The sequence below is a fragment of the Zonotrichia leucophrys genome, chromosome 2 (assembly GCF_028769735.1).
Source record: "Zonotrichia leucophrys gambelii isolate GWCS_2022_RI chromosome 2, RI_Zleu_2.0, whole genome shotgun sequence".
Lineage (NCBI taxonomy): Eukaryota > Metazoa > Chordata > Aves > Passeriformes > Passerellidae > Zonotrichia > Zonotrichia leucophrys.
In genome coordinates, this window is record NC_088171.1 from 121,703,086 (window position 1) to 121,847,264 (window position 144,179).

At 38.5% G+C, this 144,179-nt stretch overlaps 2 protein-coding genes across 6 annotated transcripts; one reads left to right on the plus strand and one right to left on the minus strand.

Annotated features, from left to right (window-relative positions):
* Positions 1 to 2,682: 2,682 nt before the first annotated feature.
* On the minus strand, positions 2,683 to 85,251 carry JPH1 (junctophilin 1). Of its 5 annotated transcripts, none has more exons than XM_064706245.1 (6): positions 84,695 to 85,251; positions 77,638 to 78,394; positions 30,444 to 30,562; positions 13,011 to 13,672; positions 5,437 to 5,532; positions 2,683 to 3,581 (listed from the first exon to the last, which is right to left on the minus strand). In XM_064706245.1, the coding sequence occupies exons 1-5, from the start codon at positions 85,071 to 85,073 to the stop codon at positions 5,452 to 5,454; spliced, it is 1,998 nt and encodes a 665-aa protein (XP_064562315.1). In that variant the 5' UTR covers positions 85,074 to 85,251; the 3' UTR covers positions 2,683 to 3,581; positions 5,437 to 5,451. The 5 variants fall into 5 exon arrangements, with proteins under 5 accessions (XP_064562315.1, XP_064562314.1, XP_064562312.1 ...); XM_064706244.1 differs by having other exon boundaries at positions 2,683 to 4,882; XM_064706242.1 differs by having other exon boundaries at positions 2,683 to 5,271.
* Positions 85,252 to 103,435: 18,184 nt separating this feature from the next.
* GDAP1 (ganglioside induced differentiation associated protein 1) lies at positions 103,436 to 115,237 on the plus strand. Its single transcript, XM_064706246.1, has 6 exons — positions 103,436 to 103,777; positions 104,137 to 104,329; positions 105,573 to 105,746; positions 108,127 to 108,221; positions 108,683 to 108,797; positions 112,879 to 115,237. The coding sequence occupies exons 1-6, from the start codon at positions 103,727 to 103,729 to the stop codon at positions 113,259 to 113,261; spliced, it is 1,011 nt and encodes a 336-aa protein (XP_064562316.1). The 5' UTR covers positions 103,436 to 103,726; the 3' UTR covers positions 113,262 to 115,237.
* Positions 115,238 to 144,179: the final 28,942 nt, after the last annotated feature.

Genomic DNA, 144,179 nt, shown 5'->3' on the forward strand with positions numbered 1-144,179 from the left:
CTAAAACCACTGAACAAGTGTCCCACAGAAAACACAAATTTCTGGAGTGAGCAGCTGAAGTCTTGGGGCAATGTCCACATGCAGGGCAAAACTGATTCAGTTGAATTTGTCAGAACTGGGAAGTGCATGGGCAGTGAAGGACAGAATATAATTGGAAAAACAGTGATTGCACAGTGAAAGTACCACCAAACCTATTTTTGCTTGTGGTAAGGGAAATCATGTTTTTTTTCATTACTGAGAAAAACTCAAAACCCTCTTGAAGAAATGACATTCAATATACTGCCAGTTTGTACCTACAATCTCCTAGATAACCAGTCCCAGCAGATTGTGAAAAGCATTAGTGAAGCAAGCACATACTGGCATGATGAAATTTAGATTATTGGGTTAAAAAAAGCTGTCTGTTCTCTGTTCTCCCCCCATCCTCTCTTTGTAGCAAATAAAAGGAAGAAGCATGGAAGATTGTTATCAAATTCTGCTACCAGCTTTATTTTTGCTATTGGTTTTAGGGGGATGAAGAATTTGTTCTGCTGTTACAGTCAAGGTTGCAACATAAACTGTTCAGATAAAGGAAGTGGCTTTATTCCTTCTAGTTTATAGTCACAGACATTATAGACTGTTTTTCTTAAAAATGTTGAGTATGGCAATTGTATTTACCTGCTAAAATGGTGGGAGGTGTAATGTTTCTTAGTTTGCAGTTTCTGTGTGGAGTAGGAAAAATGGAGACAGATACTGTAGATGGCTCAGCTATAGCACGCTGGCTTACACAGCTTCTTGCTCAGACTTAACATAATTTCTATTTTTGGCTGTTTCTGTGAATATTAAATGAGAGAATGAGAAGACTACTTAATTTGAAAGGCTTATTTAATCTCCTTTCTCTTAATTTGCTTTGTTTACTGAATTACATTTCCATAGGAAAATGGCCTGTAGAATCATCTTCCCTGACTAAACAGTTCAAATGAGCTATAAGTAAAACCATTCAGATACAATTCACAACCATGTTTTATTAATAACAACTAAGACTGTTAGTGAGGCTCAGCATGTCCTGAATTCTCCAGGTTCTTATCCTTGCATTTATGTTATTGTCAGAATTTTCTGGGATTGTGTATCTTAACCGAGAATTTAATAAATACGTAATCACAGAACATCATTAAAAGTTATGTAAATAAATATTTGAAGGTTTCTAATTTAACTCTCATAAAGAGGTGTTTGCTTCTTTTAAAGTTAGTACCAGGCTGTATTTATGACTTTTTAAACATCCATCTGTAGCTGAAAGGCAAGTTGTAGCCATGTCTCAAAATTTTTACTTTCAAAATTAACCCCTCCTTTTGGAAAGCAAATGCCAGCAATTCCTCTGGAACTCTTCATGTTCCTTATTGCTTTTCTGATAGAAAGGCAAACTATTACATATATATATATATATATATGTACGTATGTATGCATATATATATTACATATATACATACATACATATATACTACTAATACATATATATACACTAAGTAAAGAAAGTTCTTAAAAGATATGACAGATTCTCTTTTTTTCTTCAGTCTACAGCACCTCACCCTTGCTCACTTGCTGTCTGCATGCACTGTGCATATGGTTTAACTGGATAAATGGAGCTGTGCAAGAAGCCAGGCTCAGATCTGAGGGTGACAGAGCTCACTGCTCACTGGCACCTGTGGGCAAACACAACTGTGCCAGGGGAGACTACTTTGCCTGAGAAAAGCTTTCCTTGCTGGAAGTGGGGTGAAATTTTTCATGCTGGAGCAAATGTTGAAGCATTAAGTTGTACTGTGTGTCCATGGGTTTGCTTTCTTTAAGCACAGCAGATGCGTGACCACGTAACAGCATTTGTAACGTAAACCACTGGTAAAAACATCTGAGATGGGAAATGACTTAAAAATTATGAGAGCTTTCTTCTTCTATTTCTGTGCACATCTTTTGCTTGTTAGTGTTCAGATTTTTATATGCATTAGTATATTATCACGTTCGTACACCTTAAGAAATATTTCATGGACACTTTAATTTCTGAACACATACGCTGTAGATCACAAATGCCAGAGAAGAATAATCTCACTGAGGTTGACTTGAATTTTTTTTGGCATTAAAATTACTTCTGTTCATTTTTCTTGAGAATGCATTTTTCTCCCCTTACAGAGCCAAAGATGTTTTTAGGGAGCAGGTATTGTGCAGAAAATAAAAATTCTTAAAGGTAAGCTTCATGCTTGTATCAATACTTTAAAGAACAAGACAGTAATGATTACTTCCTAAAAATATATTTCCATTAAATAGAAACTACTAATAAAAATTGCTCTCCTCTTCAACTAAACGTTAGGATTTCAGTACAGTTGGCTACTAGTATGAACTGGAATAATGGAAAATAAAATTTGCAGATGATTGAGTAGTTCAGCAAATATTGTGGTTTTAAGACAAAAGGCAAATTTTCTCTGTGTAAATATTGGCCACAAACTTCATGCTAATTTTGAACCTATGAAGATCCTGAGGAGCAGTGAGGCCCAAAGAAATGAATTACCCTACAAGAGCAGGTGTTAACGGACCAGTCACTCACAAATTAAAACAAAATTGATCAAAACATCTTGTAGTGGGAGTGTGTTTAAGATACTACATTTATCAAGACACAAAATCCTGTATTGAAAGATAAAAGAAGACACAAAGGGAAGCTTGACTTTTTTGTTTTAATTTATTTTTAATTGTTTCCCAGAATCACTTTTGTTGAAAACAGTAACTCACAATTATATCAAAGGGACTAGAATTTCACCCATTTTCCTGCTTCACTCCTGTTTATTAATAGATTAGTTAGAAAAATTGCTTCCAAAGAGTGAACAAAGTAATTCATAAACAGGAAAAAGTAGTCTGAAACTCTAATAATAACCAACTTATTTTTATTAGAGCAAATACAGTTGTGAAAACTGTACATTGTACATTTTGGGTCAAGAATTATAAATAGAGAAACTCATAGATAAAGAGTTCATTCTTTGACAGCAAGAAACTTTAAATAGACAAAATGACATTTTTAAGTACATTGGCAGGCTTCATTGTGCTGTCCAAAATGTAGTGTACAGTATAACAACCAATTATAAATAGCCTTTCATGTAAAATACAACTGTGCACGTTTTAGAAAAATACCAACAATTTGTTTGAGCTTTGTTTTAAAAAAGCTTATAAATCATACATATTTATAAATGGTACTAACATGCTTACTTAAATTTATAAACATTTTTCATAAGCTTTGTTACCCATTATTTCCAGAGCATAAAGTATTTTAAATAAACATTTAATAGGAATTAAATATGTCAGTTACAAAATTACCTCTCCTCGTAAGGAGACAGGGGGTGATTTAACAGTGGGATGGAACATTTCATCCATTAATTCAAGGCTTACACAGTAACTTTTAAAATTTTGTTCTTATTTAAAAATTATTTTCCTAAATTTAAAACACAATTTAAACTTTGCTGTTTGATTTTCTTTAAAAATAAATATACACGTTTTATTTTCATTTGCTCTCTTTCTGCTTTCTTCTTTATCCACACTGGCCAAAACACAGGATTCTCAACATACTTCTGTAAAAAACACCACGGTGTTACTGCCCTGCTCGGAGCTGCTTCGCTGCACAACATTCAGTCCATACCTACGGTACTTTACTAGGCTGCATCAAAAAATAGCTAATGTATTTGGTAAGAATGTTGCCCATTAAACCATGCAAAAACTTAGAAAGTTTACAAACAGGTTCAAAAACTATACTGTATGAAAGATTCTCTAATAGAGATAAAATAAACTGTAATACAAGCCCTTTGCTTTTTGCAGCTTTAAATTAAAATGTTTGCTTGCCAAATGATCACACCACATATCTTCAATAAATAAGCATGCATTTCATTAATATAGGGTACAATAATTACAGTATAATGGCACATAAAAAGAAACGTGATCACCTCGTTTGAACAAAGGGCTATGAAACTACTTAAGACAAACGTTCCAAATGAAAAATTTTGAGGCTTTTTTAATGCTGAGGTAAAATTATAAATGGACTTTAAAGACACTGAAGGCATCAAATTGATAAACAATCACTTAACATTTTTAAATGCTCTACCTGAATGTATTCAACACAAATCTAGCACTTTTAAAGTTATTATTTATTATGAGCATTAGCTAACTGTCATTGGCATTAATGTGCACCCAGACAAGACTTTATTTTAACTGCTGTCAAAATACCTCAGTGTTGCAACATAATAATTTAAATCACCAATTACCACAGCACCAAAATTAAGAAAAAAAGAAAGAAAAAGTCAACATGCAAACCCCATATCTCACCTTTCTTGGGTTATTTTGATATCCTATACCCTGTTTAGAATGTACTTCTACCAATGTAAGATTTTTTTTTTTTGATTATGAAAACTTTTGCTTGGTATTTGCATAAGTATTTGAGCATTTTAAGGAAGATAATAGTATCTTTAAATTTTGCAGTAATGGTGTATTATTTACTGAACCTTCATGCAAAATGACTCTTCAGGTTTAAGAGAATTAATTTAAGAATTTTTTTCCCTGGACTAGGAAAATATATTTGATTTTCGGCTTCGGCTGCTAGGCAGAACTGGTAGCTTTCTCCAGGCTGGACTAAACACTACTTATGGCTATACATCAAATTTCATAAACAACAAATGAACAGAATCATGCACAGGCAAATGAAATTCGATCTCCCAGAGCACTGCAGGAGATGTTAAAAGCAGCAGGTAATGGAATAAGACTGGTGACTGATGTTGCTAACTATTTCTTCTAATGAGATAGGAGTGAACGCTGGAATCACTTCCACAGCAACAGAATCCTCTGACCACATTCCTCTGGCAGTCGTTTTCCCATCTCCCCACTAAAAACATCAGACGGTAAAATAGTAAGGCAGCTGTTAACTTCCATCAACAAAAAGTGCAGCTCCGTACATTTCCACTTTAGTCACACTCTGCTGGAACAGATGGACAAGCCAACGCGCTTCACTGGCGGGGCTGCTTCAGCAGATTATTTTGTTTGTTTTCCAACATGGCTGCTTGCTTCAGCTTTCAGAGGACCCCAAAGCCACGAGCCACCAGCAGAGAAACTGATCTGGGCCCCTGGCTGAATTTTCCAAGTTTCATCTCTCTTGCGTCCCATCCTAATTCCAAGCCTCCTTCCCTGTGTCTGAGTATGACAGGTGCCATTTAAAAGGCTGATGACACAACTGCAGAGAACTGTGGGCTAACACCACTAGTTGTCATGACTTCACTGAAGGGTCAAAACAGTTACAATATTAAATAACTATGTTGAATCACATTCAGGCATAGCTAAAATTAAAGTGGGGAACGTTAAAAGTATGTGAAGAAATTAAATCTTTATTATTTAAGGTGGGGTGGATATGGTGATTTTATGTGAAAGTGAGACCTTCCTTACCTTTTCTAATTCCAATCAAGTAAGAAAATGGACAAAAAGAATGGCTAAACCAATATTCAACAGCATTACCAGGGCGATCATGACTGAGTTAGGGCCCTGAAAATAAAATGAAGATATTAGAATTAATGCAACCTCCCACACAGAGACAGCAATGAACAAGACCCAACTTCACAATTTCTATAGGTTTTGATCTTGGTCTGAAGGAAACAGCCCCTACTGCTGAAACACAGCCACCACCCTTGATATTTGGTAAGATAAATATCACCTGTGTGAAAAGGAGCTGGATAAATACAGGTGAGAGCACATTACTGCTCTGTTCCTAATCACACTGAGATTAAGCCACCTGACAAATACAACTGCATCAACAAATGAAAACAAACCCATCAACACAAAAAAATATTAGCTTAAAATAGAGCAAAACAAAGAATGTGAACTACTTTAGGAAAGCCAGAATGCTGCTCTTCATCCTTACAGAGGGTTCCTTTTTCAGTTCCAACCCATTTCAAAACAGACATAACAAAGATGCTTTATAAAAAGAATACATTTATTTGATAACCCAAGTAGAAAAGAAAATTTACTTACCATTGCACTAACAAACCTGTTTCCATTACAGATTAAAATGCATTTTGCACCTGCAAATTTAAGCTTGTTTTGATTTACTCAGACACTTATCTTTTTAGACTTATGGACTGAACTGAAAAGTCAAAAACTCCTTCCATTCCTAGCTAGAGCTAAAATTAGTTACGAAGTTTAAATCATTACACCATTTTAGTATTTCTGTGAAGCCAGAGAATGGTTTTAAATGATTTTTAGCAATTTTGAATATTTTTTATTTTTTAAATGGATGCTTTCTAATCATCAACTTGAAAATATGTCCCAACAGATGAAAATACTCAATTCTCTTCTGCCCTTAACATATTTGGTTTATTACATCATGATTTTACAAAGATTTTAATATTCTTTTATTTTACAGTTGCACTGTAAGCAGAAACTCTTCATTTAGACAATACTTTCCTAAATCACAAATCATGAAGCCCACTAGAAAATCTGTGCAGAAAACTATCTTGTGAGCTACACAAGAATCACTGGCTTGCAGAAGAAGGTATGTATTGAATGAGAAATGATACAGTGTTTTCACTTTTCATATGAGGCATGCCTTGGAGAAGTTCATTATGCTTCATGACTACATAATGCTAACATCAACTATGTAATTTCTGGAATGCTAAGGTGTAAGAAATTACTATTAGTAATTTGCTGCAGCAGTATAAGTGGGAAGCTATAGAATAGTACTTGTGTCATTATTATATCACATGGTCTCCTGAAACAGTCTCATTGAACACCTTTAGTCAAAATACAGCTTTACACAGTGGTTTTACAGCTTTACACAGCTTTACACAGATGGCAGGCCAGATGTTGAATAAGTCACAAAACACGTTATGTCAGATACTGCTTAAATCCCCGGTGAGCCTAAACCTCATCAGCACCTCTATCCATAACAGCCATCAAGTTCCCTTTGCATCAACTCAGAGGTGTCTGTTCACATGCTGAGAAGCACATGTTCAAGTGCAAACAGTGACTGAGATTATCAGAATGCCAATTAAATTATGCCATAGGGGTAATAGGATTGGCAGTAGCACCCACATTTTGCTTAATGGTGGAATGTTTAAAATATTCACTAGGAAATTGAAGACCAGGTTTAATGACACCTTAGTCCAAGTGGTTTTGAATAACAAGCTCCCACTTACCAGTGGTGTGTTTCAACCATCAGGTCACAGAACAGAAGTGGAACCATGTTCCTTCCTCCTTAGTGGAAGTGACTCACCATGTGCCAAAGCATACGAGACGCTCAGGGGCACAGAACAGGCATAAAATAAAGCACAGCTCCAGACACGGTTACCACAGCACCGTGAGCAGCCTTGCTCTCTGCAGAATTGTGATTTCATTACACTATTCATTTCCACTAAGATGTGGGTTCAACATCTTTCTGGTGTTAGGCACTGGAACAGGTTGCCCAGAGAAGCTGTGGTTGCCCCATGACTGGAAGTGCTGGACAGGGTTTTGAGCAGCCTGGTCTAGTGGAAGGTGTCCCTTCCCATGGCACAGGGGTTGGAACCAGACAGTCTTTACGTGTCTCTTCTAAGCCAAACACTCTATGGTTCCATAATCCTATGATTCTAATAGGAATTGCCCATGTGATTCAAATCAGGTCAGTGGCTCCTTTGTAGTCTGAATCCCACCTGAAGATTTTACAGTTATACTGCTCCAGGAACTGCAAGGAAGCGTGAAGATCTTTGCCAAGTACCATTACAATTTTTCAGGATTTGACCATCTAGTACTTTGCATATTTGAAAATAATATCTATGAAAATCATATTGATTTTTTGCAACTGAAAAAGAAAAATTGGAACCTATGGTGTCTTCAGAGGAGCCAAGCACTTGCTAATTACCTGAAATACATCACAGAACAGCATCCTGGTAGGTGCAAGACACACTTTTGCTGATTGCCAAATTGGCACTGCAGCTCTAATGGCAGCTCAGTATCATTAGTGCACAGCCTCAGGTAATTAAGCTTGTTGGAGGGGAAAGTGACTTTTCCTTTGATACATCTGTCAGTTAGGTTAGGTGTAACAATCTCACCACAATAAAATTAGAAAATTAGGCTGAAAACCTCAGGGGCTATGCTCTGAATCAAGAATAATCTACAAAACAGAAGCAAGTGACACCTTAAGAACTGGGCTGTTGAGTTCACATGAAGATCATAGAAAAATATGTTATATCTTTATGATAATGAAATATCATAAAGATTATCTCTTTATACAAAGAAGTAAAGCTCATATTCTTTGGCCTGCTATGTGCATTATGTTTCACCTACTGATAACCATACCTTTCAGCCGAAAGCAGGATTCCCTGATACATTAAAACATGATCAAACAACATTTATGAAGCACACAGTTATTATGCAATGAACTACCACCTGTTTTGAAGACACCTTTGAAATAAGCATTTAATGCTTTAAGACAAATACTACAAGTAAGACTTTAGTGTCCCACAAGGGCTAAAAATAGCAAAAGCCAAAATTAGTTTGAACAGTCCTAGAGTGACTAGAACAGGTGCACTAAAGAAGCTGTAGTAGAAACCTTCAGTCCTGCTTGAATTTACCCTTTCAGCTTCTTGTAAGTTAGACATTTATGTAGTTCAAAATACAACCACATGATTAGTTTTCATCTGGGGAAGAAAAAAAGTTATTTTCCTAAAATGTAGTGCCAGGAAATTAAAGACTAGGCTTGTAATTCCATTGCATTAGAAATGTTCATTAAATTTAGCATAAAGTTCTTGCTCAGAGGGTTTTTTTTTTAGGATCAGGCAAATACTGATCTTTTTTCCAAACATCATGGTATTTATAGCCCTTACTAAATGAAGGTTAGGTGAACAAAAAGATGAGAATCGAACAAAAAGATGGGAGTAGAATCACTGGGTGACATTCAGGTAAAAACCAGGCTAAACACTGTGTGTTTAAAAATCTTTACTACCTGCCAAATGAAAAAAAAATTACAGTTTAGTAAAACACTCGAGCCCAGGCTTGTTATTTGTCCTAGGGCAGTACATGGACACGTATCAGACACGATAAAAAGTGTATTCATGAATGTACACTGCAATAGTGTTTTGTGAAATTCAATCCTATTTTTCACTTAAATCCAAGAGAATCTCCAATCAGCTCATATTCAAGGTAGGACAGCAGTGTATAAGCTGAAACTGGGGCCAGAGGCTGCTAATGACCAGTCAGAAACAACAGCACTGGTTTGTGGTCAAGGGTCTCTGTGAACACTGTGCCAAATTTAAGGTAATGTGAAGGAGCCTCATTCTCAGTGAAAGAGGGGTGATTTATCTCTCAGAAATAATATATATCTCTCAGGTGACTTTGTCATAGTGCTTTATGCAGGATTTCACCTCGATAAAACTGTGACTCTTATGAGTTCTGTAATAATTTAAAACTTTGATTTTTGAGTATCAGGGAATAAGTAAACAGAGAAACACACTTAAATGTGTGGCATAAGACGTATGTGCTGATATTTTTCAAGTATAATGCCAGAAATGGGGATATCTAGGGAATCAAGACTGTTCCTATAACTAACCTATTGCACAGATGATACTCAACGGCATTCTTGAGGATGTAACATTCACAAAAAATATGAAACACGAATTTGAAAACTAAAATAAGCTGCTACAAGCTTTGCTGCAAATAAAGTAGTTTAAAGTTCTTAATCCAAATGAAAGCTGATGTTGCATTCAGGTATGAAAAATGGCTTTGATTTAGACTCAGAGAAGGAAGAACTGAAAATCTTCCCTTCTGGATCTGTGCACTTAATGCATTATCATTGGAAACCTGGAAAAAGCACAGCACAATTTTATACAGCACTTTCAGATAATCTAACAAAAGTGCTCGATAAATGTTAATAGATTCATTTTTTTGCATTCCAAAACCATGTTTTATCATTCTCTTTTCATGAGCGTGAGACATCTTTTCTCTTTATATTCCTTAACAAATATATTTTAGAACTTTTATGGAGGATCTAAGGCAGACTTACTTTCAAAGCATAACAAAATCATGTGTCAGAATGACTAAAAAGCAATTGCAGTTTCTTACTGAAATAAAATAATTTCCCAATGCAACTCTAGAATTCTGAAGTCTCTCAACATTCAGAAACATCTGGGATAAGGAGAAGTACATCAATTAGGAAGAGGGAAAAGGGATTTAAACTAGAAAAGATTAAGTTTAGATTAAATATTATGAAGAAATTCTTTACTGTGATGGTGGTGAAGGACTGGCACAGGCTGCCCAGAGGAGCTCTGGATGTCTCATCCCTGAAAATATTCAAGACCAGGCTGGATGGGGCTCTGAACAGCCTGGTCTAGTAGATGTGTCCCTGCCCATGGCAGAAGAGTTGTGAAGCTAGATGATCTTTCCAGGTCCCTTCCAACCCAAGCTATTCTATGATTGCATGAGTCTGGCTTCTCCTCAGTAACTGTGCTCTCTTAACTTAGTCACTGCTTTATTCCAACACACTGCTGAGCTCAGTCCAGGAGCCCTGCAGAACAGGCCACTGTTTTTCTGAAGCTGAAAGGTGATGCTGAAAATGAAAAGTCTCCAGCAAAGTTAGCAGTCATTCTGTACTGTTTCTCCCTCAGACTGCTGGGCCAGTAGGCCACTCTTTTTTGCTTTAATCAGTTTAGCATTTTTACGCCCAGCATTTTGAAGAAATAAGCATGTAGGAAATTTAGTCTATGAGGGCAAATTAACAAACACATATAGAAGACTAGAATATTTGAAAAACACTCACATACATCTACATACATCTTAAGATACTGTTACAGTAAAAATGAATTCCTAAAATCTACCTTACTTCCATACTGGAATGCCAGCAATGAGAATAATGCAATTAGGATGCTACAAATGAAGTAGAGTGACCTAGAGTCACAACTGCAGTATCAGTGAACAAACAGTAGCTAATGCACAATATCTCATCATTTTTACACCTTTTGTGATAACAGGCTGTAGGGTCATGGTCCTTATCCTGATTATTCTAGAAGGTAAATAAACTGCTGTTCAGATAGCTTACTTGTTAAGATGAAGCCACCCTCAGCTCCAAAATATTATTTGGAATGAAGGAAAAATAAGGACTATTTCTAGTGACTTATTTTCACCAGAGCTAAAAAACAATTCCAATTCAGCTTAAAAATTGTACATACTCACTCAACATTTACAAGCCTGTCAGCTTTGTGTTACCCTACATAGGAGTAATATCTGCGAGATTTGAAAGGTTAAAGGGCTGATATCAGCTGTAATACAGATTTGCAGATTACAAAACCTCTGTGAACATTTACTTTGATCCGCACAAAACAGAATAAAAGCTTCCAGCAGAACTACAGAATATCATCTTGGCAAAAGGCTCATTATCAAACTACTCAGTGATGGCTCCAAAACCCTGGCATCTGAAAACTGATGGCACATTTAATCAAGATCCTTAAAATCAACTTAAAACAAGACTTTTATCTGAATCTTCAGCTGTTGGATCTTCTGACACATTTGCTTGTTAGCCTGGGAAACTGTTTTATAAAACACACTTACAGAAAGTGACTTAGTATATCGGGGGTTTTTGTGCCTTGAATTTTTCATTTTAAGATATGTTGTAATCATTCTTGCAGCTCTTTGTGTGACTTCCCCTCAAGGTTTTTTTTTTTCATTTTAAATCCCTGATTTACAGACACTATTTTATCCCAGAAGTGGTTGCACCTGTGCCAAAAGCAGATAGAACAGACTCCCATGTACTCTTGCTTAATCTTTTCTGTTGATAAATCTAGGGATTATATTAGCATCTCTGAACAACAGCAGCAGACTGGGAGCTCATGTTCAGTTGCCTCTCTTGCTCCTGATCCACCAACCTTTTCCAGTTCTGATCCCGCAGTGCCAGGCTCTAGAAATTGTCTTTCATGTACAATATTATATTTTGCTATGCTGCCATGGATAATTATACTTTCAGCCTTCTCAGCAGTTGATTTGCATGAGCTTGTATTTGCCTTCATTACAGACCACTCTCCTGGTCTCAGTGTCTTCTATAAACTTCATGGACAATATTCTCATGCCCTCTTGTATGTCATTTACAAGAATGTGATCAGAGTAACAGAATTGATGTAAGAATGACCTCACCAGAATAATATCAAATAACTGATGGTTTTCTAATTACTTTTTGAGACCCATCAGTCAGTTTAAAAAATTCTTTTAATGTGACATTTAGCCTTTGCATTAGTCTGTTTTTCTTGTCAGAATACATGACCATGTAAAAGCAAATCAAGTGACCTTCTTGATTGAGATGACGATTCTTCTGCCACACCTGAAGATGCCAAACTTGTTTGACAAGATCACTTCCAATTCATGTTGGTGGGAAATTACTCCCCCTCTTTATTATCTAGATTTATTATTAATGAAGTCTGATGTCAATTATTCAAGTGTTTTGCATGCAATTGGTACTAGGCTATCTGCATCTCTTTAAATGGGTAATTCTGTTTATCCCATCAATAACGACACACTGTTTGTTCTGTAGAGTATCACCAAAAATGACTCAAAGAAACAATGCTTATAAAAGAGAAACATTATGACTATTATCTAGAACTCTTCATTCACTAAAGGCTAACTTTAGTATGCAAAACTAATGATTTCCTGAGTTTCTCTTGGCCCAAAAATCACAGAAACATAATCAGAGATTCTGAATTTCATAACCTGGCTTTTTCTTCTAACATGAAATAGAAATGCTATTAGTCATCACTCCTTTTCTGCATAACTGTTGATAATTTTATTATTTTAATAATAATGAAATTAAGAGTCACACTGGTCTGAAAGGGTATTTTAAAAACTCTGCTTATTCTAGACTGGAATATTTCTTCCTCACTCCAGGTGAAGCGGTGTTAGCTAGCAGACTGTATCCAGATGAAGATTTGACAGTGCTTACTTAGATTGCAAAGCTCAGCACTTAGAGGCACAAGGGCAGTGAAAGTGAAAATGTTTCTTGTAGTACTTACCGAGCTGTTTCCTACTTCTTTCTCCATTGCTGAATGGGACTCATTATTAGCTGGGTTCTTTGGTGCAGCAAATTCTGGTTTCTTAATTTTTATGTCAGGCTTGTTTTCTTTGGCATCTGGCTTACCCCCAGATCTAGCAGGACTTGGCTTCTGAGAGGGTGGTATCCGTGCAAGGGTTGATGGTGAAGGGTTGGCATATTCATCTTCTTCCCTGAGCTCCTGTGGAAGCGCTGTTGGATTTGTTTTTACATAATAGCCATGGTAGTGACCATGCAGCTCCCCATTCTCTGTGCTGCTGGCATTGTGCTGGGCTGAGAACTTTGGCTGGTGTTTCCCAGCTGCTTCCTCCTTCACTGGTGCTTTTGAATATAAAGGCTTGTTAGTCGTGGGTGTTATATTCTCAGTTGCTAAAAGCTTTTTTTCTTGACTGAGTCTTGCCCCAGAAGTGGAGCTTTGCCTTTTCAGTTGTTTTGAAGGAGAAGTCTCAGAAGAAAGAGGAGGACTATTTCTTGGGCTTGCTTCTGGGGTTCGAGGGGGTGTAGTACCTTTTCGATAAAAGTGAGGTGACTCTTTTGGGGAGGGTGGTTTCTCCTGACCTTTTTCTTCAGATTTTTCTTTTCCATCCATTCCTTCTTGAAATTTTTGTTTGATATAATCAGGGCCTGAAAAACAGTGTAACAGAAATACTAAGATCAAAACAAAGTTCACAGTGAAACTATTGCACTGGGATGTCAGACTGTACTGCCTTGCTAAAATGCAGGCAGGGGTATATGTTGCCAACAGTTCATTGACATCCACAGTGATTTACTCCAAATTGCTCAGGCACAGGAGCTATTGTAGCTTTTTGGTAATTGTTGGAACAACTTACTAACTTGGCTCAGTCACTCTACATCTTCAGCTTTTCAAGGGGCCATGGTACGTAAACTGCCCCTAAGTAAAGTCTGAGTGACTGTAGATTGTCTAACCTTACATCACCTACCATGCCTTTTCTGAGAGGCAAGTTCTGAGGTATGTTTTGCTTGATTACCCTCACTGATTTAACTTCTCATGATCAGAGTACCTGCTTGATATGTAGCTAACCATGAGAATGAAATGTCTCTTTTTATCTTGTAAGCTACAGGAAAAAGGGCTTCAATCACTTTTTTCCCCCTTTGGGTGAATGTCAGCTTGTCTTACGTACACATATAAGTGCCTTAAACTCTCACATGCTGGCTTTGTCTTCCAGAACCAATCACTCCCACATGAAGACCCAGGTTAACCACTCTAGTCACTAATACAATTCCTTCTTAGAAGGCAGGAATACAAATTCTTTCACATTCACCAGGAAAATACAGAGCAGGAAGTGTGAAGAACATCCTCTCCCCAAATTCTAGCTAAACACCCACATGCACACTCACTACTAGGACTCACTTATCAAAGTGCACGCCTGTACAGCTGTTAACATAAACACAAACTGGCTGACATGCTCTGCTCCAAGTTTTGGTTCTCAGATTTAATTGTTTAATGGTAAGACCTCAGCAAACACTGCTGAAAAAACCAAAATTGCTGTAAATCTGTATGCACTGTAGGCAATGTTTTCTGCTTTACTTCCTAGAGGTCATATTTCAGATTTCAGGATCAGTTTCCGTAAAAATTCAGAAGTTGGGGAGCTCTGTGATCCAAGAACTGCTGACAATCTTCATTTATTTTCAAAAATGGCTTCTGAAAAATACATTGCAACTTGTTTCTTCACCTCTATCTTTGCTAGCACCACAACTTTCCTTCGATTTCTTTACCCTTCTCTAAGTGAGCCTTATCTGTGCTTTAAGTCATGGAGAAATTCTGTGCCCAGAGAAGAATGTCTGCACACATTTTTCTGCTTTTGAGTTTAGAGGAGGCTCTAACTGTGCTCGGCAGATACAGTGTTTTTACAGATGCCAGAAGCATATGCATATCTACGCAGTGCGAGGATGAGAGGAAGGAAGAGCAGCATGAAGCTTTTGGAAGTTACTGAGTCATCTGGTAAGTAAGCATTGCTGAGATGAAGAATTACTCGGCATGCAAGGTCTTTTGAGCAGGAAACATTTTTGGCATATCTGAAAACCAGGGGTGGAAACAGGGAGCTGTTAAGAAGGAAGGCTAGACACAGACAAGCCGGGATTTGTTCTCAAATGACATTTGAGGAGGAAGTTTTGAGGAGTTAAGCCTGCACAGAGGGAGAGAACTAGAGGCTTGATTCACAGCTTTTTATAATCTTCCTGGTAAAAGGGAAAGCCAGCACAACACAAATTAAGAGTTTCTATATATAAAGTTACAGGTATGATCGCCATTCAAAAACTTCTCCATCGTATCGGGGATTTCCTTCCACCTTTGCTGAGATACATAAGGTAATGCTGAGGGGTTTAACATGCATAAACTTTATTTTTCATATCTTTTCACATTAGATGTAATTAGGGGTGTAAAGAGAAAAGGATACCTAAAAGAGCTCTGACTAATCTTTAAGCCCAAGCCACAGAGCTGTCAAATTGCAATGATTATTCATTATGGACAGACCCATATTCACATTAGCTTGCTCTTTATGACTGCCGTGGCTAAAGCATCCAATTGGAACACTATCTCTTAAGTCCTACAATGCTGCCTAAATTCTGAAAATTCACATACTGTGACAGCTCTGCACTGCCTCCTTTATGTAAAGATTTGACTTTTACTAATATCTCACAGCACTTGACAAACTGAAGACACTTTCATAAGGAAAACATCAGAAAATGACATCAGAAATTACTTCAGAAATGTCATTCCTCTCCACCCTTTCCTGCAAGCAACTAAAAGCCTCCCAAAGTTGGCCAGAGAAAATCCCTCTCATCAAGAGACCTCCAAGCTATTGGAATTTTTGAAAACCGAAGGGAACCCATGGTCTCAGCTGCCCATGTCTCACCAAGAGACCGGTGGAGTGAAGAGTAAAAAACTTAAAAGCAAAACAAAAATACAATCTGGAGCTTCCCGAAGAAGTTAAGTTTCAACAGGCTAACAATGCCACACTCTCACTGGGTATTTGGAAATATTTGATGCTACGTCACACTGAGCTCCACCAGAGAATGCTGTATCCAAGTAACATCTGAGGGTGTCTGACCAGATATATTCAGCCATTGCCTTAGCACAGCACAGCAGCCCTCCCTTCCATCCCCAGAACATCACACATGGATATTAGAGATACACCCCTTGCCTCCAGTCCTGTCAGGCAAGTCTTTCCAACACTGAAATTCTTGGCCCTTTGCTGAAGTTCCCTTTGGAGATTGTCCAAATCCTTTTTAAACATCTGTTCACTGTATCCAATACAATTGGATTGTGCACCTGTCCCAATCACTGACTCCAAGCAGCAAGAACTCAGCTCCCACTCCTTCCAAGAACTAAAAATTGCCAGGATTTAACTTGTCCCCTTTGTTAAAGACATGACTCTACAGACACGGGTAAGGGAGTCCTTCATCATAAGAGCAATCTACAGCACAAGTTTAAAGAACCAAGGGCCAAGAGTCACTTACATCCTTTCGGGTAACATTTCTTAGCTGGCTGATCTTAATGAGAAAGAGAATAGAATTTGAGGGAAAAGTGGCATTATCTGACCAGGAAATAAACACGGCACTCTGGTTCTTCAGTTTGCAGTTCAAGCAAGCAGTAGATCTAGATATGATATGCCTAAGGAGGTCCTGAGATGCCTAAGGAGAACCTGGTCTGGAATGTAGAACCAAGAAGTGCTATCTAACCAAGGTAAGATGAATTTGTGTGTTTTCTCATGGTAACAGGCTGGCTGTGCTACCATTGGATCAAAATTGATGCACCTTTACTCCATCAAGGTCAGCCACAGGGTGGTTTTGGCTCACATACCTGTTGTGATGCCAGCAAGTGGATGGCACCACTGAAGTGTGAGTTAGCCAGTATTTGGGGAGAATAGCCTCCGAAGGCCAAAGGACTGTGTGGATGTGTGCACAGAATCTCACACAGCCTGATGGTCAGCTTGAACAGCATTTCAGTGATGGCTGTGGGGTGAGGGAAGCTTTGCTTTGGTTGAAGATGCTCTCATGGTTGCTCTAAATCTAGGATTTCTTGTGAATTTCTTATGTAATATGTCCTTCCTCCTGGAAGGGCTCCAGTAAGTGATGTGACAGCATGGCCAGCCCTGTAAATGAGAAGAGAAGGATGCCCTGGTTCTGCCACAGCATTTTTAAGGAGGTGACAGCCACATGCTTTCCCCCATGGCCTAGCGAGGCACATGTATTGGCAGCATAGGGCTGTGGCAGGATTGTGGCTCAAGGAGCATCTGAAAATGTCATCTTGCAGGACACTGTGAATGCAGCCACTGCTTCTCAAGAAGGCCGAGAAGAGCCTTGTGCCTCATCAGATCAGAATGAAATCTGAAGCTTGAGAGGGACGGTAGAACACATCTAGGATAGTGAGGGAAAAGGCATACATGAAATTGCATCAGTGATTTTTTAAATATCTTACCATTCTGAGCAATTTAGGCAAAATAAGCATTTCATATTGCAATTTTTTTTTATCTACTAAAAGCAAAAGACTGTAATGCCACTAATGCAGGCTCCAGTACATAATCTTTTAAGAATATAATATTTAAAGTACTACTGATGCTGAGTGATGTGATTCAATTTCAAGGTATGTTAGAAGTACTTATTAGATAAACATATGCTTATTTCTGGTACATGTTATGAGATGTAACCTATCTTTAGTGCCACATAGAGAGTTAACAAATAGACAGGGTTTTAAAGAGTAATCCAAATAAGAAACAAAGCTGTAATTTCATCATTATGAGAAAATTCATGTTGTGCTTATAGACAAATTCCAAATGTGAAGCACATAGCTCACCTCCTAATTTTGTTCACATGTATGAACTGTTAATGGAAAGATGCTCAATTTTCACTATAATGTTTAACAACAGTCTGTGGGGTAATGGTGACACAATCAAAGTTACCTGCTCAACCAGAACACTGCAGTCTATATGCAGACCTTCCAAGATTAGAGGCCTCTTTTTACTGAACTACTCAACATTTATACAAAAAAAAAGAGAGAATTCCTGATCTGAAAAGTTCACAGCCTAGAAGTAAAAACTAAAGCTTACAACAATAGCCCATGTTAGTGAAGGGGAAGCTAACCCAAAAGGAAATAATGACCCAGAGCATATGTTTCATCTGAATAACCTTTCTGAATTTAGTGCTCAGCTGTGAATAAAGTACCAACATGCTTAAAGTTTTTCTAAATCTTTGACAAAGTTAAAGGTGCTGAGAAAGCCTTTGTCAAAACTAGGAAAGGAGTGTAAGCCTCCTGAGTAATGAAAACTCCACACAGCACTTTGGCCATAAGTTTGTGGCCTACCACAAATGTCTTCTTGCTGAAAAAGCTGAGAGCTGATCTGCCAAATCAACATTCAAAGAGAGAAGGAAATAATAAATGACAAATAAGTTTCTTACTGCAGATTATACCCTAATACAAATCCAGAGCATGAGACGGTTGAAGCAAAAGCTTAAGACTTTTGTATTTAAAGGAACTGTACTAAAAAAGGAAAGTGTTTACTTTATGTTGGCACTGCAGGTTGATATATACTGTTCAGGAAATAAGGCAGTGAAAACAATTTGGCTTATCTTCTGATGTTTTTGATGGTTTTCTCATATGTCACTGTCAGCAACAATAGGTACGCTCTCAGTAAGACTGCTTTGCTATTCTGATGAACTTAATAAAATTGTGAAAAGCCAAGTGAAAAATCAGAGGATCAATTAATACAGAATCTTTCTTCCTTATGTTAGGCTTTCTAAGGATAGGACATCCAGTATAAAAGAATTCCTCAGGATGGTAAATGTAGGTGAAGAAATATAAATAATCAATTATCAATCTCTTAAAATAAATGATTCAGTGAGTCATTATGGAAGTGCAAATAACTATATTCAGTAAATTTTAGAAAGATAGGGTTTATTATTATTTCTTCATTGGAGAGATATGAAAGGAGGGAGAAGAACTATAATTAATATCATTAGTACCTCCTCTGTTTTGTTCTTAATTTTCTGGTGGTTATACTGGTAACAGAGAACAAAAAAAAACCCTCTTAAGTGCTAGGCTGCTGGCTTGAATCCAGCCCAACTGAATGGAGAGTTGGGCAATGCCATATGCAAAATATGTTGATGAACTCACTGGAGCAGAGATATGGTTATGTTTTTAGTAATGTTTGATAGACTGAACTGGGACTGAATAGGTCTGGAAATTAAAAATTATTGCCAGAGAAATAAAAGGATATAAGGCAAGGTGCTTAAAGAGCAATAGGGCTCTGAGACAACAGTTCTGCTTGACTTAGGTATGAGAAGAACAGAACAGGACATTTCAGTCAAAAGGGACTTAGAACAATCATCTTGTCCAAGTCACTAACTAATTCAGAGCTGAGCAAAAGTTAAAGCCTGTTACTAAGGGCATTGTCCAAATACCTCTAGAACGCTGACAATCCTGAGCCATCAAACATCTCTCTAGAAAAGCCAGTTCCAGTGTTTGACCACCCTCCTGGCAGAGAAAGTCTTCCTAAAGGTATTTTAAGAGGTTCTCACTGCAGGTGTGTGCTGTACCCTTCTGATGGATGCAGTGACCCAGCAGTAGGGCATGGAATAGTGCAGCTCCACCATGGTTGGGTCAATGTGCAGCAACATAAGAACTGTCTTACTCCTAGTGATGCATGGATAAGTTATTTAAGAATTCCCTAGTTAAAAAACACATAGGCAGGCCTGGCTGCCCTGTTTCAGCTGCATCTGAAGTTGGTTATGCCACCTGGAATAATGGCTTTCTTTAACTGTACTTGAGAATGCTTTAGAGAATAGAAAACACATTAGCCAAGGCTTAAAAATAAAGCATGTCACAAAAGAGAAAAAAAATTGGAATGGAAGGGATTATTGACACTGTCTTGTGAAATGCAGAAGAAACCCAAGTCTGGATGGCTGATTTAACTTTTAGCCTCTGATGGCAGCTGCATTTTGGTGAGGTATGACCAGCATTTTAAATGCTATTAAGCAGCTTCCCTAGCTAAGGGCAAATAAAAAATCTTTCCTGGATCAATTTTAAAATTCCATTTGGCTGCCTTAGAAAATATACCAGCATGGAAGTATCATGGTGGCCACAATGCAAACACAAGAGGGAGAGGAGTCCATTTTCTTTTTGCACAATCCAAAAAATACTCCAAAATATAATGTTCATTACTTAGAATCTTTCTTAATTCACTCTTAATTGCAAATCTTCATTTCCTACCCCTCCCTCTTTGAAGATATCTTCCCTTTGCTGAAGTTTTCTCCAGCTTACACTTTCAGGGTTTCTCATTCTGTTGCTAGCATTGCTGCTTCCTTAAGCAGTATTCCTGGTGGTCTTCCTCCTCATGCTGGACTGGAGGCAAGACTGCAGCTAGCATGTGCCAACAGCTACTCACTAAATCCATGAGTACCATGGAGATTGATGCCTACATGTGTTTAGTTTATGGAACTGTTCTGTTTGATCTGGCAGCCTGCTGTCTTTGAAACCATGTTCTACCAACATGACCGAAACATACGACAAAGAGATAGAATATAAGATAGAATATAAGCTGATATTTTACTATTGCCACAACCTGACAAAGCCACATCATCATCCAGCAATGTAAAAGTCAGAGTATCTTCCCAAGGAGTCCTAGTCCACCTAGGACTAACTTTAAATGGTGGCATCACTGAATGCAAGCAGACTTCAAAGCAAATGGAAATGCAACCTTCCCTTCTTGCTAAGTAAAGATAAGGACCTACAGAAAGTATTCACTGGTAGAAATTGCTTATTAAGTATCTTGTTCAGAAGAACCCAAACCACAAAATTCTTGCACATCAAGGTTGCTACTTTATACCTGCTCAGGGAACAGTTTTGTGCAGCACCCCAAACAACTTCTGCATAGTTTTGCCAGAATATGTATCTACCATATTTTAAATATCTGCCAATGCTTTATTTTCCTGACTGTGACATCAAGAAAATGACACAGCCTTTTCAAAACCCCCACCAAATGCTTCCCGACATGGACTAGACGGAGATCAAAAGCCTTGAGTTACTTATTTACTAACCCCATGTACAGAGACACACACACACACAGACTTTGGTCAAACCCAAGTTTTTATGCCTCTGTGTTTACTCTGCTGTGATATTTACACAGCACAATACAGTTCTTGGTGTGACCTGACTACTTTACTGTCAATGTCTCTGCATTTTGCACAGGTATTTGTTGAAAAGCATATGACACCATGTTATCTCACAATGCTTTTGGAAAGTATCACAGCGTCTACTCAAGCACACTCGAGCTGCCAGCAACAGCAATGGCAACAGGAAAGGAAATGGACTTCAGCCAAACAATTCACATCATAGGTAACATCACAAACTTGTGAGTCTAGCAGTAGGATGATGAAACAGATATTAATGTAATTTCTACCGGCAGAAAAACCAGACTGCCTCTTCTCTCCATGTCAGTTCCTCCAAATCTGAAATGATTTTGAGTTACCCTACCATTAATACACCTGCATACAGAACCTAAATAGTGTTTTTGCAATTTGGACTTTTGTATTATCCATTAAATAAAGAATCATTAAGGATAAAAGAATCCCTAAAAACAAGATTTTCTTCCTCTCAAGGTTTATAAATGCATCATTGAAGTGCAGACACATACACACTAATGAATTTCAAAAGCTGTCTGGAGTCAGCACCAAGAACAATTAATTTATGCTTATGTACCCAATCTCTGCTCCATTCCTGTAACTGCTTTAGCAGGTGACTGAAGTAGCTGTGGTATTTCCAAAACAGGGCAACATTTCCTAACTGTATCTGCATAGCAGTCTGTAAGCCTTTATACTTCTGGATTCAATACCATCAGGAAAATGTAACAAATTTATCTTACCTGGTAGAGGGCACTATGAGTGCTGCACAACTATCTCTAACACCTCACTGGCACTTCAGCTTATGGACACAGAAACTGCCCGTGACCAGCAATCTTAATTATGGCTTGCTTTACTTACCCTGCATTTCTGTTGATGAATACTGACAGAACTTCAAAATATATCTGTCAAGATTACATGGTGATGCATATGACTCCTGTATCTAGGACAGGCTTCATTTTTCCAGGGTAGATAATATGCAGACATTGTATTTAATGTGAATGATCCCAGCCAAATATCACATGCACTATAATCTACTTGAATTCTTCTAAGCCTGCAGGCTGCCTAACAGGCGATAACTGAGAAGGTAAATTTTTAGCTTTTTCACAGAAAACCTAGAGACTACTTTACTTCATCTGAACTTCACTGGGGCAGCTGTTAACTGTAAAAATAGTTTTTTTTAAGCTCTTCAAGGATGGGCAAAAGTGAAAGGCTGTAATCCTATTCTCACCGCAAGCGCATATTCTCTGAGAAGATGAATTTTAAATATAGAGAGAGACTGTTAATGTGGCATAATAACTGTCTTTACTCAGTAGAATTCACACTTCTTTACATTTCTCCCAGCATGTCCAGATCTTTCTGACATGATGATCCCCAAAGTTCTACACAGTATTTCAGACTCAGTGTCACTGGGATCATGCAGAGAAGGGACCATTCTCCATGACGTGCTTCTGTATATACAGCCTGGAAGGGTATTAGCTACTTCTCTTATCACATTTCAAGTGCATGGCTATCATCCTGCTCCATGGGACTCTGGCAGCTTTAGCAGGAGTAGGTTCATGTCTGCTCTCCAACTGGCCAAGTCTGTCAGCCTGCCTTAAGAACTGTTTTTCAGTAAATTCAATAAACAAGTGAATTTTTTGCCAAAGCCCTTCTAATCTTTACCTCTTTTAAAATCCTTATTTCATAAAGACACGGTGCCTGTTTTTATGAGAACACCCTTCTGTTCTTCCACTACAGAAAAAAGCAGAGCCTAGGATACGCACTCAGGGCTTGGGTTGTAGATGTCAGCACTTCTCATGCCTGTGGAATATCTTCCAAAAATGCTCAAAACCGGGAAGACAGTAAATACAGGTATGTCAGCTAACAACCAGCATTAATTTTGAACATACAGGCATAGATATAGATAGGAGAAATAACATGGAAAAACTAGACAGCTTCAGACTCCACTGATTCTACAGATCTAGAGATGCATTACTACCTTAAAATAAAACTCCAGATATTTCTAAGGGATTCATGATTATATTACATGATGTCAGACTTAATTTTTTTAGAACCCTCCTTTATCACCTTGTATTTATAGAAAATACACTGGAAATTATGAACAGGAGTAAAATAAAGAGACTTGAAATTTACTGCTTTTGAAATACATGGCTTTATTAATTTTCTTGGAGGGTTGAGGGCTAATTCAGTATTTTTCAAAACCCGTACTCGTTAAGCTGTACCACACTTCCAGCAAAATTAATTTCTTGTATCTAGCATTGAAATTAATTATAAAGTATAAGAGCCTGGAGTGACTGCTGCACTGCAAATGCCAGAACTGGAGAAATACAACAATCAATTTAATTCTGCTAAAACTAGGGTATGTGAGCTGCTTAGTCTTGCATCCAAATCTGGCTTCTTTCCAAAATGTTCTTATTCTTTTGTATTTTAGGAGAAACCCCACTCACCATGCCACTTACCATTCTGACCTCACAAAGTGTCATTTCTTTCCTTTCCCATTAGTGCTCTAAGTTTTCAATTCTAAACTCTAAGTTTGCAGTATCCATGTACTGCTCCTCTCCTCCAAATCTATCCCATACTCTTCAGTTTGGCAACTGCCTTTGGCAAAATACTTTCTGCTCTTCATCTGATACTTTTTGAGGAACCTCTGCGATTTTCTTAGCCACATTTCAGTATCAGTACCCCACTCTTACCATCCTTTTACACAGGCAACCATTCTCCTCTTCTGGAACAAGTCTCGTCTGTTAACATCTGTGATTTATCCTTTTAATTCAGCCGCATTTTTCTTTCATTTTCAAACCATACTTTCAAGGAAAATAACCTCCAATTATTCTGTTCTTGGACTCTCTACCTTTCCTTTACAATTTTCATTCTGTTTAATTTCACCATACAAAAAATACCAATTCCATGCTGGCTGTGTTTCAGTTCCAGGTTTTACTCCTGCTCAGACAATAATCTAAATGAATCACTATTACTGAACTAATAGGCAGAAATCTTCATCTCCTCCAAATTCTCAACATGGTCTTCCACATCATACTGAACATTACTCTACATTATTCAGGTCTGTATTATGAATTAGATTTTTTATTTTTGGGTATCTCCCTACAGTCCTCCAGGAACTCCTTACAGTAATTTTAAGGGAAAATTACTTGGCATAAAAGGGCGTATACATTACCCATCTATTTCTGTGGCCTTGACAAACACAGAATAAAGCTGCAAAGATCATTTTTCTCTAATGGTCCAAATCACATGTTAAAAGTGTAACAGGAGAAACCTAACCTTTTAAACATAATTTAAATCTCCACTAGTATAATAAAATCCTTTCAAAATAGATCACCATACTCGACTGAAAATTAGCACTGTAAGTAAAGTTCTCAGTTCTTTGTTAGCTGAATTTCAACATGGAACAAATATTTATGACATGGTTATAAATAGGATTTATAATGGAAATTTTGACACTGTGATAATACTCCCATGTGATAGACCCTACTTCATCTTGTCCTTGGCTGGACACCATGGCAGACCAATATAGAAATTCACTAGAGCAGGCCAACAGTGTCCTGGAAGGAATGGTTTTTTTTCAGAGCAAATGAACAATTTTTAACAGGAGAAAGGAAGCACTGACCTCTTTCTCTCAGACTACACCTGTAATTAACACACCCATAGTGCCAGATTAGATACTTACACCTAGGCTAGAATTCAAAAAGTTACTTTGAGATAGCAACACAGCACTGAAGTTAGTCCAGGCATCCACTAGTTTCATAGTCAGATCCTGCAGCCTTTACTAAGCAACCATGAATTTCATCTGGATGCAAATTAACTAGCTCACTACTTATGCAAGTCTGTGAAAATTATAGTGATTGTAACAGCTTTATCTTTCTACAGGAAACTGGTTCTCTGTTATTAGTTTTAAAAGTTAATTTGCTCAAAACTAATAAGGCATATTTTTTCCTAAGCAAATAATTTGATTATGTGACTCAAAAGTGTCTTGGAGAGACTGAAAAAACATCCTGAAGAATTAAGGCTATGTCTTTGCAGACTGTCTTTGCTTTGCCTTCTCCCAAGCAGGCTCTCCTGTCCAGATGCATTGCAGGAACACTGAGGAGTGGGTTGAGCCAGCAGGTGTGTCAGGCAGTGCAGCAGGATGGATGCAGACTCCCAGCAAGCTGGATGGCCCACACCCTGGGCAAGAGGAAAAATGTGGAAGGAAGGGTGGGGGCATCTGTACCCAGGGCTTGCTGAGACAGGTGATAAATCTGGAAGTCATGCTGTGAAGACTGGTATGACATGACTTATAAAAAGAAAGGGGAGAAGAAGAACAAAGCTTGAAATTGGCACTTTGTCCTTTAATGCACCTTCTTTCTTTGATTTCTGGATGCAACAGAAGTGCATTAGGATACATCTATAGGCTCTGCCTTCTCCAGAGTTCTGTAGAAAGAGGATAGAAGCAATAGATTGTAGAGAAAAAATGGCACAGCAAGAAACCCAGTAACAGATCTGTGAGGATGATGAAGTCATATGTAGAATAAATTCAGAAAATGAACAGACTCTTGCATGACTAAGAATAATGAGAGAGCTTCCGTATGCTTTAAGGCACAAACTGATGGCATGGCTGGTAACTTTAATCAGGCAAAATGCTCATTGTAATTGGCTTTTAAAATAAAACTCTCTGGTCTGGCACACATGCATTTAGCCAGGACATTCCAGTTAATTAGCATCAGCCAGAAATCTCTCTTTCCTGTCCATATGGAGTTTGCGTTTTGAGAACTCGAGGAGGTGGTGATGGCAGAGAAGAGGAAGATGGGAAGGATGGTTTTTTTCCTTACACTACAGATATCTACCACTGGTCAAAAGAGAATGTAAACCACAGCTCCTCTTTAAGGCATTGGTAGCCATTACAAATTGCCTTGCAATAAACTTAAAATGCTTATTTCTGAAACTAGTAATGTTCAGCATGTTAATACTGAAGCTTTAATAGTAGCCAAATCTTATAGTAAAATATACTAGTAAACCTTGCCAAATTCTTACTCTTAAGAATAAGAAGTCTTTGCTCATATATTTCACCTAAAGAAATTCTGTCCATCTCTAAACTTGGACAGCTTTAATTTATAAACTGTTCCTTGATTTCTCTCATGCCTTGTTTAGGAGGTCAAAGGCTGGATGAATTGTTTTGGTGATCCATGCACGTTCATCTGGCAGCTGGCTGGCCTGACAAATAATCTGCCAGAAAACAACTCAGATCTGAATTTCCAGACCTTAACTGCTCTGTGGTAAAGTGCCCAGACTGCTCTTACCCTGCAGCAAAGTAGTTGTACCCTTCTTTCATTTAATCAAATGTTATTCATTCAAACTGAATGAAAGAGCAGTATCCATTTGCTGCAGGGTATACATGCACACAGACAATTATGGCTTAGCTGTCTGATCTGTGCAAGTCCATACTTCAGTTTACCTCCTGATAGTGTGTTTACAAGACCACATCCTAAAGACAGCCCGGGAATTTAGAATGAATGCGTCAGCCAAAGCATCCACTAACCTTGTGCAAGACTAGAACAATACTCCCCCTTTTCACTGAGTATCAAAAACCTTTGTTTTCTGTTACACCTTTGATACAGTATTCCCATCAGTCATTTGTTCTTCTCTAGGTTCTACAAGAGACACAAAAAAGCATTTATTTTTTCTCTAAGTGAAGACAAATCTCAAACTGTCCCTGGATGACTCCCCTGAATGAGGCTATGACTCAGGTTTCATTTGTTTCCTGTCCTGGTGTGCTCTCTTTTGACACATCCACAAGTTTAGTGATGCCTGGAGGAAATAAACAGGGCAGAGCTGGGATTTCTCAGAATTTATTTCTTGATAAAAAGGCCAGTAAAGTATGGTCTCTAAAAAGAGTACAACATTTGTTAAATCTACAAAATGTAGAGCCTTGTGGGCAGGGCTCTGCAAAGACACATATCCCCCTAATTATTAATCACTAACCAAATATCTGCTACAGCAAAAGCAGAAGCAGGGTCTTGCCTGAGAACAGCATGAACAAACTCAGGGAAAACAGCTCTCTGCAACCTTGTGAGTCCTTACACTATGGCTCTGGCCTTTTCAATCATACTTGGCTTTCCTTATATGCAAATACTGAGGCAATCAATCACTGGGAGAGCTGCATCTCGAGATTTCTATGGTACCTCATTATTATTCTTACCTGCTGGGTGCTACTTTACTTCCTACTGCTTTGTTCTCCTCTTAGTCTCCTTTTAAACTACACTACAAAGGTAGAGCCTCTTGGCAGCTTCTGATGAACGCCTTAATGAACATAAAGGTGAAACATGAGAGAAAGGATTTGGGAAGTATGAACTGCCTTGGTACAATGGATGATGAATTCACTGTAATTATAATTTGTGCTTAATACTAGGCTATATGCCCCAGAAAGATGCTTTTTAAGAACTTGAAATTTAAGAGCTTTATCAAAGGTTTTCAAATATTGAAATGGTTTTAGGCTACAAGTAATTAAGAGATCACTCATTAAGACAAAAAAGAATGCTTCTGTTATTTAGAGAAGTATTTGTATTTCACTTCTTTTTGTCTCTGTTTCAAGAGGCTTGTTGATATGCTACATACATTTACTGCTGACAGCATGCTTGCCTGCCATACTAAGCAGTTAAAGAAATAAGAGAAAAATTACACTTTCTCATCATAACCTATTTTCAAGACTATTTGGTACAATAGAAAGGTTCACTTAACTATAGTTTCAGAGAATGAGACAGAACACTTACTGATACCTTTTAGCAGCACTTACAGATACTGTAAAAATAAAAAACTCAAGCAGCAAAAGAAAACCAAGAAGTTGCTACTAGGAAGCAATAAGTTACCTTCCTCTCATTCAAATACATGAAAAATGCTATTTGAAAAGCAGGTATTTACTTCTGTTTGTGTGAGTGAATGTAAATACTTGTAAATATTTATCTATTTTATTACCATAAATGACAAAAGCTAACAGTAACACTGTCCAGTTACTCTTGGCATGACTCTTGGGAAATGCTTAAACAAACAAGCATGTGTACAAGTGAGTGGGTTAACACAGAAAAAGTGCATCTGAGAAAGGTATCCCATACACTGAGCCTGGAAAACATCTCAGGCATGGCAGTACTTGAAATCATCACAATGATTTGTGGACCTGCAGGAGTTTATTTGGGATAACTGAGATTTAGTTAACACCTTGGTATTTAAAAGTTGTTTGCATAATGGGAGGAGATTTTTTTTTCAAATGTATAGAAATATGCTGTATTTAACTATCTTGGGAACAATTAGGGAACTCAAAATTTGGAGTCCAGAAAACATATTTATCTTTTGCTAGGAGCTAGCTAACCAAGAGATATTTCCACACAGAGAACAGAGTAAGTAAACTTTGAGAAATGCTTGGCTGTATCATTGCACACATATCCAGCTTCACTTGAGGAAGAGATACAAACTCTCCTCGTGTGTAAATAGAATAAAAGTTTCAAATGAGAGGAAAATAAGATCCCACACCTTCTCTCCCATATCTCAGCTGATCTGTCAGCAACGCTACTTCAATTCCTGTGGCAGGGAGTAAAAAGACACATTCTTGATCTGGGTGATTTCTTGGTGTCAAATTTCACGCTGTCAGATGTTGGCATTTTCACTCAAGTACTCTAGCAATTGCTTTATTTGAAGGGTTTGGCAGCTTTTTAGTAGTTTCTTTCCAAATGCTTCAATTATTTGTGTGGCTAAGGTTATAACTTCTTAATTTACGAATGGCAAGATGGTCTGCTGCTGTAAACTGGGATTTCTTCAGCTGGTGGAGAATGAAATAATGAAATAATGAAAAATGAAAAAGTCTTGACTATGATAGCAGTAAATATGGGCCAATAATATAAATGCACAGGAGAGGTAGCACTGAGATAATTCCCAACAGTGAAAAGTACATATTTATACTGTTTTAAAGCCAGTAAAGTCTTAATACCGGAAATAGTTCTGTTGAGTTTTGCCAACAGCTCTGGACTGCCATGTTCAGAAAAGATGAATTTATATCAGGATGTGTACAAAGAAAGTCTGCAAGACTGGTAAAGGAAATGACAATTCCAATCAGGTGAATAATCCTTGACTTAGGCACTAAATTAATACAAAAAGAGGTCCTCAATCCCCCCAACCCCAAAACACATTCTCTCTCTACAACCAAATACTTTGGAATAAAGAAGAATTCTCTAAGGTAACTGACAGTAAGGATTTATTAACAAGCTATACATAGTGACCACTTGAACTAAAAATTGAAGTAAATAGGTGTGTTATCAGAAAATGTTGCAGAATGTTGTTCTTTGCATTTTTGGGTCATTATAGCCTGCATTCACTCTATGGGTGCATTTAAGTAAGTTTGTGTCTGAAACAAGGATGAGCAGAAAATGACAGTAAGTGAAAATGAATCTCAGAGCTATAATCTCTATTAGCATGCGAGTACAGGCAGATCCTTGAGAAGTAATAACAAGATATGACTCAACTCAATTTGACAGGTGAAAGAAAGGGCAGACATGAAAAGACATTAAAATGGCAAATGGAGTTCCATTTTATCTATCCAATTTTAAGCTAAAGAGCAGTACACAGAAATATGAACCTCATGGAAAGACAGCAGAAAAACAATGCAAAATCAACTTTGCTTCTTCCTGCAGCAACTTTTCAAACCCCGTGAGAGATGAAAACAGGCTGCAATGCTGATGTAGGTGGGACAGACCTAATTCTATGCCATTGTGAATACAGAATTAATGTTCTACAGAGCACCCCAGGCATAACAGAGGAAGATTCTCTTGGTTATGTATGTCTAATGGTAAAACGTTCTCCAAAATTTAGCCCTTAGCTAACCAAGACTATCAGGAATTCTACTGGACAGTAAAAAACCTATAGATTTTCCCACTAATAAACACATTATAGAATTAATCCAAATTTTTGTTGATTTATGATTGCTGAAGTCTTTGATACTGTCCTGAATAAACTATTAATCTGAGGCAAAGTTATGTGTTTGATACTGACTTTTCAACACTCAACTGTTTTCATACAAAGAAAAAGTCACCAAATTATTACAAACTGAGAACAAAATCTCCTTGAACAATGTGCATTCCTCATGACATACACATTACTTAGTTCTGTATAAAAGACAACATTCAAGATGGAATCGACACTTTAACTTAACAATCTTTTAAGAATCTTTTCACTGCAATAAAACAAATAGCCCCATAAAACCCCAATCTACAATTACCTGGTTGGTAGAAATTTGGTGAAAGTTCTCTGGCAACCGCTCTTGCAATATCACATTCCTGGCGAGCAGCCTGAGCAGCCTGATCCGCAGCATCAGCTTTAGCTCTTGCGTGTGCGGTTCTGTACAAAGCAGAAAAGAGTTTATGTGCAGAGGATCTTGCATCAGGTGCATCAAGCATGAGAGAGCAAAGGACCCCAGCCATCATACACTATCCTGTACAGGGCACTCTTAGACAAACTGTTGTGAGGAACTGCAAATAGGTGAAGTATTTCAGGATCAAATCACTATTCCTCTCAGCTCTTCAGTCCTGTTCAACATTGGATCACATTTATTTGCAGGAACACAATTTACAGCCCAAGCTTGTAATTAAAATTCCTAAAGTGAGGGAAAGAATAGTGTCTGGCAAAAACACAGGATTAGGGTTTATTTACATGTTAGCAGAATGTGTACAGAAGTGCACAGAAGGTCAGACTGGCCACCAGACTGACTCCTCAATAGGACTCTGGGAGTTCAGGACACATGGTGCTCTAAGGAACTGAGGAAGGCTACTACTTTTACCACATTTCAAAGTTAATGCTGGGTCAATGCTGGGTGCCAGGTGGAAATTTCTGAAGGGAAAAATTCAAGATTATTAGCCCAAAATATAGGAAATGTCTTCCAGAATCAGATCATGTTGGTAAGGAACAGCCTGGAAAATGTGTTTAACACTTCAATAGGCTTTTGTAGAAATGGGAACTTAACTGTCCTAATTTCTTGTAACTCTCTGAATTTCAAATTTAAAAACAATCTGAAAACGCAACTTTTCTGAAGTCAAGACAAAAGTATGGAATACTTCGGTAAAGTAATCTGCACTCTGCTGCCACTTTTTTCTTCTTGCTATTTCTCAAAAACCCTCATGAACAGCTTCTGCAAAGGCCTCTGGTTCCAGATTGCAAACTGATAGTTCTGTTGCTGCAGGTTTGCATCACTGCATGTCCCATCTTCCCTCTCCACTTTATTTTCCAAACAGTCATCTGTTTAAAAATTCCTGATGGTAGTGATCTCTCTGTGCCTCTACAGCATTAGCACGTAGCCTAGAGCTATGAAATGGCTGGTTAGAACAGAGGGGAAGCTAAACATGGCAAACCAGCAGAATATTTTGAGACTCTAAAGATATTAATAACATTTTTAAACCAAATACATTAAATTTTGTGATCTCATGACTTTTCTCATAACATTCGAATAGAAAACTGACACAGAAGTAAGAAAAGAATTAGTTAACAGGACAACAATAGCATCACATTTTATCCCATGTGCCTGGTCATAGCAATGAGTAGTAATTAAATAAATGAAAATTTCTAACAACTTCACTGTAAAAATTCATTTTTATTTTCAAGACATAATGAAGGGTTCTAGTGTTTTAGATAAAAGAAGAATTAAATGTTAGCATTAACCAGAATGAGCATCGAGAGATTAACAGTGTGGCAGACTTTGCATTTCCAAAAGGATGTTTAATCCCATAGGGTACTAGTAAAAACACAGACATAAAAAAACCACATAGACAGTTTCATCTGTGGTGCCCAGAGAAGATTTATTTAAGTTACATCCTCCCTAAAATGTGTGTGGGGATAAATGTTGAATGTTCTTTCAAAGCTTAGCTTGTAATAATTTACTGGATAAATATTAGCTTAAGCTGCCTTCTTGAAGGTCCCCCTAGGTCTGTGAGAAAAAAAGATAATGAGCAAATGAATTGTAACACCTTTGCTTTGTACTCAGGCAGGGGGAAAGAAACTGTTAATAAAAACAAATACACTGTGTAATCCCATATGTGCTCTGTGCAGTTCATGAATGGGGGCATGGTATGTGCCTGCTTAGTAACAGTAATCAAACACGTTCTTTCTCTAGAATCATTATTTTCAATTAGATGAGCTATTCTTAGCTCCTGCATAATTATGTCTATGTAGCATAAACCTAATGAAGCAGTCCTAGCACTGGGACATTGTTTTGTGAGACAATAATGTAGTCTGCTCATAGATAAACTAGACACTGGTCATCTTTTTGTGATGAAAGAACAACCAGACTACTCCCATAAAAAAATAGTCTAATACTATTGGTACTGCTAAGACAGACATTTTAAAAGCTAATATACCAAACAATCAGCACCAATAAAACATACTGAATGGATAATACATTTATTTATTGATGCCTATGAATTTTCTATATTATTATATACAAGAAGCAAAACAGATATTCTATTGAAAAGTGCAGTATCAATTAGTTAAGGAATTAAGTGGTGACATGAGCAAGAAGCCAGCGTAACTTTGTCACATGAAGCTGGGCAGAGCAGGTCACAAGAGGAAGCCAAAAGAACAGAAGGTAAATGAGCACAGCTTTCCTTGGCTGCCTTATCTCACACCTCTTTTTTCAGCTCACACTTCCTGCTACTCTGCCCCTTTTGTACTCGCAGCGAGGAGCTCCAGCAGAGCCGAACAGGAGCGAGCAGTGCCAAGGCGTGTCCCAGCAGGGACACCCGGAGCAGGGCTCAGGGCTGGGAGCAGCACTGCGGGGCAAGGCACAAGGACGCGGCTGTGCTCCTGAGCAGGCCTTCCCCAGCCAGACCGGAGAGCGCGCACATGTCTGCGCTGAGACACTTCCCTGACAGCCTCCTCGCCGCTGACGAGCGGGGACAAAAGTGACAAGCAACGGGAAGGTGGCAGAGCCGATCCTCCTGCACAGAGGAGCAGCTCTGTGCCTGCCCTGAACACAGGCTCTTCACCCCTGCAATTGTTTGCTATTTATCACCTTGGCATTTGGCTGCTTCTCTGGCTAACTTCAGCAACGACGTGTGTTTTATCATCTCCATTTGCAACTGCATACTTAGATAAAATTTAACTTCTTGCACGCTTAACTCTAAGTGTCAGACTCAAATAATTTTTCTGCTACTTATTTCCCAGGTTTTTTTTTAAATTTTTTTAATTCTGTCTTCCACATTTGATCTGCCTGTATGTTTTCCAGATGACTTGCTTACAGTTACTGCTGCTTGATACCACATTTTGTCTGTACTTGTTTTATCCTGCCTTGAACTGACCCACACACTGTCAGACTAGTATTATCAGAAACTATGGAGAAATATTTTAGTTTTGAAAGACAACATTTGTAAAGGAGAACTATCCAAGCAGAAATAGAATCCATTTGCTCAATTTAGGCTTCCTACAGTTTTGGAAAAGTTCCTTTACCTTTCATTTTGGGGGTAAATAAGTTTTGTTTGCTATCAGCAATTTTTCATAGAAATTTAAGTCTATGATATATCACATCAAAATGACCCATAACTGAATGACCACCATCTACTTGAGTGCTGTTTTTTTTTCCTCCAGGGAACTCTATGTCCTTTGCTATGACAAGAGATCTTTATAAGAACTCTTGAAAGCAAAACTCAGAAAAAAACAGGTCTCCTTTCCTATCCCCAGCCAAGAAAAAGACTGCGGTAGGTTTTTTTTCCAGGAAGGATTGATCTCATGTTTCAGCAGCAAAATAGAAATTATGCAGGAAAGAAGGCAGCAATTCACAAACTGCAAAACAGTACAGAAAGACAAGTATCCTGCTTTGCAATGCTGCATTCTAATTCATAGCAAAGGACCTTTAACAATTTTTTTCTTTAGAGTGAATAGGCAGCTCTTTGTAAAAAATTATTTCTCAGCAACTCTAATACCTAATACACACTAGTAACACCTAATACACACTAGTAACTTTTGAATTACTGTGTGGGTATATTTGTATTTCTCCTGGAAAGAATCAGGACTATCATTAATATTCAACACGATGTGACAAACGCATGCTTGAAAGCTTTCAAATGAATACAAAACTAAAGTATTTACCAAAATAAATTCATATTTAGAGGGACAATCTACCACTTCACTAATGAATGCACAGAGATGGTAAATTTAACAGAGACAGGGGCTTCAAATTAAGTTGTATCTATGGCAGGAATCAAACTGTACTTACATTAAAAAGGAATTTGTAGCTATAGCTCATGGGGAGTCCTGGTATCTCATGGCAGCATGTGGAGTCCCTGTAGATACCCAGTAGATACCAATATATCTGATACCTGGTCGGTACCAGATAGCACCAGTCTCTGTGATCAGTGAGTGAGGGCTGGGGCACCAATGCCTGACTGAAAACCTGAGACACTGCATACCAGGGTCTGATTTTTAGAGCAGTCTAAGTTTTCTAGACTGTGGGACAACTGGTATCACCACTGATGTCTTTTTTTTCGGTGTTTCACTGTGTAGGTAAATAGGAATACATCATATTAACTACACTCAAAAATCATAAACACAGAGTCAGAGGCTTCTTACAAGCAGCTCCTTCTTTCAGCAATACTATGGTCAGATTTCTGTCTATTCATGTATGAAAAATAACTTGAACGAGGAGTGCTGAGGTTTGAAGAGCTTAAACAATATTATCTCCCTTTCTGCAGCAACAATGCTCATATATAATGCCATGTGCCTGGAATGCATTATGTAATGTTTATCTAAATTTAAGACCCATTTAGAACTGTCCATTACCCTCCAGATTATTTTGTATTTCTATGGTATCCTTCAACGCACTTGTAATGCTGCCTCATTCACAGTCAACTAAAAATGTAAGCAGCATATGTTTACTTTGTTTCATTCTTCAGATTTTATTAAACACAGTGAATCCAGCATAAAGCTTTCCAGGAGCTTGCTTTCTATTTCTTAAAATTGTAAAAATAATTCTGCTTTCCATTTGCCAAGTATTTGACACACAATTATGCTCCTATCACATTATCCTAAACTAATAATATTTACAGTGTTAAATTAACAGATTTCTGTATTGTAAGAATAAAAAAATCAGTAATGGCCAAACTTACATAAAGTTCTCAAGAGATATTTTTTATTAATGACAGGTATCAGGTTTATCTGTGTAACATTACATATTGTGTATGTAATGCTACCAATCATCATCCTTCTTGAAACTGGAATTCTCTAAAAACAATCTTACCTTCCTAAATTCTAACACGCAGTAATTGTTCTAGGAAACAGAGAGTATTGTCTTGGGGCTTTTTCCCAAGTATGAAATTTTCCAACATTTTCACATTTGTTTTTATCTGTCAGAGAAAAACTTTGCAATTTGCAAAATCAAGTGTTGGTAAAATTGGTACAGAGATCCATAGCATTTCCAGGTAAAATGAACCGGAGAGAAAAACTTCAAGGGAAGTTCTTTGCTAGATGAATTTTTTCCTTGCCCCCATTTTATTTCTATATTCTCCTCATATTATGTATCAGGAATGAATGCTTAATATATATAGAACATCTGTGCATTTTTTAACATCGCAAGTGAGAGACTGGCATTTATCAAGTGCTGTAGTCATTCTTAGCTTCTTTCAGTGATAATACTGGGTGAAAACCAATATTCTGCTATGGTAGAATTAAAAATACATACTTGCATGACTGTGTAGAGCTACCTAAGAGCTCGTGGCTTCCTAACACTCAGCAGCTCACTGTTGTGATAGTTTAGAAGTGAGGGTAGGTCCCTTGCTGAATACCAGCAAGAAATGGGGGTGTCTGGGAGAAACTGAAAGAGGAAAAAGATTGACTAATAGATAATGCAATACAAGAGCTTCACATCAGTAAGTAATTTAAAGCGATCCTAAACTCCAGATTGAATTAACAAAATGAGATATATGCCCTCAGTGAACTTTACTTTATCAATCTCCTTTGAGCTTTACTGGTTTTTAATCTCAACCAGCCACTGCTTCTTTATGAAGTGACTTCAGTCACTAACTGGACTAGCCTGGTACTACAGGGAAGCCCGATGTAGTAAAGCACGAGCAGGTCTATTATGCAAACATTGCTGGCGCATCAATCTGTATCACCTTACCTAATGGATTTTGCTTCTGAAAACTCCTCCTTCCCAGCCTAAATTAATTTCTCATATTTTTCAGTCCTTACTCAGAGGAACTTCAAAAATACTAACCTTTAGTTAGTAATGACTGAAAAACGGAGGAAATTCCTTACACTTGGCAAACAGCCGACTTGTTTTCAGTACTTGAAAACATAACCGGGGGCTAATGACTGGTAAACCAGATGTCAGTTTTAGGCATAAATAACAGCATAAATAAATTGGGTCTATGTCCACAGAGATTTACAGGCTAACAGTGTATTGTGCCAGACATCATACTTTCACAATGTATTTTGCCAAACACTTCATATACATGTAAAGATTATGGGTCCTATACCTTATCTTGTTTGCCTTGATTTAACATACTTGGACTATTTTTTTAAGGTTTCTGATTTTGTACGCTATGGCAATGTATTCAAACAATAGCATAAATTACATGCAATTAGTGAAGTACATCAGAATAGATTAAAAGCTAACTGTGACACATTACAAAGCTTAATGCAGAAAACATCAAAGAAAATGGCTGACCATGTGCTTTCTACCTTAGGAGTTAGTTTCCTGTTTCAGAATTATTTAATATTTCACTTTTAGAATGTCTCAATACAAGCTGAAAGATACTGTGGTAGAGCTGGCAAGTTACACAACTTCTGAATTCTGAAAAACCCTCAAGACAATTTACTGTAACCTAAAGTTACTGTAATCTACAGCTTACTGCAACATAAGGTTCAATCTTAGCAGCTCCAAACCTCACTGTGTTTAAGTGTACCAAAACAAAACACTGGGAAACAAAAATCTAGCCAGTATTAGAGAAGGTCATGGAAAGCAGCACAAAAGCAGATGACACCCTGCTGGCTGGTCCCACACACTGCTGCAAAAGAAAGTGTTAATGTGCACTTGATACATTTAGAGTCAAAAATCAAGTATAAACCAAGGAATTTGTTTTTGCTGTACAGCATAATCCAGCATCTATAAAACCACTAAGGGAACAATGCCTAGCTCATCCACATCCCAAGAAGGAAAAAGTAATGTCAGGACCACAGAATAACTGTGGATCTAAAAAGACAAGCTTTTTGACTTCCACTTCTTGAGCCTTCTATCTATTCATCACTGGAAAAAAACCACTGAGAAGCCACTTGCCAAGGTGTACACCCAGGTATCTGACAGTGGAATATGGGGAAGACAGAATGGGGAAGAAAAGTGCTTCAGATAAGGACATAACTGCTCCCAGGGTTAGAAGATAAATTTTGGCACAGTCAACCTTGAAACCTTATGGGTGTATTTTACAGAGAAAACGATGGATATTTCCAAGACTTTGCAATGATATTAGACACTGTAATCAAAGTGCTCTTTAATCCATTTTCTGAGAAAAGAATTACATAGCCTTTTGTTTACAGGAAGTGAGATTAGTTGATTTGGGACTGTTTACATTAGGTATTTCATACAGCTGACATAAGGGCTCTAATCAGCTCATTGGAGACACCCATCTTATTCCATTAAACTAAGAAACTTTTTCAGTTTGGACCTCTGAACTGTACAAATGTGAGACTCCTGCAGTGGTCAGGATGTTTTTATGCATATTTATACATGCCCTGCTGTGCCTACAAATATGGCAAACATCAATCTATGTGCCTGTTGAGGAACCAGCTGCCTTCTTATGCTAATATTTAGAACATGTTTGTATTCTCCTTCAGACCTTTAGGGTCCATGTCAATAAACCCAGAACAGCTCAGAACTCAGGAGTGCCAAGGTACTCATTTCTGTAACATCACTCACATATAAACAGTAGTTCAGAAAGATTTTTTAGGTGAATGAAGGACAGCATCCTCAAAAGAATGTATTTCTGAAAACCCACTTTCAATAATTGACATAAATTAGTTCAATCACCCTAGTCTGTCGTTCAGGCCCTCACTCTTGGTCACCTGTTTGGAAAAAGACTCACATGCAGAGGAGAGTCTTTGAATTAACAGTTTTTTAGAATTGCTGTAAGCATCACTAGAGAGGCTGCTTTACGTGGCACTCTAGCTTCAGGTGTCCCAGCAGCCTAGCATTATTTATATGCACACCAGATACTCTGCTGCTGTAAAAAGGAGCTGGCTCTTCATGTGATGGGACTCAAACTACTCTGTCAGTAGTTTGAATGAATGAGTTTTGCTTTCATATTGATTTACTTGACTACAGCACTGGCATAAGAATCATAGAATCATTTAGGATGGAAAAGACATTTAAGACCAACTCCAACCATTAACCAAGGACTTCAAAATCTGGCACTAAACCACATCTCCGAGTGCCCCACATCCAGAAGTCTTTTAAATACCAGGGATGGTGACAACCACATCCCTGAGCAGCCTGTTCTAATGGTTGGCAACCTTTAGGTGAAGGAATTTTTCCTAATATCCAATCTATAGCTCCCTGTCATAGCCTGAGGTTGTTTCCTCTTGTCTTACTGCTTGTTACCTGTGAGAAAAGATGGACGCCCACCTCGCTATATGTTAAAGATGGCACAGTCTTCAATTTCATCAAGATCAGCACCATCCATTCAAGCAGAATGCAAGATTTCCTGTAGGAAAATTTACACTTTGGACAAAATACACTTTCGTGTACTATGCTCATTGGAGTTTTTCCCCCATTTTTGGCAATGGTGAGTCAATGACAGTATTTTTTTTTTTGTCACATAGATCTTGATGTGTATTTCTATATCTTACTTTATAGGACAGATTGTATTTTATTCTATTTTACTACCAAGCCTCCTTTTGTGAGCAGTATTTTCTTCCAGTTTCCTGACCCCATAATATTAATTCCTGCAGACAGGTAAGGACTATTTTTTGAAAGGGATAGGGGAATAGCTGCAGACAATTTGCTGTTTCCAATCACTAAAGCAAATTATATTGTTTGGCTGAAGAGAGCTTCTGAATCTAGGTGAAAGCATGAAAAAAGATAACCGCTTGAGCTTCAGCTGCTCCTGATGACATGGTTTAGTGAAGAAAACCATAAAGGAGATAAATATGTTTCTTCTCCCTTCATCACAGCATACAAGCTTCATGAAAAGAAGAACTTAATGTAATAATGATTCTGCACAGTAAAGGCAATTCTACTCAAGGAAATAGGAATGCATGGACCACTGTGATCATTTGCTTAGATAATTTTTAAGGTATGTTTAGTGCATTGCACTTCCCCCAACCACAGACTGATTTTTTTTTAACTGTTCTCCATCTGGGACAAATAAAATAAAATGTTAAGTATGATGACTGCTATCATCAGTACCAATATCTGGAAGCTGTTCTACAGTCTAAAGTATAAGAAAGCAGTAACATTGTTCCAGGGATACAAGTAGATGAAAAATAAGAAAAGCTTGCAAGAAGAGATGGGGATTTTTTTCTGTATACAAACGGACTGTTTTTTCCTTTAAAAACATTATGGTTTTCAGTGTTCCACTGATTGTTGCCACTATAAATTACTTTAATAATTTATAGTGGCAACAATCAGAAAATATGATATCAAATGTCATTATTTAGAATTTTTTTTTGTTAGATTAGCTCTAGTTAGAAAACTTTTGGAAGCTCTATTAATCAGTAAACTTAGAAAAACTATGTCAGATGTCATCCATTACAATGTCTATATTCCTTAATCTCTCCTTTACACAGAGTTGATGTGTTTTTTAAACATTTTTTTAAAATTTCAAGGAAAAAGAAGTCCACAGTGTTAGAGATATTTTAGCAGAGAATACCAAAGCTTTTGGAGAGTAGCACGTACAATATAAGACAATATAAGACATCTAATCTATCTGAACATCAAAATATATGTAACTTGCAACACACTTGTTGCATGAAAACTAAATTCTCAGAAAAGAGAGGGAAAATGTGAAAAATCAGTTAAAATTCTGTGGGGTTTACTGGCTTCAAAAAGTGCAAGATAAAAACTCCCCAATCAGGAGTACTTCTAAGAGCATGCTTTATTTGGCAGTCTGTACTTATTATATTGCAGTTTTAGTACATGCTAAGTGTCTTGGTGCTTATTTGGTTTTCTCCATTACCAAAGCTTCAGTACACACATTTGCTTACATTTTCTCAAAATAAAGTAATATTATGAAATTAAAATCTTCATAACAAATGAGAACAGAAAGGACAGACTGACCACAGAACTAACATGGAAGAGCTTCATGCATTGTGCAAAATTGTCTAGAAAATAATAAAAAATTAAAATACTGCCTAGAACACAGTTATGAACAAATTAAATTTTTATGAGATATAACAGTGGCATTTATGCACTTGTAACTAAAAAAAAAATGTGGTGTAATGAAACTATTTAAATGACAAACATATTGCCATGAATTCAAATAATCTGTGGCAATGTTACAGTTTTTTTTTTTTTAACAGCTTTTAAAAATCTTTGGGCATTAAAATCTAGTGCAAAACTCTCAGCCTTTTAAAGGCATTAACTGTGTTTAAATTTACTTTCTTGTGTCCTTAGCAATCTAAGAGCCAAAACTAAATTGGGCTTATCTTTCTTCGCATGGTTCATTTCTGTTCCCTGATTAGGTGCCAGATGTCCAGAAGAAAAGCATTGATAGAAAAATGTCTAGCAAACCACTCTGGAATAAGTTCTTCCTTTTTCAGTTATTTAAAGATAACTGTTACAAAATTCACAGGAATATGTGAATAACAGAAAACACATATATATTACAATTGAGCAGCTTAATTAAAAAGGGCCTAAGTTCTCCATGAAAGACAAGTACTCAAGTGTAGGGATGGTTGTAAGTAATTTGCCTTTTCTCCAGGCTGACAGATATGAATCAGGCTGTTCATATTATATATTAAACATCAAGGAACCAAACAGGTTAAACAAGCAGAGGAAAGACTTTGATGATCCTTCCATCTGTAAACATGTAATTCCTCTTAACTAAAGAGCACTGCAGATTGAAAATAACATCAGATCATTTCAGACATAGGGCAGCTGACAGCTATTTCACAGGTTTTGCTATCTCCAGCATGAAGGAAATGCAAAACCTGAGTTTATGACAAATGCAGTTAACAGCTTTAAAATAATCTTCTCTCATATACATATCCCCCTCCAACAAACATCTATGCATATGTTTACTCTCTGTAGTTATCCATAATGCTGCCAATATAGCTTTGAATAAACAGCCACCATGTCCTATCAGCTACCAGAAAAATTAAAAACCCAGGAATGTTGCTCTGTTCTGGTTCACACAGGGCTGATGATCTTGCCCACAGGCCCAGAAGGCTTTGTGGCATCCAGAGACTGCTGAGAGTTCACAGCCGCTTATTTGTTCCTGCTTAGAGCAGTCCTTGACTTCTTTGTTCAGCTGAAGTCATGCAGATCTCCACAGTAAAGTTGAGGATTTGTTGTTGTATTACATATTTAGCAGTAACCATTCATGAGAGCAACAACTTACTGCAGACTTATGAAAGTCTACTGTTTTAGACCCTCTGAACAGAGCTGGTCATGGTCTATTTGCTCCTTTGCTCCCTTTTTTTTTTTCCTTCTTACCACAGGCCTTGTCTGGAGCCCTGACATTTTATTCCAGTCTCCTCTGTAAAGCAAGCTCTTTCTTCTCTGAGTCACTAATAGCAGAATTTCAGTGTAAACACTACTGCATGCCATGAAAAAGTAAGCAAATCCCAAAATAATCAGTCCTAATGTCTCTTTGACCTCTCTTCACACAAACACAGATTTATCAGACTTTCCAAGACTATCTAAAGGTTGATGGGTCCCACTGACACAAGTGTGACAGTGGAGCAGCTGGTAAGACAAGAATCTTTTATCAGTCAATACCATGTGCTCACTGTCCCACCAAAAAGCTGTTCCTACTGAGGCCCAGTCTTGAGATTTGGTGCTTGAGATCAGGATTGGCAAGCAATTCCTGAGCCTCAAAAACAAGCCTCCTAGTAAAGTTACATTTCTAAACTGCAGGTATTTGAGCTTTTAAGAGCATCAGAGAAGGGCCACACATTGCGCCCTTTTGCACAGCAGGGCCACCAAGGCTCGCCAGAAGCACCAGACCTGCTCTAGCTGCACACACATGGCAGTGTTTCCCAAAATTTCTGGCCATGGCTAAGCACACACCAATCTAAGTCCTGCACTTGCTGTGTCTTCAATAAATAACACTATAGCAGTAAGTGCTGCTACTACAGCAATTCATGCTGCTGACAGCCAGTGGTAACTGCAAGGGTCTGAACACCAGGGAGTGACAGGAAAATATTTGCACCTGCTACTTTTCTTGAGGACATTAAAGGAGCCTCACCATGTCAAGGGCATGTATCCTGGCAGGGAAAGGGCTGATAAATCCTAGGAAAGCAGTGTCCTGGAATAACCCTGTGGGCTGGATGAATTATCCTAGGATCACAGAATCATAGAGTGGTTTGGGTTGGAAGAGACCTTAAAAATCATCCAGCTTCAACCCCCTGCCATGGCCAGAGTCACCTTCCACTGACCAGGTTGCTTGAAGCCCCATCCAGCCTTGCCTTGGACACTTCCAGGGATGGGGCATCCATAACTTCCCTTAGCCACCTGCTCCATCATATGACCACCCTCACAGTAAAAAATTTCTTTTTAATATCTAATCTAAATCTACCCCAAAAATACCCTACATAAACCTTCCATTTGAAACCCTATGTCTTATCACTATACTCACTGATAAAAGAGTTCCTCCCCACCTTTCCTGTAGGCTTCTTTTGGGTACTGGAAAGCTGCTTTAAGATTTTCCTGGATCCTTGTTTTCCCTGGGTTAAATCATCGAAACAACAATGTATTTTGTCAGCTTGTATACCAAGATGGTCCTTCCTAGAGCCTGTACTGACCCATCTTCACCTGAATACATATCTCATTTTATGAATCCCATGGGGAAATATAAAGGTCATCAGCTGGGAAGGCTTCAGTCATGCCTCAGCTCTTCTGCTGAAGCCTGCATTGCTGGGGGCTTAAAGGAGGAATGGAGGACATACTTTAAGAGCCACTGGAAGGGCAGGGAAAATGAACACATGCTTTCTTGGAGAATTTGATAATTCAGTATGATCAGTGCAAGGTAATTCAAAGATTAACTCATTTTATGTAATTAGCAAAATAATAACAGTAATAAAAATCTCTCCCGCCACAAATGTCACAATTCCAGCTAGATCTACTGGTGCAGAGCATGTCTGCTGAACATGGAATATGACCTCATGTTATGCTTAGCTGACACTGTTGAACAAAATGTGAGGGTGTGTTCCACGTAGCAGTCTCGCTGCTCTGGCACGAGCGTGCTCCAGCAGCAAGTGGATGCACGTGGAATATGATTTCTCATTGGAAAGGTGAAACCATTTTTTAACAAGGAGAGACTTACTCTGCAATCTTATTAAATAAATAAATAACATTTTCTCTCTCTGTGAGATAGGTGTGCAGTGGAAGTCCACCTGAAATGAACCACACTTTAGCTACAAACTCCAGCGCTTAGAACACTTGCTGAACTACTGCACTGGGGTCCTTTGGCAGCAGTTATGGAGAGATCCTTCAGCAGAGGCTGAAATTTGTTCTTGGCAGTTTCTTTTTCTACCTCTTATGCAAGTATGCAGCTATAAAATCTTGCAAACTACTTTTTCTTTAATGATAGACATTTCTAGTAGCAGAGCTCTGGTTTCAGTATTCCAAAACTGAGAAAATAGGATAAAAATGGCCTCTTTTTGAAGGGTCAGTATGGGAGCTAGATTTCTACCTGAAAATCAAACCTGGCTTTCCACAGAATGGGCAGACATATAAACAAAACTTTTAGGAGTTCTTAGGCATAGGATCTTCATGTACTTTGATCAGAGTTTATATGTGCAGAAACTCAACCTTTCTCTAAGTTTGTTAGGAAAGCCCTCACTGCTGAGAAAGACAGTACCACTTTTAAAAGATTTGAATAACAATTCAAATGGCAGTGCCGTTCAACTCTGTAATATCTGGACAGAAAACATACAGGTTACACTGTATCATGTGTCACTGCACTGTATTTCTCTCTTATCATCTAGCTGACTGGACAAAACCAGAAGTGAGTTTCTTATTTGAAACACATCATATGTTTTATAGAGAGTTTGAGCATCATGGGAAAGATCTAGATGCAGGATCCTTTATTAATAATTTCAGATATATCCTGCACTACCTCTGTAAAAATGCCAGAAAAAAAGCATTAATCTTACACTTTCAACATGGTATGATAAAATTAAGCATTATCAGCCTACAAGTGAGACAGCATAGGGAGAACTTCGGATTTTTTTTTTGGAGAGGAAAGAAATGATCTTTCTTATCTACCTTGAAAAAATACAGATTCCAGTGCCAAGAAAGCAGGACCCTCATCTAAAGATCTTATATGAAACAAAAGGGTCAATTTTGTTTGAGACAGACTTCACAGAGAAAAAAAAAGTCTTTGGAGAAGGAAAAGAAAACTGGTTTTAGCATGGAAAATTGAAACTGAATGGACTAGTCAGGAAAAATGGCATTTAAAGACCCAGCCATCTGAGATGCTAATAATTAGTCTTGAGGGAACAGGGCAAGATGGGGTCTGAGAGCTTGTATTTTCTAGTGTTGGTTAAAAAGGGTTACATCCTTTTTTTTGTTCAACCTATCAGGCTACCCCAGAAACAAGAATAGTGCCAAGGAACAAGGAAGGCTGACTCCCACAGCAGCAATGCAGAAACATTTGTAATAGTGCTTGCAGTGCTGGGACAATTGCTTTGCTAACTCTACAGTCCAGGATAGGGAACACATGTTGCTGCCCCACTGCCCAGGGTGAGAGATCCCAGTTCTTTCAGCGAGTCTATGGTGCCAAATCTCCATGCTCTAAAAAGATCCCATTTCCTCCAGAGCACCTGGAGCTACACAGTTATATGAAAAATGGTCAGGATATCCAATGTGTCCATTTCTTCCTGCAAAGGTACTTGGCTAATGCTGGAACTTCTGTTTCACCAAAACTGAGCTCTTTTCTGTCATGTGAACAAGGTGTCTTCCCACCCTACATGAAATGGTGATTTCTTGCCTGCCAGACTAAGCAGTCAGCCAAAGAGCTGTAGCAAAGCTGAAGTACAGTTTCCACACAGAAAGGTCAAGTTATTTGGGGTCCTTGTTCTTAGAGGCCTCTGCTTGTCAGAATGCCTCTAACACCACTTAGGAGGCTCAACTAGAGTCACTCTAAAAATATTCAAGCTCTTGTTTATTGCCTTGCTCTACAAATTTCATCTCTTGGGCTCATGCCTACTACACTTTTTTCACTGAATCTAGCAGTCACCCATTAGTATGGAAGATAACCCTGCATGAATAAGGGTTATGACTTGACTTCCCTGATGCTAACTGTCCATGTATGCCTCAGTCTTCTCAATCTCCACACTCATTAATGATGTGTCATGAGACGCAATTCTTCTACACACACATTCCTCAAAGGTAGAGCCCTCAGAGGATGACAGGGTAAGATTGTTGTCTCTCACTGGTGCAGACCATTTCTTAAAAGACAGTGGAGAAAATGAAACAGCAGTTGACAGCTAAATTGCCCACTTTCAATCAATCCTGAGAAACATTCACAAGACACTCTTACAAGGTGCCAAATAAGCTGGAGTTGGGTAGAAAACTCAGCACAGGGGAAGAGTTCCCTGTTCACTGGGGAGGGCAAAGCCCAGAGAACCAAACCTCTTGTATATATATAAAGTGCACTTGGTACTACAATTTTTATTTGGGCTAGCTGCTGTCTCCAATTCAGTGATGGACCAGATTAAGTGGATCTGTCTCCTGTAACTGGGATCAATGATGAGTTACCCATGCTGCAGTAACTATGGCTACTGATGTCCGTGTTGGAAGCATCAGTGGTACTGTCATTCTGAAATTTTTGTACCTCAGCAGGGTGTAAGGGCATCAGTATGTTGCTAACTCTTTATTATTCTGTGACATTTTGCTCTGGCAGTTGGGTATTAGTCCTCTCAGTGGTGTACTTAATGGACAGTAATTGCTTGCAATCGAAATGCTGGAGCTTGCTTAGGGTTTGATGAGGCCATGAGCTGCTGCAGAAGACAGTTTCAGCCATCAACCTCACATTCTGTGAATTACAGCAGATAAGGGCAGACATACAGAACATCTGAACATGCAGTTTCCCTAGCAGAATTGTTGACTTTTTATTGCGCAGGAAGTGTGTGTTAATTGAAAGGCAGACTAAATTTAAAGTTTATGATTAGCTAACTGGGGGAATTTGAATCAGGGAATAATAGATTAGGGCAGAGTCATGATTCTGTATGTTCTGGAAGCTTTTGGGAACTTTTGGGTTGATAACAAGCATTTTCAATATCCATCACATTCTCTCACAGTGAGAGGGAAATAAGGCCCCTTCTATGTTACCCTTCTACTTGGAAGCTTTACACATCTTGTACTTAGCTATTCTACATGGATCTGTAACAGGGCTAGGATGGATGTAGTTTCAGAAATTCAGCTGCTATTCAAAGCCAGCCGACCAGCTCCCACTGCCTGACCTGGCTGAGGTGTGTATGTGCCTACAGTGACACACACCTGAAGAAGAAATGCCATCTGGTGAGACTGGAGCAGAATGTGCCGCAGTGTTTCTGCTGTGTGAATGAGATTTTGCCAGAGTATGTCAGAGCTGAATTTAGCCCTGTTGGAGATGGGATAATTAAGCAAAGAAGAGTCCACCTCCAGCTAATTACTTTTCCTCCTACAGTATATCTGAATTAAAGAGTATGAATTACATCTAACGCAAGCTTTAGAAACTTTGAAAAAGCAAACTCTGAAATCCAGAAACTTAAATACCCTTACTTTTTAATTTTTTTAGAGATATTTGGTATTCATCTATCCTTGAACTAAACTGAATTAAAAAAAGTATGTCATTTGGATCAATTAATACGGCATAATGCCTAATAATCAGTACTAATGCTACCCTTTTATTCCCTTCAGTGGTCTTCTTTCCTACATCTGGAAATTATTTCAGAATAAGGTTTGTTTTCATTGTAAAATGCAACAATTAGTTTGAGTAAATAATGAAGCCAACTGCCTTCTCTGAATCAAGCATTTTCAAAACACACTAGGAAAAGGCACTCGTATTCTGTAAGTGCATGAATGAACTATACATATTTATTCCAGAGTATTTTACATGTAGGAAATTTTACACAGTTAAAAAATAATTTAGTAAGGAAAACAATCTCTGCATTGGTGTTATCTGTTGATTTACTGACTCCAAATCACATTTCTTTTTTTTTTAATAAAACACTTTTTTCTTTCCCTTATTATAATGCTTTTTGTATGGAAAAAATAATGCTTCTCTCTTGTAATTTGCTGTGATGAAAGGCTGTGGAACACAGAAGCAGTACCACTCATTTCAGATAAAAATATTTATGAAAGATCTGACAATTTTTCTCTCTGTTATTCTTCAGACGACGTTTTTTCAGAGCGCTTAAAAGGAACAAAGCATATGTTGTTTAAGCAAGTTCCCTGAACAATGGTATTTGCCTCTTAACAGTGTCAGGCTTGTGTCAGAGATCAGAAATGCTAAAAGGCAAGAAAACAAACAGGTTAGTAAGGAAACAAAACATGCTCAGCAACAATTAGACTGTGAAAGCAGCTAACTGCTATACATGGGGACAAACAGCAGAAATGAAAGTATCTGAGAGAGAAACTAGGTGAATATGAAGCACATAAAAAGTGCAAATCAGAAAAATGTAGCCTTTTGATTAATTTTACCAATAAATCTAAAAAATAAATGATAGACCTTAGAAAATTCCTTAGTACCATATGATCTTTGATATGGACCATTTGTGTTCTTATCCTTGTGAATTATGGAGGCAAGAAAAGCATTAAGGACAGTCTCTGAATTCTGGAGTTGTGCTACATCCACTCAAACAGAGCGCTGCATCCTGGACACTCATCCTGGACACACTGGTAGAGGAAAAAATTCAATTCTTGACAAGGGTCCAGAGGGAAAGAGGTTTTTGTGTATGTTTGGGGATTTTTTAGGTGGCTATGGTGGTGGCTTTTTGTGTTGAATTTTTTTTTTAAATACCAAAATTTTATAGCTTAAGCTGTTTGAAGCTATAATTTCAACCTACAGAAACAGACTTCTCTGCCAAGCACCAACAGCTTCTCTATCTTTACTTACATGGATGGCAATGAAAGAACAATCTCCTTGTGAGCACATTTATCCTTAAAATTATCAAATTAGTAATTTAAAAATTTATTAATTTTTCTACACAGAAATTAAATTAACATATGGATGATATATAATTATATGGATAATAAATTAATATATGGAACTTGTTTACTATTGTAGCTGTATTTTCTAATCTACTTCAATGCCGCCAAGGAATAGGTTAGAAATAATCTTTACATATCATAGCCCCAAAGTCTATTTATCACTATATCCATGAGAATTTGAATTTGAATTAATGAATGGCAAAATAAAGAGCATATTACCTTCAGAAAACAAACAGAATTTACCAAGAATAAAGAGGGCAACTTGTGCTCACTTTCACAATTTGAGTGGAATGAGGTTCAGTTATCTTATGGCCTTTAATGTGGCAAATATGAGTTTGTTTTGATTTTAAATTATACTTGTGTTTTAGTGAACTAATGTTATACCATAAAAACATGTGTGTGGTTTTTGAAACAATAGCAACTGAAGCATTAAAACACTCCCTGCTATTGCTTTAAAGGGAAATAATATAGAAAAAAATACTAGGTCCCATGTGCACAGTCCTACTGTTCAGAGGATTCTCTTCTCTGGCTGGCATTTTGCCTGAATACATTTTTTCCAGGTCATCAAATTCCAGATTACACTCATACAACAAAGGAAAACACTAGATCCCTTTAAGGGACAGTGTAGGGAAAAAAAATCAGGTAAAACAAGGCTATAGTTCCATGTATGCTTAAATCTAAGGAAAAGCACAGCTGAAAGGAACCATCTTTTCTTCCCCCAGTCTCAGACAGCCATTCCTGAACTCGGATCAGCCTGTGTCACATGTTTGCTGCTGATTCCTGGTACTGGTTCCTGGTACTGCAGGCTAAAACATACTTGAAACCACAGGCTTCAAGAAAGAAATAAGGAAGTGAGAAGCTTAAGCAAGTAAAAGGGCTTGGTATAAAGAATACTCAGCTATTTTTTTGGCTCTGGGGGCTACTGAGTCTTGGATCATTCAGCTCCTGTTCAGAGAAGAAGTATTTCTGGCTTTGTAGGAAACACTATCCCAGAAAATGAACAACAAAACATGAAGCAGCTGCATCTGTTTCCCCAGTTTTTGCTCCAAATGCTGGGTTTGTTTGCATCTCTCTGTCAACAAAAAAAAAAAAAAAAGGATCGGTACATGATGGCAAAGCCTTTCTCTGATCTGCCTGTGTGATTGTGAAATATGTGAAAGGACTTTGTACCTCACAGGGTGTATTCTTTTACAGGTGCTCAGTTTGCACTATTATAGTGGTGAGGGAATGTGGCAGCTCATGAAATGAAGGTGAGCAGATTCACAAACTAAAATATGACACTACTTAATAAAATCAGGCAAAGCAAAACAATAACTGCAAGTAATGGCTGTTTTGGCTCAGGCAACTGTACAATATATTTTCTCAGTAACTTACTTCTCATCCTCTGCAGCTGGAAGGAAATACGGCATTCCTCACTTCCATGGCACACTTTCTCTCAGGCTACTTAGTGAACAGTGTTTTGGCCAAAGGATGAATACTTTGGGAGTCATGCAGTAAATAGTTCCAAAAGATCTAAGTAATTCAGTAATTCAAGACACTGTCCTCTAGACTTAGAGTGGGCACAGATACCCTGCTTACCTGAAATATCAATCCAGTTCCTAGTTTGCCTCCATAGGTAGAGCATTTATGTTTATACTACAACTCTCACTATATTCTTTAAGAGACTGCTCTACTGGAAGATGATCTTTGACATTCTTTAGCAAAACATCCCTTTCTGCAAATATAGGTCAGGAACATCACATAGAAATTTGCCTATGGCAGCACAGTATTTTGAGACATGAAAAACACTCTTTCCTATAGAGAAGCCAAAAAGATCACTAGGAGAGAAACCAAGATTCTGCTTGCATTTTCATACAAGATAATTAAGAATAATTTTACAGGATATTACATACTCAAATACTTCTCTGTTTTTCAGGTCTCTTGTGGACCTTAAACCCAGTAATAAATGTAAAATTTCACTTGAGATAAGATATGATCTTGCTGCTTTATTGACATGCAACTTAAAACAGGCATAAGCGATGCAGATGAGAAGTAGAGGAAAAAGTCTGCACCAAAAAAACCCCTAAAATCAAAAAAACTCCACTAAAATGTAGAACATGAGTAAAATAAGAAACACAAGAGTTGTTCATATGCTGTCCAGCAATGCAGGACCAATATGGTTATATTTTTAAGAGCTTGACATCTTAGAAGAAAAGGGAAGACTGTAATGAACAATACCTAAGTAAGTTTAGAGAAACAGTATTTTAAAAGCACTAACTTAAGTTCACAGAAGTTATTCTAAGATCCATGTTTATCATTCTATACACCAGTGTCCTACTTATGGCTCCAGAGCTTGCCATAACATAAAGCTTGCCCATTTCTTGAAAAACGTGGTGCTGGTGATACGGGAAGGCACATCTGGCTTCAAGGCAATATTGTGATGGGCCACATGCTCATTCAGCCCTTTCTCTTGACAGAAATCTGTTGTGTATATGCATAAGACCCCATACAGACCATATTAATCCATTTTTACCTCTGGTGACTCTGCAACAGATAACCTGGCTTACTCTCACTACAATACAGGCATCTCTCTGCACTTAAACCATATGTACCAATTCTCACTGAAAGAAAACAAAACTGCTATGTGAAATTTTACTACAACTATCCTGTTTCCATCACCTTAGGTAAAAAACAACATATTGCTTAACGGAGACATTATACAGAGATTTACCAGATTTTCCACATATTTACTACAGAAGCCTATAGACTCTGAAATAATGAAAGGAAAATAATCAGCTTTACACACCAAAAATAAGCTTCCTTTCATAAATCTACTTAAAAGTTCTTGGCAGCTACATGAAGATTCTTTTAATGAGTACACAGATTTATGCACAACAAAATTAGAACTATCTTGCTTACATTCACTGCATCTTGCTGACATTAAGTCCCAAGACAACAACTATGTAGCAAAACAATATTAACTGATATATATAAAAAAATAAAGATCATGCATTGCTTGAAGCTATTCAGTTGATGTGGAAAACCAGGTTATAGCTGATGAGATGGAAAGAATGATCACCATAGCAACAATTTACCACTTAACAATGAAGGGGGAAGGGTGCATCATTTCTTCCTACTTGCACATGTAAACAGAATTGGTTCAAAATTCTCAAGTTCAGTGACTTATTCTGTTCTTTCAGTAAAAAATGCAGTGAAAATTGTATTGTATAGTACTACAGCATTATATTCAGCATCATATGTCAGTCCTATTGGCAAAGACAAGAAAATCAGTAACAGAAAAAATATAATGATGGTTTTAATTAAAAATTCTCCTTAGTAACCTATGCTGTCATGAAAAAGCTTGTCTCAATGAGGAATAAAACATTCCAGTGAAGTAGCAAATCAAAAATATAAATTGCTTGATTTTAGCAATGTTCACGTATTAAAAGAAAACCTGAATTATAGTATCTACCTTTTTTAAAATAAATATTTTCATTAGAAGAAATACAGACAGCATATGTATATATAACATTATCTATTATTGCTCTGGATAATTTAAAAAATATGATTTAAATGTGCTTTCCTACCCTTCTTTGGAGTTATGTGTCATGTGATATAGAAAGTATGTGTATAAATGAAATACACTTTAACTGTTTTTCCTGTGTCTGCTCCACCACTCCTCTCCATGCACACAAGAACCCCTCAACACCTGTAACTTGCCTCAAGTTTACCTCAGTCATCTTCAATATTGTCCACGCTGTTCAGATATATTAAGATGAGAACTGTTTTTCCTTGCTCATTCATTCAGCGAGCAATGAATTGTTCAGCAGCCACTGAAGACAAACTGAATGACACTGGAGTCTTCATTAGCTGTGTTGGGTACTCAGCTTTTGAGGCAGGCACAAAGTTAATTCACCCACCCATTATTTCACTTCCTACTTATACCCCATCTCTGCAGCATGCACACTTTATCCTCAAAGTGCCATGGTAAAATGGATATTTAAACTGCTCTCATTTTACACTGCACAGGATCAGAAGCAAAGCATTATGAAGCTCAACACTGCTGTGTTTATGAGGAGTAAAAATCCTAATACTTAGAAATATTAGAATATTATTAGAATATTCTTAGAATATTCTCCTCACAATGAATGGAGGAGAATCTGATGTACAGATTAGGTACTGGGCAGCACTTGAAACACTAGGAAGATTCAACTTGCCTAAAACAAGAAACATCTTCAAAATACATCCTCTCATCTGTACTTCTGCAGCTCTGTGATAATGAGTTTCAGGCCATAACAATTTTCAAGAATTTAAGCCCTAAATTCATGCATTTAAATACAGATGAGTGGCTTATGGTCAGTATTCAGGAAACACTGCCAAAGGCAGAGTTTGCAGTCCCGCACATCCTTTGTGTCTCTTCTGATAATTAGGACACCAACTCAGGAAGTGTGAAACATGAATTGTGGGTGCCTGCTTCCACCTTAAATCTGTACTACCTACATACCAGAGGGTGTGTGCAGAACACTAAAACTTTTGACAGAAAAAGCTTTACCTAAAAATGATCCAAAAGTGGAAAAATAAGTCTTTAAACTTTACCTACAACACGCAGGATGTAAAAGTCTAAATTCAGTCACAGGAGAATGCAAATCTGTGCAGAGTTGGTTAATTACTTTGAAGACAGCTCAGAAGAGTCAGAAATGATGCAGCCAAGAACAGCAAAAATGGTTAAGATTTCTTAAAGCACTCTCCCTACAAGAAGGAGGTGCCAGACTAGTCCTGATGATCAAAGTGACTTAAGAGAAAGCAGGAAAAAAAAAAAGCTAGCTAGCAGTACTATGTCAGAAGCATAAAGGAGATATTAAGGTACAAAGGGTTTAATCACTTCCAAAAGCTGAAGAAAACACTACAAAAACCACTACATAAAAGAGCCAACATAAAGCACTCATGAGTGTCAGTGCCGGGCTGCATAAAAGCACCCCCAGGGAAAAGGGATCAACGGTGCTCACGCTGTCACACAAAAACCGCATGCAAATAAGTCATTATCTGCCACAGCACTCAAATATCCTGAACCGTAGATATAGATACGGCTGCAGCTAATAGCTGAGATCTTCCAGAATAAACACACCACACTGCTTATGCCTGAAGCCCATTCCTGATTTTGGGCAGATCAGCACAGGCACAGTTGAGGCATGGCATGGCACCTGGCCTAAGGACACAGCAGGGCCTCCTCTGTGTGTGCAGATGCAAGCTCCTTCCTGCTTGGCAACAACCTGCTGCCCACCACTTGATACTCAGGAAATCAGGGAATGGAAAAGTGGAGAAAAATGCTTTCCCTGCTTTCCTATTGCTGCTAAATAACTGCGTCTGCCATGGAGTAATGGCGTCTAAATGCCCCACCGTGGCAAGGCAGGGACCATGTCACCAAGGCACCTGGCAGTAGTGGCTCCTACTCCACTACACTGCTAGACAGACAGAGACTGTCACTGCAGAATGTGTATTTCATCCAGTCTGATGTTTCCCATCCGCATTATTTCCACCCAGTAAATCCCTACCCACTCCCAGCTGTGTTCGAGAACCCTTGGGAGCCAGGGTGGGCTGCTATCAGCAAGACAATCCCTCCAGCCTACTCCTAAGCCCTGTTGTTCAAGGACACTGAGGAGGCAGCTGCAGACAGGCTGAATGGTCACCCCCACTCTCAAGTATATTCTTAACAACTTCTGGCTTTTGCATCGCCAAGACTTCGGCACATGATCTTCCAGCGACAAAGGTAAAAACTTGAAAGTGAAATACAACACTGAAAGAGAAATTCCTTTGGCAGATCTTCTTTCCCTCACCCCTTCTCACCCTGCATTTTCAAGAAAGGACAAGATGCAAAAGAGGAGAAAGATTTAGAGGAACAGGTGCACATTGCTGTACCCATCTTACCAAGGTCTACAAATAAGCCAACAGAAATAGTGACAGAAACATAGAATGACAATGCAATGAATCCCTGAAAATTAAAAATTCCAGGAAAACACAAGCAAGCATCTCCTCAGTTACTGTGGTTATTTAAAACCTCAACAACTGAGACACCCTGTAAAAGAGCTAGCCACCACACACCAAATCTGAAAGGGACCACAAAAGACAGGTAAGGCAGTAAGGCTCCTTAAAGGAAAGATCATTCTCAAACACGCTATATTTTAAATAAAACACTGGATTAAACCATAGTAAATAAATAATTATAAATAAAATGTTGCATTTGTGTGAAATACCAGGGCAGAGAAGCAAAAAAAACCTACAATAATTTGTTACACGATTAGCCAAAACCCAGCAGCAAGTAACACAGGCACAAGTCCCTAGGTCTGTTCAGCCTGGCAAAGAGGAGACTGAGGGGAGACCTCACTGCAGTTTACAGCTTCCTTGTGATGGAAGAGGAGGGACAGACACTGATCTTCTCTGCGGTGATCACTGACAGGACTCAAGGGAATGGCCTGCAGTTGTGTAACGGGAGGTTTATGCTGGATGCTAGGAAAAGGCTGGGCACTGGAACAGGCTCCCCAGGGAAGCAGTCAAACACTAAGCTCAACAAGAGCTCAAGAAGTGTTTGGACAATGCTGTCAGAACTCCTGGGGCTGTCCTGTGCAGGGCCAGGAGTTGGACTCGATCCTTCTGGTCCCCTCCAACTCAGGGTGTTCTGTACTTCTATGAAGCCTAACTACGAGATGGTGCCATGGTTGTTAAAGTGCTAAAAAAATATTCCCAGAGACACAGGGAAAGAATTAGAGACAAGGAGCAGATTATGAATATCAGTATCTATAATTATGGTTTATTTGCTGTGAGTGTAGCAAAGAGCTAATGTATGGTGTTGGGATCCAATGAGGCAACTAAGGTGGTGTTTGTGAGAGAGGCAGGAAGCAACTGAGCTTCCTAGTTACCCAGGATGTGTCGAGTGCAGTTGCTGACATTGCACAGCCTCCTAAAGGTCTGTTAATAAATATTTGCTTAGCATACTGTAACTTGAGCATAGGAGAGAAAATGTACCCCTTCATATTAGCACACTACAGACAACCCTTACAAACCTCACATACTTTTCATAGCGAAGGAGAAGACTGCTTTTTCTCTTAGGAGGAATAGGTTCTTCACAGAGATGACCTCTCCCACATACATTTCAAAGAACTACTCAAGTTTCTTAATGATCTTCCTTTAAAGTCCTTACAGTAAATACTGGAATGTTCACCTCTCAGTATCAACTACACCAAGGAAGACAAATAATTATAGATGTTTGATGTTTTATCACAAAAACAATGGGATTTCTTCTGGTAATTTCAGCTTTAGCAGAAACAGATAAAATATTTCAAATTATGGCAGTTTGTAGGAGAAAATAATAAGTGACCCCAGATTTGGAGCAATTTCATGTTCAGAAAAGTACACATTTACATACAGAAAACAGATCTCAGCCTCTTTGTTACACAGACTATACACTCAGGACTTGTCCCTCTCCTTTACTATAGCTTTCAATACATGCAGCAGGACATGTCAGGTCCTGGGTCTAGTTAGACAAAGTAGCACTTGGTCACCTAGGAAAAATCCTTTGGTGCCCCAAGCCAGAGTTTGAACTTACAACCTGAAAACTGCATCCATCAAAAGCTTACAAGTTTTATTAGAGACAATAATGGATCACAAAAACCATCAGAGGGCTGGAGCACCTTTCCTACAAAGACAGGCGGAGAGAGCTGCTGTGGCTCTTCAACCTGGAAAAGAGAAGGTTTTGAGGAAACCCCATTGTGGCCTCCCAGTACCTTTAAGGAGGCTTATAAAAAGGAGGAAGAGGGACTCTGTAAACTGGCAGAGAGTGATAGGATAAGGGGGAATGGCTTTAAACTGAAAGAGGGCAGATTCAGATGAACTATCAGGAAGAAATTCTCTACTCAAAGGATGGTGAAGCAGTGGAACAGGGAAGGTCTGTGGATGTCCTGTCCCTCAAAGTGTTCCAGGCCAGGCTGAAGGGAGCTCTGAGCAACCTGGTCTAGTGAAAGATCTCCCTGCAGGCGGATTGGAACTACATGATCTTTGAGGTCCATTCCAACCCTAACCCTATGATTCTAATATTGTCCATGAGCAGCTGGTAAAATGTATTGAAAGAGATTTATTTCACATAAAAGTTCTTTATTTGTCCTAACCAAAACTATAAAGGAACGTGAACTAATGTTTCAAAGGTATAGATCAATTTTTAAAAATAATTTTCAGAATGAAAGCCTTCAAAATACTCATTTTGAGAAGATGAAGTCACATCTGTATATCACAGACTCTGCTTCTGGAGTTGCAGGATGAGCAGTAAACACTGCAATTTGATGGAAGGAAATTCTGAATGGATTATCTATTACACATGTGGGACTTCACTTCATTAATGTACAATGTGATCCAAAAGCTAAATCATAGTTAATGAACAATAAAGTTAGAATCTCCCAAGAAAAGCTGAAACTTACAGCTTACTGGAAGTTACACAGTTATACAGTAGCCATATAAAAGTACAGAATAAACTTTAATAAGATGTTAAAAATACAGTCTCATCATAGCAAAATTAAGTGTTTCACCTCAATATAAAAATGTCGTTCCACAGTTAAAAATTGTAATTTTATAGGCATCCTTCTCTGCTGCTAACTTTCAAACTCTAAACTTCCCAGCAGAAGGCCTGAAAATTGTTTTTTTTTTAAAAAAGATTAAATAATTCATGGATATTTTCCAATATATGCATTTGGGTTTTTAGTGTAAATATTTAAGTTTAAACCTAAAATAATTATTACAAAGAAAATATGATAGTGTGAGTGGGGTCTGGGTGACCATCTCTGATGACTAAACTCCCTTCTCAGGGGCACTTGTTTCTTGAGTTACTGTTCAGCAAGCATAAAACTAGAGAGAATACATGTCTAAAATACACTAAATTTAAACTCTATGAGCCCTTGATGTATGCCAAACACAGCTACCATGAAACGCACTGGAAGTTGACAGGCACTGGCTAAAAATTTGTAATGAGCCCATAGCCCAAGCTGATGCATTTCTTAACTAGTGTAGAAATTAACTAAACTTCCACAAAGGCTGATCATGTTGCCTTATTCAGCAGTTTAAAAGACTGCTATTGAATGAGTTATTCCCTAGAAGTCCAAGTTCATTATTTATCAACATTTAGTTTCCACAATAATGCATAATTAATAATACATAATATAGTAGTACAGCTTGCCAAACACTTGCTGTGATATAGAAGTATATTCAAGTGCCACGAGGCCTGTTTTGCAGAGCCCTGGACTGCTTCAAGCTTTTTTTAACTGATTTGTGTGCTAGGAAAACATAATAAAATATTTATAAAGAGTAGAGTATGTTTAAAAGAACCAGAAGACATGAAAATATAAGTCTGCACAATTAGTATGACTACAACAATTACAGTATTTTCAAAATGCATTTTCTAAAATTAAAAAGATGAAAGTAATTAATAAAATTCCTCAAAATAAAGTAGCCCTGAATGACTACAAAATGTTAGTGGCTTTATTATGCTTGTCTGCATAATATGCAATAAAAGCTTTATTATGCTTGTCACAGCACTTAGATTCAGGGCTATACAGCTTCTCTATTTCTCTGGACACATCATATTTCTTTCCATACAGATCACACAGGTGTATGATAGACACACTCCAGAAAACTAATGGAGTACTTTGGGCACAGCAGGAAAGTGCCAAAAAGGCAGCCTGAAAGTGTCCTTACTTGCACTGCAGAAGTCTCTTATTTTGGAGGGGAGCTATTACACACATGGCAAACAGTCCATTACACTGTGCATCTCCTGTGAACCCTCCCAACGTGCTCTACTGGCAAACATCCCAATGAACTGCTCATTCTCCCAGGACCATTATCAGAGATGGACTCAGAGCACAGAATGACATCTCTGTTACACACATTGCATACAACAACGCTACTGATGTGTGAACTCACATTAGGGCATTTAAGCCAGCTTACTGAACTGAAGAAGATGGATGTCAGCTAAAATTGCAGGGTTTGGGTTTTTAAAACATTGCATTGGGCAAGAAGAAAAGACATTTTGAAAACAACCAACTTTGGAAGAGTGCTTGCTGGGCCAATAGGATTAACAAGCTCCTGATTAGGAAATGGCACATTGTATTTTTGTGACACTAAGTGGTGTGCAAGAAACTAATACTTCAAGCACATATCCTGCTAGAGAGTACAAGAGGTAAACATTCTCCACATGGCAGAATTGCAAGTCTCTTTGTTCTGACTGAAAAGTAAATCTTGAAGGAAAGAAACCTGATTCTTCATTCCAAGCTTATGGAAGAGACAGCAGGAAGAACAAATCAGAACAAAAAGCCTCACTGTCTTTCTTTTCAGATTTACTGTTATGCTTTCCCAGGACTGTTACCAGAAAACTCTTTCCTAAACTGTTAAGGGAATTTTAGTCTTTCTCCGATCATTTTGCATACAGTATGTCAAACGCCTGAACAGAATGTGAAGTTCCCACAAAACAAACCTGGAACCTTCAGAATGCTCTCAAGGTCATGCCAAGCACTCTCCATTCCTCAGCAAGCTTCCTGTACAGAGGAGGACAAGGGGGGGAGGGTGAATACTGATGATGCTGTTCTCAAAACGGGAAAACAGTAATGGAGGAATATGGAAGAACAAATAAGCAAGATACTGAACTGTCAAAGTAGAGTACTGGGTGGCAGAGAGTACATACAAATATATGGTAAAAAAGTAGAAGTTCACTGGATCTGATTTTATATGCAGAAGTTTATAAATCCTGTTTTCCATTTACAGTAACACCAGAGTAACTAATTTATCAAGACTACTTTTACCTGAATGTGCAAAAAGCAATTTGGGCACACATTTGATAGGCAGGTGTAAAGGGATTAATGCGAAAAGACTCAAATCAGTGACAAAAATAAAGATGCCAGCCAGTCCATCCATCCATCCATCCATCCATCCATCCATCCATCCATCCATCCATCCATCCATCCATCCCTTTCTGCCTTTTTGCTTGTCTTGAGAAGACAGTCAGTAGGAGCACAAGAAAGTGTACTATAGAGAAATGAAGTGGGTTTTTCACTATTGTCTTCAATTCAAGCTTGATAAAAAAGGTATCGATCACCTTTTTAACAGAACCTTTTGCCAGAAATTCAACAGCCTTGGCCTTCCAGTTTAATTACTTGAATTTGCAAGAAAAGGAGGAATTCTCAAATCACCGACCTGTCTTTATAGTACAGAATAAGATATTAATGTCTGATATTTTTCAGAAATCCTTTAGAAAAATGCCACACGGGCAAAAACATTTACACCCCCCCAGTATCAAAAGCACATTTGCAGGTCACCAGTTTGATTGTTTTGGGACACTCTGTAGCAGGAAAGGTGCTAACAAATCTTAAAATGCATTTATGGGCCTAGTAATTTTATGGATAAAACTGTCAGATCCCAAACTCTTGCACGACACAGGGACAAAGTCTGAGAACCAAGCTGAGCATAACAGAAAAAATGATACTGAAACAGTGTTAAGGGTTACTCTGGATGTTTTTAAAAGCACCTACGAACATTCAAGGTGCAATACTATTCCCAGAAAGATCTGGGAGCTTAGACACTCATTTGAGCAATATCAGACCCTCTGAGTGAAGAAGGCACCATCAGTCAGGACTTGCTTTCATGAAGTTATGGACAATTTATACAAGCATTGCTTAGTGCACAGTAGTACCATAGTGGCACAAAAATGCATGAAGTTTCCTGAAATTTTTATTTATATTATCAAACAATATTCACAATACTCTACACTACCTGATGGGAGAAGAAGCAGAAGGCACAGTGTACTTCTCTAAAGTTTGAAAGCTGACAACTTCACATACTCTTTTATATAAATAAAAAAAAAATTGGCTTCCTAAGGGTTTCAGCTCACTTGTATTACTTTGAGCATACACTAACTAAAAAGAAAAGGTGGAGGGCTGTTTTGAGCACTATCAGCAGCCAAGCAGATGATAAATGTACATCTGTGTGCCATGTAGAGAGACGATGATAGCACAGAAAAGATGGGCTACTGTATCAGCTGTTAGTGGACTGTATTCCTGTCAAACGCTGATAAGCTCTACTCATGCATTGCCTTATTTAGTCAGACTTCTCTGCTGACACACCAATGCACAGTAACAAGTGCATATGATGATTCCAACACAGACTTCAGCTCCCTCATTCACTCAGAGCATAACAAATATTAAATGGCTTTGTGTCCTTTTCTAAGGCCAAATGAAAAAGTCTTATTTTCTCATTTCAGAATACACTGTCCGTAACAAAACTGCATTTTTTGTAGTACTTAATGGGGAACACGATGTAGACTGAAATAGAATGGCCAGAAAAAATTGCAGACTTTCTCATAATGGAGACATTTACTCTGTATTTTGAAGACTAAGAAATTTACTGGAACATATGTGAAGTTTCATGAGCCCATCATTTGGGAATTACTATTTTAAGAATGAGCATAGGCTAAAATAGGCTTAGGGCTCTAGAAGTAATTCAACCTGAAAATAAAAAAACATTATGAACGTTTTATTTACATATATACCTGTATACTACTACTGTGATAGGATAACTCTTTTCCCAAGTAACTTCAGTTACTTTTATTCTAAATGACATGACACATATGAGGAGAAAACATTTTTATTAATATTAAAAGCCAACATCTGTTACTTTCAGAACCATTTCAGTGGCCTCACACTCGCAGAACTATTAGATTAGTCCTGTTTTACTGAAACAATTTAATAATAGGCTGCTGTACTACAGTGTCATTTCAGGATATCATCACTGCTCCAATTAATAGTACCATTAACTCATCCATTAACTCATCTATTACAAATATATTTACAACATAACTGCTACTATAGAGGTAAATTAGCAGAGCACATACTGCTGAAGTGTGCATCCCTGTAGTTTTGTCATCATGTTTCACTTACTTGCTAAGTTGTAAAATCAAGTAATCTGCGATAGGTCTTTTAAGTCATTAGCGTGAATTAACAAGATTCTGCTGTATATTATCTCACTGCTACTGCCAAAAGGTCAGCTCTTGAATACAGGAGGCCCCCTCAATGTCACATATATTCCTTTAGAACAATATTAATATATTCTATTAAAACTCACTCTACATTGTGTAGTGCCATTAATTATGTTAGCTAAAACACTCAGTTAATATCCTGCTTTTCTTTAGGGAAGGAAATATGGCTTTCAATGCTGCAGATGAACACCAGTCTTCATCAGATTTTATCTTTAGAGCAGGTCATCTACGCTGGCTGCACTTTTCTTGGTACACACACAGAGCTGGTGCACAACCTTGACATACAACAAAAACCTGTGCTTATACACTCACCACATCCTTCTGGCTCTCTTTCATACAAACTAAAAGAGCACTTGCTCCCAGGTCAGGTATTTCTAACATGGCACCCCACTGTAACTAACTCTTGCTGAAAGGTCACACTAAAGTTTATGTCATGCTTGGAAAGCAAACCCACATAACCAAGTTCCGTGGTTCAGACCCATTGGATGAATGCCCTGCCTGTGGCCTGGGAGTACATGCACCTCACTAGGCCAAGTCACCACACCCAGGGCTGGCTTTTGACAGGACAAATACCCGGGGAGCAGCAGCACAGGTGGATCGCCAACTAAATTATTCTGGAAGTAATAGCAGCCCACTCCTGATCCTTATCCTTCCCAGAGCTGCTGCCTCTACCACAGGGCTGTCTGGCTGCCTCTACCAGAATTCCACAGCACATTCCACACCCGCTTCTAAAGATCCTTTGGGGAAAAGCACAGCCGGGAGCCAGCTATCTGAATGGCTTCAACACCCTCTTCTCCTTGGAAGCCTCTGATGCACTGCACATGCAATAACCCACCTAGCTGTCCCTGCCACGAGGTAAATGGAACATGCATCTAGCCAGGGAAGTTTGGCACCAGTGACTGCCTAGGTGATCTTCCAGAACGGGGGTGAGCGAGTAAAGCTAAGGAAAACAAATCATGATTAAAACTCACTCATATAAGAAATGCCTTTACCTGGTTAGCTAGTACACTGAGGATATTTCAACACAGAAGAAGCTATACTACAAAAAGAATAAAGAAGCAGTAACCTCTATAATCAGCTACTGCAAACCATGTAATCTGTTAGCAGTATTTCTTACATGTATGTAAATGCAGAAATCAGATTCACTAGTAGAGCAATAAAGCACAAACCAGTTACTTTTCAGAGCAAACCCTCACCTGATTTCCAGAAATACGGATTTCCTCAGCAAGTGAGCTGACATGTCTTTCTAGAATAAATTCTGTCAGCCCTATTCACATTGGGCTGTACCACACTCAAATCTCAGGTTTTGATGACAGTATGCAGAACAGTGCAGCATTCAGCATGAGTAACAGCAGATATAATGTGTGTGACATATGGATTCATTACAGAAGCTTCATTATTTGCAAAGGGTAAAGACTAAACTAAAAATCTCAGAAGGTGCCATTAGTTCCTCTGGAATTCATAAAATAATTGAATTTTAGTTTTCCTGGAAATTAGGAGAAGTGGACAGCACACTGAGAATCTAAAAGTTTCCTTCAGTGGTAACTGAACTGTCTCTGTATTTGATTATTCCTTCCTGATCCATCTGGGAACTTCCACTATCTTGACTTTGGCCTTGCAACTGCCTGTGACTCCCACAAAACATGCAGCTCACAAAGAGCACTGTTCCATCAGTGATACCCTGCTATCACTGGAACCAGTGGGAGTTCTGCTGTTGATGTCAGCAGGGTCAACATTTTCTATTTCACCAGCAGCCTATGTAAAGGATAAATTAAAAGCACGATCAGCTTGCACTTTTATCCTCCAAAGCAACAGGAGTAAGTAAAGTCCAAAGCAAATGGACTACAAGCCATTTGTCTGCTCTTTGATTAGAAAGGGATGTTTTCTCTGCTCCTAAAGAAAGTAACATTGAAGGAATTATTTCAGTAGTAAGGTAAATGTTTTCAAGTCTTGACCAATTTTCTCCCTTTATCTACTGAGCAGCAAGCCACATGCTCCTTTGCAGCCTCTTCATTTCAGAATTTGCCAAGTAACAGCTATGAGGGGTTGCTGATCAGAGCGTGAAATGTCACCTCATTCCTTCAGAGTGACAGGTGCAATAAAAACCAAACACTTTACATTGCTACTATAGTCTCACTAAAAATTTATTTCATAACTACCCTCTAGGATTAATAAAGCGCACTTTAAAGCATCCCTCAGGGTCATGGAAGGGTAGGCTTTTTCTAATTATAATATGAAAGCATTTGCCTATTTTCCTATTAAAATCCCACAATATTATTGTCCTTCTGGTTGTCTACTTCAAATCAATTTAATAAGAAAATTATTTCCTCATATTAATGTTATGAATACACTCCTATGTATTCAAGGATCCCCCCTGCTAAAACTCTCCTGCTTTCACTCTGAATAATCTGAATAATGCCAATCTTTCCTTGTTCTTGCTACTGAAGAATGTAAGGCTTCCACTGTAATATGCTCACACTTGAAGTCCCTGCTTTATTCATTATATTCAACATAATGCTTTTATCTATGTTTGGGGGCTTTTGTTGTAAAATCTGTGCCTATTTTTTTGACATAAATATTAAGCTATATTTTAGCAGCAGAAAGACAGAAGAGACCAAAAAAAATGCTTCCATACTATTCTCTCTAGTGGCTAGAAGCAACTGCATACATCACAACATCCATGGGTCGTGGCTAATTACTTCCTTTTGAGAACAAACTACACACTTGAAGACTAGAAATCTGTAATTAATTTCCTGCTAAGTCATGGGTAAAAGTGGGAGAAAAAAATCCCAAACAAACATGTTTATTGTTGCCAGCAGAATGCTTATAAAGACAGTATTACTGAAGTGAAAAAGAACAACAGCATTCCAAAGAACCTCTACAGGAATTCATCTTTTCATTGCTCCTCTTACTATTAGTGAATACAGTTCCCTAATAATTGCATGATCACAAGCAGACTAAGTTCCACCATTTCACTGATTTAAAACATAGATGATAAAAAGGCCCAGAGTCTATGCAACTTAAAAGATGAGATGGAACATGTGGAGACAAATATTCCAGCCTGAATGGAGTAAAAATATATTGAAGTGCAATATTAAGTTGTTCCATCAGAAACAACTGGTACCATCTTCAGATCTCTATTCATACTCTGCAAGAAAAATTTCTGCAGCTATGAAGTCATTCAGAGAAGGATCTGAAAAAGCCATACATTTCTCCCACTCAGTTGTAAAGAACATCATGGGTGAGAGCACAAAAAACCAGGTCATGAGAAGTCTGAGCCCATTGTGCAGGTACCCTTCCAGAAGCAGCACAAGAACAGCACCAGCTTTAAGATGATGCTGTACACTGCAATAACTGCAGCTTTTGGCCCTGAACAAAGGCCCAGTAATGTGCCTCTGTCTATAGAAACTGTTTCTGAGCAACACTGAACAAGTTAATGGGATATATCAGAGTACTTCAAAAAGAGGTGCCCAATTACCTTTCAGGATGTTCTCATGCCCTTTAGCCAGCTGATTATACGTGGAGTCTTTCCCCTTAGATGCAAAGCGATTGCTCTGATGGCATCATTTCCTTTTTTCATGCATTCAAGTTTTTTTTCTTTTCAATTAAAGCTACACAATAGAAAAACAAACAGCAGGAAAGGATGTAACAGCAGACTAAGGTGACACTTGGTTGACCTTAGGATACAAGGGGACTTGTCTTGTCACATTCACAAGGAACAAAACCTTTCAGCCCTTTAGTAGGGAACCTGACCACAGGCAACAGCTCCACTGCAATACAACATGATCTTCTGGACACAGAGAAATAAAACACTGTCGTCAAACAAAGCAATCTCATCACAAACATTGATGATGAGCATTTCAATCAGTTATTTACATGTTTAAATTGAGTCTCCTTTTTCTTCACTCACTGCTGCAAACTGAGTTACAGCATCAACTTACTACTAGTCCTACTTTTACAGGCAAATACTGTAATAGCAAACTAAAAGATAAATCACTTTAGATCTTCACAGTAAATTTAGAGAAAAATACTGGAAATATTGCAAACATTTAATTCATATAAGGAAGATTAATAATTTCAGACTTGTTCTGTCCTTACAGAGGTCGCTGAGATAGATTAGTCCTGGAAAACCCTTTATTACACATGATACAGCAAGTGCAGAAAAATGTGACATTCAGTTTTAAACCAGGTCATGGTGATCAAACCTTCTCTCGCATACATAAAGAACTTTCTAGAAAAGCTATTCATCCTATTTCAGAGTACCATGGCCCTAAGCAGGGCATCTGATCTAAATTACTATTCATTTAAAAATACCCCTCTGCCAAAACAAGCAACAGACCCAAAGCAAATATCAGACATACCACCCTAGAGTGATCAAAAAATAGAAGAAATATATGATATAAAAGTAGCATCATTGTCAAATTTTGAAGTGAGCAGAGTTATCAAAAGCTTTCAGTAAACCCTACTTTTTGAATAAAGAATGATGTATTAAAAAAGATATATTTGATATTCTGAAAGACGATTTGATGTTAATCAAAAACTTTTTTCACTCGATGTAGATTGTAAAATGTAGATTTCTAAACTGTACCACAGCATGAGACCAGCAGACAACAGAAATCGGATGGTTATATAATTTGGTGGTTAAGCAAAGATATTTTTAGTGCTTTGCTAATCCATCTAATGCATTTCTTTCCAAGAGAAGAAAATGCATTACACTGATAGCAATAACAGGGTCAAAACATGAGGATATTGACAAGTAATTTACATCTTTGAGAAAATAAAAAATTATCTCAAATTATTTTTAACAGCATCCATTCCTAAGGAAGGATTGGGAATGGGTGACACTTGCACATAAGTAATTAAAGAGAAAACCAAAACAAAGAAGGGCAACTTTCATAGAAAAACTTCAAATAGGAATCTTATAATGGAAAACCAGCTGGTGATATCTCAAGAGAATAAAATAAATAGAAAATTAAGTGTGAAGGCAATTTCTGGGTGGCACATAGTTTATGCTGTCTGGGAAACCTGAAGAAACTTGTCTTTTCTGGAAGAGAATTTTTTCAAAAACAACAGAAAAGAAAACATTTCTCCTTACATTCTATTTCATATTAATCTTGAGAGGAACAAAGCATATTTAATCTGAAAATATGGGAATAGGACCATCAAAGGACAACAAAAGTATTTTTATAAACAGCAAATATTCTTGAAAAAAGATGAGTTAAACCACTCCTTAGTGTAACAAACTACAGCAGACTTAACGTTAAAAGGTCTCAATCTACATTAAAGTTTCATTTATTAAGAGATGGACGCGTTGAAGTTGTGCACAAAATGTTTCCTCAGCGGACTTGCACCTCAGCAGGCTCAATTTCTGCCTCCCTTGAAACTGCTACTTGCAAAATGAGACAACTCAGCGTCAAAGAACAGAGAAGAAGATGTAAAGGTGCGAATTAGTTTCACTAATAAAAAGACAATAAATGGTTTCAGAGTCAGAGAGATAGGAAATGGTTTTAAGTTTAACAGTGAGCATATAAAAGCAGAAAATCCAAGAGGAAACTATCACCCTAATTCTTCAAAGTGAATTTCTTCTGCAAAACCAGAACTGTTTTCTTGAATGGATTAAGCAGTGCTAGGTTATACATCTGCCCAAAACCACATCTTCATGCAACAGCAAATTCCAGGGAAATTAGTCATATTTTTCAAAAAAAGTATCTTTTTAAGTATCACATTAGATACACTAAAAGAACAACAGTGTTTCTTAAATTTTCAGGGGCCTTGAACAAGCAGGCAGGGCTTCTGAAGATAGCTTAAGCTGAGTTTTCTCAGACTGACCTATGAAGACCCAGTCAGTATGTTCTTTGAACCATCAACCAAAAATGCCTTCACTGTTACAAAGAGCCGATTAAATATGTTGTGAAATAGCAAATAAATGGGAGAACTTTCGTTAAGAGGAAATGAGCTCATGTATTTCACAGACCCAAGCCTTGTGCAACCCCTACTCAAATACCAGGGCACAATTCAACATTTCTGAGGACTTTCAATGTCCAAAATGTAATAGTATTCTATACTGAAAGGATTCCAGTTTGGCTTCATCCTTGTGAGAAACAGCAAAAATCTAGGTGTGCAGACAAGTGTGTCTGTCTGTACTGTATGCAGACCTTCCTGAACGAGACAGCAGCTCCTTCACACGGCTCACTCCCCATGGAGGTCTGCAGCCAAAGCTCCTCATGTTATGCAGCACGTCGCCTCTCAGCAGGTAACTCACAACTTAACTGCTGTTCAGACTTCACCATCACTTTCATAATGATCTAACCACACGTGGAAGGAGCAAGTGAATTCAAATCAAGTATCTGTTACATTACAAAGACGGAGCTAACGAGTGAACTGTTAAAAGCCATTCAAATCATATCCCAATCAACTAAAATTTGAAGAAAACATCAAATAAGATTTAGCCCAAACTCCTTGGTAAATTTATTCAGAACTACAATTTTGACTAATTGATCTCTGCATTTATTGTTCATCAACTCAGCAAAGCTAAAAGCTAAATGCTATGTACTTTAATCCTTCTGCTAAAAAAGGTTCACCCTCAGAGCTCCATCAATAATTTTTTCATCAGAAATGCTTCATATTTGTGCATGTCACAGTCAAAGACATTAAGGTGAAAATGTTTAGTGCCTTTTCCTGATAACAAGTGGTTGTATAAAGATCAATTATGAGCAAATACTATAACTACATCTCTTGCAGGTGGTCTAAATTTTAAGCATACAAACTATACACTAATTTTTATCTGTCCCATTTCTGTCTTAAAATCAATTTCTGGAACAGGTATAAACTCTGAATTAGGAAATAAAACGGCACTCTTTACCGATATGGCCTATCCTATCAAACAGTGCTCGGGAGTGTAATATATCATTATAATTTTTTTCTCATATTTCATTATCCACTGAGAATATAAAACAATATTTATACCCATACATTGCACCTTTAAGAAACTGGGAATGCTGGGCAACAAGATGAGTTAAGATGAGTTAAGTTTTGCACAAGGAATCTAGTCACAACTGGAATAAAGAGAAAGCCTCTTCACCAGAAAGCACTAATACTTCAACAGATCTGCAGAAATCAAACATTTCTGAATATCACAGTAAGTCACCAACTTAGCTATTCTGTTGATTTTTATGGTGATGCCATTCCAACCTTTATTGCCAATCTGTGATTTCCAAAACTGAACTCCTCTGAAGCACAAAATGATGTTGTGAATGGTAATACATTTAGAAACATTTAAAACATGAAAAAACAAAGATCATCAACTCCAAAGGTTAATCCACCACTTCCAAGTCCACCACTAAACCAAGTCCCTAAGTACCACATCTACACGTCTTTTAGGCACCTTTAGGGATGATTCCTTTATTTTTCCTGAAATACATTTTGTATCTTAGCACTTGGCACTATATTATTTGTTTTTAGGATATTCCTAAGATGCTTATACAACTGACATCACAAATTCCTGCAAGTGAAGGAGGTTAAAAAGTGAACTTGGGCAGAACACACGCACACATGCGTGCACACACACAGCCAGATCCTAGGAAGTTACTTCAGTTTAGTGGTCATCCAGATTTCTTGGTCCCCTTTCTTTTCCCTTTGGAAATTAAGTTTTTAACCAGCAACAGGTATGAAATCCTGGCTCCGGATAAGAACACACTAGGGCTGTGATGCACGCTTGTATCTACCCACAGGCCACCTCAACAGTGACAATCTTTTGGGTCTTGCCTGTTTCCACCTTTGGATTTTGAGTTCTTTTGCAGAACAAGAGTGTCATGATCCAATTCCTTTATTTATAAAGTAGTCTGAAAGTTCAGAGAAAAAATATGTTTGAAATTATTCACCCCAAAGCCAGAAAGGAAAGCTAAAGCAGCAGCAAAATGACCTCTGCCTCTTTTTATATATGCCAGTAACACCTGAGGCAAACATGAAGTGGAGGCGCTGCATTATAGCAATAAGGCAACTAAACAAGCCTTACCCACCTGATTCAGTGTGGTAAGAGAAAAGAGATGTAGATACCTGTCTTCTAAACCTCCTAGAACAAAAGAGCTGAAAATTCACATTTAACTGATTTCATTTTAGTCAGATACTAGAAGGAAATTTCTGACTTTTAAATGCAAAACAGTAATACCATAATTTCTCATCAACCCCTACTTTTAACGCAGTAAACCTAAAGTGTAGCATTTCTCACCAGAAAGTCTGGAAATAAAGATTAAAAAAAACAAGAGAAAGAAGAAGTGCTTAAGTGAACAAAAACTTAATTCAGAAACAGAACATACTGGGACAGACTAAATAACTGGTTCTCCCAACTGCAGTTTAGTGCTGGACACCCACAGGGCTCAGGGCTGAGAACTCATGTTATTCTTAAATGCCAAGGAAAAGCCTGAACAGCCAAGTGACTGAATTTGTGAATGGCACCATCAGAGAAGTCTGAGGCACAACTGCAACGAAGGGATGCACAAAACTCACTGATCACTCTTAATGGTGAATGAAGTTCAATTTAAGTGTAAGAGTGATGTGCAAAGCAGAACCACCCTAACTTTATTTATGAGTGGCTTTAAGGTGACCTTGGGAATGAGCTCTTGGGAGACTGCTACTGCTATTCAGCAGATCTGGGAATAGTAAATCTTGAGAGGACAACAGGAATAATCAATAGGTTGTTTCAGATGTTAAATGCTGACATGGGTTTGAGGGAGGCAAACTTTAGTGGAGAAATTTATTCCTGGACCCTAGCCACAAAGAGATCGTGCCTCTACCTCCACAGACAATGAGAGCAAAAAACTGCAGAAGAACAAACAAAGCAGAAAAACAAAGTGCAAATTTAGGAGTAGTGAAAGAAGAAGATCATAGTGAGATAGGCAAAAGAATGCAGGTCAGTATACACAAGCATGTACTGAAATCTGTTACATACATAAAGCAGAAAAATGTATTAATCACCAGAAACATGAAGAAAAGTCATAATATGAATCACTGATCCATTAGTATTCAAACAAACAGTACCACTCATTGAACTACACCAATTTTGAGAAAATGAATCAATTGTTATTAGGAAAATATAGAATTAGATCAATGAATGAATCCTTTAAATGAGTATTTTTCTGCCGTAGTTGTTCAGTGAGAAACATGCTGCTCTACAGAATACTGTTCAACAATGTTACAGTTAGATGATAGCAAGTTTTCTTATCTCTTTGAAGAAATAAGCTGGGAATGTTCTATATGAGTTGACTTAACCTTTGAGCAAAACATCAAAGAAATAACTCAAGCTCCAACTAGTACCACTAAATGTATGTATGCAGTTGTACTAGATATAGTGGAAATACAAAATATCTTTTTGGTTCTGAGAGTATTTTTATAGCAATAAATAACATAAATCTAATGACTTAACTCCACAGTTCACACATGACTAACCAATACAAACGATCCAGATTTTGTTATTTAAATTCATATTTATTTCCATCACAGAAACTCTCCTACAAGTCAGTAAAGACAGATGCTATTTGCAGCTTAGCTTTTGAGCAATTGTTGTAATACAGATCAAAACTGATATGCTATATAAAAAATAAGGGGAGAATCTGCCTAACAACTCATCTTCTGTGACTACCAAAAAATACTAGTCTCTTTGTCTATCCCAGTACCATTAAAAAAAAAGCCTTAATGTTGTCACGTACATCTGCTGGGCTACTACTGCAAAAATCATCTCTGCTTCTCAATTAAGTGTTCTGGAAATTGGGGGAAAACCCCCTTATCACATGAAAAAAGAATATATTTCAAGAATGTTTGTACAACAGAAAAAGGCTTTCTTAGAAGGTTATTTTGAAAGCAGTGGTGCAGCATTGTTTCATTTATGTTCTGAAAGAACTGAATATTTCCAATCTTATACTAGCAATCTCCTGATTTTAAACATTTTAGAAAAGCAACTCTCAAGTAACAATTCTGTGTGTAATACAAACACAAGGTAAGACTGGATATGCACCAGAACTTCTTTAAAAAAACTTAAATCCCTAGTAAGCTTATGGCTGTAGGTAGGTATATTTGGATATAGGTAATGTGATAAAAAAATGAATACTAGATAAAATTAAATACTAAATGCTTCTAAAATTTCAAGCTGAGATATGGTACAGGACTAATTTCGCATATTTTCAGCCACATAATCTTGGTGCATTAAATACTAAGAAAGTAAAAAGAAATCTGTGTAATGATGTTTATACAATTTGTGTATTTTAAACAGCTGTATTATTCATTCCCCAGCAAATAACTGAGGAACAGTCCAAGATTATATTCTTTTACCAATGAGTTGTTTGTGAAATCTGAGGGAATATGTGCCCCAATGAAGTTAGTGGTGTAACTCCCACAGGATTCAAAGAACATATGGTTTTCTATAAAGAATGCAGATTTAACTTTAAAATTACTATCTATAGTAGTTCAAGACCTTTTTTAAGTTTTACCACAGCATTTCACTTGTTATCTTCAAACAAACTAAGTAGCAAAATGATTAAAAGTGATTTCATTTTGAACCTCAGGCAGCTTTTTGTACTGAAGCAAGCAGTCTTATATAAATACCTTTGGTATTTGCTGGATCCTATTCCTAAACACAATGTTCATATTTCAGCTATAATAAGTAAAGCATCTCCAAGGCGTGTGAGGCACCAGGCTTGCAAGTGTCCAGTTTAGTTTCTTGAGTAAAGTGAGAGTAGTAGAGTCAGCTAAATCCATCATGGAAAGCTGTGTGTGGCACAAATAATTCAATGCTGTTTGGAACGATGGGCAGCTGCCTTCTAGTGTGGACACAAACTGTGCTATCACATGCGTGTCATTTCAGCTCTCCCTAGAAATCACAGTTTGTTCAGGTCAAGCTGAGCACACTGGTCACACAAGGCAACGAACACAACAAAGGAACTGCCTAACAAACCACCTAGTACTGCTTCCTGAGACTTCCACACGCTCCATATCACCCCACCATGTAACACAGCATGGTGAAGCTCACTCTGAATCAAGGTTATGAAAAATGTAAGTGGGTTGTTAAGCAGCTGCTGTGCTGTGGACATGGATGTTCTGGGGTGAAGAGCTGAGCCAGAGGCGCTGCCCAGCAACTTGAAGGCAATGCTAAGTGTCCAAGCCCAGGCTGGAGCAGCACCAGGACTCAGGGAAACACTGGAGTTCTCTGACTCATCCCAGCACTGGACATCACACAAGTCACTCCTGGTTCCAGGCCACGATGACAGCAAGGGACAGCAGGGTCCCAAAGAAAGTCCATGTTGTGGAGGTGTGTTCACTCCCAAACAAAATAGTTATTCTGGGTCTCCACTACCAAGTCAATCCTGCTGCACCTTCCTCCTGCATCCACTTCTAACAACTCAAGACTCCTTGGAAGCCATGTAGAACAAAGCAGCCTGCTTGTGAGACAGGATCACAAACAGAGTTTCAGCAGCTTCTATTAAAAAATAAAAGCTGAAATTTAGCTCTAGCATCTGTGGACTTGGACACAAACATGTTAAAAATAAAATTGAGCTGTCTAAAAAAGCTGCTCTGAAAAAGAAATCACTGCAGAAGATGCCAGTTAATCCCCCTTCAGTGCTCCACTTAAAAAGAGCACTAGAGTGACTAGAGGCTTGCTAGTCACTGCTCTCTGAGCACAGACAGCTAATTAACAAGGAGGAACTGCTCCATATTATTAGTAGCAAGATATTGATTTTACTGTTATCTTGTTCTCTGGCCCAGTCTTTTGCCAGCTTCTTTTCATCTGTTGGGCACAGCCATTTTCCCAGACTGCAAGGTCTCCAGACAGCATAATTTGTTTGTGCAGTGCCTAACACAAAGGAACCATTATGCTTTACCAAATCTCAGGTGCTCCTGTAGTGACAGCCCATTACAATATTGCTTTTAAGGTGGACACAAGTTCTCATGGCATACTATGACAATACATACGCTTCACTTAAAACTCACTCAAAATTTAAAGTAATTAGAAGTATTTTGCTTTTGTGAAAAGGAAAAAAACAACAAGTTTTAATTCTTGAATCTGTTTTATGACCTGAAAGATCAATGAAATGTAAGGAAAGTATCAACAAGGAAATATTTTTTTCTTTTGATTTCTTTCTCTCTTTTCTTTCATACATGATCTTCTGGATCATATTTCTTATCCTTACTGTATTTTTATCATGTCCCTCTGTGTGCTTGCAAAGTTTGTTCTTCCTCAGAGAGTCGACACTTAGAGGAAAATATCTTTTAAGGGGAAAATTAGCTAGAAAATATTTAAAAGGAAAAAGGAAAAAGAAAAGGCCTGGCTCAGAACACTCAATTCTGAATGCAGAAAATTGACTTTTCTGAAATAATGTGAAATATGAAGTATGTAGTAAACAAACATCATTCCTTCTGCTTCCACTGCCTCACATTTACTTACAGGACTGATGTATTTTAAAATCACCCAGTGATACTCAGTATTATAAGTTTATGTTCAAACTCTGAAAATGAATTCCAGAAACAATACAGTTTTTTATTTTGTACATAAATATTGATGAAGGCAAAGTTAAGATAATACAGAATAATGAAAACTTAAGTAATTTTCTTACTAGGAAAGAAGTGCTCTAATGTAATTCCAGCTTATATTGAACTGCAGAGGGATATCTCCTTTGAGTGAGACACATGACAGTGATGAAAAGGAAGTTCAAAATCCCTACAGTGAGAATTACATGATATCCTCAAAATGAGTTTCCACTTGACTCTTGTTGAGTCAACAAATGAGGCTTTTTAATATCTTCCAAAAGGCTCTTCCAAACATACATCTTTGAGCATTTAAAGCACTTCACATGTATAGAGAAGAATCAAACATTTCTGGAAAGCAGCTTCTCCTCTCAGACAGGAGGACCCCAAATAAAGCACATAAACCTGACTGCTTTTAGTACAATGCATTAAAGATGAATTTGAATTAATTACTCCCCATAATAATGATATTTTTAAAAGGCACCCTAAAAGTTTTGAAAAGGGAAAGTAATGAGCATAATTTTGAAGTTTCTCAAATTCTGGGATTTTTATATTTATGCCAAAACATTTTTTCCTTAAATACAGCTGGTAAAACTAATACACAATCAAATCTACTAAGTTGCACTGTAATTTTAAAAGAATTTTTATTAATTGCTAATTTCTAATCTGTTTTGAATACACATCTATGTAGTAGAAGCTAGTAATTATTTTCCTGATACAGCAGCTTCTTATACATCACATAATGTTGCAATTTGCTATCTTTTGAGAAATGCTGTTGTAATTTTCAAAACACCTCAGTACAAATACCTCAAAAACCCAAAGGCTAAGTCAGGACAGCCAATGTAAATTCAGGCTCCGACAAGCACTACTTATCCCAACTTTTATATTTTTCTTTGTGTACAAAACTGCCACTTTAGACAAAGGAAGATTACACAGATTACTAGAGATGACTTTTAGACATAAAAAGACAATGAGAATATAAAGCAAAACAGTGGTTGGTCTCGTTGAAGACTATGTGGACATCTGTCACAGGTCAAACTACCAGCCAAGCCTGTCAGGACCAGCAGGGAGCTATGAAGAGGAGTATGGTCTGTTTCCATTTGGCTGAACAAACATTTTGGGAATATTCTTCCTGTAGGCAGGAAGAATAGCAACTCCAAGATGCACTGAAAAGGAAGGTATCTGGATGAGAGTAAGGATTTCTAGCTCTTTGGTTCGATGGTTTTGGGGGTGAGAAAAGGTCTATCTAGTGAGTTCTTTAACTAATGGAATGGAAATCTACAGCAAGTACACAGTGCTGGTGACATCTGTCCAGTCTGAAACACAGAAGGCCACTGTGCAGTGAGGTGATGCCATATGGGCAGAACCACCTTTGTACTTATTACACACTAGAGAAATTACAGAAGGCAGACTAGACTTTTGTGCAGTAGTAATTGTCAGGAAACAAACAGGACCATCATCCTCATATTATCTAGGAAGACATTGCAAGAATGCTGTGGTCCAAAGAATTATTATATTATCAATATATCAGTTTGGTAAAAAATTGGTCAAGACAGTTTGGTAAAGACAAGTTCTTTAGTACACCAGTGCTAATGGCCTTGCTCCTACTGGTACATACTCAAAACAACTCTTAAAATTTGCAAGATAGGAAAGGTCTTGCCGTTCTTACTAGGAGAGTCCAACATGCCCTCAGAAGTGAAGTTAATATTATCTTCATGCCTGATGTTGCCCAGCTTGGTGTCAGGTCTCTTGGCCTTTGAATCAGTGCCAGTACAGTTGTCAGTGGCTACTAAAAAGAGAGAACACCTGAATCTGCCATCTTGCTGTCTATCCTGGTAGTCATGGGAGTCTTCCAGAGAGATTTTTAGCCCAGAAACCAGAGGGAGAGACTCCTCCTGGTCACAGCTGCACTACAACTTCTACTGCACTTTCAAAAACATATTTTCAAGAAATCAACATTGTTTTGGTGAATTGTTCCAAAAGAAGCAATTTGAACTCTGTCCTCCACCTAAAAATCAAAGGGAAGGAAAAGCAAACAAAATACTTCAGAGACACTTCTTGAAGAGGAAGTGCATTCACTGTGCCTTGCAATGTAATGGTCTCAGACGACAGCTTTTTAATAGCTTTATACAGACTCAAAGGGGTGGCTCCCCCTTTCCATACATCCCACCTATTTTTTTTTTAAACTAGGGCTTACTATGTACTGACAGAACATAAATGGGATCCAGTACTTTCTCAAAGTTAGGTATTCCTGATCTGCCTTACTAATACAGTATGCTGTCATATAATGCCTTACATATATTTATAGAAGTAACCAAATATATGCTACCCTTTAGTTACTTACATGACCAGTTCTCAGAAAAATCCTTTAATGGTATGCTACATTCTTCATCTTAGTGTCTCAACTACTTCTTGCTATGAGCATTTTATATATTCAAGCTTTCCTACTGAAGCAGTTTTTTGTACTTCTTATGACTGTCAGGAAGAGGGTAGTCACTGGGGACACACTAGTGACCACACCAAATTAGGAATCAGTTGTTCAGCTCAAAGAGTAATGTGACATCCTCTTTTCAAAATAGCATGAAGATTTTCTTTCATGCACATTCTGGACTCTTTTTTTTAATTCAAAGCATATTTCAAGAAAAGCCTGCCTGAGGAAACAAACTAAAGCCATCAATAGAGAAATCGCCACAGAAACTTATTGGAAGGCAATAAAAATGAAATAGCTTTTTAAAGAGCTCTCAAACTTAACAATATAACCAATTAAAATTGTCCGCACTGATTTAATTTGTAACAATTTCATTTCAAGAAACTTTGCTTGGTTGTTGGTTAGCAGCCGAAAGTGAAAATGACGCTTTTCTCCACTACCAATACCCACACACTTCTTCCATCTCAAACATTTGGCAGAGGCACAGGGAGAAGCTGACTACCCCTATTTCAGGTGGTGGTTGTATGATCAGATGAGTTGAGGAGAAGCATGCTCCAAAATGGAAGAGTCCTCATAAAGAACTCTTTTGGCAGATATTGGCCTGGCAACCAATCATCAGCCTCTGAGCACAACATCCTCAACCATTATTCTTAGGCTGTTCCTACCAAGAGTTTCTCAGACAAAGAGATGCATCTTAAGATGCTTATTCTCAAATGGGCAACTTCAGTCAGTTTCAGATGCTACCAAAAAAACTGGCAATACAGTAAGTATAACAGGAGCATGGCTATGGCAAAATATTAAAACTTTACCTCATTTCCCCCAAATAATTCATTACATTCCTCACCAATTTTATTTTCCAAACGGGTTTAAAGGCACAATGCAGCAGCTCTTGAGAGAAAGCAGAAATATATCAAGAATGGAAATTTACTTTTACAGTATGCTATGGAACAAACACCAACTCTTTACTCAAACCAGTTGAAGCTCTAAGCTCCAAATGCATAATGCCACTAAAGTCAACAGAGCTAGACACATGAAACTGAGAGGTGAGCAAGTGCTCACTACCACAAAGGTTTACAACCTTTCAGTTGATAACTTACCTTGAGGTTGCAATTTCCACTTTGGTTCTTGCCATGGCAGCTGCTCGCTGTGCACCCTCTATTGCTCTATCCACCTTTTCTCTAGTTTTTGTGTTTCGTATTGGTATAAGTTGCTTTCTTATTCCACGGACCAAAATGTTATTTTTGTACTTTCCCTCTTCTTTGGTGCCATCTGGAAACATGGTACATCCATATCCATGCCTCCTGTTATTCAGCCACTCTCCTTCATATTTCATACCATTTGATCGCTCACTGATACCAAAACCGCTGCGCTTGTCGTTCTTCCATTCACCCATGTAGGCTTCTGTAGTGGTAGCATCAACGTGGTCTTCCAGAGGGCTATAATCACAGTCACCATCTCCAAAACTAATTGTAGAGTTGGCGTCACTAGAACTAATCCTGCTCATAGCAGCATCGCTCCTTACAGAGCTCCGTTTGCTAGATATCGATGACCTAGACTCCGATTTTCTAAGTTTTATACTACCCAGAAGGGATCCTCTTCTGAATAAGCCTCCTTTTTTCTTAATGCCCATGGCTTCTGGATCACTGTGAAAATTGAGCACAAATCCTCCTCTAGTTCCAGCCGGACTGTCCGAAGTGACGTCGTGCAGAACAGTGCCATTGCTCTGCTCACTTCGAAGCGACGCCAGAGATGTTCGGAGAGGTGAACGGATCACAGTGGCCATGCCATAGGGTACACTCTGACGTACACCGTATCCATGTCTCATCCCTCCTGTCCACTGCCCCTGGTAGGTACCTTTTAAAGTAATAAGAAGTTAAATTTAGGAAGCTGTAGAAGACCTAGCTCTCTCCATCCAATATGCTACAGGCAACACTACACTGTCAGCTCTGATTTTGGTAAGAAGGGATGCACACAACACAGACAGATAAAATACTTTTGTCACTTGCTTTTCTTATAAATTATTTTGAAGCAAATCCTTCACTTTCACAGCTGATTTATTTTAGTAATTAAGACACAGTAATTATAATCATAGCCAATTTTTTTAATGGACCTGTTCAGGGGAAAAAGTTGAGAGAAATTTCTACAGCAGGACTCCCTCAACATTTTTTTAAGGTGGACTGATAGGAAGGTGGCCAGCAGAAACAGAGACACATTATATGTAGTCAGCTGAGAAGGGAGAGAGCAGGACACTTACAGCTCTTGTGCCCAGCTGCCCACAGAAAGAGCAAGCAGGAGAAGTAACCATTCTGTTATTGTGGGTTTAAGGTGACTATAGACCTCTCCTTGTCAGGAGCTATTTGACAGATTGTCTGCAGATGGGCTTTTGGATCCACTGTCATAAACCTCCATTGTAAAATTAAATCTTTTAAATTTTCTGTGGGGATTTGAATGAAAGAGCAAAACCTTAGGACCCCTTTCTCTTTATGAACTCTTCATACCAACACTTCCTAGTATCCCCAGCACATAAATATGCGCTACATTCTGCCAAATGTTCTGACAGAGGGATCAAAAGCATGAATTCTGTAGCCCTTTTTTTTGCCTTTCTTTTGTTCTGCAGTATGTAAGAAAGGCAAGGCAGTAACACAGTACTGCACAACGTTCTAGCAAACATTTAATCATAACTACTCTTGTAAAAATTTTTAAATAGCAATGTAAGGAGGATAGATGGTACATGATATGAAAAGTCATGGATGGCCATGCAAAGTTGCACTGGAGCCAAACCCCACCTTTATCAGATTACTACAGCAATTTTTCTTCTTTTATTCTTGAAAGGCATTTTCATTTTGACACTTTCCATTGTCTGCTCTCTGAAGGCCATTTCTACCAGAGGCTCCAAAGGAAGGTTGCATGGATATCATAACTAGCAAGTAGAAGATAACTTTTTTTGTGATGCAATTTCACTCTAATTCCCATTAAACTACTTTAAGCTCCTCAAAATGAAGTTGCTCACTCACCTAGTGCTGGGTTTTTTGTTTTTTTTTTAAGCTACTTTGAATAGTTTTTCAGAGAATAAGTAATCTTTAATTATTTTTTAAAATTTTGATCTACTTCAATTGTAGCATCTACTGACTATTCAGAGAACTAAATATCACAAGACAAATTTAATGATTGATAAAATTTTTGTGAAAATATTTATGCAGTACCCGCAGTTAAAGATGTAGATCCAAGATTCATTTACTTTGAGATTCAATCTCTTCCATATACACATACTGGTTTGGTTGTGTACATGTCCACCATTTATCAAGTACTGCCTTACTCATTACCTCTTCTGCTAAAGTGTATTTCAGTGTTAACACACAATTAAATTTGCTAAGTCTGTTTTCACTATCATATAATACTAGATAGGTTCTAAAACGTAACTATTTCGTGTTGGTAGAAAATTCTACCAAGTGGAAGTTTTTTAACAGATGGCTGCTGACACAAACAAATAACTTTCTTAGTTTCTTTCTCATTCTCTGTATCCTGGATACCTACTACTGCACTGGTTGTAAGGGTGCTGAATCTAGGAACATGATTATTTTAAAAAACTCAGCATATGGGGAAGAACAAATAGAAACATGAGCACAATGCACTGGTATGGCATATTCTGTAAATACTGCAAATATACAGCCACAATATTTTTTTAATTGTTGTTTTATTAAACAGAAAATTCCTGGAAATACATTAATATTTTATGAGCACAAATTACTTCATTTTGTCCCTAATTATTCTGGGATCTGTAATGATATGCTGGAACTAAGAATCTGGCTACATACACTTATTACTACATATTATAACCCCTTTATTGTTCTGCATTAGTTAATTTAATTTTGAAATAATAAATCTAAGTCTAATTTTGATTATACCACAATATTACATTAGAGTAGCATCTCATAATAATGGCTCTCCATGCTGCTTGCAACATCAGATTCAACCATAATCTACTATTTCAGTACAGAATTTTAGAGAAGAATAAAAGGTCAGTCTCTTTTTCTTACTCATATTATAATTAATAAACACGTGTTTAATGGAAAGCTTAAAAAATACTTAATTAAGGACATGTATTTTTTGCTACTCTAGAAGGAAGGAAAGTGTTTGCAGCTGCCCTTAAGGGCATTAAAAAAGAACAATTAATGTGCTGCTATCCACTAGTCCAATTTTCCTTTCTACTGGGGAAATAAAATCAATGCCAGCTTCTTCTAAAGAGAAAATAGTAAAAAAGAAAATGGAAGATTCGTACTCATTTCATCCTTAAAAAGTATGAGATATTTAGGCTGAATTTTATGCAGTGTAGCAGGTAACTCTTATAATTTCTGTCATTACAGATGTCTCAATGGAAACGCTTCTGATACTAATGCTAAAAAGCCAACTAATTTTCCTTGGTTTTTCAACTCACACTTTAAAGGAAAAGTATTTTAATGAAATATGGAGAGCAGTGTCCAGAATGTAGATACAAGAACCTTGTACAGTAATTTGACTGACTATATTAGACTTTAATTGCATCACCTTATTCAATAAATTTTAGAGATCTTTAAACAAGCAAGATATGTCAATACTGAAATATAACTAAATACAACAATTTATGATATAACACATGATGAAAAAGCTTTTCCCATATATGAAGATGAAAACATATCCAGTATTTACCTATCTCTCTAGATAGAGATAAACAGAAACGATATATCAACACACACACCACATTCTGTTTCACCTTATATGACAGTTGACTATTCAAAGCAGCTCCTCTAAAAATTATTGAAATTTTTATTAACACTGTAATTACCAACATAATTTAAAACTGTATTTGACCATAAAATAGTAACATTGTTTAACACTACTTTTTTCAAAAGCTGGGCTTGCTATCCTTTGTAACTGAAGAAACATTCAGCCACAACTGCTGACCATCCATCTGGTGTTTAATTGGTTCTCTTAGAAAGGTGTTCATATTTTAAGCCTGAGAGCTATCAGAAAGTGTATTTTTTTCCTCTTCTTTTTGTTGGCAAGTTGTTCTAAGATATAATTTCATAATCTGTTTCCTTAGTTACAGTGTGTCATCTCTTCTAAAACACCCTTGGTGCATCTTACAGCTGTAAATGCCATTGCCCACTTGCAGCTAAAATTTAAAACTATACTGCAAAAAAACCTGAGAGTTTAACTACTCTACTTGCTCTTATCCTTTACTCAGATATTCTGTGGTTTAAAAAAGTTGTTGCTACATTAAGGTTTTTGTATGGCTTTCTCCCTCAAATGTTAAATAAGCGTAGACCTAGAAAGAAGACCTCTCAGAAATCAATGAGCATATGTGACCTTTGCTTCAGGGTGCTTTTTCCCCTGATCTCCCTTTGTGGAATGACAACATGCAATTGGTTTTTGCTGTTGTTGGAACGACCATAAATAACCAATTTAGACATACTGAAGTTTCAAATAAGGCCACACTCACTCCTCCGGTAGGTTTGGCATCTTCACACAGACTAGGGAGTTTAAAGGAGGCACAAAAATCCAGATTGCTGCAGGGAACAGATAGATGGGCCACTTGCAAGCCCAATGTAATCACATGCAACGAATGAAGTATCATGATTTATAATTCACAGTGTTTTCCTCAGAGATTTGACTGAGTGACAATTGTAAGCATCTAAACACAGCATGACATGTATTACTCATGTCATGAAAAGTGTTGTGTGCAAAAACGGAGGAACACTGTCAATGCTTATTTTCCTTTTCCCTCCTTCAATAACATCTCATAATACCACCAATACACTTTAAAGCAATGTACTGGGGATATACTAAAAAAAAATAAAAACAACCAAAAAGCCAGCAGCAGAGAGATCTGCATTATAGTGAGTTTGAAAATAAACTGGCAGTTGGCACAGTCTAATGAGTTATTTCTCTACACTGGTATTCATGAAGAGAGAGCTTTCCTGCAACTGTTTTAAATTATGTTAAAGATACATGTGTAAATCTGGTTTCCTTATAAACCCATTTCAGATGTTGTTCTGGTGTGCAAATACATCTATTGTTCCCAGAGCATGAAAACAAAAGCACATCTGCAAACATCTATGACGTACTGCTCTGCTTCATTCATGAGTACTTTCATTAAAATCAATGGGACTTCACACCCTCTGTTCGTATGAGCTGCAACATGCAAAAGACTGGAGTCATGACAACAGATTTCAGCTAACAGTGTGAACTGGATCCTTCCTATGTTGTTCCAAGTCTAAATATTGCTAGAATTTATCTCCAATAACCAATACTATATTAAGATTTTTTTAAAAAGCCACAAGAAGCCTAAAGAAAAAAGGGTAGAAACAACTTCATTTTAAGAAAATATTTTCTAGAAGATTTAATGGAATGGCAATTTACTTTTCCAGAAGGCGAGGGAGGAAAAAAAGGAAAGCCACTGCTTGTATTTAGCCAATACAAATATAATAAAAATTTTAAAGTGCATTGTGCGATGAAAGAGAAATTGAAATTCTGATCTGTTCCATACTTTGATTTTGGCTGGGGTTTTTTAGGGGATTTTTTTGGGGCTTTTTTTTTTTAATTAATCCAAAAAACATAGCTGCCTTTGAATATCAGAACTGTCCATGACAGGAAGCAATTTTTGGACAGCTACAACTATCTCTAAACAAGGGGACAGAAAGATACAAAACCCACTGCATACTTCCTTGTCTGAAAGAACTGAATCTTAACCAACCTGCTACATTTTCTATTTTGGAAAAGAAAAAATAGAAGCCCAACTGCAAATATCTAATTTTCTACTTGATACAAAAATACTCATTCTCCCGAAAGTTTCACTAGAGATGATGTGACAAAATTCCTTGAAGAAACCAGCAAAAGCATCAGTTGAGACCTGATACATGGGTTAGTCCTTCAGTCACATCACGTGAACAGTACCTCTGATTTCGGTAAATTCTATTACCTGCCTGTTAACTGAACACGTTTCTGAATGCTGAAGCAACCAGCATTTCTGTCAAAAAATCCCAGCGACTGTCCAGTCCTAAAACTGAGACCCGTTTTCCTCCTGTTAGACCAAACCCACTCCCTTGCTCCTAGCTGAAGAGCAACTCTGCAGAAGTTGCAGGTGGCACTTCCAACGAGGCCAATGACATTACACCAGCAAAGGCTGAATTAAAGAGTATCAGGCTTATTTATCGTGAAGAGCATGAAGTGACAGAGGTACAAGAACTGTAAGTGAGCACTCCAGTGATCTCCAGCCCTCGTTAACCTCGCTGAACCCTGACTTGACCGCTCCCGACTCCAGCGGAGGGCGGATCGCCGTGGCCGCGCCGCACGCCCACCGCGGTGAGGCTCAGCCCTGGGACATTGCCTTTGTCGGGAGGAAAGGTGTGAGAGGCAGGTCTGTGTGAGTGCACTGTACACTCCTGCTTTGAGCAGGATGCTTGAAACTACCCCGTATTTTTGTAAAAACGGGAGTTAGTACATGAGGGTGGACCCAAGTTTCATTGATTTTACGCGAGCTGCGTGCCCACTCCATTAGCTCCAGCCTCCTGTTTACAAGCCGAGCGCATCGAGCGCACAACACCCGCACATCAGCGGGACACACGGGCTCTATTAGAACAAGTTCCTGCCGTTCCCGCACAAGCGCGGCGCGCAGGGGGCGAGGTACCAGGGTTCGCCCGCCTCGCTCGCTCCCCGAGCCAGGCGCGGCCACCCGGCCATCGCCACCTCGGGCACGGAGCCCGTGAGCCGCCTCGGCGGGGTGAAAAGAAAGCCGTCTGCAGGCGGCCGTAATGCGGATTTCTACCAGCTGGCCGGGAGAAAGCGCTGAGCCCGGACAGCTCAGCGCGCTCGGAGCGCAGCCGGGGCCAGGCGGCTCCTCACAGAGTGGGGCGGGGCAGCCGCCAGGCACCTGTGGCGCTCCCCGGCCGCCAGCGGGGCCTCGGGGGCGCCGAGCGAAGGGCGCCGGGAAAAGCGCACGGCCGCGGGCAGGGGCAGGAGAAGCGCCCCCGGCGTGAGGGCGGCGGTGAGAGCGCGGGGCTGGAAGGAGGGGCCCTTCCCGCGGCGCGCCCACGCAGGCGCGCACCCCCCACCCACCCCCACTGCCGCCCGCCCCCCGGCGCCGCCGCGCGCGGGGCGCCCCCCGCCGGCGCCCACCTCCGTCCCCGTAGGTCTCCACGCCGTATCCGTCCTGCAGCCCGTTGCTCCAGGTGCCCTCGTAGCGGGCCGGCGTGCTGAGGCTCTGCCGCACCCCGTAGCGCCCCTTGAAACCGTGAGACCACTCGCCGCGGTACATCCACCTGCCCTTCGTCTCCACGCCCAGCCCGTGGCGCTTGCCCTGCGCCCAGTAGCCCAGGTAGGTGTTGCCGCTGGGCCAGGTGTAGCCGCCCGCCACCTCGAAGCCGTGGGACCAGGAGCCGGCATACTCGCCCTGCCCCTTGGGCCCGGTGCAAATGCCGTGCCCGTGGGCTTTCCCGTCCTCCCAGCCGCCGCAGTAGGTGCCGCCATCGTCGAAGTCGAACCGGCCGCCCGTCATCCAGGGCAGCGGGGCGAGCGCGGCGCCGCCGCCGCCTCCTGCCCGCCTTCCGCTCCCTTCCCTGCTCCGCCTGCCTTGCCTTGCCTTCCCGCCCGCCGCCCGACCGACCGACAGCCCCGGCGTTCCCCGCGACTGCGAGCGCTCCGCCGGCCGGCCGCCCGCGCCCAGCCCAGCCGCAGCCCCGCGGCGGCGAGCGGCGCCCGCCCCCCGCTCCTCCCCGCCCGCCCCTCCGCTCCCGCCCGGGCCCGCCCCCGGTGTGGCCGCGCCGCTGCCGCGGGGCAGGTGCTCGCCGCTGGGGCTGTGTGCCGCGGGAGCAGCCGCCTTCGCCCGCTCGCTCCCGGGGGGTCTCCGTGTGCCTTCTGCTCCCGGGAAAAGCTGCCCCCGCTGGTCGGGGGCGCGCGCGGGCCGGGGCGGGGCGAGCCGGGAGCGCGCAGGCCGGGCCGGGCCGGGCCGGAGCCCCCGCGGTGCCCGGGGGGCGGGGGTGGCTCCGTGCCCTGCCCCGCCTCGGCGCTGCCCGCCCCTCGGGCTCCCGGGCAGGTTGCTGCTACACCTGCTGGCACCTGCAACAAGTAGGCAAAACCAGAGCGCTTCCGAGTGCTACTTGTGGTTCTGTGTTTAGGTTTTGGTTTTTTCTTTTTTATTTACTTGCCCTGAGCTTGAGGACTAGGTTTAAGCCGAAATTGTGCATGAAGAGCACAACTGAGTTGTGTTTTGTCCCTTTTCCAAATCATGTGTGGAGACCACCAAGTTCCACGGGTGGAGAAATACAGGGCAAAAAGAATGTGGGTGGTATCGGGGCTTTTCAGGGACAGCACGGCTGGGAACTTCATTAGGAGCCTCTCATTATGCCATCAGCTCCGCGGTCATCAGGCGACTGAAGAGCTCTAAATCCTGCCAAGTACTTCTTTGCCAGATATTTGATAATCAGATAAAAAATTGTAAGGGCAAACGACAGGAGAAACACATAAGCGTAGAAAGTGCAGAGAGAATAGCAGGGAAGGGATTGAAAGCTGCTGTCACGGTGTCCTAGCTTTTTGTTCTTTCACAGTTACAGACCAGGACTGAAATATGAAAGAAAACGTTCCTCTTCAATTGGGATTTTGTTAAAAGCATGAATCATATTTGTTAATCATGGGTCATGGTACTCTCTGGACACGGATTATTTGGAAAAGCAGAGAAATAACAATGGCTATGTTAGTAGAGATGAATGAAAGCAGAAATATAATTGCAAGTGGAAGATTTGAATTCAAGACATTAGAAATTGAAGCAGTTAAGCTTCAGAAATCTACAAAATTCAGCTGAAATGTAAGAGGTTTGATTTAAACCTAAGTGAAATCAAAGTATTGCACATACTAAACATACTTGAATAAATTTTCAAACTTTGTGCTTCACAACACACTTTTCTGGGTACATTTTTATGCCACGTTTACACAGTTTAGTGCCCAAAGTATTTTTCCTCTTTCTAGGGGAGAGTTGGGCACCATAACTGATACTGGTGTCTGCTGTCATCATAAGTGTGAGCTTCAAAGCCTTCTTTCTGTGCTAAGAGGATTTCTAGTTCTGCTTGAACATGTGGAGGTGGAACACAGTGCACATATTTGGACACATACATACAAAGAGAAAAAAGGTACAGTCAAAGACTTCTGCCTTTTCGCAAGAAGATGGAGAAGCTTTCAATGCCCCTTTGAGCCCAGAAAATTTTGTTCCGTGGTTTTGGAGTGTAGAAAACCAGACAAAAATGTTGTTTCTCTAACACAGGCATGCAGTCTTCCACGTATCATTGAACAAAGCTAGGAAGTGTGCTGGAGTTAAGGACTGAGATCTTCACTGCAACATGGTCTTTTTGGAAAGCTGTTATTGAGAATGGAGGGGAAGTCTGAAGATGTTGCAATGGGATTGCTGAAGAAGATACAGTGCAGTATTCTCTGAGTATTGCTTGAGCTTACTGAGTTTTATGCCCTACATGTCTTGCATTTCTTCCTCAAGGAAAAGATTTGAAACAATAATGGTGACAACACGTGCTTTGAGAAGTTTACTATTTTCATTCTAATAATTTATTTCCTGTTTTCCTTCTTCCAACAGAAGATAAAGCCCTGTAATGTTTGAACAGAATTACAGAAGATTGAAACTCTTTATATGGTTTGGGGAACCACCTGTTGGAGGTCAGCATGCTTAATAGGGGATACTGGTGTAAAATTTTCTAGGCATTGATGTTGCCTAGAATCATTAGTGCATGTTATATGAGCAGACTTTTTTGAAGTTGTCATGGTTGAACTGGAGCTGCTGAGCATTGGGTATGTCTGTTATGGGGCTGCTGTTGCTTTGCATGGTGTTTCTGGGTGCAGTGTGCAGAAATGAGGTGTAAAGCCAGAATTGGCTTGGACAGCCATTCTGTGCCCTGTGCACAGCTGGAACACAGCCAGCACAGAGTGGAGCAGGGGTGGGGTGTGACAATGGATTAGCAAATCCAGGCAGTGCTGCTGCGCCTCAGCAGTGGAAGAGGTGGGTCTGGTGAGGACATGGGACATTCTCACCCAGCTGCTCTGTGGGTCTGAGCTGTCTCTTTGAAGGACCAGCTGTGTCTCTTTGCCTGGTGGCCTAGGCAGTAATCACAGTTGTGCAAGTCCTTGGCTAAGCTGGGGATCACTTTTGGCTCAATATTGGTGAGTAACTGGATTTGCTGTTGTAAAAACTTGGATAATTGCACCCCTGATGTGTTACTGTACTGTTACTTAGTGAGAAATTGTTTATCCCTAAAGCTGTTGATGTTCTGTCTCAGGGTATCCCAAAACTATAGCTAATTGGGGCTGCTTTAAGTTCTTACATGTGTACAGTGGAAGATGTTGTACCATTGCAAAAATTAAATAGGTGTCTGCCTATTAGTCCTTTGTTTAACCCCCTTGATTTAAATTTTCCAGGTTTTAAACATAGATGAGCTGAACCAACAAGATCAGGTGGGCCAGAGATGAACAGTGAAAATTTAAGAAAGGAATCATATTATTTTTCTTTTGTTATCACGTGTGTCAGTGGGTCCTTTTTCAGTGACCTGCAAATGATGCTAAAATCAGTGGTAATTTTGCATGTGGTTGATATTTCCAGGTGTGCTTATTTGAATGAGGTGATCAGTTTAAATGAACTTGATGCTTGATGACAAGATGAATTCATCACTGCCAGCCTTCTCTTATACTTTCAGCAGGGGATACATTTTTATAGATGTAAGAATAGAAGTGCTTTGCAGAGAACTCCCAGCATCACTTAGCCAGGTCTGATGATGTAAGAAGGCACAGGTGTCTCATTGCTGATGAGGCTGTAGATTTATTATTTGGTTTTTTGGCTGGGATTTCTTTTTTTGCTGACAGGTTTTGCATTGACAAGCCTCAACTTTAGTTCAGGCCACATCATATTTGCTTCTGGCAACGCTGTAATGCTCATATTTAACCTTTAGCATGGATATGTTAAATACCTTAGATCCACAGATTTTGTTTCCTTTCCTTCTTCCCTGAATTAAACTAAAAATTATTCTACAACTCCGTAGATGCAGGAAGTAAGCAGTTACATGTGTATGAATGAGTTTCTCTTTTGTCCAAACTAAGTGGAATTAATTCCACTACTTTTTTAATCTACATTACAGGAGTTCTTTTCTGAAACCTTTCATGCATGTAACACTCAAAAAATACAAGGGCCAGGTGCAGTTAATGTATTACTTACAAAAAGTCATCACAGCACTAGGTCTGATGACACTATATGTATGCAAAACATGAGTGCCTGATGACACGGTATGTATGCAAAAACTGCAGTGTTGTATTTAAAAAGGTCCTTCCTGTAGGGATGGTAGGTGCAGCAAGTGAAGACACAATAACTCCAGACATCTAACACTAATTGGATACAAAACTGCTGAGTTTAAACTATTAGTCTATAGATATCTGATGCATGAATAAAAATTAGGCACATTTATTCTTACTCTTAAAAGCCTGATTCAGCAGGGAATTACTTTAAGTACTTTAGTAATCCCATTTACTTCAGTGGGACTACACATGAGCTTTAAATTAAACATCTGCAAGATATCTGTGCTCAAATAAAGCAAAGCTCTGAAGTCTGTTCTCAAGTGTTTTGCAGAATGGAGGCAGGATGTTTCACTGATGAGCTCTACGCCTCACACGTTGTATTGGAGGAGTTCACACACATAACCTGTGTGTGGGAGGCAGAAATACAGAAGTAAAGGTAGTACAAAACTCACAGTGTAGAAATTTCAAAGGCAAATAGGTCTTTTCTGGCTCCGTAGGAGCAGGCACAATTTTTTCCCAAGTTTTGTGTTTGGAGTCTATGTTAAAGTTTTTAAACATAGTTCTGTATAATTTTAACAAAAATAATTTTGTCTGACTTCTAGAACAGGAAAATAACACTTTTTCCTTATACACTGTAAATCCATGTAAGTTAGTATAAATACTGAAGCAGTAATTCTAGAGGAATTTTTTTCAAAAACCCTGCTATAATGTTTGAGCAACGCTGTGTTATGAATCTGCTCTCCTAGGTGTATCAGTGTCAGTTCTACCTCTCAGTTGAAGCTGGCACCTAGCCAGTAAGACAGTATATTTTATTCCAGAGATATTGTGCTTACTCAGTGAATAAAGTTATTATTTTCATTGCAAGAGTGCTGATAAAGCTTATAAAAAACAAAAATACAGATCCTCTTCTAACTTGAAAACAGGATGAGTATGTTCTGTACCCAGACTTCTATTTTCAGCATTGTTCCAAGCAACTGAATTGGATTTGAAATAAAACTGCAGTTTATTTTTTTAAGGAAATGCAGCATTTATGTTGAACACCTTTGTCTCTGAAGTGATTTTAACAGTAACAGAACTGTCTATGCAAATAAGGTACAATGTGTTGAATTTTTTTAAGTATAAAGATATTACAATATTTTATTATAGTGGGAAAATATGATACAGTGTTCCTGGATCTTGTCAGCATTTGGATACCCAAATGTTTGGGGTCATAAAAGTTCAAAAGTGTTTTACTTTATAAGACTTTGTATCAGTGATTACCCTAAATTGGCATTCACATTATATAGGTTATTATTATAGGAAGATATCTAGAAAATCAGATTTATCCCAAGTACAGTTTTTCTAAATGGTGATAGGAATTGTGCAGCTTCCTTGAGGAAGATGAGAAAGGTTTATGGATTTCCCTTTTGGAACAAATTCCCAGTTCTGAAGATGGCTTGTCTAGTCTTGTTTGAGTGTTTTTCTTTAGCCTAAGGAGGCTCTGTGATACATTATTTTCTTGTAGACCTCATGATTGTCACAGTTGCTGTTGTCTGGACTTTATCTAATTATGTTATGTTATTAGTTGCTGAAGTCTGATTTCAAATACAAACCACACTATTTGCCTAATATTGTGTCATATTAAAATAGCATAATTCTATGTGACTCCCCAAAGACATTATTCTTTTTACACTGGTGCCAGGAATCAGCAGGATGGTGGTTCTGTTCTCCTCCATACAACAAGTTGATGTGTGAAAATGCATCTAAAGTTTGTGATTTGCTGTTGTCCTAATCTTTTCCCATAGAATACTGTTTAACTAGTTGCTTCCCACTTTCTATTAATGAAGTTGAGTTTCACTTAGCAGGCTTTAACCAGCACACTCTTTTTTTCCCCTTTGAAATTATATTCCTAAATTAAGTTAATTTTCACTTTTAATTCTACATTGCAGTTCCTCACAGGTTTTTAACAGTTTGCACATTTGCATGTGCAATAACTGAACTTTTCCAAGATCAAAGTTATTCATGGAGGTATTAGATATTAAAGCATTTGGTACAAATTTAGCATTTCATACATCCTTCAGGCTTGGGACTTAATAATTAATAACCATTACTTAATAACTATAAACAGTATGTAGTCTCTTACAGCTTTACTTAGATCATGTTTAACAAACAGCAGCAGCTTTGCTGAAGTCAAAATACATAATATCTTTTTTATTGAAGGCTAAAACAGAAATCCTTTTAGCACTTTGGTTTATCTCACTGGTGTGGCTGAAAGCTTTTTCTTCCCACTGAGCAGCGGCACAACCCTTCCCTTCGCCGTCCTCCTCCTCCTGTAGGGCTGTCTCAGTTTCCTTTTCTGTTCCTAACTGAGGCACATTCTGTGATTTGGCCTTTCTGATTTTGCCCCTACATATTTGCACTCTTCCCTAAAATTAATTCTTTAGTAATTTGACCTACTTTTTACTCGTGTATACTTCCTTCTAGTGTTTCAGGATCCTCGAAGAGCTCTCAATTTAGTCAAGTTTATCTTAATGATACTCATCTTATTTTCCCTTTTCATTGAGGTAGTTTCTGTTTATGCCCTTCACAGTATTTTCACATAATATTCACATTAAATTTACAGATTTTTCTCTTTGGACTTTATAATAAAATAAAGCCTAGTAGAGTGCAAATCTTATCTTTTTTACAGGGCAGTCTTGGCAGACACTGGCTTGAGATATTCTCATGCCCCCAACCCTCTGTGCTGCCAGCACAACTGTTTCTTCAGTGAGCTGTGATTTGGATCAGGAAACCAATCCAGCTTAAAAATAATCCAGCAAAAAGATTTATTTTTATTTTGCTCTTAAAGCTGAATCCTTTGCTCTGTTTGCAGAACATCTATGCAAACAATTGCCCTAATGCAATTGAAAGCATACAGAAAAGCTGCGTGTTCACCTTGTTTATTTGTAATTCCATTCTCTTTTTCTAGGAATTACAAATACCATTTTCCCCATAATCTTTCACCCAAGTTGCCCTCAGTCTTGCACTTCCAGTCAGTTTTCCTGCTGTTGATTAAAAAAGAAGAGATATTCCAGATTTGATGCTCAATAACAAAACTTTTCCATGTACAACGGCCTTCCAGTGTCTGAGGCAAGGCTACAAGAAACATGGAGACTATCCAAAAGAGTATGTAGTGACAGGACAAAGGGAAATGGCTTCAAACTGAAAGAAAGTAGTTTTAAGTTAGATATAGGAAGAAATTCTTTGCTGTGAGGTTGGTGAGGCACTGGAACAGGTTGCCCAGAGGAGCTGTGGACTCCCCATCCTGAGAAATGTCCAAGGCCAGGCTGGAAGTGGCTCTGAGCAACTGGGTCTAGTGGAAGGTGTCCCTGCCCATGGCAGGGACGTTGGAACTGAGTGGTCTTTTAAGGACCTTCCAATCCAAGCCATTCTATGATTCTGTACTGTAATGGTCCTGTAGGACATTCCCAACACATCCCTTGGTTGCTGAAGTCCCCCATGTTCACCCTTTTCTGTGCTTTAACGATCTAGCAGCAGCATCCAAAACTCTTGAGTCCTGCATTGCCATGTCCTACAGATTTTCAAGGTGCCTGAGGAGGACCAGAACCTGATTGAAGCTTTTCTAATTGTTTGGAGGATTCATATTAACTCTCGCATCAGGTAAAAATTGGGGTTGTTTAATGTTTATTTGTTAGTGATGTGCAAAGCGTCTCTCTTCTGCCTGGATGTGTACTTTGTGGCTTTGCTATTTTTAAGTTGTAGCAGTAACATTCTTTTGAGATTTTAATTTCTCTGGTAATTTTCATGTAAATTAGCTAGTGAATTAAATAATTTTCATACATGCTGCTTTCATACCTTAGGAAAAAAAAGTTCAGTGGCCTTCCTGCTTACCATGGTGCTATTTTACTGAATACCTCTATTGAGAGTGATATACCACTTATATCTTCTCAGAAATCTAGGCTTTTTGCCATGTTTTAGGCCACTTATTAATTGAAAATCCTCCTTTATTAGTTAGCATTTTCATCACCAGTGATTACAGACCTTCAGAGAGTTCTGGTAAAGAGAATTCTTTCACCAGACAGACAGCTCTGCAGTGTTTCTGTCTCATGTGACTCCAGTGAAGGAGACCAGAGCTCTGCAGGTCACACCAGGAGACCTTTGCAATGGTGAGTGCACCTCAAAGAAGGCACCCATCCCAGCTTCCATAGGGACCACAGTTCTTCAGCTGTTCCCTGGAGCCTGCAGTTCCTTATGATCTGCCTTGATTTTATCAGGCAGATTTTATCAGACATAGGGATGAGTCTGTATGTCTGGCTGCACTCATACCTAATTTTGTCTTAACACAGGATGTCCTATGAATTTGTTTGGTTTTTTTTCTTGTAAAAATTGATTTTTTTTGTAATTGAGTGGTGATAAACTAATGTTAAAATAGCAATTAGATATGATATTTCTAATTTTAAAAGACCTTTTGAACGTTTTGGCAGATATCACACTCCTGTTTTGCTGTACTGGATCAGAATAAACAACTGTTGCATTTCACCAATGAATAAGTGTTGTTGCTTCTTATACCTCAGATAATGGGTTTTTCTGAGTGAATCCATTTGTGAAATTAATTGAAAATCATTGTCATTGCCATTCTAAATATGACAGTATTTTGGGTCTGTTTGTGGTTGTTTCGGTTTGGTTTTTTTTTCTTGTGGTTTTTTTTTTTTTTTTTTTTTCAATTTAGATGGAGAAAACAAGCCAAATGCTACCAGAGGTGCAAAAGCTGAGGTTTTTGCTGTTTGATACTGAATGTAAAATGGATATTTTGGGCACAGTATAGTAACTTTTGAGATATGTTTCCATTAACAAAGTCTGCAATAGAGGAATTGAGCTTTAGAGGACATTGCCATAGGGCTAAGCAGGCTGTGCTGCAAAGACCATTAATAGAAAGCCACTCCCTCAATCTGCTTAAACTTTGGTGAGGATAATGCAGCTTACTCTAACTGATTTTTGATAAAACAGTAAAAGACAAACAGATGCTTGCTATGCCTGAGTTGAGAATTGCACCCTATTGATAAATTTCTTCTGCTTCTTCAGGAATATTTGCCCCAGGGAAGAAAATTTTTCTCATCACAGCTAACATTCAAGTCAAATACCTTAATGTATTTTGATATTTAAGTTTATATGAAAGAATATAGCAAGGGTGAGTGCATCATAATCAGCCTAACCAATGAATTAAACCTCCCAGCTGGTATGAGATTTCGTTTATTCTTCATTTTCTTCTCTTCTATTGGCCATTTTAGTGTTTGAAACATAATGTCATGATGTTTTTATATGATGAGGAAACCCTTTCCCTGTTGGATTACAGTATCAGCCCCCTCTGCATATTGAAAACTGGCTTTCTTAGCAAGTGCACTTACTGTAATACCACATTGCTGCAAAATGGTTTTCTATTTGTCCACTGAAATTTCACTTAAAGATTAGATTCTGCACTTTGGAAGACACAACCAACAGTGCAGAATTTTAAATGTTTGTCTCTGTGTTGTGCAGGTGCAGAACAGTTTCTATGCTCTTGGTGAATTCACATTAATTTGTGTTTGCAGCTCTGCATGTGAATAAGTTATGTATATCTGTGTTGTGTGATTCTGGCGAGTACAAGATAGACATTGGATAAATTAGTGTTTGCAGTATTTTTTTCCTAAAAACAAACTGTGTGATTTGGAGAATTTTAAGCCTCAAGTTTTGTTTAAAAGTAATATTTTCTTCTTTTTTTTTCTCTAGGTGGAGTCTAAACTAGATTTTTATATTTGTGTGTACTTAGATTTTTTTGTATGTACTTTTGTATGTACTTTGATTTTTATCAAAATATTATCCTTTAGAAACTGCAGTTGTCATAGTAAGTAAAATCCTTTTATGTAGAAGCTTATGATCTTGTACAAAAGGTCCTTTATGAAAAATTATCCATTATTTGAGTTTTTGTAAATCACCTATACTTTGTATTAAGTATGTAATGGTGGAATTTAGTCTAAGATTTCTGCAGAATATAAAAATATCTCAGACAGTGTCTGCTCTAATCAGGGAATGTATGTCTTCCTAATAATACAATGTATTTGAAGAACAATTATATGATGCTCTCTTATGTCTGAATGTATAATAAATGTAATTGACTTACAGAATAATAATTTGTGTTTAGTTGGGCATGTATTCATCACTAAATCGTTCACTTGTAGGTATGCCTAAAATCACCATTGTGGAGATCACCTTAGTTTCTGTTTTAGGTTGTTAATTTAAAAATTTGTCATTAACCTGCATGGTATTTTATTATGTTACGTACAAAGTATTTGTTTATGTAAGGTACAAATTTTTTTTCAGCTGATTTGAGAAGTAAAATTGATTTTGAACTGCCCTTATTTCATGTGATAATATTGCAAAAATTATGTTAATTCACCCACAGTTATCTATCTGCTATTTTTGCTTATAAGAAATTCTGCCCTGAAAACAAAAATTTAATAGAGCTGGAGGACTATTTCTGCGATACAACATGCTGACGTTAGAAGCTAAAGGTTGCAGTTTTGTCATCACTTGTAAAGGGATATAGTTTTGGTTTTATGTAAGTTTGAGACTGCACTTTCTATCTAACGAAACTTTAAACCAGATTTTATTTTTACCAGCTGGTTGCATATTTGCAAAATTGAGGCAAATGAAATATTTTAAAAAATTAAGCCTAATTTGAAAATTTATTATGTCAGGATCTTCTTACCTTAAATTTTAGCAACCCGAAAGGGAGTGAGTCTGGCATCATGCAGCTTTGTGATTCTCCAGTTCTACTGCTGAAAATTATCTGTATAGGTTTAAAAGACAAAAACAAAAAACAAAACAAAAAAAAAGAAAATGTGATATTTTCTGTGCCATTTGGTGTCAGTGTCATGTTTCTAGATTAAAAAAATAAAAAAAAATGTGCATGTTATTTTAATGAGAAATTTTGTTTTTAAATTTTTCCTCCTTTCTCTTACAAAGCCTAGCACAGATAGGTCAAGTTTAATCAGTGACTGGAAGTGCCTGGCTCATTCTGCTGGCTATTAAGTGAGTTTCAGTTTGTGAACTATTTGCCTGATTTTGGAAGAGGTGCACAATTGCTACGTGCACAATTGCTTTAACAAATACAGTATTTTCCCCCCTACTTTCACAGTTTTTGGGAGACACAACTGCTGTCCACATTTGGAAGTGTTGTGCAGAGCTGGAGCTACTGTGTTGCCATGTCCTGAGTTAGGAGTTCATTTATGGGGACAAATGAGCTTGTGCCCCCATAATAATTTGAATTATTTTATGAGGCAGTGCTTTTCTTTATCTTCATATGGTTTTGTTTTTTTAAATGGAACCTAAAATTGTATCTACCTTAAGTGCAAAATGATTAACATGATTATTTCAATAAGACTACATGTGTGTGCATGAAGTTGTTAGAATGGAAGTCTTCAATATGCAATACCCTTGCCACCAGTAAATTTTGTTTTATTTCATCCTGTCATGCTGGGAGTGAGTGTTGAAAGACGAACGGGCAAGTGTTGCTCAGGCAGAGGGGAGACGCGCGTCATCCAGCCCCCAGAATAGCATCGGCAGTAAATACGGTCATGCTGTTCCTCCCCGAGATAGACCCAGATCACATTCGTAGCACCCACCGGCTCTGCTGCTTACCAGACCTCCAGGCCTTTGATGAAACATTTACAAATGCAGCAGCAGTTCAGAGGGATCTTCTGCCAGCACTCAAGTAGCTGACATCAAGAAAACGGGAGGAAACGGGATCACAAGGCATGGAGTTCAAACAAAACGCAGTTTAGGGGGAATATAAATTTAATCACAGTATGAAAACACTGCTCCAAGATATAACCCTGTACTTGTTAAAACTCCTGTTTCATGTTAGCTTGTTTCCCAGTGACTTAGAACTGCTGAAGCATGAAGCTTTTGTAGTGGAGGAAAGGTGAACTGAAAAATAGCTCTTTGTACCAACTGTCTTGGGTCACACACAATGTCAAAACTGGAATTAAAATATATTGTAAAGTGAAATCAGAAAGAAGCTGAGATTAAAAATGTTTTCCAGTTTCAGTTATTTCTCACTTTTTGCAATATACTGAAATGAAGTTAGATAGCCCTGAAGGTCTGTGGCAGTGGCCTATCTAACACGTTCGAGGCAAAATTTTAATTATTCAAGGCCAAGAGTTAAACCTTATCAATTTCTTCATCTTGAAAAGATAGATTATCCTGCTGGGCCAAAAGAATATTCTTACTGCCTAGTCCCAAAGCTCTGTTCATATTGGCTCAGGTTAATGTAACTGCTGTGCTTTTATGATGTTTGTATTTTTCTCCGAGGAGTGTAACATGCAGGTCAACTTCTGCCTTTGTGTTCTGCCCCTTGGACTTGAGAGGACACTACAGGAATTAAGCCAAGGCACCATGTCTTCCTCCACCCCCCACCAGTTTGCACGTCTCTGTAAAATTTGAAAAGCTTGTTTCAGCTTCTGCAGCTTCTCTCTTCTGGCTTTGCCCCCGCACCGGTGCATTAGCCGGGGTGTTAGTGGAGAGGGTTTGTTATTTCAGACACATACCATCGCCTGCTGCCCTCACTTCTCCCCTGAGCTCGCACAGGGCACAGGGACAACTTCATACTTTCATTTGTATCAGTTACACACACGGGATTTAAATTCATCCCTCTCTGTATAGTGCTTATTTTTTTTTTCTCTCTCTCCAGATAACTCAATAAATGCTAAATTGCAAGTATTCCTGCCCTTCGGCTGGCACTAATATCCTAAGAACAGTTTTTCTTAAGAAAATCTATTTGTGATAGGGGAAGTGTGTTTTCAGAGCAGTAGCTCTGGTATTTGTTCTCTATTTGTGAGTGACGTTATGCAGTTGAGAAAAAATCATGCCAGCATGTTTCAGTCAGTGCCAAAAGAACATAGACAGTGATTCAGTGCCCAGATCTATTGCTGTCCAAAACTGTATCTTGTCCTATTTTTACTTTCACAAATGAGGGTCTTGCTTATTGAGAGGAGTTAGGTGAATGTTATGTTTGCATAACTATTTGATAGTGAATTTAATCAGCTGTTTTATAGTCTGCGGTTCTTTTATTCCAAGACATAAGAATTAATTGATTTTCAAAATTCAGTAAATGTGCTGTAAATTGATGTATCATAATTGACCACGATTTCCTTGTTGTTTCTGCTGTACTATAATTTGAAAACACAATGCAATAGTGATGCATAAATTATGTGATTTAGATGGAGGGGGAAAAAGGCTTACCAAGAGAAAATATTCTACACACACTTAGGGCTCCCACCCCACCATGAGCACTTGTGACCATAATTTTCCTGTGATGGTGTGGGGCCCATGGTGGCCCAGGACAGAACAGCCTCCATCCCTGCTGCTGTGCTGGTACAGGCTGCTCTGGGACAGATGACGATCTAAGCTTTTCAAAACACCTTTTATTTTTACTTCTGTTTAACACAGATCTCTGACATGAAGTGAGATTTCAAGGAGTCTAATTGAAATATTTTGTGTATTACTGTTTAAGTTTTAGTCCATCTTGCCCAAACATAATGAGCAAAGAGTAAGAACTAAGGCTGAAGAAACAAGAATTTCCTTATTTAAATAAGAGTTGTATTTCTATGTTGTCATCCTGATTAATGTTGTTAAAAGAAATGGATCTTCCTTAGTGGCCTTTATTTTTTTACTTGTCAATCACAAGGTGTGGAAGTACGTGATTATGCTTTAATGCATCCTAAAGCTATTTTTCTAAGCAGTTTGCTGGAAAAATATTAAATGTTCAAACTTACTTACTAATTAGTTTATCAAAGTGTTCACATTTCCAATAGAAAGTGTAATAAGATTTTAGAAATTTTTGAAAATTATTAAAGTTTTAGTTTGTTTCAGGCATGGAAAGAAACTGATTTCTATAATTTTTCAGGAAAGATTTTAAAAAATGTTTTTCAGTCAAAAAAAGGAAAATACCACAAGACTTCAAAAGATATTTTACAAAATTGTATTTTACTCCTTAGATTTTCTTAAGGCTTTTTGTGTTTGGATGTCATCCAGTCACTGGATATTTATATTTTATAGTGTGATTGTAATAGAATTTGAACTGTTCTAAGAGCTGGTACAGGACCCACTGAAGCAAGTACAAATCACCTCTCTAACTTTGGTGGACTTTGCTTCAGCGTCTGTCCAATCTATTTTACAAGGTCAAAGTTGTGCACTCTGGTTTTGGCCACAGGCAATAATGGCTGGAAGCTGGAATATTTCTTTTATTCATTGTTTGTGTTGTGGTAATATCTGAATTTTAATGGGCAACCAAGAGCCACTGTGCCAGACAGTGCTGTGCAAACAAAATGTCATCACTGTTAGATTAAAACCAGAATAAAAATCAACACCTGGATGGTATGCACAGGGGTACAAAGTTTTCACTGTTTTGGGTTACTCATCTAAATTAGTGTGAGGGAAGAAGAAACATGTGAAGTGATGACACAGAATTGTTCCTAAAAGCTTGGTAATGATCCAAGTTTGTGAGCCAGCATATTACACGTGTGCACAGAGACAACAAACATGGGCATGTATAAAAAAAAGTTTTAAATTGTTTGAATTTGGCTGATATGTTAGATTTTATAGCAAAGATGCTGTTTACATAAAAGCTCGAGAAGGGATAGACTCAATGCAGCTTTATGTTAATACCTAGATTTTAAGGTTTATGGCTAAGAACTGCATTTTTTTCAACTTATGAAAATATAATAAATCTCTTTCTATGTGTGCATTAAAAGCCTAATACTTCAGGAAAATTCATTCCAATCATCAAAACTGTTGAGATTTATATATCATTAGAACAATTAATATATTTGTTATATCAAAATCACTAATAACTATTTTGAAATAGGCTTACTATAAAAATTCTAAAAATGTTATATAAAAATTAGTTATTAAACAGTATTTCTGAAGCATTTACATATGAAACTCCTGCATGGAACAAGACTACTATATATTTAGGGAAAATTTGGCAGAATTTTGTGGTGAAATCCCTTAAAAAACCCCTAGTATGATATGTTAAGTAACTTTGAAAGTGACTAAATAAGTTCTATTATAAGTTGATTTTGTTGGATGTAAAATGGTAACTGACAAATTATATTTCGTGAGAACATGAATCAGCTATCTGCAATTGCCTTCGCTCCATGGTTTTATATGCAGTTAAATTAGGGCACAGATAGTCTCAGCTGTGACTATCAAGACATAATGCTGCTTTCACTCTTTCTGTATAGTTGAATATCTAATTTTTCAGTCATGTTAAAGAAAGTTCCTGCGCATTCTTGTGTCAGTATTAAGTCTCAGCTGTGTACCTGAGTTTAGTGCTATGTTATTTTGACTCATATCACCACCAGTAAAGCAGCATCTGCCAGTGGAATTTAGTCAATAACCACTGATGACAGAAGGTCCAGAACAGAACCTGCCTTACTTTCCCAATGAGTATTAATTCCTGCAACACTGTCAATTCGACTGGTTCTGCACTTGGAACAGAACCAATGCATCTGCTAATGATTCATAAACAGAATCCAGCTCATTTTCAGCTATAATGGCTCTGGCTGCATAGAAAAGGAAAAAAAAAATTCCCCTGTAGTCTAACACATTTGGGTTTCAATATGCACAATGAATTGATCTGATAAAAAAAAAAAAAAGTTGTTTATAACTTGCATCAATATTACTATAATGACACATCTGACCTATGTGTTTCTTGTTAATAACATGGAGTGAAAGTTAAAGTAAAGAAGAAAACTGATTACCAGAATACTGATTTCCAGATCTTTCACCCACTTTATATAACTGTTTATCAAAATGTTTTTTTATTTTTAGCATTAGCTGTAAATGTTAGTTTATTTCCATGATGTAAAAATATGCACATTAAAAAAACTTGTAGAAAGGCGTGCATATATACATATATTTTGTAAACATATATAGGATGCTAAAAAAGGCCTAAGAGAGGCCATGCAGAGAAACAGGGCAAGAACATCAGTGTGGTAGGAAAAATTATTTATCACACAGAGCTATGGGTCTGCTTGAAGTCACAAGCTGCCAAGATGCCAGTCAGATTTGCATTTGTGCTGCTTGTGTATTTATGGCACAAATTAAACCTGCCTTTAAGGAGACTTAATTCAGTTGTGTAAAGCCTTGTGTAAATGCTTGTGGAACAAGGTGTTCCAGATTGTGGTGAGCTTTTTCTTGATCTGACCCTTTTGCTTGCTTTTCTGCGGGTATGAGAAGGTGGAGGGACAAACATAGGTGGACGGATAGGTGCTGGTTCTGAAGAGAAAGGAATAATTCGTCCCTTATTCTTCATCTCTGGAAGAAGGAAGGTTCTATGCCCCGTGTTTTGGAAAAGGGAGGCCTCGTGTGGTCAGCCGTGGGAACAGCCCTGTCGGGCGGGAGGGATCCCAGCCGCAGGCACCCCCTCCTTCAGCGGAACCAGGACTGTAAACATGGACATCGGGTGGGATTTATCAGGGAATCATAGAATGGCTTAGGGACCTCAGAGTTTATCCACTTCCAAGACCCTGCCATGGGCAGGGACACCTTCACTGGACCAGGTTGTTCAGAACCGCTTCCAATCTGGCCTTAACATTTCTTGGGATGGAGAGTTCACAGCTTCTCTGGGCAGCCTGTTCCAGTGCCTCACCACCCTCACAGTAAAGAATCTCATCCTAATATCTAATCTAAACCTATGCTCTTTTCAGTTTGAAGCCATTCCCCCCTTGTCCTGTCACAACATGCTCTTGCAAAAAGTCCCTCTTAGTGTTTCCTGTAGGCTCCCTTCAGGTACTGAAGGCCACAATTTTCAAGCTGTAAGCCTTCTTTGTTCCAGGGTGAAGAATCCTAATCCTCCTAGCTTTCCTCACAGGAGAGGTGCTCCATCCCCCTGATCGTCTGGTCCTCTGGACCTGCTCCAGCTGGTCAGTGTCCTTCCTGTATTTCATAGCAATATGGGTGACTAGGTTAGGAAGAAGGATCACCTGTATATGATTGCAGCTGCTCTGTCCTTCTTTCTTTATTGTAAGATAGATGCATTTCCTTGCCTTTCTAGACATTTAAACCAGGTAAGAAAATATAACTCAAACACAGTAGTTCATGTGTGATATTAAATTAATTGGCAGTACTAAGAGAAGCAGGGCAGTGGCCTATATGGTAATTGACGAAATGACGAGGCAACATTTTGATTTAAAGGAAAATGAAGGAGAAAAAAAAGCAAAGCCTAGTTCATGTAAATAAAAAAAAAAAAAACAGTTCCTAGTTCTTTCCCTTGAGTTACTGTAAAATCTGCAGAGAGGAACAGCTGTACAGCAGCCTAGGCAGGGATCTGTGAGAATATCCATATATTGGTGAGTCACAGGTTAAAGCCCTTGTGCATGAGAGGATATTCCATCACTCTTACCTTAGACATGTATCTTAAAGAGAAGTTAATCCAGCCATAATGCCATTGACTGCATTCTTGGTGTCAGTTCTAAGCACATTCTCCAACTTTTTAAAGAATAACAAATTAAATTCCCCTAAATGTGGGATTTACCATCAGTAACACTGATTGCTATCAGCTGGGATTTGTGAGAAGCCTCTCACCATGCATGACCTTCTGAAGAGATTATTTTGGCTTGTGAGCAGGGAGTAGGGAGTAGTCTCTGAAGAAGGCATGGGCCTGCCCTTGTGCCCACTCCCATGATCAGTACAGGGCTGGAAGCTGGCTTTTTGTTTCTTTTCTTTTTATTTATAAGATTTGTCCATTACCTTGTCTCAGTGACTTAAATCCATTCCCTTGCTTAACATTAGTAAAAATTTCACTTGATGTTCTTGTTATTGGGTTACAGCTCTCAATATACTAGGTTAGGTCTCTAAGATACTGATCATGACGTTCATCTGTTATACAGAAATGGCACGTGGGACTGAGTTTTCAGGCATACCTGGAGTAGTCGCCTTTACTGGGAACTGAGCAGTCATAATTAAGAGGACAATACTCTGCACTCTGTAATCTCACTGTGCTTTTTTACTTTGCTAAATTCTGCCTGCTTTTGCTGATAGTGTCTAATGGTACTATCAGCAATTGCATTTCTAAACTATCTCAAATCTAAACCTATGTAAGATACAGAGGAGGCATTTCCTGATGATGTAAGCCATTGTTCGTTATCAAATGCTTTTCAGAAAAGACCTTGTTTCACACAGGGAAAATTTTAAAAGCCCTGCAAAATGGTTAGATTTTCTAATTTTGTCTAGAAAAAAAAATAATTAAGAAACTTTCTCTCTTGAGATTGAAAGAACACATCTGGAGGCAAAAGAAGTTATTCAAAAGCTTTGTTCCTTCTTGCTATGACTCATTTTGCAATAAACTGATTTTGCCTGCAGGGTCTAATTCAGGATGATTTACGGTAATTTTTTTTTTTTAATTTTTTTTTTCCTCAGGCGCGTGTTGCCGATGTTGAAACGCTGAAATTCATACTGGAAGCACTGGTTAAAAAAACCCCAAAACTAAAAGAAAAACAAAACAAAACAAACCCAAATAAATATAAAAGGCTAAATCCTGCCATGTGACCTTCCCTACTTGCGCATCCATCTTCCTGCGCTTCCTTAGGGGATGCTGCAGACGGCTTTGCAGGCGGTTTCCCCTTCGGAAGGGCTGTCCTCCGAGCAGTGAGGGCTGTCCCCCGCATCCCCCGGGCATCCCCTTCGGGTAATTTCCGAGAGCGGATCGGCGCGGGGCGGGCACGGCCGCCGCTCCGCGCTGCCTCCTGCCCCGCCCGGCGCCGCGGGCCCAGCAGGGCCGGGCCGAGCCGAGCCGAGCCGAGCTAGGCCGGGCCGAGCCGAGCCGAGCCGAGCCGAGCCGAGCCGGGCATGGCGCCGCTGGTGCTGTACCACTGGACGCAGTCCTTCTCCTCGCAGAAGGTGAGGGCTGGGCAGGGGAGCGGGGCCCTGGATCGCCGCCTCCCGCGGCGCCCGCAACCCCTGCGCGCCCGCGGTGGCACCGGGCAGGGAGGGGTGGGGGATGGAGAGATGGAGAGATGGAGGATGGAGGATGGAGGGGGGCGGCCGTGGGTGCGCCGAGGCGGGGCCGGGAGAGCGGCCGGGCGGGGATGCTGGCCGGGTGGGGATGAGGGCCTGGCAGGGATGCTGCCCGGGCGGGGATGCTGCCCGGGTGGGGATGCTGCCCGGGTGGGGTTGCTGCCCGGGTGGGGATGAGGGCCTGGCAGAGATGCTGCCCGGGTGGGGTTGCTGCCCGGGTGACCCCGGCAGTGCCGTTCCAGGTGCGGCTGGCAATAGCCGAGAAGGCGCTGAAATGCGAGGAGCGCGATGTGAACCTGCCCCTGAGCGAGCACAACGAGCCGTGGTTTATGCGCTTGAGCTCCTCTGGAGAAGTACCCGTCCTCATCCATGGGGAAAACGTCATTTGTGAGGCAACGCAGATTATTGATTACCTTGAAGCAACGTTTGTAGATGGTAATCCCACAGACAATTCAGTGTGTGGTTCTTCCCCTCACCCCGTAGGCTGCAGCAATGCTGGGGCAGCTCTGTGTCACTGCAGGACTCTTCGTTCAGGGCAGAATATGTTTATAGTGTTACAAGTAAACAGGCTCTCTTAATAGCTAGCAGTTTGGGTTGAAAACATGTTCCTCTAAAATGAGCTGAAAGCTCTCCAGCACCTTCACGAGTGAACCTTTATAAGTAAAACCTACCACTGTCCTCCTTAGCCCTTCAGGCAGCAGCACCGTGCTGCACTGGTGCGACACTGCCGTGAAAAGTAACATACTGAACAGGGCTGCCTGACTGCCTTTGTCAAGCAGGTCCAGATTCTCTGCGAGATAAGAGGAAACATACTTAATTTCAGAATAATCTTCTGTAGAACAATGGAAGTAGAATGAGCAAATTTTTTTGGAGACAAAATGGAATGAAGAGGTAAAAGAGCAGGAAGAGAATTCTTGGAAGTGGGCATGTGCAGGGTTTTGAAGTTCTTTGTGCCTGCACTGTTAAAAAAACCAAAAGAACCAAACACCAACAAAAAAACCTGCCTCAATTTTTGAAGAAAATGCAGAGCTGTATTTTGTATAGGTGTGAAGATGGCAGCATTTTGCATTTCAGGGATTTAGCACTGCAATTTTTGAGGCATGAAGAAAACTTCATTGTTGAGTGAACATAATTTGTGCTTTGAACAAACATAATTTTGTCTTTTAGTCAAAAAAGGAGTTGGGGCCCAGGTAGATCAAGGATAGGGTAAAATTCATTGATGTGTAGAAATATTTCCAGCCACACTTTGTGTAGGATTCCTGTACTGTAATTTTTTCACTATTGCAGGAACAGTAACATTTCAGCCGTAACAATTTCCTGGAATCTCAGCTGTCCCCAGCTGTGAGAGCATTATAGGGTTGAATGTCATGGTCACGCATTCCTAGATGTACATAACAGAGCTGAGTGTGGTTTTCTGATTTGAAAGCCTCTTAAATACATGTTTGTGTGGGTTGCTGAATTTGCATCCATTTATAATTGGAATTATAAAACATTTTAAAATGAGCTACAAATATACATTTTTCTGGGCTGCAATCACACCATTGAGTTATGCTGGGGTACAAGTAAAGCTTTCTTAGCTGTGGCTGTGTTGCCTGTCCCAGCTGGACATGACTAAATGAACTTTGGTCATTTAGATGATTCTTCTTTTCTTAACTTTATTTTTAACTTTGTTTTGCAGAGGAAGTACCAAGATTAATGCCAGAAGAGGGGAGCATGTATTATCCAAGGGTGCAGCACTACAGGGAGCTTTTAGACTCCTTGCCTATGGATGCCTACACACATGGCTGCATCCTGCACCCCGAGTTAACAGTGGACTCCATGATTCCAGCCTATGCTACCAGCAGAATCCGTAGTATGTACTGGTGTAGCTCTGAATGTCTCTGACTTAGTAGGTTGCTGCATTACATTTTTCTTCTTTCTTAAGTCCACCTTAAATACAAAATACTGAGCACAATTTATAAATTTTAGTTGCAGTCCTTGATGATTTGTGCATATACTTTTTATTGATTGGGTATTCTGTTGGGATTTGGAAATGGGAAAGAGGAAATGTTGTTTTTGAGGTGTCTGGAGATAATTTTTTTGCACCACGACTACTTTTTAATTTATGCCTTTATGTTTCCTTCACTGTATTACAAAAGAACTAAGTAGTTCTAGGACAAGTATCAACTCCTGACAGCATGGCTGGATGATGATTCCCTGTTTACTATTACATTCTGAGATCTCTGATTTTTTTTTTTTTTGTCAACATTTTGGTTTATACGGTGTTGATTTTTTTTTTGTATGATGTTTTAGAATGCTCTGTAGAACAAAGTCAAATACTGCAGAGTCTTTGAAATTTAATACATCTATACTATTAGTAAGTCCATGATATCATGAACAGTGATATTGTGTTAGCTTGAGAAATCATATTTCCAACAAAATGTCTTATCCTCCTCCTTAAAATTTCTGGTAACACTCTATTATGTTGTTACAAGTGAAGGCAGGCAGTTACTTTTCCATATTGCATAGTTGATGTAACATAGTACATAGTAACATAGAGTCATAGGATCATGAAATCATAGACTCATAGAATGATCATTGAAGATTCAGTGATCTTTAAGGTTGGAAGGGACCTTAAAGATCGTCCAGTTTCAACATCTTCCACTAGATCAGGCAGTTCCAAGCCCCATGCAGCCTGGCCTTGGACACTTCCAGGGATAGGGAGTCCACAGCTTCTCTGGGCAGTCTGTCCCAGTGCCTCACCACCCTCACAGGAAAGAATTTCATCTTCATATCTAATCTAAATCTACTTCCTTCAGTTTAAAGCCACTTCCCCTTGTCCAAGAACATTAATTATTTCCTTAATCAGTGCATTGTCTGGTTTGGTGATTTTGATTTTTTTTTTTTTTTTTTTCCCCAAATGTGGATGCTAACTGTTTATTGAACAATTGTGCTTTACTCATAGGCATTATGGGTAATTTTTCTGTTTTCGCATGGTAAAAATCAGTGCTTTTATTACAGTTCCATTTACAACATTGTCCTCTGCTTTTCTTGCTGTATGTATTCTTCCACTCAAGCTTCTAGTTGATATAACTTGTTCTCAGTTTGCACGTTCGTACTGGCAGAGCTAACATTATTGCTTATCTAACTTTGGATGTTTTCTTATCTTTTTATGCTTAAAGCATAGCCTACATTTTTTGATTTGAAGCATTTTTTTGAAAAGCCTGTGGATGTTTCTTAACAATTCCTTTGCATGTTCAAACTTCTCCTGGTTGGAGATGGTTTAATTTTCAGCTTGAAACACCTTTATTTTCAGACTGCTAGATATAATAAGGCATGAGCCAGTTGTGTATTATGTTCATGCATACCAAATCCAAGTAAGTAATTAATTGCATATGTAAAATTTTGGTTGTATGAGTACATCCTTCAATTTCTTCATACACTGTATTGAAGTATGGCTTTCACAGTCATGTTAAAATGAATATATAAAAAAGTGAGTTTGTTATTCTCTAGAAAGAGTTTTTATCAGTTTAATTTATCAGACTTAATTGTAACTAAGCTTTATTATCAAGTACAAGTGAGAGGTGATTCATGCTCTATAATTATTCTTTTGTTCTCGGTTTGTGATTAGAAATACTGATTTTTAGAAGATTTATAAATCACTGTCTTTTGGTATTTTAGGTTTATGAGGGTGGCATTTTCAAGCAAAGCCCCATTTTAAGGAAAAGGCTATACATGCATAGTAGAAATCAGTAAAATTAACTTTTCACATAATTCCTTCTTTAAATCATGTAATAATGTTTTTCTAGGACATATACACAGTTCTTGAAGAACATTTCCAAAAGGATCACAGACTCTGGCATCAGGTTTTAGCTAAATAAAAACACTTTGGCTCCATATTCAGTGGCATTTAGGCTTTTGCTGTGAAATTATGCCTATGGCCTACAGTGACCAGAAATCTCAGTGTGGGCCTAACAGCTCTGTCACAACTGATGAGCTGAAGGTGTGGTGGGTCAGTTTAAAAAGCATTCAAGTTTTCCAAAATGTGATGTATTTAAATCCTAACCTAGTGTATTTGCTGTGTTGAAGCAGCACTTCCAATTTCCTTGGTATGGTATTTGTACACAGGCTATTGGTCAGTTCCTGTGGATTGCATTATGAGTATGTTTGGAGATCTAATATTTGTCATTCCTTTTTTTGTCTGCCTTTGTGGGTTTTTTTTTCTTCTTTTTTTAAAAATATTTTTAAATTAGGCCAAATAAGTAACACAGAATCAGAATTGAAGAAACTTGCAGAAGAAAATCCAGACCTTCAAGATGCCTATATAGCAAAACAGAAGCGCCTTAAGGTAAGAAACCCCTTTGTATGGGCCCCTTTATTATGAGCTTGTTAGTGTTAGATGTTTTGGTCACAATATGAGCATTTGTTTTACTTGTCATTACCAGTAATGTCATGCAGTGGTTTAACCCTTCAAGGCATGAAACAGTCTGTCCTCAGATCAGCTACACACTTCAAGTGTGTGCTGAAGTACTGGACTGGTCCCAGTGACTTCAAAGGTAGGTACACATCAGTGCTGCTGTTGGGCTGTTGAGCACCCTGCAGGGGTAGGCAAACCTTAATATCTGGTATCTCTAAAGTTTTCTTCTGTTTTCTGAATTGTCACCAGTATCCTTGTAGTATCCATCTGACTATGTGGAGAAAATAATCATATTTTATGAACAAACACTGCATTATTCTAAGTATAAGCTTCTCTGATAAAATTATAAACTCTGTACAATGATTAAAACACTAACCTGTATGTCTATTTAGTCTAAACTGCTGGATCATGATAATATAAAATATCTAAAGAAAATACTGGATGAACTGGAAAAAGTTTTGGATCAGGTTGAGACTGAATTGCAGCGGCGAAATGAGGAAACACCAGGTAAGGAATTTTTCTTGCTAAATCCTATAAATATTTCTGTTTGAGGATACTGAGTAAACTTGTTGACAGCACCATTATAAAGCAATTTTTAATGTGTCAGATTTGATACTTTTAATATATATTGATCTACATGTCACAGAAGGGACCAATACTGTTTTAAATACTAGCTTACTTTACTGTTTCACTCAGTGAGTTCTTACTGTCTCATGAGAATTCTTGATCACATTTTCAGGAAAATAAGTATAATTATCTGCATAATTTTTTAGTATTTTTATCAACAAAATCAGAAAAAAAATACCTATAGAATGTTGATGGTGTAGGTATAGTCTTCAGTTCACTATAATGATCACAACCTTAATGTCTAACACAGGTTTATTATAATCTTGTGCAGATACTCTGCTGATATTTTGGTATCTGCAGAATAAGCAATCTGAATAATTGCTCTAATCATTAGTCAATCTTCTTCTCTCACCCTCTTGGAAAGCAGCCCTGTTTACCTGCTTCCACCCAAATGAAAGTCAAATTATTCACACAATCACAGAATCATCAATGTTGCAAGAGACTTTCAAGATGATCTAGTCTGACTGTCCACCCAGCACCATCATAACCACACCTAACCATATCCTGCTGTCTGCTGCCCTGGGCAACATATTCCAGTGCCTGACCACTCTCAGTGAAAAACATTTCTAATATCTAATCTGAACATCTTCTGGCTCAACATTTCCTCTCTTCCTGTTAGAAATTTCCAGCCCAAATACAGAGCCCTGGGGAACCCCACTAGTGACCAGCCACCAACTGCATTTACCACCACTCCCTGGGCCTGGACATCCAGCCAGTTTTTCAGTCAATGAAGAATGTATCCACCCAAGCCAGTTAACCCAGCAGAATGCTCTGGGAGACAGGTCAAAATCTGTACAGGTATTTAGATAATATACACAGCCTTTCCCTCATCCAGTAAATGTGTCACTGGTCATGGAAGGAGGTCAGGTTGGCCAAACAAGACTTGCCTTTGTAAACTTATGCTGGCTGGGCCTGTTCCCCTGGTTGTCCTGCACATGCCATGTAGTGACACTCAGGACAATCTGCTCCATGATGCTTCCCTGTACCAAGGTCAGGATGATAGGTCTGTAATTTTCTGGGTCCTCCTTCTGACCCTTTTTGTAGATGGGTATTACATTTGCTAATTTCTGGGCAATAGAGACTTCTGTGGTTAACCAGAATTGCTGGTAAATGATTGAAATAATTGGCAAGTTTTTGGCAGCTCCCTTCTTACTCTTGGGCATATCCCATCTTGACCGATAGGCTTCTGAGTGTCTAACTGGCATGACAGGTCACTAACCATTTTCTCCTGGGTTGTAGGTTCTTCACTCAGGTCACAATCAACAACTTCCAGCTCTGGGAGCTGGAATGCCTGAGGACCATGTGTTTTAATGTTAAAGACTGTGGCAACAAAGGCATTAAGAACTTCAGCCTTTTCCTCATCCCCACTATGTTTTCCCTTTGATCCAGCGAAGGGTTGAAAATCCTTAGCCCTCCTTTTGCTGCCAGTGTATTTACTGAAACTCTTTTTGTTGTCTTTAACTGCAGTGCCAAATTAAGTTCATTTGGCTTTCTTTCTGACTTTCTCCTTCATAACCTCAGACATCCTTGTAGTTACACTTCTCCTTCCAGAGGTGAGACACAGTCCTTTTTACCCTGAGTTCCAGCCTAAGTTCCCTTTTTACCCAGGCTGGTCTTTGTCCCTGACAGCATATGGGAACAATCTGTTGCTGTACCTTTAAGAATTCCTCCTTAAATCTTGCCTGTCCTTCCTGTACTACTTCGCCTTTCAGGACTGACTCCCAAGGAACTCTGTCAATCGAACTCCTAAGCAGTCCAAAGTCTGCCAGGCAGAGATCCAAGGTGGCAGTTCTGCTGGTGCCTTTCCTTACTTCACCCAGAACTGAAAACTCCATCATTTCATGGTTGCTGTGCCCAAGATGGCCACTGACCACCACATCACCCATGAGTTCTTCTCCAGTTGAGAGTAAATTTTCTTCCACACACTCCAGGAATCTCCTAGGCTGCCCCTCTCCACTGTGTTGCATTTTCAGCAGGCATCTGGCAGGCTGAAGTCCCCCACAAGTACAAGGGCTGGAAATTGAGAGACTTCTGCCAGCCTCCTGTAGAGTGCATCATCTGCCTCTTCATGGTGGCTAGCAGGTCTCTAACACACTCCTGCAAGGACATCTGCAATGCTGACCTTCCCCCTGATCTATACCCACAGGCATTTAACCATGTTAGCATCCTAAATTCTGTTTAAATGGGATTAGCCTTCTGCTTTTCCACAGTGTGGTTCAGCTCCTAGTGGTGCTAATAGGAGTCCTTCCCCTGACTTCACTGGAAACTGCATGAAGCGTCAATATTAACTGCATCTGCTCAAATCAATAACTTTTTGCATTTAGCTCTATAAATAGCTGTTGTAATAACTACTGATTACTATCACAACTGTAGGTTTGAACCAGCAGTTGAAAATCCAGATTAAATTTTCTACTGACTCAACAGTGAAAGAGTCATAGAAAATATTTTAACTCATAAAAGATGGAAGGATTTTGTTCAGCAAACGATGTCTGTCACCATTTCCAGCAACCCTTTTCCTTTCTCTGCTAAGTAGCCTTTCCAAGGAGTCAACTGGTGCAGTATTGATGAGCCTATGAAAGCTTCTGGAATCGCTGGATTTTGTGAAACATAGGACTATTGCCTCTTGGAATTTTGTCTGAAGTAGTCCCACTTTGGAGGTTTGTGATCTGTACTTCTCCAGGTTCTAGTAAAACTCAGAGTTCCTGCTTCTCTTGCAATTTCTTGAATCCCTCAACTGCTACTGCTGCCACTGCAGGCATCTTTCTTTAACACAGGATAGATTCTTTGGTCTTTTCCATCATCTTGTTTAATGCACTGGATGAATTCCCAGGTATCCTTTCAGCAACCTAGGTTACACTCCTTTTCTACAGAGGCCTTTCTTCCAGACCTGTGTAACCAGTCAAAATGGACTGGTACCAACTTTGTGCCAAGCTGTTGCTTTTCTCTAGTGGAAAATGTGTTGGAAAGGAGATTGCAAAATTTCTCTGTTTCCAGAGAGGTGCTGCTGAGTGTCTGTGCCAGCATTTTTCCATGTCTGCTGTGTGGGATGAACTGCAAAATTACAAATGAGACGGGAACAGCATAGTCCTCTCTATTCGAGATCTCAGCTAGAGCAGAGTACTTTGCTGGCAGCTATGATAGCTGTGCTGGCTATCAAGTTTCGTATCCTGGGTTTCAAAAGCTCTTGGTATAGTCAGTACATGTCAGCCCTTTCAGGTGGTGGTGGTTCAGATCACTGACAGTGAAGTGTGATGCTGCCTGGCAGTGCCTGCTCTGAGCCATCCCAAGAAGGTTCACCTCCTTCCTTTGACTGGAGAGGGTACCTGGGGTCTCCATCTGTGCTCCTGACTAGTGATGAGCAGTGTGAATATTAGTAATTTCTCAAACATCTCAGTGTGAAACCGCCATGATTTGGGGTTAAAGAGACACAAAAGAGGGACAGGTAGACAGATTCTGTCATCTCAATGGGCTGATATGTTTGGTGCGAGTCAGTCATCTGATCCATTTCTTTTTGACTTGAAAGCCTCCAACAATCTGGCTGGAGTTAGTTCTTGAGTGAATGCCATTGAGCTGAGTGACACAGGCAAGATAAATTCTTCAGACAAGTGGTAGCTTTTCAGTAAAAGCTACACTGCCTTCCTCCTTTCCAATCCTGTTTAATTTAATCCAGATTTGAGAAATCTAGTTGAAGAAAATAAGTGTTTACTGTGGGTTTTAATTTATGAACCTGGAATGAGGATCTTTTTTTTTTTCCTTAACAAATGTAGGTCAGGCTGCTGAGCCTAAGACTTTACAAGATTGTGCAAAGAGTGGACAGGAATTATTAAAATATTTATTGATGAAAGTAATGTTTTAGCTGAAGTGTTGTTGCTCTTTATTAGATGCTACTTTGAAGTATCACTAAACTAAATGTGCTTATATTCTATTAGTTCCTAATGCTTTATGTTTTATCTCTGCTTAGAAGATGGAAATCAGCCGTGGCTCTGTGGTGATTTCTTCAGTCTGGCAGATGTGTCACTTGCTGTCACATTACATCGCCTGAAGTTTCTGGGATTAGCAAGAAGAAACTGGGGAAATGGAAAGCGGCCCAACTTGGAAGCTTATTATGAGCGTGTCGTGAAGAGAAAAGCATTTTACAAAGTTTTGGGACACGTCAACAATATATTAATCTCGGCTGTCCTGCCAACAGCGTTCCGCGTGGCCAAGAAGAGGGCTCCCAGGGTTCTGGGCACCACCCTGCTGGTCAGCATCCTGGCAGGGGTGGGTTACCTTGCTTTCCTCTGTCTTCGGAAGAGATTTGCCAACACGGTGATATCGATTAGAACCAGGCAAAATTATTTTTAGACATTGTCTGTCCCTGGTGGTGAGTGGAGGGCATCTCTGCCCTCAGGAAAATATCTTCAATAAAATATAAATGTAGAAGAACGATTATGTCTGCGAATTAGAACTTTGCCACAGAGTAATCATCTCCTGCTGCTGTTTAATTGGGTTGGCAATGCTGAGGTAGTTTTCAAAAATATTTGTTGGGAGGACGACAAAGGAAAGAAGAGACGTACTTTTCAGCCAAGGGACTATAACTCTGACAGTGCTTTATTAAAATGGTTATTGTCTCCTATACCCAGTAGCTGACCTAATTAATATGCTTTTATTTAATAGATATGCAGCAATGTGACAGCTTTTCACTGTAGATGAAATGCATTATTGTGAAGAAACCAGCATTGTTAAAATACTGAAAATAGCTCTTACTTTAAATGCTCAGAGTAAGATTTAATTGGAACATTGTGCCTGTTGTGTACAGGACCAAGTTTCTCTGTACTGATTATTGTCTGCTAATTTGCAGTTGGACCTCTAGGAATGTGTTAAAAATAATCTTGTAAAGCCACTTTTGTCAGTGTATGTCCATGCAGCAATTCAGGAAAAGACCTGAAGCAGGTAAGAGCATCAGTGATTTGTCTGCCACACAAGAGAAATTCTCCAGAGTCATCACTGGACAACAAATACTACAATTTTGCTGAAATACAAATGGAAGCAAAACACCTGACACTTGTCTTTTGAAAGTCTTTTGGGCTCAGCCTCGAACTCTGGCAGAATCAAATCAAACTGTCTTGGTGCACATTTGCTGCTTTCTTTGGGGTGGCTTAATATGGTTGCCTCCATATGAGTGTCCCTTGTACTGTGTTTCACTCTGAGCACTGGCTATTTTTTGCACACTTCTTGGCAGCACTAGCAATTGTACGTGTCTGTATAAAATGCTTGCCCACAACGTGCCACAACCAACTATAAAACATAAGCAGAGCAATGCCTTTTTGTATCAGTAATTAAAAATAGTTCACTATCTATCAGTCTGGTTAGGTAGCCTAGATTGAAGGTAAAGGTGTAATTTAGCAATCTGTTTAATTATGGATGGGGTCATGTTGATGCTAAGTGAAAAATACAGAAAGTTTGGAGACGATTTGTACTGCTAATTTTTTGCAAAACCGCCCTCTTGTTGCATGGAGGAAAGGTGTAGAAAAACAGTTTGATTACTTCCTATTACTCAATAGATACTGTGAGTTTTATTAGTTTTGAACTGAGCTCCCATTTCAACAAGAAATGTACATTTACCTGAAATGTATATTGAATCCTTTTGCATCAAAAAAGCATTTGGGAAGGGCTGAAAATTCTCATGACAGTTCAGTAAGATTTTTGTATGCTTGATGAATGTTTGAAAGCCTCAGAGTTTTGTTTACAAGTTGTACATAGATGCAACAAACAAAGCATAGCTTTAAGTGTTTGCCTATCAACAATCAGTGCTAACAGGCCTAAGTACAATTTAGGTCCCGTGCTGCTGGGTGTGGTCTCTCTGCACAATTGCATTTAGGTGTCAAGAAGATCATCTCAAGTTTGCTGGAGAGAACTGAGGTCAGTTTCTGTCTGGGCAAGCTCACCATCTAGTAGATATCAATACGGATAAAATTATTGGATACTCCTGCTTATTATTTAATATTGTGCTAGTTGTCTAGTAAAAGTAGACCTAAATCTCATTACTCCTTTTCAGTAATAAGAAACATCTTACCTAGGAAACAATGTGCTTTTTCATTTGTAAAAAAGACAGTTTTATATAATTCTATTTCATGATCCAGTGGTTCTCAAGAACTTGTTGAATTGAATGTGCTCTATTTGGTAAAGATTTATTATCTCTAGAGTGGGTTTAATCCAACAATACTATTAATGTACTGGCAGCTTTAACTGAGTTTGCTGTTTGTGTGTTGCAGTTCATCTACATTTACTTGTAGCTATCAAATTCCACTAAATTAATAAACACAGAGTAAGACCTGTAACTTAATGCTTCCCTGGCATGTATTTTTGTCAGATGACCTGTAAAATGTAATTTGATCAAGTCACAGTAAAATTAAATGTATATGACTTAGTCTTCTTTAGAGTGAAGTGGCCACCAGATGTCAGTGGTCCTCCAGGACTCTGCTCTGGCATGCCTCTGAGGCAGGAAAGCTACTTTTCACAGAGAAAAAACTTGTGATCTCAGCATAAGAGGGTTGTGAGCACCCTCAGTGCACTAGCAGTCTCTCCAGAGCTCTGGAAACAATTGTGTGGTTCTACCACAGGTTTGTTCCCAACACCTGCCACTTATGGTTGTGTGGTTTCTATACTGGGTAAATGAGAGGCCAAAGTTGAAATAATATTTCACCTGAAAATGAATGTTACTAAACAGCAATTAAACTTGCAATCTGGAAGAATGAGCTTGAATGAAACTTTTATTGTGGAAAAGTTTGGATCCCTGGTTTGATTTATTTCTGTGAGTTCAACTGTTTGGTATCCTACTAATTTTCACTGCCCTGAAGTACTCTGTGCATTGATTTCTGTACAGGTGGCAGCAAAAGGCTTATCCATGATTAAATTCCTCAAAATAGGATGAGATTTAGAAGCACCATGCTGCATTTGGCTCTTTGTGCAAGCTAGCTTTTGTGCTTGCAAAATTTCTTTTCAACTTGGCTTTTTTTCTTTCTGGTAGCTCTGGGTACTATTTTGATTGGGTACTGAAGCAATCTTCTAGTTTTCATTTACTATTTGCTCTCATATCATGCATCAGATATATTTCATTTCTTTATGTAGGACCCACACAATAAACATGGATTCTAAGGCCACATTCTAGTCTGGTTTTTATCTTCTGTGGCTATAAAACAAAGCACATTTGAGAATTACACAGTATTGCTGTAAGGACTCTCATGCTATTCAAGGAGAGAAGCCCTTGAACACTTTTTAAACCAGTTTAAAGATTGACTTGGATATATATGGAAACAGCAGTAACAATGCCATTTTCTTTGGTTGTCTGTCTGAACTGTATGTATCTATGAGGTCCAACAGAAGCTATTTAATAAAGTAAAAAAAAAAAATTAAAAATATAAGGAGGGCAAGCAGGTTTTTTACTTTTTATTAATACATTAAAAAAAAAAATCCAACCCCACCTGACTTCTGGGTGTGTTCCTGATTCATTGTTGAGCTACAGCAGCTGGGACTCCTTTCTGTAAGGTGCGTGGCAAGCACATAAGCTGTGTTCACACTGACATTGTCCTTGGTGAAACTAAATGTGTATTAGTCTGGCCATGAATTAAGCCCCCCCCTTTTTTTCTTGCACTGTAGGAGTCTGTATTGGGCCTCCTTCCTTGTTAAGCAGAGGAATAAATACCAGTACGTGAGGCTTGTGTGCTTGGCCTCTCAGTATCCTGAAAGTCAGGGAAGCTGCTAGGATAAGTAGACAGCTGGTAGGGTTTGAGTGTCAGGAGATTATGACACTGTAGTCTGTGCACCAACTTTGAAGTGGCCTTGTGCTTTAGCATTAATCTGAAGAGCACAGAGCTCTTGCACAGAGCTCTTGCAGTGGAAACCTTATGTCTAAACAGACAAGAGGCAAGAGTGAATACAAAGGTAAGCACAGTAAGTATAAATTCCTTGTCCAGATTCACAAAGCCATACATCCACTTTTGCATGTCACATTTTTAAAGGCATTTTTTACTTAAGTCTGAATTTTATAGGAGCAAGGTGCTGCTAAGATTTAGAGAGCAGACTGGCATGCCCTAATGCATGAGGATTAGAGTGAGCAGCAGATGGAAAGTAGGTGAAAAGTAGTTGGTCTATCTAGCTGGAGCACACTGTGCTCTGCAATATGGTGTATGACAGATTATTGTTTGCTGAGGCCTCCTTCTTATCTCTCTGTTTAGCCAATGTTAGACAGAGGTGTAAGGTTGTGCTTAGGCAATTTATAAGATGTACTGAGGAAGTCAAAAGCATGTAGAAAAATCCCAAAGAAAATATGCTGGGTTTTGTTGCCTCTTTTCTTTATAGAGAAAGTTTTAGTTTTGGTGCAGTACCAAGTCATAAAGTCAGGCACTCAAAACGCAGGAAATTCCAGAAGCCAGAGTTCTTACAATACTGTTAACTCACTCATACAATACTTCAATAGCCTTTTTATTTCTGTTTTCCTTTCTAAGTTACAATCATGGTGCTTAATTTAATGTGAAGTTAAAAATGTTGCACCATAAAATAGTTAGGCTGTGGATAAGCTTAGTGTTGTGGGAAGAATCTGTTGGAATTTGCAGAGCTGAAGGTCTAACTCTTTCTGTGCTTTACATCAGCATTAGTATTTTACTACAGTTTTAAACACTCATAAAAAATTATATAAAAGTGTATTGTGTAAACTAACACAAAATAACATAAATCAGTATGAATCTACTTGATATCTACTAATATATATTATTATTGTATATACATATACACTATATTATCCCTATTTATCCCTTTCATATTTCATTTGCTAAAAGTGGCTAATTGAGAATTATGTATTTTGCGGTATTACTTGCCTTTATAAAATGAATTTGCATTTATAAAGGTAAAATTATGAAAAAGTCATGTAATTGTAGAATCATGCAAAATTTTGGGTTGCAAGGAACTTTAAAGAGCATCTAGTTCCAACTCCCCTGCCATGAGGAGATGTGTTCCCTTTTTCTTATTTACTCTGGTAGCATTACGAGGGTATTTGAAAACATTGGTTACATGATGACTGTAGGTACTTGAGAATATACACAAACATATTTGTTACTTCATGTTAGCTGATCATCCAGATCAGAATATGAATGCCACTGCATTTGGACTGAATAGAAAGCTTTAGCTGTTGAGAAACCATTGCCATCCTGAAAATTGTTTATTTAAGGCCTGTTTCAGAAAGGTTGCCTAACTTGTTTAAGCAGATGATGCCTGTGTTTCTGTAAGCAGCAGAAAACAGAGCATTCATAGGGCCAGACCAGATGTGGGGGACCACTGCTTCTGTCACCTGCTGGCTGAGGCATTCACCTTACACAAAGTGGAGTCCTTCTCCCTCACTCGGTATTGGAAATAGGTAAAACTTGGTGGTAGAGACAAAAATTCCTCCCTCATAGACACAGGCCCCGTGCAGTAGGTTGCAGAGTCAGGCTCCCTCTTTCTCAGCACAAATCACATCTGCATTTACAGAAATCAGAGGCCATTCCTTTGACAAAAGGTAGTTTGGACATGTCGAGGCTGAGATTGTCAGATGGAGAGCAGGGCCTGCCACACAGGTTCCTCTGCCAGTTACATTTAAAAGCCAGAAGGAGTTGGCAAATGTAAAGGTCTTGGAAAGGATGTCTTTAGGTACATAACACAGGTTTGGGGAAAGGAAGGAATTGTAGACTCTGGAGCCTAAACAAAGCCAAGGAAAAACTGTCCAGAGAAGTTCCATCAGTATGACTTGTGGTCCAAGCTCTGGGTGGCTTTTCTGCAGGTGGAGAGAGGCTTTTGGATTGCTGCTTCTGAGGACATATTGTTGTAACTCACTTCAACTATTTAACTGAAATCAATGAAAAGAAGAAGAAATATCTGTCTCTGTTGAATACATAGTGAAGCCAGCTTCCTGATACAGATATTTAAGTTGGATCACTGTTCAGACAGGTACTGTGAAAGCATATGTTTTGAACTATGTAACTCTCCTCAAACACCTTTACACAAGCCTAGACACCAAACTAGAAAAATTCAAATTAGAGGTCTGGATTGCACCCCAGAGTCAGAGGCAGGAAAAATAGAAAGACCTATTGTTTGAATTTTTACGTCTTCAAACAGAAATACTTCCAGAGACAAAGATCTCACAGGAAGTCTGTGCCAGATATTCTTTGTCCAAATTTTGCGCCTTAAGAATTTGTGCACCTTTCTATTGTTCTGAATAAAACACAGAATCTACTAAAATTTACAGAGGAAACAAAATTGGCTGATGTTGCAGTAATGGAGGTATCAAGATTTCAGTTTCCAACAGAGAGCCAAATTCAGAACTGGAATGAGTCATTGCTACCAAAAATGTGGTGGTGCATCTACTTACATGGGATCTGAATTTGATTTTAAAGTCATTATGGCATGAATCACATTTTACAACTTTGCCTTGACAAGTTTTGTTTTAATCAACCTATTTGTTACAGAGACAGTGAAAGCTGTATGGTATCTTTCTGAACAAAGGAAATATGCATACCTTAATATTTTAAAAGCTGTGTAAGCTTTGAATATGGGCAGTATATACTGAGTCAAAATTTTTGGAATATGGAGTTATTTTTGGAATAAAGAATTCTTTTAAAACAAGTCCAAGAATGTATGTTTAGGACTGATTCCAGAAAAGCATCATAAATTTTTTATTCTTTGGATTTGAAAGAGAACCAAAAATCTATAGCTGACTTAAATTTTCTGTTGTTAACTTCCAATTGTAACTGTGATACAAGGAAGCTCCAGCAAATAAAAAGATAACATATTTCTCTTTTATGCATGTATATATATATATATACACACACAAAAAACAACTGTGCTTATTTAATTTTCTTAGGAAAAGCATATTGGATAAGAGTTCTGCCTCTTGTGTGTTATAAGAAATTAACAGTGTCTTTTTCATGCAAACTAAGAGATGGAAATACTCCCAAAGTGGCTGGCAGAGCATCAACATTGGCAACATTGGCTGAGGCTGCAGTTCCACACCCAGCACCCCACAGAAGTGGAAGTCCAGCAGCAGCTGAAAGAGGCTCATTGCAATCCAACAGCCCTCTGTGACAAGTGGGAGGAGAAGCAAACCAAGCTTCAAACCCAGTGCAAGAAGTGGCTATGATTGAAGTCAGAAGTCCCTCAAGCTGGTTGCAGATAGATGCCAAATGTGTTCCTAGCATCTCTGTCTAACTTGGAATGAGAGAATACCTTGGTGTTGACACATTATCAATGACTGTACCAGTTATTAGATGTATTGGAGAAAACTTACACAGGGAGTTCTGGAATCAGGAAAAAGTTTTTCTTAAATTTTTATAGAAAATGAAGATGTATTTTTGAAGAAAATCATATTCATACTCTGCTCTCATCAAGAATTAATTCTGAAATGTGGTCTTTATCCTCACACTTCACACTGACGTGCTTCAGCACCATGATGTTATGGGAGAGAAAAGGGACAGGGAAGGTAGCAATGGAGACTCAGAAAGGACCTCTTGGTGGGAGGAGGGAATATTTATATAATTACATAAAGATATTTATATATATATTTCTATATATGAATACAATTTTATATAAAAATATAAATGGGATATTATATTAAAATATACTGATATCCTAAGGTTTGTGCTTAATTTGGTTTTGCTAGTTTGGCTTTTAATTAAAAAATAAGCCCAAGCATGATAAAGTGCTAAACTGCAATGTGTACATTGGTGTCGAGAAGGAAATGCAATCACAAGATGCTGTCTGTTGATGAAGGAAGAAAGACTTTGCTTTCTGTGCATTACAGTTTATCTGAACATCTCTTCTGGCGATGAAATATGTGAGGAGACAAGCATTATTATTACATGGTTCATTGACTCATTCAATAATGATTCTGTTTAATGAGAGATTCTGTACTTCAGTTACAACAGAAAACACTAATTCAAGATAGCGGTAATTTCCCCGTTTGCCTCCATTAACAATTTATTAGGTATTACCAAATTTTATGTTTTTTCATGTATTATAATTAATCTCACCACACGACCTTGCCTCAAAAGTAGTTTTGTTCTCCTACACTGCAGTCCTTCATCTCATGTTTGTTTGTACAGGACTGGTTCTAATCTGGGCTGTTTGCTGTATAACCTGCAGCTCCCCAGGCTCCTGCTGGCTGTGGGCACTTTGTGTAATGTTTCATCCTAAAATCATAGAATCGTTTAGGTTGGAAAAGACCTTTAAGATCATCGCGTCCAACTGTTAAACCAGCACTGCCAAGTCCACCACTAGGCTGTGTCCCTGAGTTTAACACCTATACATATTTAAATACTCCCAGGGATGGTGACTCAGCCTTTCCCTGAGTGGTCTGCTCCAGTGCTTGACTACTCCTTCCATGAAGAAGTTTTTCCCAAGAGCTCAAGAAGCTCTCCTAGAGCAACTTGAGGCCATTTTCCCTTGTTCTATCATGTATTACTTGAGAGAAGACACTGACCTCCACCTTGCTTTGTCAGCACTGCCTTTCAGGTAGTTGTAGGTCCTGCCTGAGATTCCTTTTCTCCAGGCTAAACAACTGCAGCTGCTCCTTGTAAGAATTGTCCTCCAGACCTTCCACCAGCTTTATTGCCCTTCTCTGGACGCGCTCCAGCGCCTCAATGCCTTTCTTGCATTGTGAGGGACCCCAGACTGCACACAGTATTTAAGGTGTGGCCTCACCAGTTCCAAATACAGGGGGATGATCACTGCCCTGATCCTGCTGGCATCACTATTTTTGATACAGGCCAGGATGCCACTGGCCTTCTTGGCCACCTTGCTTGCTGAGCTCAAGAAAGCAAAGAATTTATCAAGCTTTATGTGCTCTGAAGCACGGTTTTGGGAATAGTAGCCGCTCGGTAACAGTTATAATTGATGCAACAGATTCTTTTGGTACTGACTAGCTTCCCATGAGGAAAACATATGCATATTTTTGACTTATTTCAACACTGTGGGCTCCAATTCCACCACTTATATTTATAACTGCAAGTTTTGTGAGGTAATCCGCAAAAGAAAATGGCAATTTTTCAGACATTATATGACACAGATACGTTTAGTACCATGAATACTTCATCTGTAATACAATGGTCTGTTTGAGATTGCTTGATAGAATCAATGAGTTTATGTCTTAAAACCTGTGAGAACATACAGCTCTCACCTGACTCAGCAAGACTGTGGGAAGTTAAGACCTCTGAATCAGGTGCACAGTTGATGTCCACATTATGATGTCTAATGTGGTCCATGTAGACAGATAAGGTTTAGAATCAGGTTATTTAAAAATGTAAAATTCCTTTAACTAATTGCTTTATGGGCATATTTGAGAGTACACGGTAAGGCAGGGATCGGTAGATGGGTGCTTTACCCAAAAGGAGATGTTTCACTTTACACAGATTTATGGAAAATGTTATTTCTTTTATAGTTGCACTAACATTTTTTGTGGTTTATCTTTTGACTCTCATATTCAGAAAATCTTAATATTAAACCTTTGCCAGGTGATTCACTGGATAACAATTATAGATTTTTTTATCTGTGGATCTTACTCAATTCATTTAAGGGTCTGATTAGGAAGTATTTTAAAATACTTAGCAATAGTATTTCAGTCATTCTACCATTGTCCCAGATCATCACCTGCTGGAAGATTCTACAGCAGTGCAAATGCTTACTTCTTTAGTTTGTACTTTAAAAGTTTTCACTTCTGCATTTGCAAAGAAATATTGAACACAGGATAGATTAAAAAAATCCCAAGCACCAGAAGAGATAGTTAGCTGTTTGGGAACATAAATTGACTCCTTCCTCAAGCTGGAGGAAAGGTCAGTAAGCTCCTACAGGTGCTATTTATTTTACTTTGTATAACATGTGAAACAGCTAAATTTCAGATGAGTGCAACTAGTGGAATTTTCCTTTCTAGCTCAGACATGCCAAATGTTTAGGGAGTTTACTTGCCTACACTTGAATTTCTGCTGATGAAGTGTGGTCACTGTGCTTCATTGAAAGGAGCTCAGTACAAATACATGGCTTATGGTCAACAGTGTTTGGGTAAGACATTTGCATAATTTTCTCAAGTGTCAGTGACTCCACACTGTTTGCCTAAGTATCTTTAAGAAAACACTAGATGATTTTCCAAATGGTAGTCACTCTGTTAGAATATGAACCTTAAAAGTCATGTTTAAAACAGAGAGTTTTTACATATGATACACTATTTTTCCTTTAATCTCTGAAGTCTGAATAATTTGGTGTATACAGAGGAATAGAAGGTATGGTTCCTTAAAACTTCTCTTTGCAACTTTTAACAGAAAAAGCAGAACCAAGAAGAATGAATTAATAGCCTCTGCTTCATAATTTCAACTAAAACTATCTTCTGATAACCTTTGACATAACTAACAAGAGCAAGAGATATTTTATTCCATGAATTGGGCATAAATACTTACACTATTAGTTAGTGTTAGAACATGGGTTGGACTCGATGATCTTAAAGGTCTCTTCCAACCTAGAATTTCTGTGATTCTGTGAGTTAATACTGGTTGCAGTTTGGCCTTATTTGGATGCTTCCTTGTATTTTGAAGACACTAGAGAGGTTTTGTTCTGCCTGGAGTGATCTTGGGGCATTTTTTTCTTCTTCCTCAATACAATAGTTGATATCCTTAGCACAGGCTGTTTAAGGCATTCTTAGCTCTGTTGAACTCCTCTTTTTCCTACATTCGTATCCAGGGAAAACATAGCATAGACTATGAAAGTACTGAAATTGCTTCCTTAAATTCCCATATTTGTGTCATTGTGAAACTTATGTCTTCCGCTGTCCTTTTTACAAGCCTTTGTAAAAGTCTATTTCAAGGCCATACTCAGTTGTGGAGATTGAAGATATAAGGGTTTGAAAACATGGCCTCCCAATTCATGCTCAGAAAAGTCTTGGCTCTTTGTACAGGTTAGTTTGGAAACTACTACCATGGAAGAAACCTGTTTCATTTATCACATAAAATCATCTCCTCCTCCTCCAAGAAAACTCATCTGTTGTCAAAATTTTCTGCCAGTTTGTGTCTTAAAATAAATTTGGCTTTTTGCCCTCTATCATTTATTGCAAAAAATAAGCATAACCTTGGTTTTCTGATGGTTAAGGTTTTGAAACGAAGGTTATTTCCAAATTTCATAGCTCAGTCATACCCAGTTGCTCTTTGGTATCACTAATGTTGTTACAGTTTAAACAAGTTTTCTTTCTTCCAGGTGTATATTCCCATTATGCATCTATATACAATAATTGCCCTATAAAAATAGCAGAACAAAATAGTAGACTAAAACTATTAAAATGGTATACTTTGCAGAAGGAGAAAAGAAAATTTCCACAGGATGCCCTACCCCAATAAATATTTTCTCCAAAGGTGAGATTGTAAGCAAATACCAGTACTTGGAACCCTTATTTTCAAAGTGTGTTTACTAACTAAAAGTCTGTTACACAGGAGTACACAAGTAAGAGCAGTATTCACTGCAAAGCCAGCATTTTCAGTAACATGGTAATAAAGTTAAAATACTTGTAAAAGAAAAAAAAACCGAAACCAACAGAAAACAAAACCAACCCACAAAACCCTTAAAAACCCTTTTAGAAAAACAGTTTTAGAAAAACACAAATGAATTCTCTTAGCAGTGATAAATAAATAGAGATTTCATGACACTGTTTATTTACTGTCATTGAGATTTTATCTTGGATCAAAATATGTAAACAAACACACAGCTCCACTGGTTTTGGAATTAAATACAGGACTGGTATTAAAACTATAATTCCTGTTGATACAGAGTATGATCCAGCCAGAAACCTAAATTAAGGTTGAATCACAAGCCATTTGTACTGCTATAAACACCCTTGCTGTATGTAGAAACCCAGTCAAAAAAGAGTATTCCTTGTTCAATTCTGATTTTTGTTAGAAAAACACATTTACTCATCCCATTTATTTCATATTGTTCTAATTATCCCCACAATGTGGTCATTCACACAAGGCGTTCTTGACCATGAAGAAAACTGTGATGAATTATTAAAATAAAAATTGTAATTTCTGAGTCTACTTTTGAAAGCTTCCCTCTGGCCCAGAAGATGATATCATGTGTCAGTGACATTGGCAGCCTCGGAGTACACCAGTACAACAGAGTTGCAGTCCTAGTTTAGCAATAAATTATATTACTTTGTAATTGATTTCCAGATTATCAAAACCCATTAATACTTCTTCTCAGTAATCCCTCCTGAGGCCTTGGGGCATCAGCTGGGACCACTGAATAAGCCTGAACTGCTCAGGAGCCTTGAAGCACAGGCTGAGGAGAGTCCCCCCATAAACACGGCAGGAGCTGGGTGACCATGGGAGATCCATGTCCCTGAGCTGGGTGATCATGGGACATCCATGTCCCTGAGCTGGTGATCATGGGAGATCCTTGTCCCTGAGCTGGGTGATCATGGGAGATCCATGTCCCTGAGCATGGCACAACCACGGTCCTTTGCTTGATCCCGCCATTAAAAAAGGGTCACTTTTCTTTTGCTCTTCAGTTTGGCCATTTTACAGAGGCTTTGCTGGCCATGATTGGCAGGGTGTGGGCAGCGGGAGGCTGTGGGGGCTGTGAACTGCCCTGTGCCAGCCACAGATGGTTCTGGGACTGGAATGAACACCCTGGTGTGTGCCACAACTTAGGGCAGCTGGAGGAGCCCATGGGCCCCTCAGCAGGTGTGTTTTGGAATCAGAATGGAGTGCTGCTGTGGGGGAGGATACAGACACCCCTAAGGGAACTGTGGCAGCAGGCCACCAAGGCTGGGGCAGGGACACCTGAGTGACTGTCATCAGCACAGTAGAGCTCTGCAGGAGGAGGCTGTAGATGTGTTTCTGGCCAGAGCTTTCTCTTTCTGCAGCCTTGCAGACATGGTGCCTGGTGACTCGTGCGCTGAATCCCTGCAGCCAGTGGCACAACAGATGCTGTGACACACCAGCTGAGGGTCAATCCCCTTGTCCCAGTCTCCACTGCCCTGGTGTCATGCATGCTGACCTGGAACTGGCCAGAGTGCACTAGGCTGAGTTTCTCACTTAGGTGGAGAGCACTGTTTGGGCCAATGGATCAGAAATTCTGCCCTTAGAGCAAGCAAATCAAACCCCAACATCTCAATGCTCAGGCCTGTGAGCTTTGCTCAGGAGTGAATTTAGTGCAATGGGTCAAAAAGCGCAGGTCAGACTCACAAGAAGAGGCATGTCTGGCAAGGAGCTCGTTGTCAGAAAACAGTTATCACTGTTAAGTGGGTGGAAGAATAGAAAATTAATGCTTCTCAAGTTCTTTTGCTGTGCCAAGATGTTCCCTCTTGGCTGTACAAAGGAAAAATGCTTTACCCTAAAAGGTATTTTTGTAATGAGAAATCTGCACAACATGGCTTCATCTATGAATACTTAAGATTTAATAAAATACGGAAGTAAAGCACATTTATTATCTGTACATCATTACAGAGTAGGTACAAATATATTTTTCAATATATAACTATTTTGGAATACCTGCCATTGAACTAGATTGCACTTCAAGGACCTATTCACATTAAGTATTTTCCACTGTGGACATTGTGAAATATTTGTTTTTTCACAGTTTTAGAAATAATACAATATATTTAACAGTAGACAGTAAGAAAATAGTCTTTAGGTTGGGATTCCTTTGGATACCATGCTTTGATAAGTGTGTAAATTTTATTTTCTTTCTGGTTTGTAGAACAAACACACATAATCCTTCTCCTCAAAAGGAAAAAATCATATTTCATTTTAGTGACATCTAAATAAATCTCATAACCTACTATTAAAACCCAACTTATGCCTCTCTTTCCATTATGCTCTATTTATTATGCAAATGGTGCATTTTCAGTTTTTTACTCCCTGTGGATTTCTAACTCTTTCTCGTCCAATTTTTCTGCTAATTGGCACATGACTTGTCCCTTTCCCAGTCCAGTCCAGTCCTGGGTGCCTGGAAGACGCCAGTGCCTGGGATATGGAGCTGTGTCCCTGCTCCTGCCCAATCCAGTGCAGTAAGTTCTAGCTGGGTTATACTGGAGCACTCCCTGAGCTGAGCAAGGATGATCTCCTGCCTCATGTGAAAGTTTAAAGAGCAAGTATTGAGCAGTGTTGAAGATGCAAACACTGTTTCCACTTACAGTAAAATGAAAAAAAAAGGTTTTTCATTCTGTTTCATCATATACAACCCCCCAGTGCAAGAAAAATACACTTAAAAATCTCACACGTTGAATCAGCTGCGGAATTGCAGTTATTTTATTGAACTTGACAGGTAGTGAAGAGGGATTTTATTGGTAAAAATACATCTGTAATTACATGTATTGCTTCTGATATGAAGTATGGTTGTAGCTGCTGCTTGAAAATTCATGAACACTGCAGTGTTTGAATGAAGAACTGTACGGCAAGTAAGTAACAAATCACTGGAAAATATTTTTAAAAATTTTTGTGGCAGGCCAAAATGAAAAATCTTTGGACTCATGTGTAAAAGGTAGACCAGACACTACTTTTTAAATGATAAATTTACTGTCAGGTGAGGGATTTAACAGGAGATAAATGAAACTATGAAAGAGATAAGTAAAAACAAAATGGAAAGACTACCCTACCTTTTCTCTTATTTCATATTTGGTTTTACCAATTTATGTAATCTGATGGAAGATTTAACAAGGTTATGAATGATCCAAGTCATCAGGCTTAAAAAGGAAACACTATAGGGATGGTTGCTGCACTAGAACATGATTTTAAAATCAAAATATTTTATTTAGGCCAGAATGGATAATTTCAATGTCCCCTGTGGTAAAGCATAATGCATCAGTCATCTTACCCCCTTCATCCCTTTCCTCCAGTGATACAAGTAACATTTGTATCTCAAATGTTTGACTGAACCATTCCCATCTAACTAGCCATAAAGTTCCCAGGAAACAGACAGTCTCTTACTTCCTTTGCTAGCCCATTTTCAGTAGCTAATTGCACTTCTTAAAAATGAAGATCTGAACCTGCACATTTGAAGTGTGTTTTAGATTAGAATCTTCCACATTTAAATAAGCCCAGCTGTGCTTATCATCACTTCAAACCCACTCAGCTGAATGAGCATGAAACCACACAGATGCTTGTCCTTAAAGACAATGACTTCCATGTCCAGGTCAAGCTCTAAGATCCACAGTGATGGATGAGGAGCTGCAGAAATAGTTAATGAATACACTGTGTTGACACGACTGTTGGCATGACTGTTGGGCTCTTTGTTTAGTTAAACACTGGGCTGTAAGAAGAACAAATGAAGAAAAAACTGCCAGAGATAAGCCATATCTTGCTAAACATTTAAAGACAGTTACATAACCAAGAGAGAAGAGGGCTTGACCTCCCTCTTACCTCCTTCTAAGGAAAGAAAGCCCAGAAACTGAGGAGTCTGGACTTAGAAGGTATCTCACTTGATGTACAGAACAGATAAGTCTTGGGAAGAGAGGAGAAGCAGGCCATGACTTAAGCATCTGTTCTAGTGTTTGTTGTTTTAAACCCCATTTTATGCTTTTTATATGAAAACAAGCCAATGGACATCAGAGAACTGAGGGTCTATTAGGTCACTCTCTTGTCTTGAGCAATGGTCTCAAGCACAGAGAGGAAAAAAGGATAAGATTGGAGAAATGATACAATGAAAGTTGTTCTGAGAAAGGTCCCAGCTGACAATGGCTTGTGGCACAGGGATTTCCTGAGGCAGAAATGGTTTCTGTGCATGTAATACCCCTTGTAAAATTCTTGTGCATGTACATCAGTGTCTTTTTTCCCTATGTACACTTCTGGCTGTCACTATCCTGTGTTAAGCAGTTTTGTAACTTACACATTTAGTGTATGAACTCTCTATTTTTGTTTGTTTTGAGTCTTCCACTTGATGGCTTTAAGGCCCTTCACACTTGCTAGGGAAAAAGCATTGGAAAAAAAACTTCAACAGGTGCTGACAGCAACTTCAAAAACTGAAAGTTACTTCAAAGAAGTATTTCTGCCCTTTAGAGGGCCTTTGGGCTCTAAGCAGTTACTCAGCCAAAAGACATAGCTGCAAGTTTTATATCAAGTGCCTTAATTGATATATTATAAAAGAATGGAAAGTTGGGCTACTAATTATAAAACGGCAAATTCCTTTTTCAGGAGCAGTAAAAACCTGGTACATAAAGATACACTCCTTGATAGACCCTGAAGTGACAGAAGCTTTGAGGACCCTTCTTCTCAGAAGCACCTGGACTGGAGAAAGCTGAAAATGGGTTCTTTAATGGACCCCTATTGTGAGATAATCACTTGTAGATAAAAAATCCACATTAATATTGGCAATAGAGTATTTGTTATTTGTTTCTACTAACAAAGTGAAATTTTAAACTAGTCTCTGCTAGGAGTTGAAGCCTATGGTTTATGATGTCAGTGACAGATAAAAATAATGGATTGCTTTCCTCCTTATGACATGCCTCCTAAGTCATAGGTAGGCAGCCAGCAGCTTTTGGTTATGTAACTTTCCAAAACTCAGTGAAGTTAACTCAGATTTTCACTAGGAAAACTGAATTTATATGGCCAGTTGAATTCACTCACTTTATTTTAATCTAGTGTCAAGGTATCACCTCATCTTACTCTTTCACCAGAGAGGATTTTCTAAGAACTCTTTGCAAACTATAGAATCATTTAACAGGCTGATTAATCAGGTTTTCAGACAGTAGCTACAAGTTCTGTTCTCAGTAGAGAGCTGACATCCCTTTACACTAGTTTGAGACTAAATTCTCTCTAATCCCACCTGCAGCTGCCAGCTGAAGCAATCAGTTCCTATGTTGTTTATAAGGAAATGGTTTCATCTTTATTTTGTGGGTGATACCTTAAGTCCTTGCAAACAAACTCATACATGTTCTATTTTCCCATGACAGCTTGAACAAGTTAATGCAACCTATAATAATTTCACTGTATTGTATTTCTTCATGCCTGAATGTTAATATTATAACTAACAAATAACTAATAAAAGCCAAGATATGCTTTTTTATAAAGTGCAACTTCCTTCTTCCTTTGGAAAGTACACTAGTGTGGCATGACCTTATTTTGTCAGCATGTATTGCCTTTATTCCATTTTCTACCAGTGTTCAAGAATGGAATGGCATTTGGATTTTAAGTAGAAATTTAAGAATGCATACCCTATCACAAATTGCCAACATGCTCTCCCACTGTATTCTGGTGTAAGAAAATACAATTGTAGTGCTGTACTAATTATTTCTGCCATGATATGTGAGAATAACATTAGTTTGTATTTCAAACTTTTCTCCCTTTTTCAAATGTTAGTTTGTATTTCAAACTTTTCTCCCTTTTTCAAATCTTCCTTTCCTTTTTTCCCCCCTTCTTTTTCTCATTGACGTATCTTATTTAAAGGAAAAGAAAGATATCACTCTTGTTCTTTTCCAATAAGAAAACTGGAGTGAATTTATTTGCACTTGATTCTCATTAGTCAACTTGATAGCAAATAACACCAACAGCTGGAAACAAACTGAGTACTTCTATTTCCTTAGAGACAGTTAATGATAGACTTGACTGCTCATAAGGGTAAGGCTCATTAATGATCAGCTCTTGCTGTTAAATTGAAAAATTATTTCACTCGTACTTTCTGTACCTTTTGTGAGGATATGTAAATTTATAAGAAATATATCAATATATCAAAAATATAAGGTGACATGAGGAAAAGCCAGTTTGGAATTGATATGGGTGACTGCAAAGAATTCTTCAACTTTTTTTCTTCCATGTTTTCTTTTTTAGTCTGAAGAATCCTTTGTCTTCCTCTGATTAACCAAAGACTGAGGCAAACAAGTGAGACTGCAAGTTGGTGCATTTATTTTAAGAATACTTTTTAAGAAATCCTTTTCTCAAGCTGGATGTTGACTATTTATGGGTTGAAACCAATGTGTGATGAAAATAAAATATGTTAGTCTTGCTAAATGCTTCAAGGTCAGGCTTACAGGTTTAAAAAGAGATATTTTTCCTCAAATTGTCACAATCTCACTGATTTTCTTTTCAAGCTGCACATATCCCATGGAGAGCAAATGTTTTTTGTCTTCACTTATTCATCTTTAAGATGTTTGTTCCCTCACAGAAGGGTAAAGTTTAAGTAAGCATAAATGCTTTATGGCCTAAGATCCTGAAAGATGCCACAAGAAGCTATAAAGTATTTATCTTTGTCATGCAATCTTTGACAGTTTAGATCATCTTTTTGAATTGAAGTTATCGTCAATGAAACCAAGCTTTGGTTTAGAAAAACATAATTTCAGAGCAAAGAGCAGGAACATGTGGCGTTCGAACAGTAAAGTTCTCTGATACTTATCAACAGCAACACTTTCTTGGAGAGAAACATGATAAATGGAAATTGTGCTCTGCTTTCCAGGAAGGGTTCAGCTCCTCTGAAGAAGAACATAAGTTCAGAAAGAATCACTGATGAGCCAAGGGAAACATCTGTGGTTAGTTAACATGGTACGGATTAAACAGAGTAATTGCAAGATGATGATAGAGAAGCTAAATGATTTCAAACCAGAATTTTAATTAAATTCCTTACAGCAAAAGACTTGCAACTTTATAATCTTGTAACATCTAAGGAAAAAACGGTGAAGAAAAGAAAAACAACAGATAGGGGATTTTCTCAGTCAATTTCTTAATTCATTGTTGACATGTTTACAGTCTGTACCTACATACATACTGACTAAGGGATTGTGTGCTGGAGTTTGCAGTTTCCTAAAATCTCTCCGTAGCAGGACCAATGTGTAACTCAGCCTTTTTTACACCTAGGCCACTATAATCCTGTCTAAGGCCTCATTGTTCGTTTCATTTAAAATATATACGTACTGCACAGAAGGCTTACTTTACCCCTGAGAAAAGTATTCTTTCTATTTTGCTGATGTTGCAACTAGTTCAGCATGCTTCATCTGAGTTGTGGAAGTGGGAATCTCCTTGGTATGCTGCTGTACAAAAAATAAATGGTCTGAATACATTTTTATTTTGCTCATAGTACTCTTGCTTCATATACATATTGAGATTTCCTCTGGTTTTGCTTTCCATTTATAATCTTCTTTTCCTATAACCTTTGAGTTCAGTAATCACGATTTGCTGGGATTTTTCCAACGAAGTGATGGTTGTGTCCTAGAGCTTCCAGGACTCAAACTGGATGAAGTTACAGTACTTGCATATCCCATCAGCTGAATGGCAGCACCCATTTTCGAGAGTGTTCCCAGCCCATTGCAAATGCAAACTGAAAAATGCTCTCAGACTGTGATGAAGATCTGCTCAGTTGGTCAGAGCATGGTGCTAATTGTGCCAAGGTTGTGGGCTCAATTCCTGTATGGGCCATTCATTTTGGAGATGGTCCTTGTGGGTCCTTTCCAACTCAGAATGTTCTGTGATTCTGGAATCAAGATGTTCCAGTGAACACAATTAACTGCTGCAAGAAAGAGTCTGAAAGTTGCTCCTGGCCTGTTCTGGCAGCTCATCTGAGGCACTTTATTTCACTGAAATGTGGTAACTGAACCTGGTGGTGGAGTCTTATGATAAAAAAAAGTGAGAGTCAGACGGAGTAAGAACAGTCCAGCTGTTTCTCCAACAGGCTTTCTTACTTGTGAAACCAGAGTACCTAATATGATCAGGGGTGAGCTGAGGACGTTTTTGACTAGTACATTTGTCAATCCACACAGTGTTTGCATGAGAATTCCCATTAAATTATCCTTTTCAGAATACCTTGAAACTTCTGTTGTTCTCTTCTCATTTAATGAAATGTTCTGCAGAACTGCATGTCCCTTTGTGTCCTGTCCTCTGACGAAACTACCATGCTGGCCATGGCAGATTTTCTCAACAGATCCTCAGTAACAGATTGCAGTCTCCCAGGAGGAAAAGCAATTTGGATGTACCATCACTGCACTTACATCAGTCTTTTTGTGGTTCATGCATGTGAATGCTACCAAAGAAAATGGTTTAACGGGACACATACCAACATTCATTTGAACTCATAAGAGCCATAACTCACAAGAGCCGTAAAGTGTTTTGTCCATTTTCTGGTGATCATGCCCGTGGACAGTTGAACATGGTTCCTTATTTATTTGTACACAATGTTAACTTGTGTGATAATTTATAGTAATTGGCTTATTTGAAACAGCCTTAAATTTAATTCTTTTGTATGTTGCTGGTTAATTCAAGTTGTTGTCCATTCTCTGATATACCTGTTAATTTTATATCCTAAGATCAAAGGAAGCATGAATATGGATATAATTAATATGATGCACAGTTTCATTGCCTGAAAAATTAAAAAAGTGACTGCATGGAGCTGTAGAGGCTAGAATTTTAATTTGATGAAGTAGGAAGGGAAATACAAATATGCCCCTCTCTTTCTATCCTGAGGTACATGAAAGCATGAGAATCCTAGGTAGGACCCACATTTGTAATGTTGTGAGCAATACAACTATAAAAAATAAAACCCTTTTTTTGGCCCTGTATACATCCTTTAATCCTTATCCCCACATCCTTGGCTGTGGTCCTGAGCAGGCAGTTCAAGGTTAGCATGGTTCAGATGAGATACAAATAGCCTGAAATCTGTCATTTAGCTATTTTGTTGTGACATGTCTTGGCTTGCTTAGACAGTATGTTTAAAAAAGTTAAAAAACGATGAAAAATTTTAATCCTTTCCTCCAAATCAGTCTGCTGCAAACTGATTTGTCTAAAATTCCTCTATTAAGGTAAAATTTTAAAAAAGGCAATAATTTGTCATCAGACCTGGCTAACTGGTGAGATCCCAGGTGACAGAAAGCAAATGTAATCCTCATCTACAAGACTGAAGATCGAGGGCACTGTCAGTGTGACCTTAATGCCAAGGAAGATAACAAAGCAAATTGTCTTGAGTGTCATCACATGGCACATACAGGACAAGGGGACTGGGACTAGTCAGCCTGTGTTTATGGAGGTCAGGTCCTACCTGACCAACCTGATCTGCTTCTATGACAAGTGAGAGAAGGAAAGGCTGTGGGTGTTGTTCACCTGGGCTTTAGGAAAACATCATCGTTCAGAGCATTCTCCTTGAGAAAATGGCTGCTCATGGCTTGGAAATGTGCAGTTTGCTAGATAAAAAACTGACTGGATGTATGGGTCCAGAGAGTGGTGGCGAATGGAGTTAATATCCACTTAAATTTTGGTGGGAGTGGACATCTGCTGGAAGACCAGAAGGGTCTAGATGGGCTGATCAATGGGCCAAGGCCAATTGTAAGAGGTTCAACAAGGTTAAGTGCTGTGTCCTGCACTTGGGTCGCAACAAGCCAAGGCAGTGCTACAGGCTGGGCACAGAGTGGCTGAAAAGCTGCCCAGTGGAAAAGGACCTGGGGATGCTGGTCAACAGCAGCTGAACATGATCCAGCTGTGCCCAGGTGGCCGAGAAGGCCAATGGTATCCTGGCCTATATCAGCAATGACGTGGCCAGCAGGAACAGGCTAGGGTCATTCCTTGTGCTCAGAACTGGTGAGGCCACACCTCAAGAACTGTGTTCAGCTCTGGGCCCCTCACTACAAAAAAAGATTTTTAGGTGCTGGAGCATGTCCAGAGAAGGGAGACAGAACTGGTGGAGGGTCTGGAGCACAAGTCTTACAAGGGGTGGTTGAGGGAGCTATGATTATTTAGTCTGGAGAAAAAGAGGCTCAGGAGAGATCGCACTCTCTACAACTGCCTGACAGGAGGTTGTAGCCCAGTGGGGATCCCAGGTAACAAGTGAGAAGATGGGAATAAATACTGCAAAGTTGTGCCAGGGGAGGTTTAGATAGGGTATTAGTTATTAACCAAAATGGCTGTCAAACATTGGAACAAGTTGTCTAGGGATGTGAAGGCTGAACAAGGTTCTTAGCTTCCCTGACTCTCACTTTCTTTATCATATGGCTCCAATTTCCTGCTTAGAGTGCAAATTTAATAAATATTAAATAAATATTTAATATTTATTTAATTATAAATATTTATAATTTATTATTTAATAATAAATATTAAATAAATATTATTAATAAATAAGATGCTGAAGATTTCTTTTTATGCCGATGTCTAATTGATTTATATCACTTTGGTTTGTTTTTTTTTTGATGCTCATCATGTGGAAAATAATTGCAGATTGAAGTAGTCTGTAATTGGCACCAAAGAGAATAGAAAACCAAGTAATGCTGATAATCCTGGACAGGCCAGCATAGCTTTTGTCACTTGATGGCTGAGTTTAATTCAGCAAAGTCTTTATTCAACTTTTATCAATGTGCTTATGAAAAGAGATTTGCAGGGGCCATTGCCATTTTTCTATTATTTTATTAAATTGATAGGTTCTGGTGAATAAAAAGTGCCTGGTATTTTTGCTGTTGCATTTGTTACACTACTTCTGGTTTAATGCAGTTGTACCAAATGCTATCAAGAAGTGTTTGACTCTGAGACAAATGAGTTTTACTCAATTTTCTCAAGTGACTCTTTACTTTCATATTTGCACCTGTCCTTGCACATGAAGTATCTTGTGTTCTACTCCCTACGGCTGTTGAGAACTAAGATCAGACAAGAGCAGCTGGAAGTGCCCAGAGCAATCTGGAGATGATCCTGGAGGTCAGCGGGGGTTTTCTGAGCTTTGTTGTGTCTCTCCTTCTTTCTGTCCTATCAGCATTCCTTTCTCCTCCAATCTAAAAGTCAAAGCACTCAGAGTAAAGTCTCTGAAAGCAAGTACGGCCTCATACCACAAACACAAATGTTTGTTGCCATTTGAAGTCCTGTCATGTAACAGACTTGTTTTCCTACTCAAGACTAAGCAGGAGTTCAGGTAGACTCCTGAGAGAGCTCTCCTTTCCTGAAATGAGTCCAGCTCAGGCCTGTTCTGTTGGAGATTGCAATTAGCTCACAGTTGGAGTACATTAGAGTGATCTCTCACTTTAGAGTCCCATCCTGGACATTCAATGTCTTCCTGATCGGTTCTTTATTTCTTTAAACAGGTAATTTCAAACCACTGTGCCCTTATCAATGTCTAGTTTTACACACATAAAATGTGTGTTTTATGGTTTTATGACATCTCTTCAAAAAAAAAAAAAAGAAAAAAGAAAACAGAAAGTAATGTTTCATAAGCTGCTTATAACTGCATGCATACAATAGGTTTGGTTTAGTTTCTCCCCAACAGCATGCTGACTTCCCAGGCAATGCTGATGGAGTAATTCTTCTTGGGTGGTTCAAGTTCAAAACTTTAGTTTTAGAGTACCACATGAAGCACACAGTAATCATACCAGTATGCACTGTCTGGAGTGTTTTATTCCTTGATTGCTCTATTTTTGATGTGCGCCTGGGAAATCAACTGATCAGAACTTGTTTCAAAGTTCCAGCTCATCCTGAAATATTTCTTTTTATTATTTTTAATTTTGTAGGTAATGAAATTCTGGATCTTACTACTGAGAACACTTTTGTTATGCAAAATATTTAATTTATATTCTTAGTAATAGCAAGCAAGGACTAGTAATGTTCTAATAGCATGCAGTAGCTGCAGCAGTCATTTGGGAGTAGGAACCTTAAAATGGTACTTGGAAAAGACCCCAAATTAAATGCAGACAATAACTTATTTTTTGAGCATTGACTTTGTCTGAAGGAACAAGGTGATGCTTTCAAACATAGTCAAAGCTCTGAGATAGCCAATCTGAGAATAGAGATATTAGATTTATTGTTATTATGCTAGTATTCTAGTGTCTATGGAAATCAATGCTTTAATGAGTTTAATGTGGATTTTATGAGGAAGAGGCTGTTGGAAATCACATCATGTATTCACTGTGTTAGAAATGCCTATACAGCCCTGTAGAAGAGCAGTCATGCCCTGGCATGGAGGCAGGGCTGAGAGGATCACACTGCACTGCCTACAGAGAATGCCAAATAAGATGAAGCAGTGTAGGAGAATGTTGTGGTATGCCTGCAAAGGGGTAGAGAGCAGGAAAAACAGTGAAACCACCTGGGAGAGATTATAAGAATGGGAAAACTGCTTGTTTGTCTTGGAGGTCTGTCTAGATGTGAATCTCATTTTATTTTAAATATTTGATTTCAAATGGAAACTTTAAATGTGGAGTGTTGATTTTGTGCTGAGGGCTTGGTAGAAAGTGTTATTCATGAAACTGGGAGGGTGTCATTATCCAATGAATGGCTGTTACAGAGCAACAAATTTTACACCGGAACTTAGGTGAAGAGGAAATTCTCAGGCAAAACTTATAGTGAAAATATCAGAAAGAAATTTGGAAGGGAAGTTTCTTTTCTGAGGATGGGTCTAAAAACCTGGACAAAGATAAGAGAGACATGCATTATTACAATCTTCTTCAGATATTTGTCTCTGAAAGCTGCAAGAGTAAATTTACAACTGTTAAATTTACAGGGGAGAACTATTAGAAGGCAGAATTGTGAACTGCTGAGTTTCTTCTCCTGTAGTCTTTTTGTTAAGATCTTTTCCCGTAATATGGTCTAACAGAATTGAAAGATGATTGGTTGAAAATTGAAAATAATGATATTATTATCTCTCCACTCCCCCCTGATGTTATTGATAAAATTCTATTTACATAAAAGATCTGAAAAGAACTCAGGATTTGCCGATGCCAGCTTCCATGTTTAGTGCTGAGCTAAAACTCTATAGCTCTATAAAACTCTATAGCTCTAGCTGCTATAAATTCTCATGGTGTAGGGAACCAATTGTTAACCTGTGGAAAAAATTCTCTAAAGGAGGTTCCATGTCATGAATACCTTTTAGGAGGTTACATTGCAGTGGGTAGCACTGACCACTGACAGAAATAACCTGGAGTAAAGTAGTTCCTTCTGTGAGCTATGTCAATCTCACCCCAAGGTTTTCAAGACTACTTGTGGTAGTTCTCTTTGCCTAAAAAGTTTGCCAGTTGCTACTTTCCTGCAAAATCATATCCCTTGATGAAGTAGTCTCTAAGGATACATTTCTGCAGATATTACATCTGCAGATGAATGATTTCCTTCACTTTGCTGTAGAACATCTCCCTGTGGGCTCTAACTGCTGTTACATTTTTATTTGCAGTACAAACGAGACAGAGTCTTTGTACAAAGAACCTCAAAAAAAAAAAGAAAGAATCCTGGTTCTTTGTCCTGAAAGGTCCTGGGACCACCTCTAAAGAGACTGAATTCTGAAGATGGGACTTTACACTCATGCATTACACCTCATAATTTTCAGAACAACCAAACCAAACCTTCAGCTTGATCTGCTTGCTTACTTCAGGTGATACATTACTGAAACAGTCCAGTTGTCACTAAAGTTTTGCAGTATCTCTTCTGGTCATTCAACATCAGTTTTGGCCTACAAAATGTCTGCTTTTTTCCTAAAAATGAAATACATCTCTTACACTCTTTTGGGTATGATGGCATTAATATTACAGTCAAGACTTTTGGAGCAAAAAAACAAACGTGCAAACAAAGTAAACACCTCCAGCAATGAATTAAAACACTTTGATCAGCCTTTATTTGCTCTTGTCCATATGCACAAAATCTTTAGCCATTCAATTTTCTGAACTCCCAACCAGGAAGCCCTATCCTGATCTACAGCAGCTTTTAGCACTCTTCTGATAAAGTCCTGGAGAGGCAGCAAAACGCAGTTGTATCATCACCAGGAAATCTCCTGGCTATTGCAAATTGCAGTGTTATCAACATCAGAAGATGACACCAGTGATAATAATGAAAGGCAGCACTGAAGGCATATACAACCCTCACAACCCACAGGCATGTCCCACCCGAGCATCCCTTTTTGGGGAGCACTGGATTTGAGCCTGTCTTGGAGCTCCCTCTGGTGCTTCACTGCTCCAGTGCAACGAAGAATTAAAGTCATGACGGATGCCCACAAGAAAGAGCTGTTTCAGAGTGAGTCTCATTAAACAGACTAACTACAACAAAAAGCCTTTGTATCCTCTGATTTAAATTATTTTACCTGAAGGAGGGTGGATTTGGATAAGATACACAAAAGCAGTTTTTACAATGAATCTGGTGTAACACTGAAACCCAGAGAGGTTGCGCAGGGCGATGGTGGATGCCCCACCCTGGAAATCTTCAGGTTAAACTGGATGATGGTCTTGAGTAACATGATCGAGTTGAAGATGACCCTGCTCATTGCAGGGCTAAATGACATTTTAAGGTTCATTCCAACACAAACTATTCTAAGATTCTGTGATTCTATGACTTCTTATGTTGAAAAGCATTAAAAATTAAAAAAAAAAAATCTTTTTTTTAAAATTTGCTTAACGACCATCTGTTATTTTCAGGTAAAAAAATTGAAACATTTTCATCTCAAAATGTAGTATTCGTAACTGAAGTTGCAATAAACTAATACTTCACAATTATGGTACTGAAGATACATGTCCATCTTTTCATCTATGCTTAATTTTGGGCCCCTCAAGACAAGAAAGACTTTGAAGTGCTGGAGCATATCCAGAGAAGGTCAATGAAACTGGTGAAGAGTCTGGAGCACAACTGTTTTGAGGAGCTGCTGATGGATCCTGAGTTGTTTAGCCTGGAGAAAAGGAGGCTCAGGGAGGACCTTATTGCTCTCTACAACTGCCTGAATGGAGGCTGTAGTGAGGTGGGATTGGTCTCTTTTACCAAGTAACAAGTGATAGAACAAGAGGAAATGGTCTCAGGTTCTGCCAGGGGTATTTTAGATTGGATATTAGGAAATACTTCTCTGTGGAACGGGTGGTCAAGTATTGGAACAGGCTGTCCAGTGAGGGGATTGAGTCACTGTCCTGGAAGGCATTTAAAAGAACCGTAGATGTGGCACTTAGGGACAGGCTTTAGTGGGGGTTCAGCAGTAACAGATGTACAGTTGAACCTGATGATCTCAGAGGTTTTTCCAACCTAAACAATTCTATTATTAATATAAGAAATATTTAAAATAAATTACTGGAGTTGCTTTGCTCTAATTTCATGGTTACTTCTCTTTGTACTCTTTTTGGACTTCACTGATTTCACGAAGCTGCTGAACATGAAAAGGCCCTTTTTTGATGTTAATGGCTATGGAGTGAGTGCAAAACTGTCTTCTGTAAGTAGAACACATTTTAGAAAGTCCAAGTAGACTAACAAAGATATTTTTTGCTGTATTAATCTGGACTCTATCGATCTTCAGCTAGCAATTAAGATGTCTTTGATTTCTCTTCATGAAGCATAATTTTCATTCATTTAATCAATGTTGCAAATCATTTGGCTTCGTTAACAGACAAGATGGGCTTCTATGAAGACTGCAGCAGCTTGCTTACTCTTTGCTTTTTGTCTTTTTGAAACTGTCTGGTTTCTCCTGTGGAATGTTAAATTAAGAGAAATTATTTGCAATAATTACAGCCAAATATGCTTCCATTTGATGGATGAAAAGAGAATTTTGCCTCTTCTTATGGGAAACATGCTGGTATCTGTTGATGAGAATCAATGGGATCATGAACTGACACTTGTAGCAAAATTAATTTGCACATTTTTGGGTTTGTTTTTATTTTTATTTTTTTTGGCACCATTAAAACATGAAGTATTTGTTGGTCTAGATGTTGGCTACATGTGCTAGTGATAGCTGGAAAATGGAAAACTTCTTGCCAAGGTAAATAGTTTTCATCGAAGTGAATTTCTGTCCAAGAATCTGAACCAGCAAATTCTTTCTGCTAACATTCCAGAATTCTTGGGGAAGAACAGTGAAACCTGCATGCAGAAGGGGAAAAAAAATAGAAAGAAAGAGTGAGAATGATGCTTTTGGCAATTCAGCTTGTATTTCATTTTTCTCTTGTCAGCTTGAACCTGTAGATATTTCTGTCAGTGTGCCCATCTGGGCACCCCATTCAGCCTGTCAAGTCCTCTGGACTTCAACAACAGCTTTCAGAGTGCCAACCATATGTTTGGATCCCACCTGCAAAATTTCAGTTAAATAAGCAATGGTCTCTTGAGAGATAACTGTCTGCAACATGATTTATTATGAATACTAAGCCAAATGCAGTGTAACTCTATTGTATTTGCAAGTCAATCTTGTCCTATTGATGCCTTAGGTATTAACTTTTATATTTTTCAGATTCTGTATTGCTTTAGTGTATAGTTCTGAGCTTCATATTAAAGGATGGTAAGCTCTCTTCACAGAGTAGCTAGACAAAACAATTCCTTCTCTAGCTGGGGGACCAAGGACAGTCACCCAAATTTCAGGCCCAAGACCATAAACAATGTGGACTCAAGAGAGGAAAACAGGAAGAATGGAACGTCATAAGCCAAAGCTATAAATGGACAATTAACTCCAATATGCTAATGGACCAAAACTTATAAAAGTGTGAGACCCTGTCACCAGTTGTCCATTTTGTGACCATTTTGGGTTCATCTTGGGTATAGCCCTGGCTGGGCTCTTGTACTACCCAAGGTGGATCCATTGAGGCCTTCTAATAAATATCTTCTTTATTTTTTAGCTTGTCTAGACTTTGTTCTAGATCACCCTTTACAAGTCATCACTGTAATATTAAGTACACAGGGGAAAGTCTTGCTGTAAGTCACATTATTAATGAGAAACTAATACATTTTTGATAACTCTGAATTGTAACAAAGTACCCATATAAAATTTTTCCTACTATATATTGGCATAATCCAAGCCACTGTACTGAATTTCTCACAAGAGACAGTGTTATGTCTCCCATGCTGGTTCTATTCTATCAGAATGGCTGTGAGAAGGACAAACCCCTTTGTTTTTGCAGTCATTTTCCCTGGTCTGCATTGTTGAGACATAAATCTGCTTATCCGCTCAGAGAGGCTTGTAACTCACTGAGAAGACAATTTACAATCTTTTATCAGAGCCACAACAGGACCTTCACTTGTAGGCTTCAGTTTCTGGCTGGAAATGGACATCAGTTTTCCTCTCTTTCCAGCTGAACAGGGAAGTAACAGAATAACCCAGGTGTTAGAAAGTACACAAACAAAATTAGATCCCCCAAACCCCTAAACCTTCGCCTGAAACAATTCCTACCACAGAGGAAAAACTGTTCCTACCAGAGAGGATAAAAAGTAGTATGCCTTGGAATGACAACTGGCAGAATCTTGAGCCCTGGAGGGGGTATAAATCTGCTCTGGGAGGGAGGCATGGAATTTGGGGTTGAGGCTGAAGTTGGATGTTTCTGAGGAGTCTGAGCTTGGACTTGGGAAATAAATGTTTTGCTCCTGGCAGAATAGCAGTTTTATCCTGTAAAGTGTGGAACACAGATGCAGTATTTGAGAATGATCAGATTACAAATGCATCCATGAACTGGCCAGTCATTTTCTTTATATGCAGGATTTTTTACTTGTGACATCCTCAACAGATTTCTGTTTCACAGTTAGGTTGCAAAGTTGCTGCAATACAAATTGCTAATTCAGGCAAGTCTGACTTACAGTAACTTTTCAAGCTGACATTTCAATTACATTTAGTAAAGTTATATTCATAAAATGCTTTTCTCATATCTTAGGTTTTATGCTGACCACACACAAGCAAAATTTTTCATGTTCTTGTCCTGAACTTTAGATTTTCTGTAAGTGTAAAGCAAAAGCTGAGAAATGATAAAGTTGATTGTGAGAAATTTTAAGAAAATAATTGAATAGTTCTTTCATTTGAGGCCTGCTGCATTCTTTCTTGGCTGTTAAATGTTTTTGTTTCAAGCTCTTTTGAAAAGAAAGTCCTCTGACTTAAGCAGATGTGGGTGAAAAGTTAGCATTATAATTGAATTTGGACTGGCTTTATTGGATGTGGTGGCAAGAAAGTGGTTGTGTTTGAAGAAATTAATGGCATCATCTGCCACAGAATATGCTACCTTGTCTTGCAACTTTTCAAACTTGTTCTGCTAAAGTTTGTTCTCCTCCCTGTTACCTGTAAGATTTCCCATTTGCTTTTCACACCATGGGGAGAAGTCATTGTTTTTGGTCTATGAGTCCACTGACCTATTTCAGATCTTTCTTTTAGGGTAAGATGAGCATGCTGGTTCTTCCAAATGCTTAGAGCCTTTGCACTTTGCTGAAATTTACATTAAAAAATATAAACTTTTGTATAATGTTCAAATTAGCAATAAAAATGCATTCTGAAACTTTTTAGGGCTTGCTAAATTCAATTTTGGCTGAGGTTTTTATCTGAAAAAATATTTTATTTTAGGCCCTACATCACTATTTTAGTTGTATGTCTTCATCTCATCCCTATTTCTCTAAAGGTAGTTTGCATTTTTAAATAGTGGAATGCAGATTGTATAGTGATATTTGTTTAAGGAAAACTTTTCATTGTTGTGCACTGTATATTTTCTGTCCTATTACTCAGAATTTAAAGAAGACACTTAAATTTTGCTTCTTTGGAATAGTTTTGCTTCCCATTCATGCTCCTAACCTTGCTTACAAATGTTACATTGAGCAGGACCTAGAACATAAGAATCCATTGATTTCTTAAGCTTAAGCATGTAAAACTGGACTCTCTGCTTTTTTTGCTTCTTTTTCTGACCTTGTCAGTCTTGATGCTTACATAGTCTAAAATGTTGTGGAAAAATGGGAAAAACTTCTTGTAAAATATGTGTGTAGCTTGCTTTTCAAGATGTTATTTTATGTCAATGTCAATCGATTAATAACTGATGTTGGTTTTTGTTTTGTTTTGATGCATTTTTTCCCCAAAGTATTGATGGTGGTAATGGGAATTCCCAAGATAATGAATGATGTGTACAGAACACCTTGGGATGATATTCCAGGCACTACAGTTGATGTCTCTAGTGCTCAGTCAGCACGGACTGGAGAAAAGATGCTCGAAGTTATTATGTTCTTTGGCAGGGAAGGAAAGTAGTGGCACAAGGGACATTTGCACCTCATATTGCAAGTGTCTCTGCATCAAAGAAAACCAACAACCCTGCCAACCTCAATGATTCTGTGATTCATCCAGACCATCTGCAACAGATAACTTTATATTCTTCATGCACCTTTTAGCACAGATGCAAACAATGGCAAACTTACAGATCTATATGTATGTGACAAAAAATTAATCAAACAGATGCATACAAGCTGGTCAGATTTACTTCAGGAAATTATTTGTGAACAGGAGAAAAACTATTATATCATGAAACATCCCCTGCTTCCAACCAACAACTCCAAAAAGAAAGTATAATACTGACTCTTTACAGAGTGACCTAGATGTCAGATTTAAAAAGAAGTTATCCAAAAAAGAAAACTTGTAAATGAAAAAAAAGCTAAGGAA

Bases quoted from the DNA above. Each gene is read 5' to 3' on its own strand.
- JPH1 (XM_064706241.1), bottom strand. From the start codon at position 85,073: ATGACGGGCGGCCGGTTCGACTTCGACGATGGCGGCACCTACTGCGGC. The intron at 30,563-77,637 runs GTAAGTTATCAA...TGCTTTGTACAG, and splicing joins GTGGAAATTGCAACCTCAAG to AACCGCACACGCAAGAGCTA. The intron at 13,673-30,443 runs GTAATTGTAGAT...ACTGTTTTTCAG, and splicing joins ACCAAATTTCTACCAACCAG to GCCCTGATTATATCAAACAA.
- GDAP1 (XM_064706246.1), top strand. From the start codon at position 103,727: ATGGCGCCGCTGGTGCTGTACCACTGGACGCAGTCCTTCTCCTCGCAG. The intron at 103,778-104,136 runs GTGAGGGCTGGG...GTGCCGTTCCAG, and splicing joins AGTCCTTCTCCTCGCAGAAG to GTGCGGCTGGCAATAGCCGA. The intron at 104,330-105,572 runs GTAATCCCACAG...TTTGTTTTGCAG, and splicing joins TGAAGCAACGTTTGTAGATG to AGGAAGTACCAAGATTAATG.